This window comes from Musa acuminata, chromosome BXJ2-1 (assembly GCF_036884655.1).
Source record: "Musa acuminata AAA Group cultivar baxijiao chromosome BXJ2-1, Cavendish_Baxijiao_AAA, whole genome shotgun sequence".
NCBI classification, from domain to species: Eukaryota; Viridiplantae; Streptophyta; class Magnoliopsida; order Zingiberales; family Musaceae; genus Musa; species Musa acuminata.
The window spans coordinates 9,215,164-9,354,185 of record NC_088338.1 but is presented as its reverse complement, the minus strand read 5'-3'; the positions used below and the strand labels follow the sequence as shown (position 1 = coordinate 9,354,185).

General features: G+C 39.7%; 17 protein-coding genes and 1 long non-coding RNA gene across 38 annotated transcripts in view; 9 read left to right on the top strand and 9 right to left on the bottom strand.

Moving 5' to 3' along the window:
• Window positions 1-560: 560 nt before the first annotated feature.
• Window positions 561-1,281, top strand: LOC135598079 (uncharacterized). The gene is made up of 2 exons (XM_065091606.1): window positions 561-867; window positions 970-1,281. Exons 1-2 carry the CDS (start codon window positions 570-572, stop codon window positions 1,212-1,214), a joined length of 543 nt encoding a protein of 180 aa, XP_064947678.1. The 5' UTR covers window positions 561-569; the 3' UTR covers window positions 1,215-1,281.
• A 938-nt stretch (window positions 1,282-2,219) lies between these two features.
• Window positions 2,220-7,509, top strand: LOC103990602 (uncharacterized). Of its 3 annotated transcripts, none has more exons than XM_009409801.3 (10): window positions 2,220-2,383; window positions 2,487-2,709; window positions 2,789-2,946; window positions 3,049-3,194; window positions 4,596-4,658; window positions 4,733-4,825; window positions 5,912-6,073; window positions 6,214-6,317; window positions 6,911-6,999; window positions 7,081-7,509. In XM_009409801.3, exons 1-10 carry the CDS (start codon window positions 2,251-2,253, stop codon window positions 7,341-7,343), a joined length of 1,434 nt encoding a protein of 477 aa, XP_009408076.2. In that variant the 5' UTR covers window positions 2,220-2,250; the 3' UTR covers window positions 7,344-7,509. The 3 variants fall into 3 exon arrangements, with proteins under 3 accessions (XP_009408076.2, XP_018683388.2, XP_064949271.1); XM_018827843.2 differs by having other exon boundaries at window positions 7,055-7,509; XM_065093199.1 differs by having other exon boundaries at window positions 7,044-7,509.
• LOC135598830 (uncharacterized) lies at window positions 7,245-10,665 on the bottom strand. 3 transcript variants are annotated; one of them, XR_010481728.1, is made up of 6 exons: window positions 10,482-10,665; window positions 8,942-9,120; window positions 8,772-8,856; window positions 8,565-8,694; window positions 8,264-8,357; window positions 7,245-7,380 (listed from the first exon to the last, which is right to left on the bottom strand). It is a non-coding gene; the product is annotated as an uncharacterized LOC135598830 (long non-coding RNA). The 3 variants fall into 3 exon arrangements; XR_010481727.1 differs by lacking the exon at window positions 7,245-7,380 and adding an exon at window positions 8,037-8,197; XR_010481726.1 differs by lacking the exon at window positions 7,245-7,380 and having other exon boundaries at window positions 8,037-8,357; window positions 10,482-10,662.
• Window positions 10,666-11,867: 1,202 nt separating this feature from the next.
• LOC103990625 (cysteine-rich and transmembrane domain-containing protein WIH2) lies at window positions 11,868-12,791 on the top strand. Its single transcript, XM_009409838.3, has 3 exons — window positions 11,868-12,024; window positions 12,101-12,254; window positions 12,498-12,791. Exons 1-3 carry the CDS (start codon window positions 11,973-11,975, stop codon window positions 12,541-12,543), a joined length of 252 nt encoding a protein of 83 aa, XP_009408113.2. The 5' UTR covers window positions 11,868-11,972; the 3' UTR covers window positions 12,544-12,791.
• A 1,292-nt stretch (window positions 12,792-14,083) lies between these two features.
• On the top strand, window positions 14,084-15,300 carry LOC103994922 (uncharacterized). The gene has a single exon (XM_009415386.3). The coding sequence runs from the start codon at window positions 14,099-14,101 to the stop codon at window positions 14,978-14,980; it is 882 nt and encodes a 293-aa protein (XP_009413661.3). The 5' UTR covers window positions 14,084-14,098; the 3' UTR covers window positions 14,981-15,300.
• Window positions 15,301-19,566: 4,266 nt separating this feature from the next.
• On the bottom strand, window positions 19,567-20,735 carry LOC103990637 (LIM domain-containing protein WLIM1-like). The gene is made up of 5 exons (XM_009409849.3): window positions 20,518-20,735; window positions 20,334-20,430; window positions 20,220-20,263; window positions 20,037-20,120; window positions 19,567-19,963 (listed from the first exon to the last, which is right to left on the bottom strand). Exons 1-5 carry the CDS (start codon window positions 20,650-20,652, stop codon window positions 19,760-19,762), a joined length of 564 nt encoding a protein of 187 aa, XP_009408124.1. The 5' UTR covers window positions 20,653-20,735; the 3' UTR covers window positions 19,567-19,759.
• A 604-nt stretch (window positions 20,736-21,339) lies between these two features.
• LOC103990647 (small ribosomal subunit protein eS1) lies at window positions 21,340-23,894 on the top strand. Its single transcript, XM_009409860.3, has 7 exons — window positions 21,340-21,445; window positions 21,538-21,585; window positions 21,688-21,793; window positions 22,754-22,891; window positions 22,960-23,145; window positions 23,235-23,435; window positions 23,540-23,894. Exons 1-7 carry the CDS (start codon window positions 21,435-21,437, stop codon window positions 23,633-23,635), a joined length of 786 nt encoding a protein of 261 aa, XP_009408135.1. The 5' UTR covers window positions 21,340-21,434; the 3' UTR covers window positions 23,636-23,894.
• Window positions 23,895-24,356: 462 nt separating this feature from the next.
• LOC135598829 (ADP-ribosylation factor-like protein 8b) lies at window positions 24,357-27,923 on the bottom strand. The gene is made up of 6 exons (XM_065093198.1): window positions 27,728-27,923; window positions 26,864-26,945; window positions 26,752-26,784; window positions 26,538-26,659; window positions 24,787-24,948; window positions 24,357-24,679 (listed from the first exon to the last, which is right to left on the bottom strand). Exons 1-6 carry the CDS (start codon window positions 27,763-27,765, stop codon window positions 24,562-24,564), a joined length of 555 nt encoding a protein of 184 aa, XP_064949270.1. The 5' UTR covers window positions 27,766-27,923; the 3' UTR covers window positions 24,357-24,561.
• A 1,847-nt stretch (window positions 27,924-29,770) lies between these two features.
• LOC103990665 (uncharacterized) lies at window positions 29,771-36,989 on the top strand. Of its 3 annotated transcripts, none has more exons than XM_009409891.3 (3): window positions 29,771-30,093; window positions 30,838-31,331; window positions 35,903-36,989. In XM_009409891.3, exons 1-3 carry the CDS (start codon window positions 30,027-30,029, stop codon window positions 36,749-36,751), a joined length of 1,410 nt encoding a protein of 469 aa, XP_009408166.1. In that variant the 5' UTR covers window positions 29,771-30,026; the 3' UTR covers window positions 36,752-36,989. The 3 variants fall into 3 exon arrangements, with proteins under 3 accessions (XP_009408166.1, XP_009408157.1, XP_009408174.1); XM_009409882.3 differs by having other exon boundaries at window positions 29,792-30,093; window positions 30,758-31,331; XM_009409899.3 differs by having other exon boundaries at window positions 29,792-30,093; window positions 30,737-31,331.
• Window positions 36,990-38,149: 1,160 nt separating this feature from the next.
• Window positions 38,150-40,141, bottom strand: LOC135598828 (protein SHORT-ROOT 1-like). Its single transcript, XM_065093197.1, has one exon. The coding sequence runs from the start codon at window positions 39,956-39,958 to the stop codon at window positions 38,360-38,362; it is 1,599 nt and encodes a 532-aa protein (XP_064949269.1). The 5' UTR covers window positions 39,959-40,141; the 3' UTR covers window positions 38,150-38,359.
• Window positions 40,142-41,886: 1,745 nt separating this feature from the next.
• LOC103990703 (peptidyl-prolyl cis-trans isomerase CYP65) lies at window positions 41,887-48,986 on the bottom strand. The gene is made up of 12 exons (XM_009409944.3): window positions 48,741-48,986; window positions 47,715-47,852; window positions 47,538-47,600; window positions 47,338-47,441; window positions 45,706-45,797; window positions 45,527-45,616; window positions 45,361-45,436; window positions 44,895-45,268; window positions 44,498-44,754; window positions 44,126-44,414; window positions 42,779-42,886; window positions 41,887-42,672 (listed from the first exon to the last, which is right to left on the bottom strand). Exons 2-12 carry the CDS (start codon window positions 47,840-47,842, stop codon window positions 42,466-42,468), a joined length of 1,788 nt encoding a protein of 595 aa, XP_009408219.2. The 5' UTR covers window positions 47,843-47,852; window positions 48,741-48,986; the 3' UTR covers window positions 41,887-42,465.
• A 367-nt stretch (window positions 48,987-49,353) lies between these two features.
• LOC103990692 (pentatricopeptide repeat-containing protein At2g16880) lies at window positions 49,354-53,894 on the top strand. Of its 6 annotated transcripts, none has more exons than XM_065093196.1 (3): window positions 49,354-52,025; window positions 52,446-52,655; window positions 53,330-53,894. In XM_065093196.1, the coding sequence occupies exon 1, from the start codon at window positions 49,466-49,468 to the stop codon at window positions 51,869-51,871; it is 2,406 nt and encodes an 801-aa protein (XP_064949268.1). In that variant the 5' UTR covers window positions 49,354-49,465; the 3' UTR covers window positions 51,872-52,025; window positions 52,446-52,655; window positions 53,330-53,894. The 6 variants fall into 6 exon arrangements, with proteins under 6 accessions (XP_064949268.1, XP_064949267.1, XP_009408206.2 ...); XM_065093195.1 differs by having other exon boundaries at window positions 52,446-52,811; XM_009409931.3 differs by lacking the exon at window positions 52,446-52,655.
• Window positions 53,895-54,330: 436 nt separating this feature from the next.
• On the bottom strand, window positions 54,331-57,379 carry LOC103994947 (BTB/POZ domain-containing protein At3g49900). Its single transcript, XM_018826627.2, has 4 exons — window positions 57,137-57,379; window positions 56,976-57,045; window positions 56,110-56,616; window positions 54,331-55,127 (listed from the first exon to the last, which is right to left on the bottom strand). Exons 1-4 carry the CDS (start codon window positions 57,352-57,354, stop codon window positions 54,408-54,410), a joined length of 1,515 nt encoding a protein of 504 aa, XP_018682172.2. The 5' UTR covers window positions 57,355-57,379; the 3' UTR covers window positions 54,331-54,407.
• Window positions 57,380-60,067: 2,688 nt separating this feature from the next.
• LOC103990710 (uncharacterized) lies at window positions 60,068-73,749 on the bottom strand. Of its 9 annotated transcripts, none has more exons than XR_672150.3 (18): window positions 73,287-73,749; window positions 71,598-72,976; window positions 71,322-71,494; window positions 70,977-71,197; window positions 70,832-70,900; window positions 67,990-68,062; window positions 67,718-67,874; window positions 67,337-67,628; window positions 67,117-67,231; window positions 66,744-66,907; window positions 66,435-66,509; window positions 65,925-66,327; window positions 65,714-65,796; window positions 65,417-65,477; window positions 64,917-64,962; window positions 62,921-63,069; window positions 61,573-61,718; window positions 60,068-61,429 (listed from the first exon to the last, which is right to left on the bottom strand). XR_672150.3 is itself a non-coding variant. In XM_009409966.3 (12 exons), exons 1-12 carry the CDS (start codon window positions 73,620-73,622, stop codon window positions 66,139-66,141), a joined length of 3,243 nt encoding a protein of 1,080 aa, XP_009408241.2. In that variant the 5' UTR covers window positions 73,623-73,749; the 3' UTR covers window positions 65,835-66,138. The 9 variants fall into 9 exon arrangements, 1 of the variants encoding a protein (XP_009408241.2); XR_010481724.1 differs by having other exon boundaries at window positions 60,068-61,451; window positions 61,573-61,668; XR_001979192.2 differs by having other exon boundaries at window positions 61,573-61,668.
• A 1,471-nt stretch (window positions 73,750-75,220) lies between these two features.
• LOC135598827 (protein CASP-like) lies at window positions 75,221-90,398 on the bottom strand. The gene is made up of 19 exons (XM_065093192.1): window positions 90,257-90,398; window positions 89,185-89,295; window positions 88,573-88,751; window positions 88,167-88,316; window positions 85,820-85,908; window positions 85,558-85,667; window positions 85,318-85,412; window positions 83,975-84,030; window positions 82,057-82,219; window positions 81,655-81,747; window positions 80,520-80,648; window positions 80,176-80,295; window positions 79,733-79,813; window positions 77,924-78,031; window positions 77,696-77,839; window positions 77,502-77,603; window positions 76,705-76,784; window positions 75,720-75,812; window positions 75,221-75,629 (listed from the first exon to the last, which is right to left on the bottom strand). The coding sequence occupies exons 1-19, from the start codon at window positions 90,339-90,341 to the stop codon at window positions 75,563-75,565; spliced, it is 2,055 nt and encodes a 684-aa protein (XP_064949264.1). The 5' UTR covers window positions 90,342-90,398; the 3' UTR covers window positions 75,221-75,562.
• Window positions 90,399-91,064: 666 nt separating this feature from the next.
• Window positions 91,065-94,788, top strand: LOC103990752 (large ribosomal subunit protein uL15c). Its single transcript, XM_009410008.3, has 4 exons — window positions 91,065-91,221; window positions 91,327-91,684; window positions 94,035-94,186; window positions 94,347-94,788. The coding sequence occupies exons 1-4, from the start codon at window positions 91,147-91,149 to the stop codon at window positions 94,560-94,562; spliced, it is 801 nt and encodes a 266-aa protein (XP_009408283.2). The 5' UTR covers window positions 91,065-91,146; the 3' UTR covers window positions 94,563-94,788.
• A 402-nt stretch (window positions 94,789-95,190) lies between these two features.
• LOC135598826 (phosphatidylinositol 4-kinase alpha 1-like) lies at window positions 95,191-118,600 on the bottom strand. The gene is made up of 26 exons (XM_065093190.1): window positions 117,361-118,600; window positions 116,619-116,960; window positions 116,356-116,517; window positions 115,784-115,954; window positions 115,456-115,614; window positions 115,234-115,361; window positions 114,628-114,934; window positions 114,008-114,176; window positions 113,601-113,818; window positions 110,853-111,011; window positions 110,576-110,758; window positions 107,196-107,726; window positions 106,735-107,094; window positions 103,440-103,654; window positions 102,554-102,737; window positions 102,319-102,455; window positions 102,076-102,226; window positions 101,555-101,821; window positions 101,299-101,376; window positions 101,068-101,115; window positions 100,002-100,174; window positions 99,712-99,907; window positions 97,951-98,091; window positions 96,729-96,937; window positions 96,494-96,655; window positions 95,191-95,745 (listed from the first exon to the last, which is right to left on the bottom strand). Exons 1-26 carry the CDS (start codon window positions 118,327-118,329, stop codon window positions 95,487-95,489), a joined length of 6,078 nt encoding a protein of 2,025 aa, XP_064949262.1. The 5' UTR covers window positions 118,330-118,600; the 3' UTR covers window positions 95,191-95,486.
• Window positions 118,601-129,083: 10,483 nt separating this feature from the next.
• The window catches only part of LOC135584993 (homocysteine S-methyltransferase 1-like), a 13,530-nt gene continuing 3,591 nt past the window's right edge, over window positions 129,084-139,022 (top strand). For both annotated transcript variants that reach the window (XM_065093189.1, XM_065093188.1), the window contains exons 1-4: window positions 129,084-129,336; window positions 132,222-132,278; window positions 134,169-134,365; window positions 135,247-135,376. In XM_065093189.1, coding sequence (XP_064949261.1) covers window positions 129,172-129,336; window positions 132,222-132,278; window positions 134,169-134,365; window positions 135,247-135,376 — 549 coding nt within the window. In that variant the 5' untranslated portion in view covers window positions 129,084-129,171. The remainder of the gene's footprint in view (window positions 129,337-132,221; window positions 132,279-134,168; window positions 134,366-135,246; window positions 135,377-139,022) is intronic.

Here is a 139,022-nt window from a genome sequence, read left to right as displayed (position 1 = left end):
AACCCATCACAGAACTGCTTGCGGATACCCATTCCAGACATGTCCAATCTGTATACTGGCTTGGCCAGTTAGAGTCGAACGATGTCTGCAGATGCCTTTTAGATCATCTTCAGCTTCGAAGTGCAATATCGGTGTGTTGTGTTAGTGTTAGTCATTTACGTCGCACTCTGCATGTGTCGGTGACTCTCTACATGCTGATGATGAAGATGATGCTGTGACGGCCATAACAGCACTCATTGCACATCCTTTTGATGTCCGGAATACTATATTATTAGTGCTATCATCATCGTTAGTGTTGATTATAGAACTTGTATCAAGGATTTTCTATATAAAATTCGGATCAAAATCGATAAAGTTTATGCTCATAAAAATCTTAAAATCATATTTAAGCTTTTCGATATTCTCACGTGCCACGCACGTCTCTATTTTTTTTAATAGATCATATTTGAGCTAAATACATAAATAGTCCAATCCATATATATTACTCATCCAATCAAATACTATAGAAGTCGGTGTTCTGCGGTGCTGCGCACACGTAAAGTGGGAAGGAGGAGGTGAAAGGGAGAGAGATGGGGAATTGCCAAGCGGCGGAGGCGGCGACGGTGGTGATCCAACACCCGGGAGGCAGAGTGGAGAGAGCGTATTGGTCCCTCACAGCCAGCCAAGTCATGGCCGCCAACCCGGGTCACTACGTGGCCGTCATCATCGTCGCGCCTCCTACTTCAGCGCTGAATTCCGCCGCCGCCTCCTCCTCCGCTTGTCATGACAGCGGCGGTGGCCGCGGCGCGAGGGTGAAACACCTCAGGCTGCTCCGTGCTAACGACACGCTCCACATCGGCCATGTCTACCGCCTCGTCAGCTTCCAAGGTGCGTAGGTTTCCGTGCCTCTGTCCGCCTCTCTTTGATCTGCTCAATCTCCTTCTTCCTATTGCTGGGATTGAGAGACGGGGAGGCCTTTCATTGTTGCAGACGTACCGAGGGAGTTTGCGTCGAAGAGGCACGTCAGGCTGAGTCGCCTGCTCGCGAAACCGACGGAGATGACGTCCCCCAGTTCCACTAGAGGAAACGGCAGCGGCCCCGCCTCTGCCGGAGGCCGGCGGCATCAGTCACGTCGAGTGTTCGAGCCCGTCGGGTCACCGGCGACAGTATGTTTTTCTTGCCCTTCACTGATTTCTTCACCGGCAAGCTTTCTTGTTCTTCCTTTTACGACGTGAGTGAAGGTGGAGGAGGAAGCAAAAGCGGCTACAGAGCTGGAGGAGGTGGTGCGCGGGATGATGGCGGCGGAAACCACCGCCGCCACTCGGACAACGAGGGCCAGAGCTGGTGGAGCAGCACCGGCACGGCATGGGCGGTGGAGGCCAGCCTTGCGGAGCATTGCCGAGGTCGGAAGCTGAGCTACTTTTTACGTCTCTTCTAGAGCATATGCATCAGCAAAGGCGAAGCAGAAGCAGCAGTGTCGTCTCTGTTGTCCTCCCTGCGATCTGTAGTAGTATTCTGCTGTGGATCAAACATGGTGGCAGACAAAAGAGCGTTCTCCGTATGTTTGTCGTTTTCTCGTTTGATTCCGATGTTTTGGCATCTTGAAAAGCTCTCATGGTTTTGGAGGCTTTGGTACCCGCTGAAGATATGTTCTAATGATTTTGACTTTTGAGCTTCGACTTCCTCGGTACGCCGCCGTCTCTTTGCCTCTCCCTGCAAAGACACCGCACTCCGACCACCTCTGCAATACGCTTGATGGTCTCGTCGACTCAGTAGCTTCATCTGCTTAGTAAAAGGGCTTTGATGACAGAAAATTTTAATCTTTGTTTATATTAATCATATATCCATCTCTTTTTTGTGGTCAATGCCGGTCAAATCCAATCAAATTAGGCCGGGTTGGTGCATCGCGGATTTGAATTGGAATTATAGTCCCTAACAAGGCTATCGGAGGCTTATTATGCTATGTGAGTCAGATTTGGGTCAACTCCAAAGTATGTTCTCAGTTGACCAAGTCAAAGTCGTATTGCTACGTGTGGCTGTCCAGAAAAGCTGGAATCCTGTTCTGGGAGTAGGGGGCCCATTTGTGGGTCCAGATGATCCTCACCGTGAATGGCACTCTTTGGCAGGATTGACGGTGAGGATCACCTGGTAGAATGGGTGAGTCGGGCCGGACGCTCCCGGGCCGGAAAGAACCTTCACGTTATATGCCCCCGAACCCGGCGCATAACACGCAACACCAAGACGACCGATGCGGTAACACCAAGACAACTGATGCGGTGCTCCGTGCGTCCCCCGCTCTCTTGCCCTTTTCTCTTCCTTATCACCGTCTTCTTGTTCTTGATCTCAGCCTCCTCCTCCGTCTCCGTCTCCGTCGCCGTCGCCGTCGCGGATGACGATGTCTCGGGTAACGGACCACACCCTTCCTTTGTACTTGGTGTCTTTACTCCTCATCTCCGAGAGCCGGCCGTTCTAATCCCACTTCTTCTTGTTCTTGTTCTTGGAGGCAGTCGTCGCCCACCCTTCCAAGATCGTCCTGCCCCCAGGCCGCACCGTGGAAGGCTCCCCCGGCGCCCGCCTCGGCGCCGCCCTGTCCTGCAACCGCGTCCACATCCATGGCTTCTCGCGGCTCCGTCACCCCTCCAAATACCCCCGAGCGCTCAAGGTCAGGGTCTCCGTCGACGAAGGCGACACCCTCTTCCGCATCCAGACCGTCGAGATCTGCTTCCACAAGTAAACCCTAGCTCTTCTTATTTGCTATTGTCGATTCTTGTATCGTCCGTTGACGTCTTTTATTTGGGGTTCTTGGAAGGAACATGTCCATCGGGTTAGGAATGTGCCCCTCTGGGCAGTGGCAGAAGCTCTCCAAGACTGCTTGGGTCAAATCGATGTCTCCATACGAGCACAGGATCTTGGACATGCGGATGCCACCGGACCCATCAAGATCGATTGAGGTCTCAACCGAAGAAGGTGCCAGTTTTCCCATTCTTGAATCGATGACGCATTTGGGTTCTGGGGTTATCCCTGGTTCTTGATTATGGCGGTTAACATGTTCGATCATATGTCTTGCAGAAATTCTGGTACATCGTTTGGTCTTTCTAGTATTGGGGATGGTTATGATGGCAGCAGCTCATAGTCTGAGCGAGTCAGTGGTCTTCTATTACGGTGGTGCGATGACCTTAGGGATCATAGTGGTGATGCTTGTCATCCTTTTTCAGGTAATTGTTTATCTAATAAATTATTTCTGAAATCTACTGAGCTCATAACTTCTCATATGTTGGTATAACTATTTCTGTAGTTTATTTTACATTCCCTGATTTATGAACAGTTTTTTTTTGCCTCTTAGATTCTTTATTGAATTTAGTGATGTCTAATTTGCATTCAATGGTCTCACATAACTTGATAAGCTTCAAATAATATATGTGCTTCTTTTCTCCTTGTTCCTTGATGGCAACTATAGAACAAAACATAGGAAATGCTAGTTTGAATAGGTAAGCTGTTATTACTTAAGTGGTTCTAGCAGCTTGTGATCTTCTTGTCTGGTTGCTGACTGTATTCAAGTTGTTAAAGTTGATCGATGTATATAGACAAGAAGCTTCACATTTAATTGTCAAAGGAGAGAATGATTTCAAGTCATTGCTATTCATGCATCGTATCTCCTCTTTTGAGGGAATTTCTGAACAGGATTCATATTATCTCCTCTTCTTCTTTTCAAACAAGCTAAAACAAATGAAGCTTTTCTCTTTTGAATGATTTCATCTCTTCTTTTGAGGGATTTTCTGAACAGGATTTTTATTTTTTGTTTTTATAGGATACAACATCTTTCCAAAGGTGCATCAAGAGCCAAGTAAATAAACATCATTTTATTAATATGCATAAATTATAAATATTTATTATAATTTATTTATTCATCAAATATAAATTAAAATTAGCCATGTGCTTTATTTGAGAAACATAGTGTTGTCCACTTAAGAATAAAGTATAAATGGATCACCTAGTGGTAGATGAAGGTTTGCTTTCCACTGGAATCCGGCCTAGTGATACTAGGAGGCTACTTTGAAAGTAAAAGCAAAATAAAAAAATTTCAGCAACGTTGAGTAGGAACCCTTATAAACCAATTGTAAAACAAATACGTGTTCGAAAGTTAATCATCCTATTGACGTATATCAAATATCGGAGCACTTTCCCAACAGAGGACAGAGAGAGGTTTTATCTTACGGGATGAGTTTGTGTTCTTTCAATAGCAGATAGAGACAAACTCATGTCGCACTTTCAACAGCAGATGGAGTGATGTTTTTCACCCGCCAAAGTAAGGATATGTTTCTCCCAATAGCGGATGGAGGAACCGTCCAGTCACCTCTGACGGTTTGCTAATCCCCAAAGGGAATTGCTTTACCCGCTCTTGACAGGGAAACAAAATTATCTCATACTGGTCATGCCTATATTGAGATAAAATAATACATTAAAACATCTAAATTTATCTTTCAAACATCAAATATAAGTTAGGCAAATATAGCAAGGCTTATATGAGATTTGCTTTGAATATGAAATAGGGTAAAGTTTAATTTGTGCCTAGGTATTCCAGTTTACTTATCATGTCTTGTATGGTTTCTTTATAGGGCATGAGGCTATTGCCAACAGGACGAAGGAGCTCACTAGCTATATATCTTTATTCATCCATCGTGAGTTCTACAACTTTACACACTCAATTATTCTTTGTACTTAGATGCAATATCATCTTGTTTTGCTTTGGCAGCTTGGCGTTGGGACCTTTCTTCTTGGTTATCTATCTGGATTCTTGCGAACTATACTTGTTGAGATAGGAATTAGTGAAGACATGCACTATCCTGTATGTAAGTTTCTTTCTTTCTTTATGCTTTAGATAGTTGTGTTCTATCGTGGCCTAATGCTTAAAGCTGATTCTTTTTGTATATTTACAAATTTCCCATTGTTTGCAGTTCGTATTCTTAGCAGATCAATAAGGATCATAACATTACATGCGTTGTCCATTTGTGCATTGATAGCATGATATATCAGCATAACTAGAGAAGGGTTTCATCTTAGCTATCCGGATACATCATGAATTAGAAAAAAATGCACATCTTATGATGATATAAAATAAGTAGTTGTTTCACCAAATGGTTATGATGGTATGTTCATTTTGGTTAGTTATGTTTTATCATAACAAGAGTTGTGTTGTCCTTTTGAGTTGCAAGAATCTGTTGCTTATGTCTGCTAATTGAATAAATTAGTTGAGTCATGAAGGAAGATTGGGATTTACGTGAATGTAGAAATTTTCCTTAAGCCAACCTGATGGTTGAAACAAGATTATTGATGGTTGGAACTTATGAGCAGGTGCGTGTATCTGGAATGAACTGGTGGCAATATGTAATATATAACCCCTTAGTAATGTCACCTGATTTGTGCAACCAAGTTTAATTTGTTGTTCATATTGAACTTAGTACAAAGAAAATGCATTTGTCAAGTGCATGTGTGATTTAGTCAGAATTAGTTTTGGTTTGTTTTGATTTAGTTTAGTTTAAGGTTGTGATCATATTCAAGGTTGTCAAGTACATATTTTTATTGTCCTAGTCTTCCTCGACAACATTTACGTGATGTAATGTTTTAATATTCTGTCTTAATGAACTTTGTCCCTAGCAAATTAAGCATAGAAGTTGATTGATAAATGATGATATATATATATATATATATATATATATATATATATATCTGTATTTCCATTTTATTTATAAAAGTAAAGGGGAACTTCTTGTCTTATATGTAATTCTTTCTCTGATAGTTCATTAGTCATCTTTTGTTGATAACCAGTTACATATAGCAACTGTAGCTGAGAACCTTTGCTTATTATTCTCTCTCTATATATGATATGTTCCTGGTGGACTAATATTAAATTTTACCATTTTCCATTCTCCAGTTGGTCATATTGCTTCTTGTATGCCTTGTGTTAGCTGGGGCTTGGTTTGGTTATTGGGGTGTCCGGAAATTTGTATTGACAGAGGAAGGATCGGTTGATTCTAGTGTCGCTTATTTTATTGAATGGGCAACACTGATACTTTCTGCAGTTCTAATACTTCAGGTATTTCTTTGGCTTCCAGTTTTTTTTTTTTCTTTTAAAACTATGTTGAAGCTGCTGCTTCCACCTTCTTTACACTATGGAGTATCCTTTGTGTTGTTTCCAAGATAATTCCTGAAGTTATTACTCCCCCTTTTGTGTAGAGCTCTTTGGATACTCTTTTTGCAGCAGAGATACTAGGTCTTACTATTAGTATAGTGGCTTTAACGAAGAGAAAAAGATTACGATATTTACGACGCATATTCAGGTAAGCTGATACATATTCTTGGAAATATTGAGCTGAACATGTTGCCTTGCAAAGTTATTGGTAGATTGTATGGTTTTGTGAGTAATTTTTTCTGCATCAAACATCATCATCTTCTGAACCACCACTATTGAGAATACCAAAATCTTTAGACCATGCATATGATTCTCTGCACCCTGTAACTTATTCTCTCATTCTTATATGATTATGCATGATGACTATCGGGACATTGATGACAAACAAATACAATGGTTGCCACAGAAAACCAGTAATGAGTCTCGTCTGGCTTGTCATCCACATGGTCATCAACATGGGTGTAATTTCCATTATCTGGCTTGTCACGACAGTTTCCCTTCATTTAATTGTTAAATTCAACCTTATGTGAAATTCCTTGCATATCAATGTTAAGAAGCATCCATGACAGAGCGGGCCGATGTTGTTTGGGGACTAAATTACTTCTTTTATTGATTTCAGATGTAGTAACTTAGTCTGGGATAAGACTAAATTCATCATCATGTTTTAACTCTTTTGGGCTTTCAAATAAATACAAGCTTTAATGAATGAGCTAAGCTGCTAGTGATGATTTTAACTTTCAGGCGAATGACCAGGCCCATTCGTAGAAGAGGAGATGAACTTTGGCCATCCGACCACCCTCGAGATGATTTTGAACTGGTTTCATCTTCAGGTTTGCATTTCTTGCACAATTTCTGATTGAGACACTACCATTAGTATCTGTGGAGAGCGCCGTTGCTGCCTGCTTGTGCAGGGCGGAGTTCGACGCCCTCGCCAGAGATATTGCTCAAGGACAACTACTGCTCCACGTTCCATCGCATCCCCGGGAGGAGGCGTTACACGAGGGAGGAGTGGGATGCATTTACAAAGGAGCAGACCAGGAAAGGCCTCATGGAGTTGGCGTCTACTGACGATTTCCAGAGGTGGGCACTACAGAATGTGGAGAGGCTGCACCTGACGCCATCCCCCCAAGATAACCGGCGTGAACGACGACGACGACTCTTCCCATGGTTTTGAGCATCCATGTCGGTCTGTCATTCCGTAAAACGTCCAACTGTATATATGAGAGTGAGAGTGAGAGACTGAAGGAGCCATTAATTAACAATATTGTGAATGTACTAGACGTGCATTCACAATTGTCAATGACAAGAGATTACATTAGTTACGTCGATTGATTGATTTAGATGGTTTGTTTAATAGATTAACACTTACTGAATTTTATAATTAGAAGATTTCATAATCTCATAATCAAAAATATTATTTTAGAATTAAAAAATAAATTAGTACATATATAAATTTTAATTAACAAATCTGTACATATATTATAAGAAATGAATTAGAATTAAAAAATTAAATAGTGTATATATCTTAATCACCCTATATCTTCTCTAACAAAAAATATATATATATGAATTCAACTATCAATATTTAACTAGTGATAATAAACCGTCTTAAAAGACACAATTTGTCATAGCTTTACAAAGACTACATCTATATCCGAAGGAATTGTTTGCAACATGCTTCCATGTATATACACATACACGTACACATACACATACACATACACACACATATACATACACATACACATACTCATACATATATATATATATATATATATATACATATATATATATATATATATACATATATATATATATATATATATATATGTATATATATATATATACTGACCCCAAATGGCAAAAGTCATGGTAAGGGGTCCTTTATTAAAGTGCCGAAGACTCTCCAGCTGTCCATAAGAATGTTAAGTTTGTGATGACAATAAAACAACTGAAAGAGCGTAGGTACGTAACCATGTTCGTACAACTAGAAGATTACAAACATTGTTGTTGATTAGGATACATATCCTGAAACACAGAGACCCGATCAACAACTATAGAATGAAATACTCAAAACACATGTATCAAACTCACCTTCTTTCTTCTTTGCCGATGATCCACGCTCTTCAGCTGCCTCCAAACAAATCCACATCACATCTTCCTCAGCTGCTCAGGCTTGAATTTGTAACTTTGTGATTAAAAATAAAAAATAAATAAATCATCAATTTACCTACCACCATTATTCCCATGGAACATTGTATTCCACAAGAGATTGTTAAATATTTGTGTAATTTGTTTTGCAAAGAATATATCTACGTGCCATTCATACATACATATATATAATATCCTTTGAGGAATTTTGTGCACCACAAGCCATTAAGAGTTTCAAAATCACCTTGTCAATAACAGCAGCAAAGGACGAGGCCTCCTCAGTCGCAGATGTCTTAATTTTCGCAGCCTTGTCTTCCTCAGAGATGCCTCTACTATCAGATCATACAGGTCAAACAGCATGACCCGTATGACTCCTGTGTTCAAATAAACTAAACCAAGTTCAAGCACATACCACAACTTAAACAGAGGATCAATGTGATTGTTGTACCACCTAGCTACATTGATATGATCCGACGATGGAGCTGCATCTAGTGCGCTCGATGTACATAGCAATGCCATCCTTTGAAGCTTGATAACTTAAGAAAATCCATTCAAAGATGAGATGCCATAGTTAAAGCACCAGCATTATTCCGTACTTAACAAAGCATCCAAAAACCTTACCCTTCATATAACTGCGGGTGTAAGAAGGCAATCATTAAGTTTCCCGAGGATAGAAGCTGCACTGGGATTGTGGAATGTAACAACCATTGCTTTCAAGTTAAATCACCAGCCTCCTGCGACATATGTTGCCACATCTAAGCCCTTTGATAATCCAAAGTCCAACATCATCAATTACACGGCTGTACAGACAGAACAAACAAGAGCTGATATCCACAAGGAACTTAGGAGGGGACAAAATTCTAAAAGGGACAAAGGTAATATGATATAGAGCTGGTGATCAAACATCGGTTTGATTTAAAGTAGAAAAAAGTAATAGCTACTGATAAGGGATCATTTAGTCCGCATTTAGCTACTGATAAGGGGGCATAAGACCATTTAGTCTTAAGGAGTATGAAACCAATGGCTCATACGTCCGTTGGATCTTTTTTACCCTCAGAGATGTCTTTTGGAGCTCACATGCTTATCCGAAAGAATAAAACCGTAGTCGTATACCCATCGCTCAAAGCCGACAATCGAGCCTACGGTCGCACCAATGGCTGATCAAATGGTCCCTTATCAGCTACCAACTTTCTATAGAAACGAAAAAACACTAATGTAAAAGAAAAAGAATGATTCAATCAAAATCATGAAGTGTCCATTTTGGTGCCCAATGAGCCAACAGATCAGAATGGGGTCAGTCTCTCATGAAAAGAAATACACAGTACACCTAACTAACTACATCTTCGTATAAGAAGACCACCAAGCAATACCAGCACTATAGGCGCTCAAGACTGCACACATAACGAAAGAATGGGGAACGAAGCCTTCTCACAAGGAATAACACCATAATCAAGATCCATGGAGACGAAGAACGGAAAGACTTAAACAGAAGATCGAATCGTGCCAAGAGGAACTATAAGCATCAGAACCTGCAATAGACTCAACTAACGCCATCTCCAAACAAGAAGACCACCAGGCAAAGGAATGGGGACCAAGAACTTCTCATCGGCATCGAATAGAAGACCATGATCCAGAAAGATCAAGAACATACAGAATCGAACTACAGATCGGAATCGTACTAATAAAAAATTACCAAGAACTATCACGTTCGGTAAGATGGTGTTCACGACTCTCAAGAAGCAAAGCGAGAGAGAGCTTTCATATGCAGGAAGCCAAACCCTAACTCGAAATTGGACCGGGAACGCTCGCTTAGGGTGATGCCGGCGATGGATCGAGTAGGAGACAACCCTAATATACAGACGCCGTGTAACGATCGCGATCGAAACCGTAGAACAGTCGACCCAGACCCTAACCATCAAGAACCGGCTCACGAGGGAGAGAGGGTTTTACCACGTTATTAAGAGCATTGCAGCGTGGAGGGAGACTGGAGATGAGAGGGACAAAAAAGATGGAATCCAAGACCCTAACTATCAAGAACCAATCTCGCAAGCGAGGAAAAGTGAGGAAGGGCCGCTTTGGAGAGCGCTGCAGAGTCTGGAGATCGGAGACTATAAACAACCGGCCGAGCTCACAAGCGACGTGGAGGAGGAGCGGCTCTTACCAGGCCTTGGAGAGCGCTGCCGGAGTCTAAGCGTTGCGAAGATCGCCTGTCTGCCCGAGCGTCGCCAATATCGCCGGCAGCAGTGGCGAGGGATCGAGTAGGAGAGGGAGGTGGAAAAGGGGCCACACTCCATTTAGGCTCGGTTGGGCCATAGCGTATGTTTGGGCCTTCGCTATCGGGGTTTTATCGATTGAGGTTGAAACACGCCATAATTGTGTGTATATATACACAGGTACATCAGCGTGTGTGTGTATATATATATATATTGTGTCTAAATTCAAGGACGAAATGTGATGATATCAAGATCGAAATGCCGGTCATAAAGAATACGGTTAAAGAAAGAGGAGTTCGGACTGCGGTGTTGGTCTCCCGAGAGAAACAGACGCCCCCCCCACCCCCGCATGGGCTGCCTCAACGTGGTCAAAGTCTCCTCTTCTCCAGAAGGCCCTCAAGTTTGTCCAAAGACGATGATTGCCATGTGTCGCTAAAGTTAATATCATGACCTCGCGGCGCAATGGCTGGATTCCATTTGCAGTCGAGCGAAGGCAATTTACGGTCAGAAGAAGCTGTTGAAGGGAATATATATATATATATATAGCTTGAAACCGGTCATTTATTAGCTTAATATACATATCCTCTTCTCACGCGCTACTTCGATTGTGAGCACCTTGGAGCTTTCACAATTGCGCACTCCAACGAGAGCAGCCCAAGCGTGGAATATTTTGAAGGGAAGGCGTCCTTCTTCTTCCTCCTTGGAGACCTAAACCACGTTCCTTATGCATTATATATGTATGTGTAACTTTAAGGACTCCCTCCCATGTGATCGATCTGTACGTAGAAAGCGAGCCGCAAGCCCTACGGCTTAAAGACATGGGAAACAGAAGAAAAAAAAAAAAGGAAAAAGAATGAGAGACCACTTTACTTGATTCCTAAATCATATTGGAGGAAATATGAACCAGATCAAATAAAAGGACTACTGATATACTTATAAGTATTTCCTCAAGTAAAGGATATATTCCCCGACAAACAAACGGTTGGGTTTGATTCCTTCCTTCGCAGGGAAGGAAATGGATACCCCAGATCATCCCGGTCCCGCCAAGATTTCGTACCTGGTTCGGACCACAACGGGTGACCCCACACCTACTTCCAATTACGAAGGGGGTATTCCAACCGGGTGAGACAGTGTTGAGCAGTTAAAAAGTACGAGATACGCCTCCCCCGAAGCGAACAGAACAAACGCGGCTTCCCCGCGCCACCATCTATGACTTCGGATCCCCTCCAAGCCGCTTTGCAGACACCAGCACCGATGGGCGGTGATGGGTTAGGCTCCGTATGGAATGAACGGTCGTGATCGCGTCTATAGAAGGGTTCGTCGTCACGGACGATGGTCACCGACTCCAAGGCGCAGGGGACCGGCCACCATTCTATAAATCAGAACCCTTCTTCCAAGAGAGCCGAAGGATCCGACCGCCGCGAACAAGGGAAGGAAGGATGAGCTACTACAATCAGCAGCAACCCCCCGTCGGCGTCCCTCCACCCCAGGGTGAGGCATCCATCAGTGATGACCTGGCAGATGGCTTCTCTTCTTCTATACTAAGACCTGGATTGTGATCTTGCAGGTTATCCGGCGGAGGGGTACGCCAAGGACGCATACCCGCCTCCCGGGTACCCGTCCGCGGGCTACCCGCAGCAGGGGTATCCGCCCCCTTACGCCCAGCCACCGCCGCCGCCGCAGCAGCAGCAGCAGCAAGGGCCTTCCTTCCTCGAAGGATGGTAATAGCTTAGATAGAAACCCTCTCCGTCTCCTCCTCTCTCTCTCTCTCTCTTCTTCTAGCGGAGCATTGATACCAACCGCCGTCGCTGGCGCACGATAGACACGGGGCTGCTGTCGTGCGCGCACCCCGGAGGTGGACTTATTTTTGGAATCCGGATCGAGAACCCAAATCCGGATGTTGATATGTGCTACACTATCCTCGCTGATGGTGTTTAATTGCTGTTTGTCTTGTGATGGTGCAGTTTGGCTGCTCTCTGCTGTTGCTGCCTTTTGGATGCTTGCTTCTGAGACGGGTTCGATGCCGATGATCAGGGATTGAGCCCTCTGCTCTGGGGAACATGTGTCCAGTTACTTATGCTTTGAACCGACGCCAGAAACTTGGATCTGTTAAGCTTGGTAGTAGGTCTGTCTGTATCGCCATTTGGCATGTCTGGTTGCTACTGGGCATTGATTGATGGTGTTTCTTTCACCATGTTTTGGAATCTCTTCTCTCCCTAATGAGATAATGACTATAAATGCTAAACATTCTTGAACCATCATCTCTCTGGAAGAAAAGATTCGTCTAACTTTATTTCACGAATCTTCAAGTGTAAATATTTAAATGCAGATGTAAAAACAAATTGCATCCACGATATAACCAATAAACAATGCGTGATCCAACATAAGCTACTACAGTGCAATAAATAAGCTGTCTACACAGGGAGATACTTATGTCCTAGAAGAAATGGAAATGAGGGCATAAAGAAGAAATGACATTTGACTGATTTCTCCTAATATGGTTACATTATTTGCCTAATTTAATATCAGATCCATCTTCGCTAATCTCGGGACGAGAAGAATAGAAGTCATCTGACTAATTTCTCCTGTCGTATATGTTCTTACCGAATTCAAAACCGGACTCACCTATGCAAAACCTCTAGAGAAGATGGGAGGTCTATTTTCTACCCCTTTTTCTTTTTTGCTGGTATTAATTGAAAGAAAATGATGGATAGGTTTAAAAGAATGTCTATCTAAGTTTGTTATTGTTATATATTTAAGGTAACACGTATGCTTTCCAAACAACCAGCCCATGCCAGTAAACCTAAAGGCCGTCCCCCAGGACGAAGGCACGTGGAACCTAAAGGCCGTCCCCCAAAAGCCATCATCACGACGATAAAATCACGCTTCTCGCCCCGGCGTGCCGGTTAACCGAACGCATCCGTTCCTTCACGGAAGCTCTGCCACCACCTCTGCTCGACACTTGCCAACCAGCGACCACATCCCTGTCCATGCATTCCTCCTCTCCTCTCCTCCCCTCCCCTCCCCTCCCCTCCACCCCTCGAGAACGGCGCCCACGGTCACAACCCCCTTCTTTCCTCCTCGCTTAACTCCGTCTTCCCATCCGTCTCCAATCGGAAGCACCGAGGCCCATCCCCTGGCCTGCCGCCATGTGTGCACGCTACGCATGGCGCATGACCACGCCACGCCGCCGCTCGCTCGCTCCCCATTCGTCCTCCCCATGGCGCAGGATAAATGTCACGCCATTTCTGAACCTCCCTCTTCCCCTCCCCCCGCTCCACATGTAACCGTAGCTTCCTTTTGCCAACACCAATCCTCGCTGTAGAAAAAGACCCTACGTGTCTCGCTTTCGTAAACCTCCACTCCACGTACCACGCCACTCTCCCACGTGCCACCACCCAGGCCCTGCTCAGCTCGCTTTGCTGCCCTCCTCCCCCTCTCTTAAACCTTTCGCCTCCCCATTCAAACCCACCGGATCACTCGCTACTCTCACAGTCACAGAGGGAAGGCAGTCAACCTACCGACCATGTTTCTCTCCATGGACATGGCCAAGACCCATGCGATCATGGCCAGATTCCGGCCTATCGCACCTAAGCCGTCGCTTCCCCGGCCACAGCTAGCCGAGGGCACATGTCAGAAGGTGACGTCAGCGGGCGCGCTCCGCCTCCGCGCTCCCCGCTCCTGCCGTGCACGAAAGCGTGGACGCGCTGAGCTCGCTCCCAACCCGAACAAGCGTCAGAGGAGCATCCTCCCCGTCCTCGCCGCCGCGGGGCCGCAGGCCCAGCTGAGCCCCACGTACCCTACGTTCGTCCCCTTCACCTGCCAGAAGAGCGCTTGCGACATCCCAACCCTCACCGTCCTACCTCTCTCGCCCGAGGCCAAGGCGGACGCTGCGGTCCTGGTGGAGCAAGACCTGCTGCAGAAGCTGCAGGAGCCAAGGGTGATCGTGCCCCAGCCGGTGCGACCGGTGGGGTCGAGCATCAGCGTCGGGTCCATATGCCATGACGCCAGTGCCGTACCAGCCGTCCCTGTTTCCAAGAGGCCTGAGGAGGTGGAGGAAGAGGTCGAGTCCGACGAGCTCCCGGCGGTGGTGTCCGACTCCCAAAACAGGGTGCGCCTCGCCAATTCGGCTTACAAGGAGATGGTGGGTCAACCGGAGTGTCCCTGGCTGGACTCCATGATATTGTCCGGCCGCGGCATGCTGCCGATGAAGTCGCTTCCCAGGAGGATCAGCGGGGAGGTGATGCTGGATGTGAAGGACTCTTCCGTCCCCAAGACCTCCAGCGGGTTCTCGTGTAAGGTGAAGATCGAGTGGGCATGCAACGGGAGGAAGAACCTCGTCAACGTGCCATGCAACGTGATTCGCCTCTTCTGTCAGTCGCGGGACTATCTTTTTGCATGGAGATTTGACATCTCCAAGGCTTCTGCCACCTACTGCGAAGCATGAGAAACCTCTCTGCTTCTGGTCCCCCTGCTTGTGCAAACCTAGTACAAACCAAGAGCAAGCGCTAGATATAGTGATATCAAGAAGTAAATATAAGCGTAAATGAGACGAGTTATATTTTATTGCAAAAGAATGATGTGCATTTGTGTGTCTTGCTCGTATGCCTACATTTTTTGATGCAAACACGAGTCAGAAACCGAGTACTAGAATAACAGGAGTCGGGCATTTTTTGTGTCAAAGTTACACACGCATGTATGTATTTTCCTACCAAGTCGGTGGTTCTTTGTATTTATTTCTCTAAATTTAGGTTCAACATCCATAGAAAAAAAATTATATGATGTTAAATAGATTATTATCAATCATGCTATATATATATATATATATATATATATATATATATATATATATATATATATATATATATATATATATATATATATATATATATATATATATGATTTGCAAGGATATAATGCAAAAGGCTCACCTTTGACCCTTACCTCACCTCGAAGGAATTACCCGTCTAGTCTTGCTCGTCTGGTGGTAGACAACTACTTAAGCTGTCTGCACCGGATTTGGGCTGAGGAAAGAAATATTAGCAAAGATGTTTGGTCACAAACCTGTTCAGCAAGAGATAATTAAGTCTTGAAATTTGACTATAGTTTGCGCAAGCAAAACATTCGAATGTATTCTTATGCTTCGATCATTGCCTTAAAACTCTCTTGAAACGTATTTATTGGAAGTAAAGGAATAAGCCAACAGTTCATGTCCAAGCTTTGAAGTGACGAGTTGATAGCAAACATGACAAATTCCTTGAAGAATGATTAATACCACATGAGAATAATTATGACAATGCGGACACTTGGCGGCTCTACGCCGACAGAATTTACGTCGCACACATGTTAGCCAGGTAATGCGTAGATCACCACAATACACACAACTCCTCCATGGGCTATCCACGGAATAGAAAACATAGATCCTACAGCAATAAGAAGTCCTAACGTTTTAAGATCGAATACATGCTTATATTTTTCATCTGTAATCCAATATATTCATTCAAATCAAGAACATTCATTAATCTTTTACTCTCTCCTTACATCATTAATCTTAATTGACTTACGGTCCATCATCGTAGAATGACATTAATACAATTTCTAATCCTACTAGCTAATGCTGTTATTAAAGATAACCTAAATCAGAATCTAAATTGTGTATTAAAGTGAATAGATATGCATTGTCAACCACTAGTTTGATAGGTCGTGCATATTCAGATTGATTTAGAATCTTAGAGCATTCAAATTTCTCTCAAGCCCTCTCAACACCAAAAAATTTAACGGACTTATAAAAGAGGAGGCATCGTCATAAAATGCTATTGATATAGTTTTCAACTTTACTAGCTAATTCAGTTATATAACCTGAATCAGAGTCTAAATTATACATTCAAAAGACTGTATATGAATTACTAACCATTGAATTGATGGGCTCATCCTGCTAAATATGGAACATGAAACATACCCACATTAGACTAATGATGCCAAGAGCCTGATACAAACAATATCCTTACAAAGAAATATGATTGGAACTGCTCATGGGACATCTTAGTTATCCTTGATAATACAGTTCAAAAATTTCTTTTACAAGTTAGGTGATCCTGTTTGCCCTCAACATAGGTATCAATGAGCTCAAATTCACTTGGTTTCTTTTAAAATTAAATGTGGAATTGAAGCTGAGAAAATGAACGTTAACATAGTTTACAATGAAAGCAAAGAACTTGAAGTAAATGCAAACCGAGTTTTATAGGGGTTCGATCGTTGTGACCTACATCCACTCCTGATTCCTCTTCCGTCGAGGTCACACCGTCTTCCTTCAATACATGAAGACCAACCTCTTCTTATAACTCTATTCTCCTTTACACCCCCACTACCTCCTCTCTTAAACTTCACTAACACTTAGAGTTTGAGAGGAGTTCTCACAAGATTACAACAAAGTTTTTTTTTTTCTTTTTGCTATCAATTATTGTGTAATATGAGCATGGATGAGAAGGGTATTTATAAACCCCAAGTGGATTCAAACTTGGAGTTAAAAAGTGTCTCATCCCCGATTTTTTGGGTACTGGCGGTACTATCGCCTATAGCACTGATATTGGACGATACCACCACCTAACACAGTCTGGGAGAGAGCAGTACCACCGCATGACATAGTCTTGGAGATTGTGTCTCGTAGTTTAAGCCACTGGCAGTGTCACTGCTTGGACCGATGGTGCCACCACCTAACCCAACTTTTGAGCCACTGAATGTGTTATTTTCTTGGCTCAAAACAATCCCACTTTGGGTCTAATTGACCCCTAATTGAGTTAACTTAATTATATTCTAAACTAACTCGATTTAGACATAATCGATTACAATAGAATCCTATGTTATCCGACATATCATTGGTTCTTCCGACGCTTCGTTCGATCCTTCGGCGCATCGTCATCTCCTTCAGCGTATTGTCCTATCAACATGTTGTCTTCTCGTAATTTTCGATCTCCTTAGCGTAATGTCCGATCTTCTTGGCCCGATGCCCGAATTTACGGACCGAAATCTTCTATCGACATATCGACTGATCTTCCGGCCCGATGTCCAATATTCTGATATGATCAACTCCGACCCAACATCTGATTCCTCCTACTTTAATCAATTTACCTCTTCTGATCGAAGTTAATCTTACGTCATTCAAACGTAGATTAGATCGTAACATTATCAATTAATTTCATCATCAAAATATGAGATTTAACGAAAAATCAACCAGTTTTGAGTTGATTTGAGTTGACACAAAACTCAGTTTCCACTTTCCAACTCCAGCTGCAGTCTGAACCGGTGAATGTATTGTGACCTGCACGAGTGTGAAAAATAAGTCCTAATTTATTCAAAACTGCTCCAGAAAAATTAAGTGGCTACTTTTCTGTTGTCTAGGGCTACACAGAAGTTAATTGGTAAAATTTAACATTCTCTTTCGGAAAAACAAAAAGAAGATGACTGTGTGTGTTAGCAGTGGTGTCCATTTTCCTTTGTATAACAAACATGAACAAGGCACTCATCCCAAGTTTAATCGTAAGATGATAAAGTACGATATATTTAAGATCACTGCTAGATTGTTTTGCATGTTGTGCCTCTTTTAACCAGTCTTAATTCAGTTATTCTAAACTATATTAATTTAATTCTATATCTGAAGTGGGTAAAAACTAAGATTTACTATATGAGTTTGATGGGTGCAAGCATTCTGGACTAATGGAAAATTAACATAACAAACAAGTTCATATCAAGTTGGACTGCAACAATTAATATCGAAACAAACCTGTTACTAGCTATGGTGAGAGGATTGACGATCTAGTCATGGACGAAACCGAAGGACATGTCATGACGTGAAGATCCATTGCTACTAAGTTAAACCATATATTCATCACATTAGAAGTAATCAAAGATTAAAATTGACTTATAAAAATCTAATAAATATATAACTATTAACTTGAATTTTCGACCAATGGTTTAAGCTCATCAACCAGGGTTATGACAGTAACTCTCGTTGTCAAGGATCACTAAAAAAAAATTAAAATTTAAAATTTACAACATATATTTATTCTCTATAGTGGTCCTATGACTTTAATCTTCTTGTTTCACTAATAAAACACACCGAACACAATCCTTGAGATGTTCTAACTCATGTTTAAACAAGCGTCAGGACTATTGCCAAGATGCAATGCACTGTAGAAGTATATATGTTATACAAAACTGTTCTTCTAGAATTGCTTTCTCTTTTGGGTGTGCATACGTGTCGTGCGTGCATACCAATCATTTGCTCTAGAATAGTCGATTATCTCTGTGCTCGATGTGGTATTCAATCATGGTTCCACATGATCTGTATCGATTCTTCATGATGATTGACATCAAAACGATGTTTGAACAAGCTATCCGACACGATCAGACAAGGCGCAAAATACGGCATCAAGATTCATATCCCAAGTCATCCTTCAGAATCGAAACAATCGCCTCTAAGGTCCGATGAATTAGGATCAGCACGAAGCTTGATTCACAAGCCACGCTACCATCACAAGAACCCGAGATCTCGACAATCGAAACAGAACGAAGAAAAATGAAAGCCCTAATCTCGATATCTGGGATTCGATTATTCGATTCAAGATTATCAGCAAACTCCAAACGATCCTCGAAACCCAAACAGATAACACAGATCTAAGAAACTGAAAATTAGAATAATGCAGAGGGTTCGAATGAGGGGTCACCCAGCGTCGGAGATGTTGAGATGTTCTTGAGGGACACCGGAAACGATCCCGATCTCCCCGGGCTTGATCTCGACAAGGGCGTCCAGTACCAGCGATCTCGCCTGCGAGAGGGAAGCAAAGCAGGGGAGGGCGAATCGATCCGAAGATAGGCCTGGGACCCCGAGAGGAGCGGCCATCTCAGCCTCACCACCGGAGAGAGAGGGAAGGGCGGAAATGAGAGAGAGAGAGAGAGAGAGTGGGCCTCTTATATAGGCGCCAAATCGGCCATCATTCGCATCATCATCAACTAACTACCCAAATAATTATTCTTTAATATTTTCCTCAAAATCTCAGATATGCATATTACATTAAAGCGGCCTTATAATTAGAAGTACTCCAACTCTTTATACATACTTGGAGCCTTCATATATCAAATAGAACACAAGGCGCATTAGAATGCATCAAAAGCTAAGGATACCACTCACTCTTGTGGCAAACAAAACAGATGCGTTTCCAGGAATCAATTACGCAGCAGAGGATTCTGACTTAGCTTCTGCTTCATCGTTCTCAAGCTGGCTGTAGTTCCCCTTCTCTTTGAACAGCTGGATGTGGTGATGCTTGCAGTACAGCTTTCCCTCGTGCGCGATGTAGTTCGAAGGGCTGATGACGCATCCGCCATGGCAGCATTTGAAGCAGCTCTTGTGGTACGCAGTTCCGTTGACCGTCACCTGCAACAGGCACAGCACTCTAAGATACTTGCGACAATTAAGAACCTCATCGCATGTGCGCATCAGAGATTACCCTTTCAATCGGATAAACAGTCTTGCTGCATCCAACGCACTTCTCTTGGGTGCCAGCGAAAGCACTGGAGACTTTGTTTGCGTTCTGCAGCTCATCATGAGAGAAACAAAATGTCCAAGCTGATTAAGAAGCAGCAAATGATACAGTAATAGATTGATGATCGACATGCATCGATCACTTTACCTCGTTATCGACATACTTCTCTGGTTTGACAACCTTTGGGGTCCCTGGAAAGAGAAGACGAAGGCAGTTTCAGGTATCACAGTGGCGAGAAGGAATGCGAGACGTGATGATCACCTTCAAAGCTTTTGTCCAGACTGCCGGTCATCTTGAAGAGCTGATCAAAGTGAGGTCGGCAGTACAGGACTCCCTCAAAGGAATTATAGTTTCCCAGCTGCAAATCGAAGAAAATGAGTTGCAGAGATGTGCGTGATCTTATGAACAGAGAGGTTTCGCAAGAGGCAAGAGATCTAATAGGCACCTTCAAGGTGCCCTTGCAATGGTGGCACCTAAAGCAGGCCTTGTGGTAGACGCGGTTGTCGGCGGTGAGCTTGTCGACCAAGTACACCGTCTTGTCGCATGCCATGCACTTGGTGGTCGTCCCCTGGAACGCCATTGCCTGCCCTCCGATCCCCAAGAGAAGCTGCTCTCCTCCTCCTCCGCCAGGGCCAGAGAAGGCGCGGAGCGAAGGACTGGTATAAAAGGAAGCGGTCAGTGGCAGGGATTTGCGGAAGAGGCAAGCAAAAAACGCATGGATGTGCGGATCTGGTCATTGTCGTTCGCTATTTCGTACTTTTATTTTGAGGGGGCACCTTCTAATTCCAGCTGGTACAGTCTCCAACATCTTCGTCCTCGATCACATCGATCGTAACGATGCGGTCAGGCTTGAGGCCGGTGATGGATGATGGGTCGACCAAACGCTTCCTTCTCTTGTACGCTTGCCGCCGGTTGCTTCAGATTCGGGCGAAATCGATTGGTTTGTTTCCCTATTGTTCCGATTGGATCGCGGTGGAATCTGTGACGGTGACCAACCGACCACCAGTGGCTATCGCACCAACTTTGCTATGATCGTATCACGAGACCACTGACCTAATCTGGACTCATAATTGCGATGCAATCCTACGTCTAACTATAATAATCGTAATAGAAGGAATCAGGTTCGATCAAACCTTACAACCGGTTCGATTCTGAACCGGCAACGGGATGAGCTCGTACTTTTTCGGTTTGGAGATTCGTGCTGATTTAAGACAAATAGTGGATTCTCTGCCGTTGGATCAATAAGACTGCGGGGCTATAAAAGCGGCTGGGTTTCTAGGGTAGAATTCTCTCTCCTTCCGTCGCTGCCCGTCGCGCCGAAACCTCCTTGCGGTTGCGGCAGCGGCAGCGGCAGCAGCAGCCATGGCTGTCGGGTGAGTTTTGGATGTCGGGCTAACTCGCTTCGACGTTTCTCTGCTTCTTCTTTACCCTCTGTCGCTCTTTTTGATATCGATCGCCCTTGCAGTAAGAACAAGCGGATCTCGAAGGGGAAAAAGGGAGGCAAGAAGAAGACGTAAGCTGCAATGCCATGGCCCTCTTTTTTCTGCTGCTCTTTTTTCGATCTATGCTTGTCCTTGTTGCTCGCAGTGGTGATGATCGGTTGGATCTGTTTCAGGGTCGACCCTTTCTCCAAGAAGGATTGGTACGACATCAAGGCTCCCTCCGTCTTCAACGTCAGGAACATCGGGAAGACCCTCGTCTCGAGGACGCAGGGCACCAAGGTTCGCATTGCAGCTGCGATTGTTGCCTTCATTCATGTTCTTCCATTTGATGTCTTTGTGTTCTCTGCACGAACTTAGTTAACTTTGTGACTTGAGTACCGAAAATGTAAGTTTGTCTTCCGATATATATAATGTATAAGTTGTTAACTGTAGAGGAATCTCATTCCATAGTATTAAAGTTTTATCTGTTGAAAGTCTCATATAATAAATAACTTTGAATTTTGCTATAAGAATGAGATCATAAAGAGAGAGATGAGTTGGAAGCCTTGTATTCTCTTCCTACAGGAGGTGATGCCATGGGAGCTTGTAGGTGAGCTCTTACATGAGGAAATGAATGAAGGAATGTATCTACTTGGAGGGATACTATGTTGGTAGTTTATGAGGAATTCAATGAAATATATGTAAATTTACACAGTCTTGCTTTGGATTGGAACTGAGGAAATTGAGTTGAATCACCTGTAATTATACAAGCCGACCAATGCATTTCTTAATTGACCTATGCACTTTGGAAGGGTTTTTGATTGCTGAGGAACAATAATTTGTGTAAGGTATACAAAGAGATGGGAGAGGACTTTGAGCGTCAGAAAAGCTTTTTCTGAAAGCGTAAACATTGAAATGGAACTAGTGTCTAAAACTTTGTTCACAAAAAAAATAGTTTTTTTTGTAAAAATTATGAAATTTCTATTGTAAAAATTATGAAGATCAAACCGTTCCCTCCAGAACACTTTCATATGCCATTTAAGGCTAATAATTGTATGTTATGAAAAATCTTGAGTACTGTACTTCATTGTCAGTATAATCTGGCATTCTTCTTATATGTCAATCATGACTTAGAAATCAGTCTATCTATGGTTTTTTTCGTCATAGTTTATCCATCAATTTTCCTAGGATGTGTCAGTTATGCCTGAATATTTCTTCCCATGATAAGTTGGATCAACAGTGGTTTCTTCCTTCCATCAGATTGCATCCGAGGGCCTCAAGCACAGAGTATTTGAGGTCTCTTTAGCTGACCTTCAGAATGATGAGGACCAGGCCCACAGGAAGATTCGGCTCCGATCAGAGGATGTACAAGGAAAAAATGTTCTCACCAACTTCTGGGTATGGTTTGTGTTTCACTGTGATTTTGTAACTCTTGAATCTCGAGTTGATCTCTTCCTCTTCTTCAGGGCATGGACTTGACGACTGACAAGCTCAGACATATAGTCCGCAGGTGGCAGACTCTGATTGAAGCACATGTTGATGTGAAGACTACCGACAATTACACTCTGCGACTGTTTTGCATTGCTTTCACCAAGAGGCGCCCAAACCAGGTCAAGCGCACTTGTTATGCCCAATCCAGTCAGATAAGACAGGTAAGTTCGTCACACTGTACAGGCTTCTGTTTTCTAGCACCGAACTTTGGTTGGAGAAATTTAGGGTTATGTCATCTGTCTTGTTTCAGATACGCCGCAAAATGAGGGAAATTATGGTCAATCAAGCTACAACCTGTGATCTGAAGGATTTGGTGCTGAAGTTCATTCCTGATGTAATTGGAAAGGAGATTGAGAAAGCAACTTCAAGCATTTTCCCTCTCCAAAATGTGTACATCCGCAAAGTAAAAATCTTGAAGGCCCCCAAGTTTGACTTGGGAAAGCTTATGGAGGTACTCCTGTTGTTTATCAATTACCCTAGTCTAAACATCACCTTTGCATTCATTAAATGTGGACACACGTGTCTCACTGCAAGGCACCTATATTTCTGATACAGGTCCATGGTGACTACAAGGAGGATGTGGGTGTCAAGGTGGACAGACCTGCAGAAGATGTCCAGATGGAAGGTGAATCCGAAGTTGCTGGCGCCTAAAAGAATGAGCCTTCATATCACAAAGAATGAGCCTTCCTAGGGATGGTACGATCTTGACAGTTATTTCGGTGTTCTATTGAGCTTCTTGCTGATGTCTCAACATTGTTTGGAGCAATCTTAGTGAGGGTTGGTTATAAGACCTTGAATTAGCTGGTGTCAACCGTTAATGCTTAGTTAAACCCATTTTTGAGAATTGGTAGCCTGTTTGTGTTATACATTAAACGCCAATTTCACTTTTATGCAACATTGTTCTAAGTCATAGATAGTCTTTTGATGATAAATTTCTGTTAGGAACTGTTGCATGTGGTTTGCATGCATCCATACAAATTTGCCAACAGATTGGTACATTCAACTGATGAATGTAAGCCCAGGTGTTATTACGTCATGTGATGTTAGTAGATATGAATGCATACTATTACATGCATCCTATCTCGGGTCTATTGGGTTTGTAATGATGCTGACCTGAGTAAGGGTTTCTCTCTAGGAACTCGAGCATAAGCAAAGGTTATAACTATTCTATCACAAAATGTTCAATGATTTATGATTGTGAACAAGTGGATTGTTAAATCACAATGAAACATGTAGAAATAATCCTAATGAATAGATATATGGATATCATCAATTACACCTTGACTAACATTTTATTCTCAAGATCCTAAATGAAGAAGATTTTTTCCACACTAATGTACCTCAAATACAATATCATCAATATGCCTTGACGAGGTGCAAAGGTTATTTCATTCAGAACAATAATTTAACATGACATGAATGGCAACAGTGCGAGCCACCGGTTGCACATAATATGAATAAGCCTTTGGGTAACAGGCAATTAATACAAGCCGTAAGCTCAGCCAACCAAGAGAGATATCAGCATAAAAAACCACGAGCAACCTAGATAAGCTACAAGATAGTACGATACCCAGAGCTCAGTTCGTCGACTTTGAATGCTTCACAAGCCAATGTATGACAGAGTCGATGTTGGTTGAGTTCTTGCATGAGATCATGAAGCAACAGACTTCTCTGTCCGCGATAGATCTCAGGCCCCTGCAATGCAGATCAATGGTTAGAATGGGGGAAGCACTAACATCACAGGTCCTGCTTTTCTACCATGGACAAGTAATAGAACAATTGAGGAATTGGTGATTTGTTACATTTCATCTGTAAAGCCCTGCTTCGACATAGTTTCAGGCTTGTCGATTTTGTTTCCGAGCACCAGCAACGGGATTCCACTGAGCGATGGCTTGCTTAAAAGATCGTGTAGTTCACTTCTTGAGGTGGGCAAGTTATCACGGTCCGCTGCATCGACAACATACCTGCAAGACAAAATGAAGTTCCCATTGAATATTAAGCTCTTTGTACCATGCAATTGAGATGTTGGATAAAGCAGTTAAAACATTATATGGAGATTGTTTCTCTGTTATTCTCAGTTAAGATATATAGTTGGGGCAACGTATGAAATGCTACAAATGAAAAATCATACTACAAATGAAAAATGGGGAAACCGACACAACTTGAACATATGGACATAGCACAACATGATGAAATCCATGTATGCTTTTAGTTTGCTGGTAAGAGTGAATGGCATCAGAATTCTTCTTCTGTTAACAAAGAATGCAACAGGTAAATTGCAGGCGCTACATTTCACGAGCATGATAATATTTGAATGCATTAAACTGTACAATGTGATCACGAAACAAAATTCTCAAACTGTAGACACATGTTTAAGATATCAGTCTGTTAACCAAGGTATTTCAGAAGCATATTCATCAGAACTGGATCAGACTGGCATGTCCGACAGGAAAACTGGGAAATGAACACCTATCTGGTTCAGTTCCACTGTCGGATTGAAGAAGCAAAACTGCATCTAACCATGACCTGACCAGGTTTCTACCGAACAGTAAAACCAGCTAGATGCCTGGACCTAAATTGAACTTGATCAAGTTCAATGTGTCCATCATATAAGAACAGAAGCCCTTGTTTTCTTTAAATTGGTTATTACACCAATGGCATTTCAGTTGCTTAATTGTTTGTGGTCATAATTTACCTAATCACCTTTTTAATTATAGGCATTTAAAACATGAATAATGCTCTCCATGGCAAAGCTTGTCGTATTATATCTAAAATCTTATCAGGTCACACAATATTATATAATTACAGGAGCTTAAGATGCCAAAATAACATGGATCTTTTTATCCACCTACAAGTCCTTTAGATAGAACTTTTTATCTAACACTAGCTTTAGAGATTTGACCTTAGGTCAACAGATGATCACAAGGCTTTGCCAAAACTTCCATGGAGCCTTCTTGGCATTGAGCTCAGATCATTTACTATCACAAGTAGAGAACTAATTGGCCCTTAAATGGATTTGAGTCACCTAGATCTTCCAAATCTCAACTTCTAATGATTTCACAATCCTCACAACCCGATAGGCACTTGAATTAGAAATTAGACATCATATCTACTCATAATAAAGTTGTACATAATCACTAACAGGACTACTATAATTCCTGAGTACCTCGTGGAAATAGGAGTAATCAAAGTTCTAAATTCATGAATTGACAAGAAAAGCCCATACCAAGGAAAAAAAGATCGTTAGAAGAAAGAAGATGAGATGACCTGGATGATGATTGCAAATTGTCCAGATGAAACCATTCATGAATGTTGACTGAAATCACATGAAACAGACATTTATTTAAATAGCACATTTCAAATCCCGCGAATATCAGTCTTGCTATCAATTCACTTGTCACCATTTTGGTTCAAAATCATAAACCACCAGAAGAATGAATTCAGAATGGCAAAATCACAGATTTGTACATGCAATCTTATCACAGATATCAGATGCAAAAGAATCTTAGTAAATAAGCTAAACGAGTATCCAAGAGAGGAGGTAAGACCATACACAATGGCAGAGACTGCACGGCAATATCTCTCCCACATACTGCGAAACCTAGGCTGGCCTCCGAGATCCCATAATTTGATTGTAACATTTCCTTTAGTCAACTTCCTCATATTGAATCCAACCTACCAATCCAGTGAAAACGACAATATTTTAGTACCAAGAGAATGCTGGTTTATTAGAATAAAACATGACCTTAACTGAAGGGATTACTCACTGTAGGAATCATGTCCTCACAATATCCACCAGTCTACAGAAGAAAGTAAATATATCAGGTACACAAATAAATTCACCAGCACTCAAAGAAACATGAGAACATATCCACATACTGCAATGACATTCACAAGGGAAGTTTTCCCAGCATTCTGAAGTCCTATCAAAGACAGCTCCATTTCTTGCTTGAAGAATAGGCTGCATTTGCAACAAAATTTCACAAATATTGTATTAAAGCACTTTCCACAAGGCATCTTTTGTGAACACACGAATGAAAGTATAAAATTGCCAAGGCCTTGACATGAATAAGGTATTACAAGGTCTCCAAATTAACACAATGACATGCCACATTCTCCTAAACTTTTATCAATATCAGTCCATCTAAAAGTTTAAGCCAGTATATAAGACATGATCCATAAGTCTATGTTCTTAACACTTTTCCTCATGTTGGATGAGGACTGACTCAAACCCAATATGAAGAAAGCAATGAAGGATTTTTTTCTGTGTGGTCTGGGGAAGATTTGAACTAAGGACCTTTCACTCCGATACCCTCTTAAATTTATGATCAACGTCATTTAATTATACAGTTTTATATTCTTAACGCATCCCATATAAAAATGAAACCAAATCACCAAATTTAGACGAACAAAGCAATCTCAACAATTCGCATATTAATTTCCCTTCGGTTTATCATATCCTCGATAGACTAGCCGTAGTTTACTCGGGTCGCCACCGATGGCAGCTCAACAACTACGACTCACCAATTTGGCAACCAAAAGCCTCAAGTCGAAGACCACAATTCACATATCCCAAAAATCCCTAAAATGTTGTCACTTCATAATCCATCAACAAAGCCCAGACGCACGCCAAAAGGACGGTGAATTCAAATCGAACCCCGTCCCACAGAATTGAATCAATCCCAGATAGAAAGGGCTATAAAAGAAAGAACAAAAGAAGAAAAGAATGTCAACGGATCTCACCTTCGGAGCCAGTTGAGGAGAGCTTCCCACCATCCCATGGCGGAGAGGCGGATCCAAGAAGTGGCGGAGGAAAGGATCAAGGGGCTAGCCCGTTGGTGGGATCAACGAAGAGGCGATCACGGGGAGGAAGGCTCGAGTCGTCCTCCCTCGCGCTCTCCCTTCGCATCACCGTCGGCTGATCAAAGGAAAAGAGAGGCTTTTTGAATCCGTCGAGGGACAAAATTAGAGGGGAGGTTTAAATTTAGTAATTGAGTTAATTATGAGGTGGCCTGGGACAATGCTTAAAACTACGCGTGAGAGGCGCATTGGTTGTTGGTGCTGGGGACACATGGGACCCGTATTTCCTGCCGAAGGTAGAACGAGGTATCATTAACGGGAAGGTAAACGGGTGCGAGTTCGTATTTGGAGTTTTGGACAGGCCATTATATCCTGGCAATTAAGTTTAATCTCTTTCGTAAGCACTCCATCGAGTCTATGACTTACCATGCAACGGCGAGAGTTGGGGCCCGCGTATCCTTCCACACGGAAGCCACATTATCTCGTCGGGGTGGTGGGGCCCTCGCGGGACCCGCATTTTCTTCCAGATGCGAGACTGGGGTACCTACGACGGGTAGGAAAACTGGTGCTCAGATTGGTGTTGCGATCCACAGCCAATCTGCCAATATTTCTCAAGCATCTATGTGGAACCTACATTATCTCGTCGCGGTGGTGGGGCCCGCGCGGGACCCGCATTTTCTTCCAGAGGCTAGACTGGGGTACCTACGACGGGTAGGAAAACTGGTGCTCAGATTGGTGTTGCGATCCACAGCCAATCTGCCAATATTTCTCAAACCTCTATGTGGAACCCACATTATCTCGTCGCGGTGGTGGGGCCCGCGCGGGACCCGCATTTTCTTCCAGAGGCGAGACTGGGGTACCTCCGACGGGTAGGAAAACTGGTGCTCAGATTGGTGTTGCGATCCACAGCCAATCTACCAATATTTCTCAAGCCTCTATGTGAAACCCACATTATCTCGTCGGGTGGTGGGGCCCGCGCGGGACCCGCATTTTCTTCCAGAGGCGAGACTGGGGTACCTAGAACGGGTACGAAAACTGGTGCTCAGATTGGTGTTGCGATCCACAGCCAATCTGCCAATATTTCTCAAGCCTCTACGTGGAACCCACATTATCTCGTCGGGGTGGTGGGGCCCGCGCGGGACCCGCGTTTTCTTCCAGAGGCGAGAGTGGGGTACCTCCGACGGGTAGGAAAACTGGTGCTCAGATTGGTGTCGCGATCCATAGCCAATCTGCCAATATTTCTCGAGCCTCTCTATGTTTAACAACCAAACTCCTTAATTGTGAGGTAGTTTATCTTAATCAACTCTCATCAACCATGCGATGATGGTGTTTAACGTTTTCAATTTTAATTTTCCTTAGTTTTTCTGGTGATAGTCCAACATTATGGCAGCAGTAGGATTCCATAATCATGAAATAATTTCCATCTTTTATAGGTATAGCATCACAAACATCTCTCCTTATCTCAAAAAATAATTTCCTTACGAGTAAGAAATCCCAAATAGAGATTATATTCTTATTAAAATAAACACATCAAGTATTAATTGACATATTACGCCTTCTCTTCACGATTCGTCTCGTTTGTCATCGAATAATAATCGTTGCATATTCTATGTAACTCAGATCGAACCTTCATCACATTCGCATTTGATGCATCCATTATATTATATATTATAATAATATAAAGAAATAATAACAAGATATATAGTATATTACATATTATAGAATGTGTAGATTATATATTATAATAATATAAAGAAATAATAACAAGATATAGTATATTATATATTATAGAATGTGTACATGAAAATAATAATAAGAATAATAATAACAATAATTTATGAGAAATAAATTGAGTTTTTGTTTTGTAAAGATTAAATATATTTATTAGTATATTATTAAATAAGTGTCAAACGTATTAATGTGATGATGCGTGCACTTACGCACGGGGAAAAGCAGCGACTGCAACAGTAAGAACACCAGAGCAGCGACAAGTAAAGGTCAGAAGGTTAGTAGAAATCTTGGGGGAGATCTAAAAGGAGGGGGTACTTTGGTTCTAAGCCACCACACCCAGCGCCCCTCTCCTACCTAAAAGGACAAGCAATCTTTCGAGGAACGAGGGTTTCAGAGCCGAGCTCCCCTGCTGACAGCTATTGCCCTCGGGGAGACATGGTGGTATTCCCTGTTTGACTCCTCTCTTGGAAGACAAGAGCGAGAGAGAAAGAGTCGAGGTCGTGTTGTGACTATGGTGGAGACTTCCAGATCAGCTGCCGTTGCTCCATGTTCTCGTCCCATGACCAGGATCTTGGCAGGTAGGTTCGACGCCTGGCTCTCGCTTTGTCTTCTAAGATCCTGCTTCTTCTGGCAAGTGGATTCTGAATCGCTGGTTTCTGGTACCTCATTAGATCTGTGTGATCTGTTTGAGACACAAGGGGATTGTCCTCGTGATTTCGCTTTTCTGATGGAAGATTGCCATTTTGAATCTTGATGGCCTGAAAAAGGTCTTGACCTTTCGATTGATTCATCTCTTCTTATCTTTTCTGGAATAAAATTCAAATCTTTTCTGTGATTATTCCAATTTTTTCCCTGTGATGAGGTCTCGACAGCATATTGTTTACATAGTCGATAAGGCAGTTTTCGTGATTTCCTCTTTTGGGAATACGAGTTAATTGGGTGTGATCAGTTTCGATGAGCACTTATTTTCTTCTTTTCAATTAATTTTGATTAAGATGCATAGTTTTTAGAACTTTTACTGCTGCCGATTTCGGCCCTGAAGGGATGCAATCCAACGAATTTTAGTTTTCCATGACTGAGTTTTCACTCATTGCTTTAGTTAACTAAGTGTATGCTGGATTATTGTTGCTGAATAAGGATTAGATCTTGAATAGGATGTGTCCGCAAGAGGTAGATATATGAAGATGTGAATTTAATTGGAATCCCTTTGAATCTATATAGGTTTTATATTTAATACTGCAGCATTGTCTTGGAGATAGAAAAAGGAAGAATGAGGATCAAGAACAAACACCGGAAATCATCTGCTTTCGGTTGCAATGCAGGAAGCAGATGTTCATGTTTAGCTGTGTGGAGCCTGGTGGGGTTCATCCTTATGATCCATTTCTTTACTCATATCCATCGAGATGACGAGGAGGATGTTCTTGTACCGTTGAGTCATCTGTCTGACATCAGGGAATTGGAAGAGGTGGAAGAAGTGACATTTCATTTTTCGCCTCCTAGAGACCGGCGGTCTCCACGTGCTCTGAAGCGAAAGGGACCAAGAAAGCCGCCTACAGTGATTGATGAGTTCTTAGATGAATCTTCTGAGGTGCATGCTTTTTTCTTCCCTAACCGGAAAACAACATTTGGCCCAACAAAGGAAGGGAACAACAGCATGTATTTCTATCCGGGTCGAGTGTGGCTGGATACAGATGGGAATCCAATTCAAGCCCATGGTGGAGGACTTCTGTATGATGACAGGACGGAGACATACTACTGGTATGGAGAGAACAAAGACGGCCCAACTTATCATGCACACAGGAAGTCAGCTGCACGGGTCAGTTAAATCCTTCGGCTTTTAGTTTATCTCGTATTCACTTGCTTCACGCTAGTACTGGATGACACTTGACAAATATGCTTCACTATGCTTGCTGCCTGTCCGTAAACCCTTTTGTAAATCTTCTGTGTGGGCATTGGAAGAAACCCAAACGCAGTATACATTGATGCTATATCTTAGAGAAGATTTGAAGAGTCTTTTATTTAGAGTTTGCTCTTTCTATGTGTATTTTTCATACCACAGATCATCCTTGTGTTGGAAGTTAAATTAATTCTATTATCTTTGGTATGCTATGGTCACTTTATTCTTGTCAAGACATTTTAGTTGTTTCATCAACAGTAACTATCAGTTTACTTGGATCTATGTTACTCTATGTTTCTGCTGCAACTTATTTTTCATCTATTAGAGGTAGGATGCTTGATGCATAGTGTTTCTAGAAATTACACTATTCTTTAACATTGATGTTCAGCAGCATCATAGCAATGAGCTGCATGCACCGTCAGTGCCCCTCATGTTTGTGATTGATCTAACAGTATCTCTTTTATCTGGAATTTCCCCATACACATGTGATTTGCAATCACAGCTTCCTCTTGATTCCCATAATTATTGATACATGAATAGTGCAGTACTGGATCATAGAGGCCTAATTTGAGTACTTGTATCATGTTTATGCTGTTTTCTGCACAATCTTCAGTGGTTAAGTCCTTTTATTGTGGAACTCCTAATGTAATATTAAAGTTAATTGTACTTCTTGATTGTACAAGTTTTCCCTATTACAGTTATTGCTGCTTCTAATATGTGCAGCACATCCTGTATTTACCTTCTTAGAATTTTCGTAATAGAATATTGCTCTCTTTCCCTTCTTTGACAATAAACTTCTTTTTGTTTCACATTTTCCATTTTCTAGTGACACAAAGTTGATTAATGAATGCTTGGGATGTCAAAGTGGAACTTCATTTAATTGGGTTAATGAAAATCCTGTGTTATACAATTCGATAACAGCTGGATGGTGCCCCCTACTCCCGCTTAAGAAAAAACATACGTGCAAACCAAAGGTAAAAAGAGGCTCACAAAAATGCAATCTTTTCATAACTCAACTGTTTTAGGTTGAATTTAATGAAATCATTCGACTTCGGTCCAATTCCTTGGTTATAGTTGTCATAAGACAGGTTTCTTCCTGAGAACAATTTTCCTAGTTTTATGAGACATTGATACTTAAGATCCATGTTTACTAAATCTGACAGTTTTATGTTGACTGTTAGTCGCCTAACGTAATCTTCCATCTCTTTCATCCAGGCTTGGGATTGGTTTTGTCAGTCACCTAACATAGTTTTACATTAGTTGGGACATTACGATTTTTTGTTGTTGCTGTTGTATTACGAAACATTAATACTTCAAAATGCTTATCCACGCTAGATGCCTGTTAGATATTGATACTACTTGAGTACTTCTTCCTGTATAGTTGTGGAACATTTTGTTAATTAAACATAGTTTCTTTCCTGATGAATAGATTGGTTATTTGTGATATATTATAATGTGCAAGCACTGTCTGCAACACTCGTAGATTAATGTCAAGGTCTATTGCAGATAAATATAATATTTAAGTTTTTAATTGTCATATTTATGCGGAGTATTATCCTGTTCTTTCGAAATTTGAAGCACTGTTTCTGTAACATACTGGCATCCAATACAACCATGTCTTAAGCAGTGATTGAAAAAGGCGCTCGGGCGCTCGCCTAGGCGCTCGGGTGAGGCGAGGCGAGGCCCGAGCGCCTCGCTAATGTCCTAGGCGGCGCGCTTCAAACAGGCACCGCCTGGGCGCTCGCCCGAGCCCAAGCGCTGGGCGCTTCGGGCGAGCGCCTGTGTAAACCAAGGCGACCGAACCAGAATTTTAGGTCTGGTTCGGTCCTGGTTCGGTTGTTAGTTAGTTCAATCGAACCAACTAAACCGATATAACCCCAACCCTAACCTGTTGTCGCTACCGCTGCCGCTGCCGATCCCGATCCCGATCGCGATCTCGCTGCTCGTCGCTCCTGCTCCTGCTCCCGTTGCTCGCCGCTGTCGCTGCTCGCGCCTCCCGCGAGCCCTCTCGTTGCTCGCGCCTCCCGCGAGCCTTCCCGTTGCTCGCGCCTCCCTCGAGCCCTCCCGCTGCTCGCGCCTCCCGCGAGCCCTTCCGCTGCTCGCGCCTCCCGCGAGCCCTCTCGCTGCTCACGCCTCCTGCGAGCCCTCCCGCGAGCCTTCCCGCTGCTCGCGCCTCCCTCGAGCCCTCCTGCTGCTTGCGCCTCCCGCGAGCCCTCCCGCTGCTCGTGCCTTCCGCTCCCTTTCCCTTTCCCGTTGTCGCTCGCCGCTGCTGTTGCCGTCGCTCGCCGCTGCTTCCTCGTTTCTCCATCAGGCTCAATATACAGTATACTCTTAATATTAAGTTTATTTGAATTTTGAAATGATTAATTTTCTGTTAATAGATTAATAATATATTATTTTGATTTTAATGTTGTTAATTTTTATTTATTTGAAATTATTAATTATATTATATATTTTTATATTTTAGCGCCTCGCTTCGCTCGGGCGAGCGCCTAGCGCCTCGGGCGTTTGTGGACCTTGGCGCCTTTTGGCGCCTAGCGCTTTTTAAATCACTGGTCTTAAGTCTAACCAACATATCCTATGAACAACACTTCATAATGTCCTTGTGAGTAAACCATAAAAGGTTATTTTAGTGAGACAAGGCAACTTATTAGTTGCAATGCAAGTTTTTTCAAGTTTTATTTGAATATGATAGGGCAAGCTTTTTCACCCCTTTAATTTGGCATATAGATAAGTCTGGAATCTGGTAGCTGTCGTAGAAAATCTTATTCAAGATGTGGTGAGACTTGGTTAATGGGGATCATATGTGGATAATTGGTAATGGATGTATGCAACAGACTCGTCTACTTACTGTTTTCTTGGTGGCACATTATGAGACGAAGTATCCTAAAATGTGCAATCAAAGATAATTTATGCTGTCTTGACTGTGTTCAAATGCCATGGGTTGAAACTGATATAAAATGGTGTACATTCCCCAGAATATTTTTGTGAAAACAATTATCTTAAAATAGTCCACCACATAGCTATTGCCAAACTTGGGTGATACTCTTATCTTCTCGACTCATGCTTCCAGTATGAGAAATGCTGGATTCAAATGATAACATGTACGTTCTTTCAGATAATTAGGTGAATTTGATTGGACTTCGGAGGACGTCAAATTTCTCATGAATATAACTGATGTCTATGCCACTATTGTCTTAAGAAAAAAAATGAATCAAATGAGTAGTTTTGGTAAAATATTGCGGACCCTCTTGGAGAGGATGCTTGAGATCTTTTATTTGGAAGTTGAAGCTCCAGTATCAAGAGATGGCAAATAAAATGAAAGGCTGCATAGACATAGAAGGATGCTAGGCTTCGATAGCTAGTTTTGTTGCAAGATTTGTTCTCCTATGTAGAGATGAATATGTCTCATCCGTTATGCAAGGGTCTATACAAGACAAACTAGAAAGATATCATATGTTTAATACTATGTTTGCTGTTTATTTATGTGAAACAAATTGGTTTTCTGGTTAAGCCAGCTTTAAAAAAATGAAAAAGATGGAGGAGTTATGTTTTTGTTGCTTTAGTTGGATCGTTGAGTAGCTTCTTATGCATGTGGTGTTCTTGCGACATAAAGCTTGGTTTTTTTGCTTGGATATGGTTTGAACATCAAACAGAGCCTGTTTATTACATATTGGCTGGGGCTTCCTTTATTGTGCTTGTCTTTATATTTTTAGCTACATTTATCTTACTCCATTAGTTTACATGTTGTGTTCATTACTTTTTCCTATTTATACTTTTTTAAAATGTTGACTCTGAAGATGTGTGTTTAGACTAAAGACAGTATCTTCAAGGAATAGGCCCTTTTAGTTACATGTATCTTCCTCCATTAGTTTACATGTTGTGTTCATTACTTTTTCCCATTTATACTTCTTAAAATGTCGACTCTGAAGATGTGTGTATAGACTAAAGACAGTATCTTCAAGGAATAGGCCATCCAAAATGAAAATTCACACCATTGAGAAAGTGTCAGCTATGTGTAAAGTGCCTTGAGACTAAGCATGCCTTTATGGTGCTTTATCAGTGGTCAAAGAAGAGTTTGTGCTAAAGAATATTTTGAGCACTTTTGGTTGAGGATTAAAATGATGGACTAGATCTTTATGCCATGTGTTATTGGATCTTACATGGTAAGTGAAAAATGTAGGATCTCCCTGAAAAGGGAGGGAATAATATTTTTGTCATTCAATCGACAGGCCTATATTTGCGGGCATTAAATTGGAGTAGCTATTCAATGTAATGGAATTTGTTGAAGGAATGGTTCCAGTCCTAAGTTACAAGATAGCTTATACTTATTGGCTACCCCTTTGAAATCGTCCTTACAACATAACACAGTCTTTGTGTTGATAATTATTTGTGGCATATTCTTTGTTCTTTAACATATCCGACTTCTCAGTTCTCCTTGTGGACTCCTGGGGAAAATTAACTCAATTAGTTCATATATTTTTCTCCAGGTTGATATCATTGGAGTCAGCTGCTATTCCTCAAAAGACTTATGGATGTGGACGAATGAAGGGATTGTGCTGCCAGGAGTGGAAACCAATGTCACCCATGATCTTCACAAGTCCAATGTCCTCGAGCGCCCTAAAGTGATCTACAACGACAAGACTGATCAGTACGTCATGTGGATGCACATCGATGATGCCAATTACACCAAAGCCGCGGTGGGAGTAGCTGTCAGCGACTCCCCTACCGGCCCGTTCACATACCTGTATAGCATGCGCCCACATGGTTGTGAGAGTAGGGACATGACCATCTTCAAGGACGATGACGGAAAGGCTTTTGTCATATACTCTTCTGAAGATAACAGCGAGCTCCACATTGGTCCATTAACAGATGACTATCTCAACGTAACGAGAGTTATGAGGCGGATTTTAGTGGGACGACATCGAGAAGCCCCTGCCCTGTTCAAGCATCAAGGCATATACTACATGATCACTTCTGGTTGTACTGGGTGGGCTCCAAACAAAGCTTTGGCCCATGCGGCTGAGTCGATCATGGGACCTTGGGAGACAATGGGAAATCCTTGTGTTGGAGGGAACAGGGTCCTTAGGCTGACTACATTTTTCTCCCAGAGCACGTTTGTGGCACCATTGCCAGGTTTGCCAGGTTCATTCGTCTTTATGGCAGATCGTTGGAATCCTTCTGAGCTTAAAGATTCAAGGTACTTGTGGCTGCCTTTGACCATCGGAGGATTGGCTGATGAACCCCTAGAATACAACTTTGGGTTCCCTCATTGGTCCAGAGTGTCTATATATTGGCACAAAAGATGGAAACTGCCTGAAGGTTGGAGAACTGAGTAAACCTGAATTTTCTTTTCTTGTGATTTGTTCTGAGTTAGAATAGTTAGCCTACTATTTGTTGTCTCTGTGTAGTATGTATATAAGGATATCATACAACCAGCTCTCAACAATTATTCTTGACCAGGGGGTTCGATCGGCCCTTTGCCGATAAGGTCATATGCACTGGCCCAATTTTATGTTGATCGACATCTTTAAAAGATTTCGGAGCTTTTGTAAGGTTGAAATATCTATCATCTCACATCTCTGCTTGTTGAAACTTACAAATTGGTCAGCTCTTTAATGTTCAGTCCATTGGTTTGCTTGTTGATCCTTTTGAAGTCAACAAAAGCTGTGATCATCAACTTGCCTTTTTTGGATTCATGGAGTCAAACTTCCAAGGATTCCATGCTGCTGCTGTGTGATGATACTGTTCCTTCTCAGAACTCTTCTTGCTCATAAACACTTGTTTTCAGTGATATCCTGTGCAGGGCTGTGTTTGAAATAATGGACACATTATACATGATTTTTTATTCGACAACAAAAATAACATGATTTTATGATGTGATTTAGCTAATAATTATGTTCAATTTTCCTATGTTTCTCACAGAAGGTGGGCTGTAAGGCTGATCTGTTTGATGCTATCTATCATGTAAAGTTGGAACCTTTATTTTCCCTTTCATCAGCAGCAACTTTAAAGTGAGTGCTCAAACCACTGTAAAGAGACAAGAACTCCTTTTCCAAATGAGAGAACAAATCCATGCCCATATCCCCCACCCTCAAAAGGAGCTCCCTCTTTCTCTTCTCATCTCCTGTGTCTCAAAAGCTCTCCTTCGTTTCCTTCTTCCTTCTTTCTCGAGATATCTATAGAGAGAGAGAGAGAGAGAGAGAGAGAGAGAGAGAAGGCATATGCCTCAAAAGCTAAACTCTCTTTCCCTTTCTCTGAGGAAAGAGAAATAGGAGGGGAAGGATAAATATGAGGATTTGCAGGCCATGGTCTGACCACCCCCACTACCACCAACACCACCATCCTTCGCTACATTCGAGCATTAAGTCATAATTAGATTCCATTGCCATCACCACCACCATCACCACCACCACCACCACACACCTCCTCAGAGAATCACTCCTATCAATTTGTTTATCCATCTCCCTGCAAACCTCTGTGTTCTTTGTTACTTGTCATCCCCCATCTTTTCCCTTCTCTGATATCATCAATCCCCTCTACCTCAGCTTTTGAGCATTCAAAAGCTCTCTTGTCCTGACTCAGTCTTCCCCTTCTTCTGCATGTACTTTTGCTATGCATACATATGTATATAATGATAATAATAACACATCCATGTGGCAATCTGAAAGATAATTGTCAATGAATTAACCAGCAGAATTAAATGTCAAACTCACACAAAATAAGCAGATTAAACATGAGAGAAAAATGAAAATATTGCCATGAGAATAAACTTGTGATATAAACTTCAAATATGGGTTTTTTTCCCTTCCCATTCCATTCCATTCCATTCCGTGCTTTTTCTTTACTTCTTCTTGGAAATGAAATAAGCATAAGAATAAACCGCACGTGCGCACGTGCCAAAAGGTCTTCGGCCCGCCATCTTCCCTCTCCCGCCATCTTCGATCTCATGGCTTCCACGCACTCGCCCACACCACCGGCTGCTCCTTCCAATCCAGGAATATTCCGCCGGCAGCCTCCTCGGATTCTTCGGCCGCTGCCCGCATCGACCACCCTTCCCTGTACCTCCTCAGAAGCGCCCGCACGTCGTCCGCCACGTCCTCGCTGAAGGCCGCCGGCGCGAACCCGGCCGCTCGCATCCGCCTTGACCACCCCGCCGCCGTCTCCCTCCGCTCGGCTGAGTCCGCAGCCGGGCATGCCACCAGGTCCACCACCGCTCGCCCCGCCGACCGCTCTAGCGCCAGCCGCTCGTTGCTCGTCCTCGGGAAGCTCTCCTCCAGCGACTCGAAGTAGGCCGTGAAGAATCTCACGCTCTCCCTGAAGCCCTTCAAGAACGCCTCCCCTTCCTCCTCCCCTCCTCCTTCCCCGCCTCCCAGGTCGGCCTCCTCCTCGACCACCGTCACGATTCTTGGCTGGAGCCGCCGGAGAGAGGAGATTAGCTCGTCGCGGCGGCGGCCCGCGGGTGAGATGCCGTGGAGCGCGTTTACGCAGTTGATGGCGAGGGCCACGCCGCTACCCTCCCGGAGGTCGAGGCTGTCGAGGTCGAGGTCCGACAGATCGCCGGCGTGGTGAACGACGTTGAACCGGAACGGAACGCCCATCAGCCGCGCGAACTTCTCCATCCGCTTTCCGATCTCCTTCATCACCCGCTGCACGGACGACGACGGCGAGACCGACGACACCACCGTCGTGATCGTCAGGTGCGGCGTGTCGTCAGAAGACCGCGTCGCCAGCGCCTCCAGCAGCGTCGGCCACTGAGTGCAGAAGGTGTTACTGAGATCGAGTATGTGCAACCTCTGCAACGCGGATGAGGGATCGAGGAAGGCCTCGAGGATAGCGCCGTTGGCGGCGACGTGGCCAAAGGAGGACCAGGGGCTGAGCTCCTGGAACCGAAGCGCGGTCCGGCGGGTGGAGTCGAAGGAGCAGTTGCGGTCGGAAGCGGCGGACAGGCTGCACAGAGTACGGGGCCCCGAAGACGTCAGGCGGGCAAACAAACCCTGGAGGAAGTAGGCTGCCACCTTCTGCTCGGTGTCGCCATAAGGCGACGAGACCTCGTTCAGCGTCCACATGAGCTGCTGCACCCGCTGGCTGTCTCGCCCCGCCACCGCGCGAGCGCACTCGACCAGCAGCTGCGACGCCCACCTTCCGCCGGCTCCCGAGGCGCCGACAGCGGACGAGGAAGGAGAGGAGAAGTCGAGGTTGAGGTCGTGAGGGAAGGAGAGGTCTGCAGGGTCGAAGATGGGAGTAGGAGCGGGCGTGGTGGTGGAGGTGGTGGAGGAGGGAGGGCGATGGGGGTGGTGCAAGTGCTTGGAGGAGGAGGAGGAAGAGAAGTCTTCATCCATGTAAACCAGATGGTTGGTGCCGCATTCTTCTTGGTAGTACTGCTGCTGCTGCTCCTCCTGCTCCTGATGGAAGTAGTAGTAATAGTCCTTGTAGTTGATCTGCGGAGCCTCAGAGGATCTCGAGCTACTGGAGCTGCGACTCAAGCTGTAGGAAGATTGCTGGTGAGAAGACTGTGGGCTAACGAATCTAAATAAAGTGTCCATCTAACGAAGATCTCTCAGCCCCACCCTTCCACATAGATACGTAGACACATAGAGAGAGAGAGAGAGAGAGAGAGAGAGAAAAGACAGAAGAAGAAGAGGAAGAAGAAGAAGACAACAGTGAAGTAGGGCTTAAAAGAAGATGGGAGAGAGACTGAAGAGGAGGAAGAGGATCCGGGAGTGGTGTGAAGTGTTAACTTTGGTGAGTGGGTGGAGGAGCGCATGCTTTTTAACGAGGCATAGGAGCGAGATGGGGAAAGGAGAAGAGGGTCGCCTTTCTTTTGATGCTCCTTTTGGTGCAATCGATGCATGGTGGGGGAGTATGGTGGAGTCCATTTCTTTCTCGGCTTCTGCTGTTACTTTTGCTTACTTTCCTCTCACTTCTTTCCCTGTAATATATATATGTATATATATATATATATATGTATATATATGCTCGAAGAAAAGCTGATACATACAAAGCTCCAAAGAAAATATTTGTGGAACAGCATCTGAACACGAAAAAGCCCGAGGAGGAGGAAGAAGAGCGAGAGCAGAGAAAGCAGGCGATGGAAGTGTTAGGCGTGCAACAGGTAGTAGCAGAGAGAGAGAGAGAGAGAGAGAGAGAGAAAGGTAGGTGGAGCGCGTGCATGGGGGGCATCATCATCATCAACAACAACAAGCCCACCACCCAGCAGCAGCAGCAGCTCCCGAGACATTCTTTTGCGTCTAATCCCTGGATCCGCCATGCCCACGCTCCTCCGCCACTCTTTTGCTGGCTTTTCCCATGATACAAAGATTACTTTAAGGCTGGATGCGGTTTGAATGGGTGCAGAGGCCGACGACCCCTCCCCTCTCCCCCTCCTCCCCCTCCGTCTTCCATTGGTGTGCAAGGAAGACATTCCATTTGGCTCAAAAATGGGCCATTTAGGTAGGAATGATGGCTATGCAATCGCATGCCTCAAGGAGGGCCGACCAATCATCATATTCACCAGCTCGCTTGGTTTTGGTGCTGTCTGCAGCTGCTTCCCTTTGTGTCTCCGTTTCAAGGTAAAGGCTTAAAGCTGTGTGTCTCACTAAAGCAATGGCTCTTGAACACCTACCCTACACGACCACCTTCTCAGGACAGCTTGTTGTAGGTGCGTTTGCCAAGTTCTTGTAATGATTTCTTTTCTGTGCACAATATTTGAAAGAAGAAATTAAAAGACCAAAAACAAAAAAAAACAACAATTGGTGCTACAATTATTTTTCTTATTTGAATTTGAATCAAACCAATCAAGATCGATTAAAACAAACAAACAAAAATAAAATTCAGATGAATCTGTCATCAAATTTAAGATTTTTATCAGCCAATGTGACCAAAAGAAATCCAACTCTTCTTACTCCCAAGGATGTCTTTTCTTGTCTTTTGCCTGACATGAGGGTTGGGTGATGGACGCATGGAAGCGTCCTCCACTGTGTTTGTGGAAGCTTTTCTTTGAATCCAAGCCAAAGAACATGAGCGTCATCATTTGTTTGGAAGGAATACAAGAAACCGAGACGGCTTTGTCGTTGTCTTCTCTATTCTAACCACACAATGGAGCACCACCATCTTTAGGTGCACTTCTCTCTTTCTCCTTTTGTCTTCCCCATTGTGCGAAGAGACAAATGAGCTGATAGAAACATTGATAGAAACTGGATGGAGAACTAAGCTCCACTGCGGAAAGAAAGATCACATTGATCACGAGACTGGATCGCTTTGGCTTCGACGCATCAATCCAAAGTAGTTTCACTCATCATGCTTCACATTTCACGGCAGCAAAATTTGCCAGCATAAAATATTTCAGAATGACCGTAAACAGATGAATCAACAAAGATTACTTTGAGAGAGGCATTAAGAAAACTTGCCATCATAAAATATTTCAGAATGACCATAAAGAGATGAATCAACAAAGATTAATTTGAGAGAGGCATTAAGAAAACATTTTGCAACTTGCTAATGAAGTAAGGAGACAGACTACAGAGTGTGAAGATACAATTGGTGCTAAGCTTGGATAATACACCCATTGGCCTAAATAAGTACTTCGATCAATCAACAACTTTAAACAAACTGCAGACCGCTGATCGAGCATACCCTTCCAGCTTCAAATTGTTACATCACTACAAGCGAATCATGAAAATAAGAATATCTCGTTTGAAAATTGTACCCGCTAAAGATCCCAAAATAACCTTCAAAGCCGACACATTTCGATTCTGCAACTGAGATATACAAGCTGATAGCTGTTACCTTCACCGATCAATATTTTGCAGCATGTTGCGTTTGAACAGACTTCCTTTAGCATCATGAGCTGTAAAAATGAGTCATGCATCCATTCGCTCAGGCATCCTTGAGAGAAGTAATGAACTGCTTCATCTCATAAGCTCGCTTTGATTCAGCTTATGCACGTAAATAATACATACATGACAACAGGCAGACAGTGATTCTGATGCCTAAGTTGACTGGTATATCACCACAGCAGCAGGAGCTCTTTTCTCAATCTAATACATGAATCTTACCAGTTAGAGAAGTTCTTAAACTCTACACTTGAGACATCCACTTTTCTCTTCTTGGTAAAATCGTTTGATTCCGCACCTTTTCTGCCTGCAGAATCAGTGGCTGCAGAAGTCCTTGCTTTAAGGTATTTGCCAATACCACCACTGTCACCAGCAGAACCGATAACTCCTGTGCCTGGATTACTGTACCACGAGCCCACCTTATCCTGGAAAATTTTCAAGTAGCAAGATGCAGCATCATCTTAAAGCACAATGCAGTTTACATAAAGAAAAGAATTATTAATACAAACACACATATCAAGCATAACTTACATGATCATCATCAGCAGCTTTCTTTTCTTCTTGTTGCTTCTCTTCCTCCTCATCTGGCTCTGAGTAAGGATTTACAAAAATGGTGACACTTGTTATCTTTATCTCCTCCTGGAAAAGAAAAAGGCAGAATAATTAATGAAACAAATACAATGTTGATCTAAGAAAACAAAACCAAAGATTATTTTTGTTACAATCATTTGTCTAATCACAGAATTCGATACAATAAGAAAAGCAAAAAGAGCCATTATAGTAATTTGTTTCACATATAGTTCAAATGACTTGCACAAATGCATAAAAAATCTGGTCAAAAAATTAAATTGCTAACTGCAGATCGTGCAGTAAACAGCTTCCTCGGGGCTTTTGTTTGCATGATAATATGAAAATTGTAATATGCTAGTTTAGAAACACTTCTGATGTAGATCGAATAAACAGCAGTCACCTCATGTCAGCAATGAAATAACAGATGCCTCTCCCTCAAGAAGGCAAAGCTCTATTGAACTCTTTTTACGGTTGGATGCTTGAACATAGACAATTCAATGGATTGACGAGATAATCCAGAACAGAGCTTGTAATGGATGCAGGAAAGAGAAATAGCAGTGACAGAGGAAGAAAGGAGAGGGGTCTGGAAAAGAAACAACAGTTCAGAAGGGTGAAAAGATGTAAATGGTCCCAATGTCATCAGAAAACGGGTCACAAACTTTTCCACCTCCTATATATAGAGGAGTCCTGCTATTTAATACAATATATAGTCAAGAGTTCCAAGCTATATCGACTCTTGATAAGGAAAGAATTTTCATAAAAGGTTTCCCAACTAATCAGCCAACTTTACAGCTAAAAGTTTAAATCTAACCATATGAGGACTTAAAATAGTAAGGCTTCAGCTGATTCAACTAATCTAAAGTAATCCAAACAAGATATAAACTAAAGAAAACTAATAAATTACAGCAGATCTTGATAAGATTGTAACAAAAATAAAACTAACTAGTATCAGAGATTCAATCAAATGTGGATTTAATGCTTTCGGAGGGTCTTCTGGGTCTAACAATCTCCAGATTATATCATCCAGTACAAAAACTAATAATTATTTAAACATCTATAGCTTTTCCAAATTGGCAAAGTTTCTTGGCAGCAAAACAACAAAATCTATGATAGACATCATATCCTTGTATAGATCTTTAAATACATAAGAAACTACGAAATGTCTATATTCTGTTTAATCTTTCTGACTTCAGAGAACTGATGATTAAATATTTCGTTGAAAAAACTATATCCAACTGACATTGACATGATGGTTAATGTTAATCTGATAAACCACCAGCACAAAGATAGAAAAAGAAAATTACTCACCAGAGGCCGATCATCATCATCAACAGGAACCTTCTCCATTGCTGCAAGGGTACTCAATCCTCCAACAACAGAACCAAACACTGTGTGCTTAAAGTTCAGATGGTTGGCTGACTTGTAAAGAATGAAGAACTGGGAACCATTTGTATGGGGACCACTGTTGGCCATGCTGACAACACCCCTTCCTGAGTGTAGTAATTTTGAATTTAGCTCATCGTTGAAAGGTTTACCCCATATAGACTGTCCTCCCTTTCCAGTGCCTGTGGGATCACCACCTTGAATCATGAAATTCCTACATGACATATTTATAAGTCTTCTTAATCCATTTTTGGCAACAAAAAAAAGAAATGGAAATATACTCATCAGTGTATGTACCTAATGTTGCGATGGAAAGGAACACCATTGTAATAACCATTTTCACAAAGCGTGATAAAGTTTTCACATGACCTGGGAGTTATATCACAATGTAACTCTAAATTTAAGTCTCCATGGGTCGTATGCAACTGAAGGTATCCTTTTTTCTTTGGGTTCTTTTCAACTTTAACATATTCAAATTCATTTCTAGTAACTGGGTCATAAGCAGTAGATGTGAATGAACGTGAAGCAGCACCAGTAGTAAAACGGCTTTTGACCTGAAATATCCAACAACTCACGAGATGACAATATATATAATGTGACAGCAGCATCAAAACAAGAGAAAGCAGGTCACAAGATTACGTAGGATATATGCCAAATTATTGCATAGAACATTGGAAAATGGAAATGGGCATACAAGTTTTGCATTAACAGGTTTTCGTTCACCCGCCATGTGCAAAGCAATCCGAGCAGCTGTCTTATCAGTAGAAGCTGCTTTTGCTGCAGCTGCACTTCTTCCATGAACTGAAGCAGATGCAGCATCTACAATACTGAAAGCCTGAATGGAATTGGAATCTCCATTCGCACCCGAATTTGAGTCCTCTTTGATACGTGATCTTGAATCTAAAATAGCAGCAAGTGCAGCTGCTCTTTCTTTTCTTGCTTTTTCGCCACCTCCGCCATGCAGTGCAGATATCTTCCCCTTTTCCGTCCCAAGCTCTCGCAGCATTTGTTTAACATCACCAGATAGATTGATATTATAGGTTGGATCTTCTTTCATTCTCCTTAAATCTACAAAACCAAGTAAGACAAACTTAACACCTCTATTTGACAATGGTATGGGAGACCCATTTCATGGGAATAACAACAACTAAGATTCTTACCTTCATCATCAACTTTCAGACTATTCTTAACATGATCAAAATCTGAAAGAACCTTGCTGTCAAGTGTATTAGGATTCTAAAATGACACAACAAAACAGTATCAGTTGATCTGCTGTTACATTGGTACCAAGAATGGAAAAAAAAAAGCTTCCTTTCAATGGGGTACCTGGATTGTTATCAAATCATCCTTAGTGAAAGGCTCATCTGTGATCAACTCTTTCCAATTTTTTGTTTTGAGGTTCAGTTCTTTTATTGCCTACTTGGACAGCCAAGAAGAGAAATTCAGCTCTGTAATCCAAATTCATACAAGAAAAATTGACAGATAGAATACATAAAATGACACACCTCATAACAGAAAACATTTCCTGTAGTTTTTACAGCAACTATATGTGTAAATTCTGTAAAAACTTTGTTCAAAACTGGACAATGGTATTCCCCTGCATCAACAGAAATGAGTAACAGATCCCTGGAACAGATATTTTAGAAGTATGGCATAAAATCTGAAAGCAACAATGATAACTCATCATAGTTTGTGAATTGCGTTTTAGGCATAGAAGGCTTAGGTAATAAAGCCTTGACTCTTTTGTCATGGTACAACCAAGGTTCTTAATTTCGAATGATACCGCCCGTACCAGGCGGTACGTACCAATCTGCTAGCAGACCGGTACGCGGACCGCCCGCTACCGGGGTAGTATCGTCGATTGGGACTGTTTCTGCCTCGTTACCACCCGAAATCGGTCGGTGACGGTTGATTTTGACCGTCGCCACCCTCTATCGGGCGGTATTAGCCGAGGGAGAAAGAAGAGGGAGAAGAAAAGGGAGAACCTAGAGATCCGACGCCGCTCTCCCTCGATGATCCCGATCCATCGTTGCCCTCCCTTGCCGGATGCCGCAAATGAGATGTCGCCTCCTTCTCGTCAGAGGCGACAAGGCCTCGGCGTCGTCAGCGACTTCTCCTAATCTACGCATGGAGAAGAAGCCTCGACATGGGGAGAAGAAACCTCGGCGACATCATCGAGGCTTCGCGGGGAGACCTCAACGTCGTCGGCAACTTCTCCTAATTCACACGGGGAGAAGAAGCCTCGACATGGGGAGAAGAAACCTCGGCGACATCATCGAGGCTTCGCGGGGAGACCTCGATGTCGTCGGCAACTTCTCCTAATTCACACGGGGAGAAGAAGACTCGACATGGGGAGAAGAAGCCTCGACATGGGGAGAAGAAACCTTGGCGATATCGCCTGAGGCTTTGAGGTTTTCTTCTTCCCACACAGGGAGAAAAAATAACACGACGTTGCCCCTTTTACATATATATATACATATATATATACATATATATGCATATATATACATATATATATATACCGAGCGGTACACTAGAACGTACTGTTCGGTATACTCGTACTGTACCATACCAAGTTGAACTCGATACTCCTGTACGGTACGAAATTATGAATCTTGGGTACAACATAAAAGCAACAGTCTCTCAATTATGAAGATGCGAAGAAATTATATTTCCGTGACACAAGTTTGGAAATTGCATCAGAGTTGAATTATAAATACTATAAAAAACATGACCTTGTTGATGTTAGGATGAAATTGTTACTGTGGAACTGATATTCCCCATCTTTCTTCTTTGTTCATCATCTCAAAACTCTAGTCTAACATAAGTTCCATTTGTATTGAAGCATATTATATATTACCTAAACATGGATTCTCCGAGGAACCATAAGAAAACAGATTCTCATGTTTTCAGACGTAGCTAGTTTATTTTTCTAAACCCTTTTAGAGGCTATGGTCTGAACATGATTACTATCATCCGAGTTCATCAGATCTTATAACCATATTTTTGCATATTTTCATGTGTGTCATTGAATGAAATACACCCAAGCTATACAGAAAATATTATGACAGTTAAAACCTCAAAGCTTGCACTAAAGTGACAAAGAAACTTAAAGAAATAATCATGCCAGAACCTACCATCAGAATTCTTGTGGAAAGTAAGAGGAACAAGATCTTCTTCTTTGAGAGGAGCTCCAGTAACAGGATGCTTACCATATTTTGTAATATAAGAGACTATATTCCTGTATCCAACATAAAATAAACTTACCTCTTTTTTCCTTTAAAACATCAACAGCACATACAGTCAAAAATTATGATTTTGAAAGGAAATGACTAACATTATGTCGAACACGCTCCCATCGGCTGTGCAAACTGGGTCCTCAAATGGTGTGAAAGTAAGCCTATACATGAACATAAGCACATTAACTGTAACGTAAGAAAATCCCAACTAGAAAAACAAAGTTTGCCCTCAATAATTGGATAGAGAAAATGAAAACTTCAGCGTTCGGGCTTACGAGCAGCAGTAGAAGGGTAATCGCTTGAAGGGCGTAGAATTGTCTTTGGGCTTGGCACCACCCCACTCAGTAGCCCACTCAGTCTTTGTAATAAACATCCGATCTTTACTGTGTTGCTTCTTCCCCATCTTGTCTTAGCTATTGATACCCACAAACAGACAAGAAATTAGGATGAGAATGAACCACACATTGGAAAAGCCATATTCCCATAATAAAATGTTATCACCACCATTGTTGGAAGGCAAATCCATGAACAAGAATCGGAAGTTAACTATAACCTTTTCTAATTTAAGATACTAAATCAGATTTTTGAATAATCTTTTACTAATGATCATGAAACAAAGATTATAATGATGGTAATAATCCGTGGGGCTGTAGAGGCTGCCAAAAAAATACTACGGTATATAATATTGCATATATTGGACTAGCATCAGCAATCACAGTGCCCTTCTACTTTATCTTTCATGCACAGGAATCAAACAATTATCTTAATCCACAAGTCTGTCATTTATCACATCCCCAAAGTAGATCAGAAGCAAATCAACAAAGTAAATCAATCTAATGATAAAAGTGTACAGGCACAACAGAGTTCAGAAAATCATAAACTAGCAATACGGTGACAATTCACAAAAAATCAAGGAATGTGATGTTGCTCTTTGAAAAGCAAATCATAGAACTAACCAAACAAATTTCATAAAATTTAACAAGATTACTGCAGCATCCAAAAGAATTATTATAAATACAAAAGAAAACAGTCATCAGGGGGACCAAAAAAAAGAGAAAATTGAGCATCAAGTGCATCAATTATTGAAACAAGTAAAACCTTCGCACAGGAATACATCCTTGAACCCTAGCTACATAAACAAGCAAAAAAAAAGAAAAAGGATCCCCGTTAAATGTTGATGTGCACTCGGGATTACAACATAAAAGGAGTAACTATGTCAATTTTCGCCTTAGGGAGCTCCGAATAAATCACCATCCACCACATGCGAAAGAAACCCTAGGGAGAGGACGGGGAGCGAGAACCTAAAGGAGGCGCGATGGCGGTGACCGAGGCGGACGTCCTTGCGGGGGTGCCGGAGGCGTCGGGTATTCGTCGGCGTCGACGGTCGATGAGGAGCGGAAGCGGCGATCGCACTGCGGCGTAGAGCGTGCTCGAGGAAGAGGAGAACGACGACGGTCCACAGCGGTACATAAAACCGCCATGAGGCGTCATGTTATTTACTATTTAGGGACTCGACCACCCTATTGACCTTTTTGCATATTAGCCCCACACATCTTTTTATTTTTACAATAATATTCTTTCCTGCCCATTTAGTCCTTTACATCTTTTTATTTTACGATAATGTCCTTTTACATCATATAAAACGATAAATCAAAATGGAATTATTGGACACAAATAATTGATTTCAATTTTGACATAAGTCAATAGGCATAAGATAAGAAAAGCAAGATAGGCATTCTTACACTACTAATTTCATGTGCATGCTTGTGATATTGCATGATGGGTTTTAGCGCACCCAATCATTGCACCATGTTATATTGTGTATAAAGAAGAAATTTTATTGGTTAACTGGGCTGCACTATATTGGGCCGGAATGGGCCCATTTATCCCAATAATAAGTCCGATCTCCAAGTTGTGCGTTCTGTAGTTGATTAGCTGACGCCAGTCGTCCCGCCGCTTGCGGTTTCCCTCCGCCGTCGGACGCCAGGCTTCGCTGCCGCAGACTCTTGGAACCCTAACCACACGGATGGAAAAGCTCCCATGTTTGCGTCCGCCGGAGGGCCAGCAGGCCGATGATTTGATCAAGACCGTCTCCTCCATCCTCCTCGCCGCCCAGAGCCCTTCCGGCCCTCCCCTCGACGAAGCCCTCACCCCCTTCATCCCCCGCCTCTCCCCTTCCCTCGCCGCGCCCATACTCTCCGCTGCCGCTGCCTCCCCCTCCTTCTCCTCACCCGCCCCGCTCCTTTCCTTCTACCACCTCCTCCGACGCAGCTTCCCTTCCCCCTCCGGCGACCCCTCAATCGCCGCCGAGGAGTTTCTACCCTCCCTCCTCGCTCTCCTCCCTCCCCTTCTTTGGTTCAAGAAGTTCGCTGATGTCAAGTCCCTCCTCCTCTCCTTCATCCCCCTCGACCGCCGCCGCCTCCTTCACCGCCACCTCCTCCACGGCAGCCCGCAGCCGTCAAAGTCCCTCCTTGACACCGCCGTTGCATCCTATGCTGACCTCCGCCAGTACCATCTCGCCTACCAGGTTTTCCTGGTCATGCGCCGCCGTCGCCTCCGCCCCTCCCTGTTTACCTCCAACTCTCTCCTCTCCTCCCTTGTCCGCTCCCCTACAATCTCGTCCTCCCTTCCATTGTCTATCTTCCACGACATGGTCGCCCTCGGCGTCTCCCCCAATGTCAACACCTTCAACATCCTTATTCATGGCCTCTGCTCCCGTGCCCAATTCACCGACGCACTTGCCCTTTTCCCCACGATGGCTGGGTTCGGCTGCACGCCGGATACTATCACCTACAACACCATCCTTGACGGCTATTGCAAGAAGGGCATGCTGAAAGAAGCACGCGACCTGCTTGCTGAAATGAAAGCGAAGGACGTCCCTCCTAATCGGTCCACCTATAACACCCTCGTTGCTGCCTACTGCCGCCTTGGATGGTTGAAGGAGGCCACCATGGCAATCGAGTTAATGACCGCATCAAACTTCCTCCCTGACTTGTGGACCTATAACATGCTTGTTGCTGGGCTGTGCCGTGATGGCCGGATCGACGAAGCTTTCAGGCTAAAGGATGAGATGGAGAAACTTTGCTTGTCCCCTGATGTCATCACGTATAATACACTTATCAACGGGTGCTTCCAGTGGAGGAGTGGATCCGATGCTTATCATGTACTGGGGGAGATGCAACAGAAGGGTGTGAAACCAAATTTGGTCACACATAACATTATGGTTAAAGGATTGTGCAGGGAAGGGAAGATGGAGGAGGCTGTTGCATCACTTAGAAAGATGGAGGAGGAGGGATTGTCACCGGATCTCATCACCTACAATACTTTGATCAGTAGTTACTGTAAAGCATCGGAGATGGGGAAAGCTTTTGACTTGATGGATGAGATGGTGGGGAGAGGTCTCAAGATGGATACTTTTACTCTCAACACTGTTCTTCATAATCTATGTAAAGAGAAGAGGTTTGACGAAGCATGCAAACTGCTCCATAGTCCACCAATGCGGGGTTTTGTGCCTGATGAAATTAGCTACGGTACAGTGATCAGTGCCTACTTTAAGGATGAGAAACTCGATGATGCAATGAAGCTGTTGGAAGAGATGAATGAGAAAAAGATTATGCCGGGTGTCACAACCTATAACACGGTTATTGGTGGACTGTGCAGGTCAGGTAGGACAGAACAAGCAATTAAGATGTTGAATAAGCTGGTGGAGAGTGGACTGGTGCCAGATGAGACTACATACAACACTATCATCAATGGATTTTGTAGGGAGGGTGATTTGGAGAAAGCTTTCCAGTTTCATAATCAGATGGTCAACGATTCGTTCAAGCCGAACGTAATTACTTGTAACATTCTTATGAATGGGCTGTGTAATGATGGTCAGGTGGAGAAGGCTCTCAGATTTTTTGAGTCATGGGTGTCAAAAGGGAAGAAGGTTGATGTCATTACATACAATACCCTAATTAAAGGGCTTTGCAAGGAAGGCAAAGTTGATGCAGCAATGGAACTTTTTGCTGACATGGAGGAGAAGGGACTGCAGTCTGATGCTTATTCTTACAATGTGGTCCTATGTGCACTCTCTGAAGCAGGAAGATCAGAAGAAGCACAGAATACACTGTCAAAGATGGTTGAGAAGGGAATACTGCCAGAACAATTTACATTCCCATTATCATCAGAAGTCTCTTCTATAATGGGGACAGGCAAGGAACAAGAGATGACACCAAATGTATTTAGGGAAGAGGATTCAAAAGGTAGTAGCGACACTAGCTACACACAGCACATTAAGGAGCTCTGCAATAGTGGGAAGTTTAAAGAAGCTAAGCTTGTTTTAGACGAAATGATGCAAACAGGTGTACCTGTCAATAGTTTGACATACATCACGTTGATGGAGGGATTCATAAAGAGGCAAAAAAGACTAACCAAAGCTGCTGTATAAAGATTCTTTGGCACTATGCTTTCTCTATGGTGTTTGCAGTCAGTGGAAAACTGCAGAATATTGTCATGCCTTAGAACATCAACCTGTTTTGTATCGGATAAAAGCTTGAAGATGTGAAAGTTTGAAACAATGATGAATTGTTGAACAAGTTGAGGTATGTGAAACTAAACAGTACAAGATATATATTCCTATAGTCATTAAATGTGTGTTACTTGTTCTGAAATTTGTCTTTTTTATTTTTAAACTGCATTTGTTTGTCACGAATATAATGTTTTTTATTAGCTTCCTAGTTGTGTATTTACAACTTGGTAACATGCCATAGTAAAATAGGAGATTTGTATCATATAACCACTTATATCATCATATAATTTGTAAGTCTGAACCAGCTCAAGTTTTCAGAGGACAATGAGAGTTTGTGCAAGTTTTTGATAGATAATCTCTTTTTCTTTCATTTTTTGGGTGTCAATAAATGAAGATGCTTGAGAGGAAAAGTAATATTTTCTTGGATCTTTTACTTCATTCACCTATCTAGGTATGGACCTATTGATGCAGCCTAGACTTCAATCGGTTTCAGGTTTGAATGTTAGGTCATCAAATCAGGTTTTCTTTCTTACAAAGGCATGCAAGGCATCTCATTGGAATAGTTCTCTTTGTTGGGACTCACTCGATCGTTTACCACCTCGACTTGTACTCAATGATGGTCACAGTGAAGCAAGAGGGTGATGGCACAACCATAGGGCAATCCTGTCCTTCGCTGCTGCATGGAGACTGATACATCAGGAAGGTGCTATCATCCTTTTCGTTTTGCATATCTGCATAGATGTATCTTTTTGTATGACTGAGGTTTTTTAATTGATTGAGGACAGTTCAAATTTGCTTACTGGATGATTAATGCGAGTTTTTCATGTTGTTTATTCATCCGGTTGATGTTTTCCACTTGGTGAGTGCTCCATTGATCCTTTGTGAATGGTTGTAGGGATAGGCAGTATTATCCATGGTTGTACTTTTTTGATCTGCAGCCATAAGAATTTGAATTGGAAGATACATCTTTTTGTGAAGTTTTTGCATCAAAATCTTCCACTGTGTTTCCATTTTTTGATATATATGCTTTAACTGTTCATGAGCTTAGAAACTATTTTGTTCTGCCTACTACTTCTGGTATGTGATAGACACTTGTATCAGTTCTGTCTAGATTACTGTGCTAGTCCAAAAATCATTTGCAGAGCAACAAAATGTGTAACAGGAATCTCATCCTTCAATGATTGATTTTTATATATTAGTCCTTGAATGAAAGCTTTAGCAGAAAGATCTTGAAATAATATTGGAATTACATAATCCTTCTTTGGCACAGAATTTGCTCACACAGTTCTTGTTCAAGCTTGTAGTTAATGATGATCAACTATCAATCAAACTGGTTTTTTATTGCACTGATTTTGGTCTTTCCAATGGCTCCGACAGAATTCCATCCAACCGTTCTACCAATCTAAGAGAAGCTCACCTCTTAATAGAACTTGGCGGATCCAGAAGATTAGGCAGTCAGGATTGGGCTTGATCTGCTCTGGCATGGATGAAGTCATTGGATGCCTTGAAGGCCACTGCAACGATGTTATGTGAATTATGTCATTGGATGTTATGTCATTGGATGCCTTGGATGCCTTCATTATCCTGCGACTTAGCTGAAACAAAACATGAATATTAATTGGCAGAGGAAACTGCAAATGATGGCAGCAGACAAATGTTGCATCAGTATGATAATACTTGAGAAAGTTTTTACCATTCAAGCTGCAAATAAACCTCACAATCCGAAGAGTTTGAGGCTCTGCCAGAGTGGATAGAATCTCCGAATTATGACATAATTATTTTGTATGACAGTAATACCAGAATTCTTTGACCCATTGTTATGTGCCATGATATTCGAAGTTATTCTTGTCAGCTGTCGATTATGATGTGATTATTTTATATGACAGTGATAGTAGAAATCTTTGGGCCATCATGATATATGAATTATTATACTTGTCCGTAACTATCGATGATCCTATGTTTGTGAGATGTGATTGTGCCCAGCCATGGTGATGCCAATTCTAAAATTGTGTCTTTGATCCTATGTTTGTGAGATGTGATTGTGCCCAGCCATGGTGATGCCAATTCTAAAATCTGTCTAAATTTGAAGTGTGAAAATTTTCCTTTATTATTAGAATCTGTTCATGTCTGGACGACTAGAAATAGTTTCCAATCTAACTTCTTGTTGACTACGACTGCAACGCTGTTTTTTGCTGTCTGTAACTTTGCCACTATAACAAACCAAAAAGAAGGAAAGGACTTGCTTTCCTTCTCGGATCGTTATCCGTTTGGTTCATCCTCATATGTCGATCGATGGTTCGAAATCGCATTGTCTGATCCGTCCAAATAATTTCCGTAAGTAAAATAAGATAAAAAAAAAGCAGACGTTTTCGTTTTTCCTTCCATTAAACTAAGTTAAATCAACACAAACAGCAACCACAAAAACACACAGAAATTATGCTCTCAGTATTCAGTATCAATCCAAGGAGCGATTCCTCCGGTGTCCTGGCCGCGCCTTCTTCACCACCAACGCCATCCCGCCGCCGCTCTGGCCGAGGCTTGAGCCATTGCTCTCCTTGACCCTATCAGACTTCCTGAACATGTTCTTGAAACCACACACCAGCATCCGACCCAAACCTCCCCCGCTCCTCGCCGGTTGCCTGTCGCACGACGCCTCCGCCACCGCTGGCTCTTCCTCCAGCTCGCTGCCTCGAGGCCGAACGACGCGGAAGCTCGCCGACTTCAAGGAGTCCATCTCCGGCTGCTTCTCCTCCGACCACCTCAGCCGCTGCCTCAGCCCGGCCAGGTCCCGCTCTAGGTTCTCGATCCGGAGGCTGGTGGCCTCCATGGCGGTGCGGATGTGGGCCGACTGCCGCCGGGTCGCGTCGCGCTGGAGGATGGCGCCCAGCGTCAGCTGCCCGTCGCCGTGGCTTCTGCTGGTGCAGATGGTGGTGGTGGTGCTCCAGAGGTGGTTGTGTTGCTTGATTGGCGCCGGACCGGCGGGGGATGGGGTGGCGCGGTCCAAGATGCAGCTGCGGGTGTGGAGCTGCTCGATGAGCATGGCCTGGACGACGAAGCGGAGGGGGAGTTGGGGGTTTTGGACGAGGTGGACGAGGATGTCGTGGGAGAGCTTGGCGCAGTTGACGTTGCAGCAGATCCGGCTCGTCTCCTCCTCCGTCAGCTTCCCCTCATGGTTCTGCGCAGTAGTGATAGCACGCACACGTAACTGTCAACTGTCATCCGACTCAAATCAACTGTCACAGCTGCACTCTACTAAAATAAAAAAGACAATTTATTTTTTTATCTTTCTTTTTTCATTTTGTTTATTTATTTTTTCTGCAGCAGCTATCTATCAGTTGGAAACAATGAAATAATATTTTCTAAATACGAAAATAAAAACATTCCACTCTCAAAAATCCTAAAACCAATAAAATACTCCTAAAATATTTAAATATGTATAATTAATAATATGAATTACTTCAAAACATCAACTCTCTCTCTCTCTCTTTGAAATTTACATCCATATCCTTCACTGATTTTTTGCTTATTTTCCTTTTAAATTTAGGCTTAGCATACATATAGTAATAAAGTATCACACCTCACCCTTCCAAGTGAGTACAAACCTGGCAATAGTACACGTGGTATGGGCCCACTGACACCTAACATATGCCAATCATTTATTATGGAGCAAATAGAACATGGAATACAAAATGATCTAAGCCATGATAGAGTGGCAACTGTAATCAACTACTTGTAGGTGTTCACATAAATTTCAGAGTACCAACAGTACAAATCTCCCCCTACCACTCTGACCAATGTTGAGTAATTGACTCCTCAACATTGGCAACATCTTCTTTGTCACTAAATTAATTTTGTGCATGACATTTGCCTTAGTCATAATCAATAGCATTCAATTTTGTTTTTATTCTTCCTTGTAAATTTCAGTGTCACAAGTATTAATCTACATTTCAGTGTTCGAATTCCTTAATCGTTTGATAGATAATAGACTACAATAACAAAAATGAAAGATGATCAAATATAATTATTATAATATTCATGTTTTATCTCTGTAAATTTGAAGTATGATTAATGTCCATCATATTTTAAGCAATCTACGTATATGCTGTATAAAAGTTTATTTGAATATATTACGATAAATAATATATGGAAAAACTCACATGGAGGTAGTAATCGACTACTCTGTAGAGGAGGTCGTGGTCGTCAGCGAAGCGCGCCCGCATCGCCGCGGCGATACGCCCGAGCTCCTCCGCCGACAGCGCCGCCATGTCGCCCAACCACTCCGCGCCGTCGCCCGACGCCGCGAGGACCTCAACGCAACCAGCTGCCACTCCCGCCGCCGCCGCGGCCTCGGCGTCCGGGCCCCCGAGGAGCCCCGCGCAGGAGCGGAGCACCTCTGCCGCGATTCCCGCGTCGGCCGCGACCTCCCGGAAGAAGTACCCCTCCGCCCGCCGGACGAGCCCCGAGTCCGCCCCCATCTCCAGCCACTCCGCTGCCGCCCGGAGGGGCGCGAGGTTGGACGGCGTCACGGCGACGTCGCCGCCGTAGCAGAAGCGGGCCACCTCCTCGAACGTCGCCGCCGTCATGCTTGACGGCGGCGACACAGTGACGTCGGAGTTCTCCGTTAAGTAACGCTTCAAGTAACCGCTGTTCGTTACCAGCGGATGCTGCGTCATTGATATCACAGCTATTAGTAACGCTCGGCATAACGGTTTCGGTCTCCTAATTATAAAAGACAAAAAACGATAATAAAACTCAAAAAAAAATTGGCACACTAAATGAAAAATGGAGCCATTTAATAGTCGTCCAATAAATGCGAAAAGGGAAACTGTTGATGGCACTAAATGACAAGGACCGTTGGATCAAGATCCGATGGTGGGTGGATCGACGGCGGAGGTCATCATTTGCCGAGAAGTTCATAAAAATATAAATAATAAAACGTTTTGGTTTAATTTTGTGAAGAATATTAAGATAAAAAAATACGGGAGAAAAGAAGGGGGAAATTTTGAGGCGGAAGGATTTTTACCCTGTGAAGATGGAAGCATTGATCGTGCACACGAACCACAACGTCGGCCTTCGATCCCGTTGCTTCGGTCCTTGGAAACATCAAAGAGAAGTGTGCTTGGATTATGACCGGCAAACAAATCAGTGGGAGGTTTCGGGAGGAGGAGAAGAAGGTTTGCTCACCATTTCTCCACCCAGCTCTGTAGAGAGAGGGGTGATGCCAAAAAATAACGAGGAGGGGGAGGAGGAGATGGAGACTGGATGACGGATGGAACGAGGGAGGAGCTGAAGCTTTCATCTTCTGCCTCCTCTTCTTCTTCTTCTTCTTCTTCTTCTTCTTCTTCTTCTTGGTCATCTTCATAGATGGTGTCCACCACACCCAGCTCTTGCCACCCTCTCATCTCTCTCTCTCTCGCTCCACTGTGTTGTCCCTGCAAACGAATTAGGGTTTCTTCAAGGGATGGATGTTAAATAGGGAGAGGCATTGAATGCATGCATGTGGAGGATCATAAATGGGGGTCCGATGCCATCTCCCGCTCTCGCCGTAGCTGTAACATCGACGGACTCTCGAATCATATTGCAATCAACATATGCAGCGGATCGTATTTTCTATTAAATCATATATATATATATATATATATATATATATATATATATATATATATATATATATATATATATATATATATATATATATATGAATTTTCTATTGGCCTCTGTAAATTTAAGATAAAACATATAATTATAAAAAAACTCAAAAAATATGCTATTAGTGGAATAAACATCTTTTACTTGGCTAAGCATGAAGACATTAAAATGCATTTTAATTTATCCACCTAAATTAACTATCAAAAATCACGATCCACAATAATTTATGATGTAACGAGAGTGAGATATATAAGAGGATCTTGATAGAACATTTCGAGGGAATATACTTGCTATATTAAATGTGTAGAAGAACCTTTAGATAGAATCGGGTTCAACTCTTAACCTTTTGCAATTAATTGCTTCAACTTTGATACACACAGTTACAATTCCGATACTTATTTCCATTAAATTCTATTAAATGATGTGGGTTGAACCGCAGATTGTACTCCCAACACAAGTGCTGCATTTAGTGAATATATATATATCCAAATTAGTGAATTGGTAGAAAATATAATCATAATTTTAAATGTAAATTAATGTTCATGATTAGTTAATAGTATGCTGCATTTGAGTATTTATGTGGAGGGATTGAACTTAATACGGATGGGGCTTTTAATGGGGAGCTTAAGATGCAGGTTCCTTAATGATACGAGCAGGTGATACGAAGAACCTATGGCAATCAAGGAAAGAGTGGTGGCATTGGTGGAAGGTGGAGATAGATAGATACAGATGTTAAATCCCTCCTTAAAATTGCATCAAAAATATTTCTCATTAATTTACTATTAAAATCTCACACAAGGAAAATATATGTGTTCGAATTTTGTTTTCATCATTTATTCTTTCAAAAAAAAATTTAATCAAGTGAGATATCTCTTTCAAAACCTTCAAAAGATAAAATTGCATGTATGTGTCACGTGAAGTTGATATTTATCTTTCTAAATATAATTATATATATGGCATATATGATGTTTATGTCGAAGTGGATGTGTATCGTATAACTAAGAAACACAAAGATAAATATATGCTATAAATGCTGTAATTAGAAATGGTGAAAGAATTAGTACTACCGGTATAAAAAGAGTTTACTATAAATTATAAATAAAAATAAAAGTATATTTAAATTAAGTAAAAATGTTGAAATTCATGTAACGATCTCAAATATTTGGATATTATGCCTTGTTGATGATGCTATATAGGTGTTAGTGTGATTTAACTCCATCAATAATCTTGATCTCAAGAGGCCACCTAAAACACTATCGATCTTACCGATGTGATCTTAGGAACGATATGACAAATACATAAGATAGGATAATGGAAATCAGGTTTAGAAATATTCTGGTAGAATGATATAAGGCTATGGTTATGCTTGTCGATGTGACAGATGAATCAATATGATTATTGTTTTTATTCAAATCTAAAATGTTTGATCCGTTTTCCATCTTCATTATTTATATTTTGGTACGATTAGTGAAGACATTGATTTCTAAAAATAATCTCCTAGAAAATTAACATATTTTCCACGTTAAAAATATGATTTCTAGAATACTGAAATAATAAATGATTGTACTTAATACAAAAGAAAGATAAAAGACAAAGACCTTTTTAATTTCTAACGTTTTCAAATTTTAGAGACCAATTAATTGGTGACTTTTTTTTACCTAAAATATATTTTTTTAAATCCTTCATAAATCTTGATGGTTCTCCGTTATTCTTCGTTGATTGCATGATAATGTTTATGCCTAAAAACATGTATATTTTTTTACTCATAATTAATAATATCAACGTCATACAACTAATGCCGACTTAAAAGAATATAAGTAACATCAATTGAATGTTACTTTGAATAAGGTCAAACTTGACTCTATGAGACTATGTTGCTATCCTCACTAATAACCAATTTACTAATAATCAAGGTTAAGATATTTGTCCTCCTTCATTCATTACAATCAATAACAGGATAAAATTATAGTCATGATTAAATTACTTTACTAATCACTATACTATGAAATCTATTTATTTTATTATTATTTTATTTAACCGATATAATTTTGTGACACCTCATCTTATATGGATGTTATCCTGTCATGAATTTATTTTTCGTGCCCGTTCCTCTCCTCGTTTCTAGCATTAAAGAAAGATAAAAAAAAAGCCCAACATTTTCCTCTCTTTAGATTCATAAACAGAAAAGAAAACAGACTCTGATGTTACAAATGATTAAACCAGTTCTTGATTAAGACTGTCATTACAGCTCTACAAAATTTTCCTTTTTTTTAAGCTGATGTTCTTGTTTGTGGGATAAAAATCATTTCCTGATGGCCTAAGATCAGTAACACATGCACATGCAGGCACCACATTCCTTCACACTTTAGTTGGGAAAATAGACGAAGCATGACTATGATAACAATAATATTAAAATCCCAACACCAATGCGGGATTTGACTTGACGGAGTTCTTCGCAGATCCAAATGAATATTCAGCCATATATGATGAATATTATTTATTGGTAAAATTAAGTTTCAAAAGAACTTGGAGATCTTCCAATCACAACGAAAAATGAAATGGTGATGATGATGGAAGAAAAATAAAGGTAATGGCTCCGATGAATACACATTCCGGCCAATATTGTATGGGATAGAAAGAATCATACCTCGGATTTTGAGGTTGTTCGGAAAGGGGGAGACCTCAATCTTGCCACGTTCGGCGATGAGATGAATCGGCGGAGAGGAGGGCACCACCTCCTTCCCTCAGGCTCCGTGACTGGCCGACGCGGTGATCCGGGGAGCCACAGAGGCATTCGATCGCCGACGCTGGGATCTCTGACCGGCTGCGACGATCGCCACGGCTGTAGCCGCTGGAGAAGCCTCCGACGAGTTCCGGAAGCGGCAGCGCTGCGCCCTCCTCTTGCTCCGGAAGGTGCTGCGTGCGGAGGCGTCGGTAGGAGCTCCGCCCTCGCCGCCCTCTGATCGCGTGGATTACAAACGGTATGACACCCTCCATTCGCACCCCCTCTCTCCCTCACTCCTCTTCTTTGCCTCTCTCTTTAACGAAAATTGTAGCAGTGATATCTCGCTGTCACCGTCAAGTACAGGAATAAAACGACACATAACGCCTGTGACGACGCGTTATTCGGTACGCTAGCGTGAAGACATTTATTTATATTTGAGCGTACGATGATGAAGTTTCTGGAAGGGACAGAATTGATATCTTTTTATTTTTGTCAGTATATATGAAATTTCCCATCTGGATTGGTTTAGGACCTTACAACGAAAAACGATCCTTTTGTTGAATTTAAGTATCCAATGCCAATTAATGGCTGCTAAAGGGAGAAAAGGGAGGCTACTATTAGTTCAACAATGTGTGATTGGTATCACATGCACAATGGATTAATGTGGTTGTCTCTGTTCACTTCTAATAGCCAAAGATCTTTCGGCACCTAATCATGCCTCGCCAACTATCAACACATTGCGGGACTCGCAGCTTGGAGCAACAACACAGTAGCTCACTGCAGTACCCTGTTACAACCCTAGGCATTTGCCAAACCACAAAGACAACAATGTAATTCCATGTAAGGAACACCTTACATCCGCCAAAACACAAACAAGACATTCTACGGCATTTTTCTCTGATCCATCAGTAATTCCTCTAGGGTTACTGCGATCTCACGAAACAATCTTACAAAGTCCACAAGCCTTTCGGTAGATAGGTGACGAAGTTTGCCAGCGATACAACTAGCACTTCAAGGGCATCCATGTTGTCCGATGAGCTCATTAGATCAACCTATCGACTGAGATCCACAATTGAGGCTGGCATATGCTCAAGACGCATCTCCTGAGGACCATGAATGAACCTCCTAAGAAATATCTACTACTATGATAAGTGTGGATGAATTTGGATTGTGATGCCAGAAGTACTTCTAGAAGTCAAAAGATAATCTAAAAGTTGAGAAGTTGAACTAAGAGCTTAATTAATACCAGGAGGTAATTTGATAATTTAAGTAGAAAGGATCGACAGGATCGACCAGGAACAAATGAGGAACACTTCACACAACCTTGAGAATCCTCGTCATGCTGCTTAGAAGAAAAGTCAGCCGGAGATGAACATATGCATCCACAATAATCTGCCATTTTACTAGCTAGCTGATCAATAAATAGCCTTAACTTTTACTCTTCGAACAAAATACTAATTAAAGAATTAATTCACCGTTCATGAAATACTTTTTGGCAGGAAATCGGACACAAATATAATATCATTAGACAAAAAAAAAATAGCTACAATTTATCTTAGTCAGTCCCCATATTAAAAAAAATATAGTCAGATGCAAAATGAGGCCTTCTATCCTTCCAGTTGCCAGGAAGTCCTTGCCTTCCCATGAAAACAAAAGGGAAAGCTCTCGACAATCCATTACTACCCTTACCACCCTTGTAGGAAAAGGTAAGTTCAATAGTAAAATGGTGAATATCAAAAAATTATAGTCGGATGCAAAAGGATGCCTCTTATTTCACCTACATTAATGTCCACCTAAACACTGAAGCTTCAATGTTCCAAGTACTCTTGTAGTGAGAATCTAAAGTTTTTCTCATTGAAGACCAAATGCCCATTGCAGATAATCAAATACTTCTGGAAAAGTGAACTATTTCAAGTAGTCAAGAACAAAGCAAAAGAATAGCCTCATCTTGCGTGACTTTCTAAACTTCCAGAACAAAACTTACCAAGAAGCAAAGACATCTGGCTCAGTTCCTTGGAAATAACCATCACATACCAAACAGAACCAAAAATTCACTCTTGATTGACTTGCCTAAAGTACCATGATTCAACAATAGAAGATGTGACAGAGGTAACCTTCAGATTAACATCTGAAGGAAAAAACAGAGCAGTCTGAGCCATGAAAGGAAATAGGGAAATAGAAAAGTGGATAAAATGGATGACAGTCTTATGTCTTATGGTGACAGAAACATAAGATATGCAGGATTGTATCTAAATGAAGTGAGTGCTATGACAAGGAATCAAAGAGAATTTTGTCGTCCACTACATGAACAGATTAGCTACTTAAAATCTTGAGAAGGATTGCTGTTTCATGAAATAGGGGCATGTCAGCATCATTCCTGCATGTGCATGATTATATGCCCCGGTCAGCATTAGTAAAAAATTAGCCTAACACCACAGATTAGCATTGGTAACTCTTTGGCAACGATTTAAATAAAGATTCAATACCAATTTCGCCCACCTGTCAGATTGGTGCATTACTGATATAGCAAATGGTACACTAACCTGTACTATCCGGTATAATTAAATAAAAAATAAAAGACAATGTATTTATACCGGTGTCAAGCTGTATGCTTGATATTGGTATTTGACCGGACTGATTAAATGCTGGTCAGAATGAAGAGGTCCAATCAATATTTAAATCCTTGCTCTTTGGTACCAAACAATTTGATCTGTTCCGATATATGTCGAACAGCACACCAATCCTTGGCATTGGCAATAAATTAGAAAATCAAAATCCCACAAAAAATTTTCGCCAAGCTACTCATTCTTCAACTTCAAATAGGGCTCAAAAATTGAAAATGCTTTAAGTGCTTAAACAAACTGTACAAATAAACATGAAGTTTCTGATGCTCTCTAAATGATAAAATAACAATGATCTCATCCTGCTGGCTCAAGTTTTATCAAGGAAAATGCAACCAAATTTGCCAAAGCACCATAACGAAAAAGGTGTAAGTTCACTACTTTAGCCAACTAGCATCTAAAAAACAATATACTCATGCTACCTGTAAGAACACACATGTTCCTTAATAGAATATACTACTAAAATAATCACCACCAAGTTCACTTCTTACCATTTCTATACCAAGGACCAATATTTTCAGGATGCAAATAATAAATGCAATAAGTACATTTTCTTTAAGTTATCTGAACTACATATATCTTTGATGGAAACTAAATCAACATAAACCATGCAACTTCCATATATCTCCTTTAGGTGAAGTACAAAAGGCATCCATTTAAGTGAAGTGTTCCAACAGTCCTTATTAAATCATTAAAAAGTATAACATTGTAACAATGGACATGGTTTTGATGCCAATATTATAAAAATCACCAACCAGCAGGCAGCCCTTGTGCATTTAACTGCTTGTGAAAACAGTGGGACAGGCTAATGGAAATCGTTTCAACATGAAAACCAAAGAGAATGTTACAATATGCTTTCAATTCCAAGGGTGGTTTCATTTCATGCCATGGAATGTTCAAACTACGAAGTATTAAATAGAATGCCAGATCTAAATTGTTAAATAGATGGAGAAATCAAGTTACTGGTCAGACTACTGAATGATATTTTAATCCATAGCGAAGTGCAAATAGCATAACAGGAATCTTACTAGGATTAAATAATCTTCAAATATTCATATTCTTCAAAATATCAACCAAATCAATAGTCAAGTTGAATCATCCAAAACCAACACAATTACTGATTGTCAAGAGACCATAAATGATATCCTTCCTTACCAGACTAACTCACCGCTCTCCTATGAACTTTACCGATTTTCATAATCTGTTTACTCTCAAGGACAACAACAATAACAAGGCCATAAGTCCCAACTAGTTAGGGTTGGCTACATGGATCTTTTGCTACCATTGAGATATATAAAAAGCTATATGTTTAGTTAAGTTAAGAGTACTTAAATATTTATTTATAGTTTTTATTAAGATTTTTTTAGGTCTTCCTCTACCTTTCATGGTGGTAAATATATTTACACATATAACATATTGGGAAATCTGGTAATATTTAAGACATCAAATAAGCACTTAAACAGTTTAAAAACATTGCTCCAGTATAATGAGTTATATAATGACTATTTCTTAATTTTCTTTCCAAAATAAGTGAATTATTACTCATCATGGACTCTATGGACACCACAACGCGATAAGAGTAGGTTAATACAGTTAAATAAATAGTACAAATGGCGAATGCCAGCCAGAACAGGTACTGCTTTTAAAATAAATGCAAAAACCTACTTCACCACTCTTGATAAGCATTAAATATCTGCAATCAAACTTAGAATACAGTGATTTACTATATCTGTATATCATCCTAGATTCTTAGATAGTCAAATCAAATCTCATAATTCATTAGTGCTAGTTCGATAAAACTTGATCTGAGGACAGGTAAACAACTTATTGAATTGCAGGGAAGTTAGCAGACAACTTGATAAGAAAGTGACATGTCAATATAGCTGCTGTCAAATGTAAAGGTTTCACCTGAAGGGAGACATAGACAATCTTATTGTTTAAAAGGGAAAGAAATGCAAGAGGGAATTACCTTTCAACAGCACAAGCAACTGATCCAGCAATCTCCAATGTAAAGGCTTCCAAAACACCAAAGCAAATATCAGACATGAAAAACTTTGGACTGCATAATAATTAGAAAAAGCATACACAAATTCTTATTTGCCAAAGCAACTCAAGTTGTACAGTCTAAAGCTTATCAGATCTAGATTTAACTTATCCAGGACAATATTATATAACAAGAACTCCTAGAAACAAACAACATTTTAACTTTAAAAAAATCTACAGGGCACAAGTTGAATTACAGCGAAAGAAAAAGGAAACCTATATCAATATCATCAAAATCAAAAAGGGAAATGGAGATTAAACTTAGAAGACAAATGCAAATCATAGGTCTAAAGTGAAGGTTGCTTTCTCCCTTCTAAGGGTTTCCCTGAAGCCTAAGGTGCAAAAGACACTCTTTTGCAAACAGAAAATATCTACTGCCACTTTTCTTTTAACACGCTAAGTTGACCATCAAACAAACTATGGTACCTTCTTTTGTTGCCTTTAGCATATAAAACATTGCAGATACCCACATAGCACTGGCAAAACCCTGAATGAAAGACAGAATTAGAATCTCCAAAGCCCAAAAGCGTTCTGATATGTAAAGAAATTTTCATGATGTGAACTATATCACATATAGTATATTAGAACATTCAGGCCAACCAACCCATCAATTTGAACAGGCACATCATTCTTATATACCAGAGAGCTGACCAATAACATTTTCAAGTTTGACAGTTTAAGTTCGAAATCATGAAGGAGCACATTCAGTTGGATCATCTTTACCCTTAGGTACACAAACTGCAGATATTTTCAAGCTCACAAGAAATACATTCAAAGATTATCACCCATTCTCCAATTGAATACCGCTGAGGAAAAAAGAAAGAATATCAAACAGCAGCTACTATAAACAAATAATTAATTTCTATATATCCTGAAAAGGCCATGATCAAGAATAATTTACAAAAGAAAAAATGCCTTTGGCAAGTTATCTTACAAGAAACAGACATCACACTGATAAGGACCCCCACATAGGAAGGCTAAACCAATGATCTCTTCAACTCCTCGTCGACACAATCCATGAATCTCCACCCAAGCAGTGAAAAGATGGATAAATGTAGAAGAATTAGATGGATGAAAATGAATTTAGTTTACAAGGTAGATGCATAGTTGAACAGCATTGTTAGAGTCAGAAAATTCAGCATCTTAGTTCACTTGCCCGTGATAAATGGATGACTTAGTGCCTGAGATATTGTCATCCTCTTTTCTGGATCCAATACAAATATTCGGTCTAGAAGATCCTTAAAATTTGATAACATTTTGGAATCTTCGCCAGGAAAGCCTGATATGAGGACACCAATATCCTTTGGTTTAATACTGAGCAGCAGTCTCTTAACAGGCTGTGAGAAAAAAAAGAACAAAGAGTTAAAATGCAAGCATCTGAAAATGATGGATTGCATTCCATTTTCCATAATCAGATAAAACAACCAAAACATATAATTTATACCTTCTTTGTAACAGGGTCCTCCTCGGTGGCATGAAAATTTAAGTCTTGATCAAAATGCTGATCAGTGAAGGCACCCTGTATAAAATGAAGTATCAGACGGGATGCAAAATCAAAATATGAACTTACACCATCTATACCCTGCAAAAGAGTAGCACATAACATTTCACAGAAATAACTGGCATTGACATATTGCACACCAGACTTGGGAGTTCAATGCCAGATATCTCTAAGAGGTGTGAACCAAGTAAAAAGAAAACAGAAAATAAAAAGTTGTTAAGAAGTTTCAAGGCCAACAGATTTTTGTGTCACCTTCCGAAGCATCTTTTTGGGGAAAGTACCCTTTAACTCCATGTGAAGTCGAAGCATGTCATTGTTTGAAGGACCAGGAAAAAGTACTTTTCCCGTATAAAGTTCATATAGGCAGCAACCAACTGACCACATATCCATCGGATGATCATATGGCAATCCAAGAACTGCAAACGAAGAAACTCCATTAGTATGTTAGCACTTGGCAGTCAAAATGATCACACCCACCAGCAGAAATACAGAAAATAGGGCCTCAAAACATGCAAGCACAAGCTCATCCTAGTGCACATACACAGCATAGGCAGAGCAAATAGGGGCACCAGAAAACAGTATCAAAAGAACCACCTTATGTAGAATTGATGGCGTTGGAACTTACTTATTTCTGGGGCACGGTAAAAGCGGCTAACAAGGTAGGGTGTAATCTCATTCTTACCCGCAAACATAGCGTTACCAAAATCACAAAGCTTTAGAACATTTTTTGCCTCATTAACCTATATATATAATCAGAATAAAAGAATAAGGACACGCATCTGCAAATTTGTCTTTAATAACGCCCAACAGAATAGGAGGAGCAAAACATAAGGGACAAAACATACCAGCATGTTATCTGGCTTGATATCACAGTGCAGAACGCCACAATTCCTCAGATGCTTCAGTGCAATGAAAAGCTGCTTCGCGTAAGCCCTCACAGCAGTCAGCTTAAGCCCAATATTACGACCAAATTTCTTTAGAACCTCACGAAGGTTCATATGAAGAGATTCAAAAACTAAGCAAAGATGATTTCGATACTTGAAAGATGAGAGAAACCTAACACAATGGCGTCTATCCTCAGGATCAGCGCCTGCCAATTTCTTTAAAATAACAAGTTCATCTTGTCCAGCCTTGTACCTATGCCAAGTTGTCAAGCTTAAATCAATGAACACATTTAAAAACTCAAAATAATTCCTCCAACTCAAAATAAGCAATCACCCACTAACATGGTATCGTTGTTGCGTATTATTTTAACAGCTACTTCTTCAGGGTCACCTTTCCCAGCCTTGAGATCCTTTGCACGGACAACCGTTGAAAAAACACCCTTTCCATGGGCTGCAATAACTTCATATCGACTATCAAGCACTTCTCCAAACCTGTAACCTGCAGAAAGAAAGAAGCTTCAAATTACAAAGTATGAAAAGGCAAACACTGCAGTCAATAAGAACAAATCAGAAAAATAGAGAAAAGGATGATTTGGTAAAAAAGAGAAACTTACTATAATATCCCTCTGCATCATCCCAGTTGTCATAGAGAAAACTTCTATCTATTTGTGGGCCTTCACCTTTTCCCTACACAAAATACAGATGATAAGCTATGAATGGCAACACACAATAAGACAATTTCAGTAACATTAGCTATCAATTCTACCCACCGATGTTGACCACTTTGCAATATGCTTCATATATGAACAAAAAAAAGAACGGAAATGAAAATGCTCAAAACTTCATGAAAAGTCCATGTAAAGAAAGTACTAAAAATCAATGAATTACATCAAAGTTTCTTATGAAGAAAGAATGGTCTAGGTTATGGAAGTCATGTGACCGTTTGTCATAAGCATGTGATCAAACCATGAATGCATTAAACCAAGGCCTGCAATACCGAATGATACCGCTCGTACCGGGCGGTATGTACCGGTCCATCAGCAAACCGGTACACAGACCGCTCGCTACCGAGCGGTACCGTCTATTGAGGCGTTATTGTCGACGGTGACCGAGGGAGAAGGGGAAGAAAGAAATAGGAAAAAAAGGGAGAACCCGGAGATCGCCGCTCTCCTCCTCGTCTGTCGGTGACTTCTCGTCCGCGTGCAGGAGAAGAGGCATCGATGTCGCAGGGCGAACAGAGGCGAAGATTTTCTTTTTCTTCTCTTCTCGGGCGACGTTGCCTGCAATTTTTTTTTTATCTGTGATGTCGCCTCAGCGACGTCGCCCGAGAAGGGAGGCGACATCGCAATTTTTTTTTTTATCTGCAACGTCGCTTGAGAAGAGAGGCGATGTCGCCCCGCATAGAGGTAAACCGCTCGATAAACCGAGCGGTTTACCTATATATATATATATTTATTTATATATATATAAATATATATATATATATATATATATATATATATATATATATATATATATATATACTGAGCGGTATACCGAAATATACCGCTCGGTATACAATTTTATACCATACCGAATAAGTCTCAAAATTTTGATACAGTACAAAATTTCAATCCTTGCATTAAACACACCTCAACCATGCAAACAAAAAGATGTTCACATGCATATAAAGAATTAGCATCCCGCAAAAAACACAATTAAGACAACAATCAGACCAATCTAGGAAATGAAAAGAAAACATGGTTGTCATGTTCTCACAGACTTTTCACAAATCATTCCACTACAGTTGTGAAGATTCATCAACAAGGAAACTTTCAGCAAGAGAACCACTCTGAAAATCAATAAGCAAAACCCACTTGTTACTTACAGTTCCAGTTTGTGCAACCTGAATCCATAAGATATAATACCTTAATGAAGGAATTAAGATGACTTTTTCTCCTGAATAGACTTGACCACCAGACATATAAGCCTCCATTTATCTTCAATCCATAATCCCAAGTCCTACATTTTTTTATGCAAACAACAAACATTGTCTCTACTTTTCCTCCCCTTTGTATAAGAAAATCTAGGACTATAAGGATTATTATAAGATGGGTATTTATACTTTAGTCCACACAGTATTTCATCTTTTTTTACTTTCTAACTCTCTCTAACCTTCAAAATATACTTCAGTCTAACATCCTCCGTGTACCTCACAATTGTAATATGTCAAAGTGCAAAACAAAGTTCAAGTTCTCCAGGGACTTATTTATCAATCCTTATGAACACAGAAGCTACCTCATATCCTACTGGTTTTGGCACTCAAAAGATCAGGCTCATTTATAATCCTTCAATATTTTCTTCATCGATGCAGAAATATGAACATCACCAATCCAGCAATCCCCTTTCCAGAAGGAAGGGTTACAACGTTACTTCTGCTAATTCTCATCCTCTAGATGTCAATAATTAAAGAAGAACTTTGGTATGCAATAATTGGATGATCTTATCCATCCAATTATACGAAAAAAATTCCATGAAACACTTCCATTTTTTTATTTTATAACCCACCTTTTTATCCCTGACCCACCTTATTTCCTAATTGGTGCAAGTGAACATTATCCTTGAGCCTCCTAGCCATCTCACTTCCAACAAACCCAGTGTATAGCTCAAGTGCTCAACTTCTAAAGTGAAAAAGCCCCAAGAAGACAAGCTAGCTCAGAATCACCAAATATCTTTAACATGTCCAATATCTAAAATCATATGATAAAGATTAAAATACATATATATTCATGTAACTTGTCGTAATGTTTCTCATTACCATAGTTAATGACGTCCATTGAAAATACAATTATCATAGAATCTCCCCTTTTATTTCAAATTAGACAAGTTCTATATAAATACTTGGCCTACATCATAATTGCATGCAAATCAGTAATAGTCCAAAGTCAATTCTCAGCATATATCATTCATCATCTTATATGTAAGTTTTCAAAATTAATATTCATAGGCAAGCTAATATTTGCATATATATTTACCAAAATCATCTTAGGAACAAGTATCCATTTTTGGTATCTAATCATGGTTACACCTTTCCTCTAAATTGACGAGCGCATAATTTTATTTCTTAGCCATGAACCTAGTATACGAGGCTCCCACAAATACGGGATTAGGAGAGAACAAATATACACATCCTTACTTACCCCAACAAATAGAGAGTTCCTTTCCGTGACTCGATTCATGGTTATCCAGGTAAAAAAAGAGCAACCATACTATTGTACTGAGCTCATCGTCGCATGATTTTATTCCTTAATATGTAATATCTCATTTATTGGAAGAGCTAGTGAAACAACTCATAATGAAGCCAAGCATTTAAAAGTATTGACAGACTATGTCACAATTACTACAAGTTTCAAACTGACAAGAAAATGACTGCAAATTATACTGAACATTTAAAAACATAGAGTCAAAGAACTTTACCATCTTGCACACTCCAACGGGTGATTCCCCAAAGATGTCATCACTAAACATGTCTGCCGATCTCTCACTCTAAAGAGAATAAGAAAGTTAGAATATACATTATGAAACGAGACCAAAGCACTTCAACAGTATGAAAAAAAACAACCTTTGGAGTACCCTCCCCAAGTCCCCCAACATTGTTCATTTTCTTAGTAGTCAAATCTCCCTCTTGCATGGGTGACTTTCCCACTGTAAATGATAAATCAGCATCATATACATCTCCAGAGTGATGTACATTCTCAAGCTCTTCACTAATAACTTTATTATCGGCACTGGTAGCATGAAAGCCATGTGACATCTCCTTATCCAAAGAAGTTTTCTCAGCAGCTTCATATTATATATAAAAATAACTTTGTCATTCAAAATAGAAATATGGGGAGAAATAATGATCAAGACATGAAAACAAAAGTTATCCTCGACTTCAGATGTTATATGGAAGTTAATGAATTACCATTCTTGTTGCCATCAGATGAGGATTCAACTTGCTGCAGATGCCGTTGTCGATATTTTTCCAAAATAGCTTGCTTCCTCCTCCTGCTCTCTTCTTTGATCTTGTCAATATCTTCTTCATCCTGCTTGGCAAGTTGCTGTTCAATTTTCTCTTGGTAATCTTCTTCTTCCTCCCTAGCATTATCAGACCAATCATGTGAGTAACACAAACAAGCAGATAAAGATAAGATACAATAGCCTTCCACATTGTTCATCCTAAGGTTTTTCAAAGTCATACCTAATCAACTTTTGTTTGTCTTCTTTAGGATTGTCTTTACTAGAACCATCATCCTTAGATCGTGATATGCCCTTGTGATGCTCCACTCCATACTTCGAATGCCTAGATTCCCTATGTCTATCCCTGCTACTTGGTTTGTCTGTTTCCAACTGCGCACCTTGATTTCTACCTTCATGCGCATAAACTTCCTTGTGCCTTGATCTATTCTTATCTCTATCATCACCATCTCTATCTCTTGCATGCCCACCATCCCTTAACCTTTCCCTTTGTAAAAATTTATCCCTAATATCACTTGGTTCATCTCTTGCTCTGTCATTTACCTCCCGTCTGTTGTACCTGCTATAATCACTACTCCCCTCTCTTTGTTTGTGAACCCCTTTATCCAAGTCCACCTTATCTCTGTCTCTATAACTGCTACTGTTTCTTTCCTTCTCCCTATCTCTTTCCCGACTTCCATGTCTGCCCTCCCCTCTGTTGTATCTGCTATAATTACTACTCCCCCTTTCTCTATGATGCCTTTCATTTGAGTCCACATTATCTCTTTCCCTGACAATGCTGCTGTTTCTTTCCCTGTTCCTCTCACGCTCCCGACTTCCATGCCTGTCACCATTTCTATTGCCACTGCTTTCTCGTTCACTAAGGAAAATTTTATCCTTTGCTTGACTTCCAGCAGCATACCTATCTAAAGCACAGTACCTATCAGAATCACCACGCATGTTTCCATGTGAATCAACTTGATCATTGCCATCAGCTGAAGGTTCTAAAACTTTTTCATAGGATTGCCTCCTTGTATGATCATGGGAGCTGGACCTGCTCCTGTGATAGCCTTCGTCATGTTGCCTGCTGAAAGATGGAGACATTCTGGTGTCTCTGTACCCATCCCGCATGGTTTTGGGTGATACCGATCTGATCTTATCAGATGCTCTTCTACTGGAATCCCTTGATTCAGGATACTGCTTTGAGTCAAGCCTCTCCGAAACACTGCCAGAATCTCTGTCTTCAGGGCCATCCCTTTTCCTGTGCTTTGCTGCAGGAGACCTTTCTCCTGGAGATCTTGATCTTACCCGAATTTTTATATCATTTCTATCCGTGTGCTTGTGCTTAATTTCATTTTGTTCTGATAATTCCAATTGGCATAATATAGTTTCCCCTTGAATTACAGTTTTTTTAACCACATCACTCGGTGATAAATTCTCAGCCTTTCGGATAAAAGTGTCTCCATCTGAAATATCTCCCCTCAGCTTGGCTTGATCCGTGTAGCTCGAGTTCTCACAAGATGGAGCAGGTTCCAACATCTTTGAATCTGTCAATCCATTCTGGTTATGAATGGGCACCTTAAAACTTTTCCCTGATGTAGCAACTTTCGCCCCAGGCATGGTCTGCAATTTTTGCAACAAAGGATAGTAAACACTAGATGGATCTATATCACCATTTGGTACTAAGAAGAAATTGAACACAATCAATCGAACAGAAAGAAAATTGGGAGCATATGATTTTTGGATAGAAAAGATGGTCTTCCACCTATTAATTTTCTCAGCTACCGTCCCAATCAAGCAAACATCAACTAACATGGAAAAAGATATAGTGAATCAAGTTGAGGAGGATACATCGCATGTACATATCTCAAGGAGTAAGAACAGCTATTTCCTCGCTAATGATTCAAAAGAAACGAGGGATATCAAAACGGACCAGATCGGAAGAAGCATCTACACCGTCAGACTTGATCTTAAGCCCATGTGCCGGCCCTCCATCGACGCCGGCTCGTTCCTCATCCTCTTCAAGAATCTCCCCCTCCTCTCGCTCGTCATCAACGGTCTTGATGGCGGCAAGGGAAGCGGGCTCCGGATCCGAAGCGGGATCCGCCACCTCGATCCCGTCATCGCTCTCGCGGCCGTGCCTGCTGCGGTGACGGTGGCGGCGATGGTGGTGCTTGCGCCGCTTCGAGGAGGCCTCCGCCCCATGGTCGTCCGAGGACCGCCGATGCTTGCGGCTCGAGGTGGGCGACGGCAACTCCTCGCTGGCCATGCCGAGGGTCGTCCTGAGTTAGGAGGGCACAGACGGTGACGGCGAAATTAGGGTTAACGTATGGAAGGGGGAGGCGGAAACCGAACGATGATGCTCGGTGTTCCCACGATACCGAGGTATTCGTTTGTTTGTTGTTGTTGAGAGCTCCGTAACGGGCTTTATAGCGGAACGGGATGAGGCCGAATCGGGTTTACACTAACTAAAACACGGGATCCGGTTTTGGTAATTAATTTCTTTTAATATTATTTTAGTAGGCTAATATTACTTACTCAGCTTTACCGAGGCACCATCCACATAGGCCTCCACGTGTCCTAAGTGTGGACTTGCACTGAGCAAACGTAGTCGAAGATGGGTGTGTTAAGGTGTCCGAACTGACTCGCTAAGCACATTTGTCTTGCGAGAGATCGAGTCACTCTCCTGATGAGATATTGTGTGGAATGATAAATGGATATTGGGTATCTGTTTGTTTTAGATATGGATGGTGTTATGGTAAGTAACTTTTTTAGTCGTAACCTCGGGGTTGATGCGGCTGGTTCAGGGGTCCGAATGGTGGGGATCAGGCGCAACTCCCCTCGGGCTCTTGTGGTGGACGATCGCGGGGGATCTGGCTGGAAAGTTCCGCGACGTCGGGTAGGGTCAGCTTCGGTCGAGTACCTGCACACAGGTCGGGTCGGCGGCTCGGCCCGACCCCTCCGACGATCCAGTCAGTGATTGAGAGTGGAGTTTTGGGTGAAAATGGTGCCCCCCTCTTCGTTTGGAGCCCCGGGAGTATTTATAGGTGAGTTTGATGTTACCTGATGTACCCTCCTGCCGGAGCAAGGTCGTACCTCTGATGGCGTCCGTCGTCGTCAAGGGCGTTGCGTGGAAGGCCGAGCTGCCGCGGGGTATGGCGAGCTTCACTCGACGCCTTCCCCTGCCTCGGCCGGTCGTGCGGGGTCAGATGACGAGGTCGCCTGGGTACGATGGGCGTGGGTGCCCATTATGTTGGTGTTTAATGCTCGCTCCCTGGGACAGTGTGCCGTCCAGGGGTGGCTGACGTCGTGGGGTATTACGTCAAATCTGTTTTTACCCCTATCATATGGTATTATCGATCATAACAAGCATAAGAATACGTTGTGTATAAGAACCAAAAAGATGATTCACCATAAATGTCTTTTTTTTTTTTTTTTGAAAGTGGTTCGTCACAAGTTAAGTAAAAGCTCAAGTCTCCTTCAGAATGAACACATGCCAGAGAAGAAATCAATGGCATAGCTGAAACAATATTCTCCTTGCACGCTTTGCTAATGTGAATATGATATGTCCAACGGGGATCTTTTAATCTCAAAGAAGATACTGTACATATCCCAATAGGCACTTGGACTCGACTGAATTCCTAGTGACAAAGTAATAACCATTGAGTTGATTCCAACAACCGAAGCAAATCAAACGCGCCAGCAATTAGGATTTATTCCAAGACTGAAAGAGAGTGAAATGATCCCATTCTATTTTAGATGAACAAATACAGTATGAGCAACAATTCTTGGGCAAACTTGTTGGACTCAGATTTGGTTTGAAAGTTTTCTTTTTCTCTAAATCATCTCATCACAGCAACACTAGCCTTGAGCTATTTGCAAGCAGCATTAAGGAAACACCCGAATAGCATCTACAGCAAATGATGTCGTAGCTTAAATTTTCATGTGTATACTAAAGAAAAATCAAACAGTTCCTTTTTTTCTTTGTATGCCATCGTAATATCTCTGCTTTTCAACAATCAAGAAAAACAACAAGCAGGCTCATTGATTATAAAAACTGGATCGGCGCGGACTCATTTTATGTACAATGATCTCCCCATCATATCCAAGAAGGCAGCTTTGGTCACGAATTCTGGCTCAGTGTAGGGGATGTTGTTGTTGTTGCCTACAGACCCGAACTTCCACTGATTAACCACTACACTATATGCATTAAAATGCATGAGATAGAGTGAGGTTCCCAGCATCCAGGATGGCTTCGTTATGGCCAGGTGTAGTGCTGCTCACAAGATTGATGATTAAGAACACTAAACTTGAAGAGATACAGCAGAGATAGTTTAAAGAAAAAGTTCGACATAAGTTGCATTACCTTTGATAGCTTAATGCTGACATTCTGTATAAGCATGTGAACACAAGGAGATGCAAACCGATGGAGTAAAAGAAGACAAATGTTCGGGCATATCTGTGAATGCAGATCCGTATTTTGTTTTAGATCAATCTCAATTATGAATGAAAAGACAAAGAAGTACATGAACATCTGCCACCAAGAATGGAGGCAGGAATTTATTCAGTTTAAATAATGTATAAAGCTCGAATTATGAGCCAAATCTAAAAATATCACCAGAAGGGAATACAAAGCAAGTGGTAGACCTGTTAGCATGCATCACTCCCAATCATGGATATGTTTATTCTTCTATAGAATTTTGGTATTTCTTTTGTTGGTAATACCATTGAGTGTATCAACTTCAGAGCGGAATGATGATTGGAATGCCAAGGAAATGTATGATAAGTGGAACTGGACTAAGAAACTTTAGAATATGACAGCAAATACCATCATACTCATTTCTGAGCAGTATATTTGGCTGTGCAATGGTCTGATTTAACTCATCTTCTGTTCTTACAAGAAGTTCTTTTGGAACTTCCAGCTGATCAACAAGATTAATCATTTGTTAGGACCTAAGTAGTCGAATATACAGATCTTGTGGCTATCAAAAGTTGGATTGAGTTAAAGTTGGATCTTCATATTGATCATTGGAATACAACGCAGTCGAGTTCAGGTAGTTCAATTTGGTTTCAGCTCAACCCATGGCCAACTGTACTCATCTTTCTTTTCATTTTCATCCATTCTTGTTGCACATATCTCTCAGATGTTTGACAATCAAAATCTAGAAAGTAATAGAATATAAATATACAAGAACTATCAACCACTGGATGCAACATAAATCATCATAATATTCTCAACTAAAATTAATGGTTAACAGTGAAAGAGAGCTAAGGATAAGTGCACCAAATAGCATACCAAACATAGCAGATTTTGAAGATAATTTAAATTAGAAAAGAAAGTGGAAGCATACTTGTTGCCAAGCAGAAAACGCCCACTACTAAGTGTAATTTTATCTCTTATTCCAAGCTCCTTGTATCGTTGATCCCTTTCCTGATTTGTGAAAAGGACATTCAGAATACCCAAGACAATTCATTCCAACTTCCAAGCAATGAAAATAACAAAATATACAAGAAAATAAAGCAGTTTCCTAGTTCCACATGAACTTCCACTGTAATATTGATTTTACATCCCTTTGTGAAATTTGTAAATGCAATAATAACATATGATACATATTTCAATTAAAAGAATTAATATACTTCTCATTCTCTGATATACCAAAATAGAAAACATTAAGGAGAGGTCATACTAAGGAAATAACGAAGTGAACAAGGATATTTAGGAATATAATTCTGCTTGGTTAGTGTCAGTAGCAATAGAGTGAATATTAAAGAAAGGCCTTAGTAAATACATATCTATTCTAGGATATATAAATTTTCTGAAACCAGTTTTAGAGTTCTTCAAGGGTTGCAATGAAATATAAAACCTTGAGACTATTGCATGTTACCACTCGGAATTCATCCTGGGAGAGAATAACCGAACCATCAGTTCACCGCTCTACTTTGGTAAGGAAGATATCATCCAAAGAAAAAGATTCAATTGCACAAAATAGGACATTGAGAACATTTAATTAATTCATGATAATTGGTAACATAAGATGGAACAGAATTTAATTAAATTACTTTGCTTTCTATGATCTATCTCAGGTGTTTGCAACCAAAAAGCAGAGAAACAGAGAGATAGAGAAACTTGTAAGACAGAACAATTTACCTTCTTCGAGAAAGCAGCAAAAGGATTTATATCATCCTCATACATCTTCTTGTACTTGGACTCAACCTCAGAAGAAAAACCACTTTCAACATCTTCTGCATACTAAAATAAGTAAAAAAGAATGGCAAGGTTACTGCTAGGCTGCCAAACGTTAAAAAAAAAAAGAAAAGGGCTCAGGAAAATGTAACCAGAACCTTCTTAGGCCCTCTGGAAGAAAGCTTTTCAAGACTGTAATCTTGGACATAACGAATCTTTCCATAAAGTTTTACATTATCAGCTTTTGTATTTTCCAGTTCTACAGTTAGCATCCCAATCTTCTCCTTCAGTTGCCTCACTTGCTGATATATATGACAGGAATATATAAGAAAAAGTTCAAAAAATAAAGTACAGAGCTTTAACTTATCTGTGGTAAAATTGCATACCTCTTCTGCTTCTCGTAAGCGTGTTCGGAAACGATCACGCTGATTGCATATGACCTTTAGCATTGAACTTTGGTCTTGATCTGAAGCGATAAGCCTATGATCTGCACCCTGAGATGAAATATGGTATGAAGAATAAATTCAAAATACAAACGTGTATACAAGGGAGTGCATAAGCATGATTTCAAGACAACAATTTAGTGAGGTAGTAAAATGGCACTCATCTCAGATAAGAAAAATTTGCAAAACATAACTTGTCACTTGTCAGTACAACCAGATAGGTAAGCTTATTTATTATATCTACAACAACATAAAGGGGTCAATGATCTTAATTATTTGGGGTTGGTAACATGGATTGGAGAAGTTTCTGGAGTGATTCAGATCACAGGCCTGATGTGTGGGTGTGATCCCACCACATCAAGCATGCAAGAGATTTTCGGGAGTGATCCAGTCAACCTAAATAAAATTTCCTTATGATTTAATATCTTAATAAGGTAAAATTAAATGGACATGCGTTGTAATAAAAGTATAAATCTTAACAACTTGAAAAAAACCAATTGGCATGGACCAAACAGAAAGAGAGAGAAGATGCAAGGAGGAGTAGTAGGAGAACAAGAGGAGCGCAGGAGAGGACAGCAGGAGGACTGCTGAGAATTGACAGCTATATAGATAAAAAAAATTTAAAATTTTAAAAAAAGTCTCAAACTGGACCTGGTGAAATTACTTGGTCCAGGTGCCAATTTTTGGTAAGACCAATAATTACTGGTTGGTACATTACCACTCCAATATGCTTTTTGAACCTTGGGTCTTGAGTTCACTCAGTTCAATTAATTAGCTTATGTACTCGAGTAGTAAAAAAGTTAGGCCTTTCTAGATCTCAGCTCAAAGGCCAACAAGTGACTTCAAGTTGAAGCCAGCAGAGGCCCTTACAAACAGCAAGAAAAAGATGGGAAATGGCTAAACTCCGAAACATAATAAACATATTATTTTTAAATCTCAAAAGTTGTCTCAAAATCTGTATTTAGTAGAATAACTGACAGGCCAAATAGTGGCAATAAATAGAAAGAGAACACTTCACATGACTTTCAGCATTTTACTTCTTCAGTTTAATTTGCTTAAATCTTGGAAGACATAAGAAACAAAGCAAACTTGTATTCCATCTGCATATAAACGTCTGAATTGTAAAAATATAAAACAGTAAAACAGTCAGTTTGAAGACAAAGTTAAATGGACTTTGAATTGAAAACTCAAACAAGAGTATCATCTAATACATTTTCAAAAGATTGATCCTTTTTTCCTTTTTGAACATAAAAGGGGCTCTCTCATGGTGGGCAAGGCAAACAACTCCCCAGGAAGCGTTACTTTTATAACTTCCCCAGAAAATAAGCATCAGTAAAATAAATTTAAAAGCAACAGGAAATGAAAAAGAGATTCAACCTAACATGAAAAATTGCAAAGAAGTGACATACAGTTTGAAACAAGTTGCCAAACAGGCATACCATTCTGAAACAAGTGGCCACACATCTTCATTGATTCCTAAACAATTAAAGAATGAAAGGATCTCTAAATTTTAATTCTTTATGCATTAAAAGGCAATCCCTCACAAATGAGGAAAATCAGAAAATATCATATTTGGGTTTTAACATCTTATTATTACTCATTGAAATAAAAGACTAAATATCTATGCAATGCAAAATGGATTTTGAATAAGCTGAAAAAATTATTTCCAAATGAGAAAGAAAACCTCTACACAGCACAGGAAAGCATTAATGAAGTGAAGTAAATCTTATTTAAACAAATGATGACAAGCACCTCAGATACTTCACTTGAGCCTATTTCCTGAAGATCCCAATCATTCAGAAGTGAACCTTTCCGTTCAGTGGAATTATAGCCCTGTGACAAATATTACAAAGGAAAAGAATATCATGATAAGTGATAGAATGTTTTGGATCCAATAGCAATGTTTTAGCTAGAATCTAGGCCATAGTAACTTACTAAATGCAAGAATATTTTGGGTCCAATAAAAATTTCTAATAGAAATTAAGTCATCATAACTTACTGAAAGAATGTTTCAAGAACAATAGCTATCTAGCTACAAACCAGGCTGCATTATCACAGGAATTATATTTAAGTTCAATACTTAAACAACCTATAGAAAATACGGATTTGTAACAAAAAGTTCTTACAAGGTATAGAAACAAGAATAGTGTAAGGGAGTCACAACTCATTCCTTCATGAAATTCATAGATAAATACCTTAAGAATGTCATCTTCCAGTTTTGCAATCAGCTTTTGTTGTTCATCCACCTTTGCAGTTAGTTCTGAAATCTTACCTTCAGCAGCTTCCAGTAGACTAGCTTTCTCTGAAATTTTAACCTTAAAAACAAGGCAAAATTTTTTATAGGAGATAATCATTATTTATAGCAGAAAACACAATGACATGATGGTGATTTCTATTTTCTGTAAAAGATTGTGCAAGTGTATGACAAAAGAAACTAACAAGGAGCTCTAATCAAATTCTATTGTGACTTTGTATTTTGACTTATAAAATACTGTAAAACCACACTGTAGGAAATTCAAATACCAATGCTGGTTCAGACCTTTAGTTGTGTTAATTCATGCTCCATTTTTCGATTTTTGTCAAGTAAAAGAGACTCCAGCTTGCTCATTTCTTCACCACTGGTAGCGAGTTCCCAATCTTCAGCCTCAATGGAGTTGTAACCAACAGCCTTAAGAAAGGAAAAGTGGAGATCAACAGTTGATATACCACATATAAGCCAAACAAAAATTGCACCACTGAAATGCAACAGAAGAAGAGCAAAAGGAAAATGGATACCTAGCTTAGTACTAGAAACAAGTAACTGGAAATAGGTATATTTTGAGCATGACTTGACATTGAGCTAATTATAAATAAAACACCAATAATGAAATAGATGAAATTTGAGAACAGGAAAAGGAACATGTCACACTTTATATTAGAGCAAAGATTTTGCATAAGAAATACCTATTTAAATAAGTTACTGACCAACCAACTAATCTTTGTAATATGACCAGAACCACTAGTAGTGTTATTTATAGGTGGTTAAAATAAACTAAAAATCTTGGCTTAGTTTTTGTCAATCAAGGACTGAAATAATGATCATGATTTACATATAGAATCTGATGTAAAATATCACTCAAATAATCATTCTACATGCAGATACATGAAGTGACCATGTCCTAGGTCCTAACCATCATAACTTCTTCCAAGTTCCAACTATTTGGCATCAACCAAGAATTTCCTTCATTAACTGTATCTATTAAGGGCTTCTTAAAAATTAAGGAAAGCTTTAATGTAATGCTTTCTGTCAACTTCATATCACAAAAAAATATTGATAAGGTCCTACTACAAACATATTGTTAGCTAACATCATAAATTGTGAATAAGGAGGACCTGTAAGTATTACTTATAGTAAACACAACAACAAAGCACAAGAATCCTAATTCATAAAATCTACCTTCTTTTCCTTAAACTAGACTATAACAATTTTCCAAGATTAAATGCAACTTAAGATTCCCAAAAATATGATACGTTTTTGTTACTAGCTTATATAGAACTGAACACTGTTTAAGCATCAACATTAAAAATATATGCTGAAACAATATGGTGAAATACATGACAGTATGTCCTTCCACAAGGTATATCAATTAGAAACATAAGAATTCTAGGGAAAAGATCAACTTGCAGTTAAAAACCTGCAAAATTTTGACTTTTTTATGGAGATCGTCAACTAATTTTGCAGTTGGCCTTTCTTGAAGTTCTTTTCTCATTTCCACAAGAGCAGTATCCTGCAAATAATAAAGAAGAAAGACTTAACACTGCAGGTTATTACAATTTAATAAGAACTTTTTAGGATTTAGTCAATGAATTCTTAACAAAGAATGTGCATCAGCTAAAAGGACATGCAAGTCCAAGTCACTGACCCACTGCAAGTTCAAATCAATGAATTGGGATTTAGTCAATGAATTTTGTCTATGTTCTGTCAGACTATGATACATGAATGATAATCTTCAGCATGTACATGTATTACAAATTAGTACTTCATGTTATACAAATTATAGGCTTAAAAAGTCGAGACAAAAGTACAGAATTATAACCTTCTCATTGAGTAGTGCATTCAACTTTTTAATCTCATTCAAGTGTTGCTCCCTCTCATTTGATAACGTGGTTTCCATATTATGAAGTTCCATATTCAACTCAGAGATTATCTTCTCCTTTACATTCAAGGAACTTTCCAATATACTGCTCACCTCTAGATCACTGCAAGCAAGTACTCTATAAGATCAAGAAAAAGCCAAATAAAAAGTACCTTTTTTTACCTAGAAGAAGAAAAACAACTCAAGAATAAACTACAGGCACACAATATACTTGTTGCCGACTACCTAGTTCTATAAGCAAATGTTGTGAACAATGAAACATGTGGTGTGTAAAAAATGAGAATATTAACATATACTAGTTGTAGAACTTACACTCTGGATGATGCTTGTTCGCTAAGTAACAAAGAGTTCCAACATCTAATTAAGAAAACATTTGCATGTGGAAAAAAAATTATGGCCAAGCATATGAAGCTCCTACCAACATCGTAATATGTCTAGTGAGTCAAAGAAACTGATATATAAATGTTTCACAAAATTTAAGAATAAAATATAAAAATAAAAGGTCAACTTGTCATGATTGCAAGAAGGTTAAAAAAGCTAAAACCAAGTCTCCATGAAATAGCATCAAGTAATATAAGGATTAAATTCAATTTCATTATTGTCTCATAAATCCAAAGAACAAAAGAAATAAATAGCATCAAGTTTCCAACTTTTTCTATAAAATTTTAGGTGCTAGCATGGAGACATGCATCACAGGCACTGTCACAGCAAAGCATCCAATTTATCAAAATATTCACTTGAACCACAAAAATGCTGAACTTGTGTCGAGGGATTAACCAACTAGCTGAGAAGACCTAGCATCATTAATTTACAGAGATAATTAGAAATTCAGTGAGATCTTTTCATGGCTTCTGAAAGCTTATCAGCACCGATTACATAGGAAGAGGCAAGGAATCCAGTTTCATCAGATTCACTACGTGTTGGGTATCTACAAGTCTGGGCTTGGGCCGGCATCTACAATTGTCCTAACTTCGGGCGATTCATATGCAATAAAGGGATTAAAACTAGCCCTTTTTATTTTAAAATCCTAAAAAAGAAGAAAAAAACTTAAAACCTTAATACCGAATCCTAACCTGTGCATTCTCTCCCATGCTATTGACCTGCCTTCAGTCCAGCATCTGCCTCCCCAACCCTTGGTAATCTCCTCCTCTTCCTCCTTTGCCACCATCATCTCCTCTTTTTCTCTACTGCCTCCGCTCCTCTCCATTGTCACTGCCATCTCGTCATCTTCTTCTCCATCGCCTCCTCCCTTCCTCTCCTCCCGTGCCACCTCCTCTTCTCCGCTTCCTACTCCTATTCTTCTTCCTCCTCTCCATCTCCTCCTCCCCCTTTCTCTGTACCATACCATGATATGTCCCGGCATATTGTGTGTCAGTATGCTCGACTGGACGGGACAAATATCAGTCCAATCATGGATCGGGATAGGTCTGGTACCCAAAATTGAAAACCTTGGAAAAAGGTGTGATGCTAATATATTTCTTGGACTTCAGATTCACATATGTCAAATGAGCCTCATCTAATCTCGTTAGCTATGCCAGTGTATATGTTGACAACTCCTGGGTGTCCAACACATATATATGTTGGATTGCACCTGGTCTTAATGTAATCATTCCCCAGGAATCATAATCATTATCAGGCAGCGTGATATAAGTTACAAGAAGTCTTAATACAGTCTCAAAAGGATGGAAGGGGAAGGCATTAAACGAAACTATATGGCAATACTAATCCATGTCCAATATCGACGAAGCACCATCGAAGTCCAATATTATGTCATAATCCAACAGAATACTCGGATACTTAGACAACACAGTCAAGTAGCATTACCAGTAAATGGGAGAATAAAGTTCAGAAATCAGACCTTTTCTTATCTCCATTTTCTTCGTCAGTTGACTGCACCTGAGAACGCAGAAGGCCCTGCAGACAAAGATAAATGTAAATAACAATCACATGTAACTTAGCAGGAGAAAGACAATAAACTAATAGAAGAATGTTAACAACATGCCCTCCAAAATGAAAGGTCTTAATATTCAAACCCCAAAAAAGAAAAGAAACAAGTGTGAAATCAAGAGCCAACTCCAAACTAGGTACATTCACAACGTTCTGACAGAGATTCTATAAGGACAAATTCATTGGATATTAGAGCAATTTGTTCATTCAAACAAAAATACATAGACATTCATCATAAATGAACTGAAATCTTGTAAAATTTTCAATATGATTTAGTATTAGATATATAGAGAAATATATTTTTCAACATGGTCTTGCTAAATATAGGATAACACAACTATGTCATGAGAATCATTAGTTAATTTTCCACTAAATTCTAAGATGACATAAAACTCAAATTGATGTGAACATGACTTAGCAATTTCTAAATTTCATGTTGATTCACAAACATGATGAACAGGTCAAGAAGAATATATTTTGAACCATTCAAAACATGAATTTCAAATTATCTTGATCTAGTTTCTAACAGTGAAAAATTAACTTGCATACATAACATGGATGGTATAGTAGTTTCTGATACAAGGATTGCTGTTTTGTCACATGGTGGCAGTAGCATCCAGTCACCTTTCTAGCATGACATACTATTTTTGTTAAGACAGAAAACTAGCACCTCTTCAGTGTCCAACAAAAAGAAACTATAATATCAGCAACACTAAAAATGAATTGTCATTTGCCTAAACAGGAATGTGTTTTAGGGACAACAAACCATATCTTCCACAATCTTCAATCCAACCATTAATTGGTTTTATAAGGCTAGAGAATTATATTGCTCAAGGGTGAGCATTGACGACATGGAGTTGCTCCTTTGAAATCTAAGTGGCCCTAACTCAAGACTCAAAAAGTTTCTAAGGCTGCATACATTGGTGAGAAACTCATGCACCTCATGCACTGGGCCATTCTTTTAGGTTAAATCACAGTCTCACCAGAAGAAGATGATCTTTGTTTTGCATAATAGGTTATGCAAGTTTCCACTTTTTGTAAGTACATATTGCCCAAGCTACAGAAACAAGACAGGTAGGATGGCATGACCAACTAAAAAAATTTCCAAAAGCACAAAAAATGAAACAAACAACACCTTTGCTACTTATGCAATAATTCATGATCAAGTGTGAAATTACATAGTCAATTGCCAAATGCACATCTTTTTCATAACATAGCATACAAACGGAACCGAGATAAGGATCAAATGTTAACCTTTTCTCTCTCCAGACTAACTAGCCGTGTTTGAGCCCGTTCAACTTCATCCATTAGGAGATTTACCTCAGATTCCTTTGCAGCTCTTTCTTCCTCTGAACTCGAAAACTGAGTTTGATAAGACTACTGGGTTCTTATAAATGATCATACATCTATTTGTATAGTCACTAATCACTATAGTGGCTGAAAAGTTCACCAAGGAAAAAATAATAAAAAACTGAAACATCATAAGCACATTACCTGATTGAGTACGAAGTTCAAACAACTGGCTTTGGGCAATCTCATGCAATTTCTGCATATTGACCACACTTTCCTTGGCTTGCCGTAATTGATCTTGCAACAAAAGTTCCCTGCCACCAAAATAGGATAATGAAACATGCAACAATTAACATTAGTCACATTAAGTTAATGTTTGTTATCAATGTATGTAAGCCTTGAAACTCTGCTGTTTCAAATCTCAAAGAATTATCCTGATAATTTTTCAGCTTTTTGAGCAAAGTACCTTTCTTTGAGGACTTCCAGAGTTTTCTGGTTTTCTTCTGCAAGGCTACGTTGTTTGATTTCGACAATCTCTCTAACTTTTTCTTCCATCTAAAATTCATTGAATTTTTTTTCCAATCAAATACATAAATTGTTAGTTTGTGCTTCAGAAGGACTATGGACTTGGATAAAGCATTGTTAAAAAGGCAACATATTCTAGCCTAAAACAGAAGGCATTTTATTTCATTGAAAAGCAAGCATATAAGTTCCATGGGTATGACACAACAGCTGGATATTCTTGTCTGTGAACCAATAAACAAGGTTCACAGGTTGAGGGATACAGACTGAAACCATAGTAGTTGGCCTTTAGACCAAGAAATTGGCCGAATCAGGTCAGCCTTGGATGATGTTCACCCAGATAGTAGGCCAATCCAATGGTCCATGCTAATACTAGTCACCTGACTTCAGATACCACTCAAAAAGTATCCATACCTTTTAACTATTCAGGATTTCTAATTCATTTCAGAATAATTTTTTTTTCAATAGCAACATCACCAAAAAGTTAGTTTTATGTTTTGTTTCTTCTATTTGAAGTTGAAAAACAGCTCGTTTGCTTCATCCATTAAAATGAACTCCATGAGAAAGGGTTGGAGGAGTGTTTATATGCAGTTCACCTCAGTTTGGTTACAACATTCTGTGTGATACTCCATGCTAAACACAAGAACTTGTCAGAAGTTTGAAAGAACCAAACTCTTCAATCACCTCGTAAGGTTGGTTTTCTTTCTATCTGAAATTCTGTTCTGCTCCATCCATATTATCATATATAGCAAGGAAGGAAACCCAACAACAACAAAAAGCCATGATATCCCAGCTATTTGGGGTCGGCTATATGGATCTTTCTTTCCGATGGGCTCTACAAAGGTAAATTTTCTAGTTAAATAAAAGCATTCAAACTTTTGTTGTTGTTTTATATGAAATACTATTAGCTCTTCCTCTAGCGATCATCAACAGCTAATCCTAATCAACTCTGCTTGTCTAACCATAACATTTGGAAGAAGGCAACATAACTCTACTTTTATTCTTCTGTAGATAAATCATTGACAAAGAATTCTCCTATTCTGCTGTGATGGATTATTCTAAGAATACTCACTCAGATACTTGAGCTCATTTATGACGAAAAAGTTGCAAGGAGTATGCACTTATTTTTCCTTGATAAAAGAATAAGGACTAGGAAGCATTGAACTAATTGCTATAATAAGTTGGTCTATCATAATACTTTATCTTATTGAACAGCAAATAGCTATTTCTCCCAAAACGAACAATTTGTTTTTTGTTGTTCATCTATGTTTGTGTCCAAAGTCCAAAGTTTAATTAATTTTTTGAACTCTCCAAAGGCCTGCCTCAGAAAGTTATATGAATGTTGATATCTAAGAGACTTACCAAGTCAGTCGCCTATGACCTTGAGTCACCAAATACAGTTATCGATATTATGGCTTATTAAGCACAAACCAGATAAGCTAAATTCTGAAGCAAGTTTCAACCCTAAATCGGGTAAAATTAGTTAAATTGGCAGATCTTTAATAATCAAGATACAGCCTCAGAATAACTAGAAAGAGAAGGTGAGCTTTCTGATATGTTCGATAGGATCTGCAAATTCTAAGCATACAACAACTTCGGCAGAGGGAACATCAAATATATTCCTTGCATCTTGCATGCAAAAATATAATTCCAAAAAGGGACAAACGTAGAGATTATAAGGAGCCACCATTTCACTTTTCACAATATTGAGTGCACAATCACTACAAATGCAGCCTCAAAAACAATAGGTATAGATATAAGATTGAAGGGCTCAATATTTTAAGATTACTATTCCATGACATTGAAGATTATAATTAATGACAAGAGATACTTGCACAGTAACACCTTCCAAGGATTCTTATTTGTAACTAACAATCGACAGTTCCTTTGAGCAATTGTACTGCCTCAACTAGCAAAAATGGAATATTACTGTATGTCAGGCACATGGTTTAATGTGTAATGTGACCACAAGATTTCATTTTAGATTTACACAAAAAGAAATCAAGATTTCATTTTTGATTTACACACAAAGAAATCAAAAGATACATAACTACCAAAATTTTAAATTAATTGATTATATGCACCAGTCATGAATGCTCTGGCTTGCTTATGAACAAGAAACTAAATATTTTCCAGTTCTGCAAGTGGAGAAAAAAACAAGATTTCTAGAAAAGAACTGCAAACTGAACTTATATGAAGATAAGAGCCAAAATTCACGTCTCTCATGTCAATAAGGAAAAAGGGGATAAACAAGAAAAAAAAAAAAAAAGCAAAACTAGCATTCTGCTAACCTGTTGTTCTAGTTGGCGATTCCGATCCTCAAGTCTTCTAATTGTAGCTTGCTGATTCCTTAGATGAGTAGCTTCAGATCTGTATTCTTCAAGTTCAAGCTTCATCTTTCGATTTTCAGACTCAAGTTCTGACAGCTTTTCATCTTGCTCCTGATATAGAGCCAACAAAATTAAGGCTGCAATGAATAATTGAATGGTGTAAAACAATCACAATTTCTCAGCTTGTAGATGACATAAAGATGCATGAAGCGAACAATATCACATAACATCCCAACACAAGTTTACACCAGAAGGTGCTATAAAAGGTAATGAACTGTGAGAAACTGATGCTGTTCTAAAAATATGGAGTGCAAAAGCTGCAATTACCATTAAATAATACCCTCAAGTAAAATAGAACAGAACTTACAGCAAAAGAAGCAAGAGCTGGATAAGGATCTGGAGCTTCATAAAGCTTCTGGTATATGTTAAGAAATGCATTTTCACCAAATTTTGCTCTCTTTGTAAGATTGTCGACTTCTTCTTGATAATTCTTGAGTAAGGAGTTAAACAAACTTAGCTTCTCATCTTTAGATGCTTTCTTAAAATCTGCAAAAGGTAAAATGAACATACTTTATATCCATGCCACAGAAAAACATCAGAAGCTAGCGATTCCCAACTTAAAACTTTTGACTGAGATGGATGTCGCAACCAAGGATAGCCATGCTCATAGTGCCAATTCATGCCAGCTGGCATGTCTTGTGCCAACAAAAGTAAACATCATGATTTATGACCACATATATTGCACAACGCAGGTCGAAGCAGACCTTTTCTCTTATATGCATCAAAAAGGTTTTTCATTGCTTACCACCATCGTGGATACACTAGATGCTGATGGTGTTTATTAGTTCACATTACACCGGCACATCATATGCCAACAACAAGTACCCTGCTGGCATGGGTTGTAGTTGCAGAAGGATATCCTTGCGTATTCAGGGAAACATTAAGCACTGGCAAATAGGTAGTTTGGCATAAAACATACCCCGAGTACTCTCTGCAAGCTTCCGCCTGTTCTTTTGACTAACTTCCTGGTTTTCAGCGATTTTTAGCCCTTGTTCATCAAGACCACTTCTTTCCTTTTCTAGATCAAATTCTGTTACAAAACCATGAAACAGATACAAACCTAAATTTTTAGTTTCAAAGATAAATGTACCTGTAATAAACAGACCATCACATCAACAGCAATAGACAAATTAACAATATAGGATTACAGAAATTTATATATCTTAATTGTCAATACAAAAGAAAGATTAGTGTTTTTCAAGTTTGTTTATTTTGCATGCAGTACCAGTACTAACTTGTAACCAAGATGCACCAAGCTAAAGAAAACATCCCACATGACTCCAACATGCCCATACTTTAACAATGATGAACAGGGTTCATCATGAAGCATCAATTCAGTGTATCAAACGATGCAGCAAGCTACATGTATGTTAGGTGCTAGGACGGTACATCTAAGGCATGACAAACACCTTCCTTGTTGCCAAAATTGTGGTTAATAATATAATTATCTGAAAAGAGTATATGTTATTGGATGTTAGCTTTCTCGTGGATTGTTGAGCATCCATTGGACGCTTATTTGTTGGGCATCATTTCCCATTCAAGTGAAGGGCATCTATTATATTTCAGCAGAAGTATGTTTATTTGTTGGCCTATCTGATAGATTGACATCAAGAAATAAACACAGAACCCTTGTACAGAAAAATATTTAGGGGCAAGAAACATAACTGGACCACAATGACCGTGCTACCTACAAAATCGGCCTCTATCAAGAAATAGGGAGAGGGGAATCGAAAGGGTAAACCGAAAGAAGATTCATAGCCTAGCAAATTACCATTTCTCATCGCATCTTGCGGGTCCAATAAGTTGGAATCAAGAACTAAAGAGAAAAACCCTTACGCGATAAAAAAAAAAAACATTTAAGGGCAAAAAGACTCAACTAGACCGCAACGTCGGTGCTGCCTACACAAATTGATCTCACACAAGAAATCACACACAAAAAGATGGGCAGAAGGAAACCGGAAAAGGAAATAAGGGGATCGATGAATAAGTACCTCTCCAGAAGCTGCAGACGACGGAGATGGACGACGGCAAGCTGCTCCCTTTGTCTCTCTCGGAACCGGATTGATTTGACTCCATTGATAATGGTGGCGGTGAAGTGAGCGGGATCAGATCTGATTTCTCCGCCTCCTCTCTCTCGCTTGATTAATATACGATGTTTAACGTGGAAGCGCAATAAATACCAGGACAGAACCGGCGATGAGCAGCTGCAGCTCACGTGATATCGAACAGTACCAGATAGACGGCTGTGATTTCACTCAAGAAGCACGTGAATCTCACGTGCTAATGAGTGATCTCCGATTGACGACTGTGATCCCACTCGATCAGATCGGGTGGTCGAGGCAAACTCTCGTTCACAACAGGGCTCGGCACGGGCATTGCACAGGCTTCACACGTGATAGCGAGCGTCATTTGATGGACGGCAGTGATCAAACTTGATCGGATCGGTTGATCGAGGCAGCTCGCTTTGGTTACAGGGATATGCACGGCTATCAATGGCCATTCGGTGGGCAGTATCCGATGGACGGCTGTGATTGGGTGGCCGAAGCCGCCCTCGTTTGGAAAAGTGCCGGGAATGTGCCGTCCACGTGACATAGTGGAGCATTTGATGGACGGCTGTGATTTCATGCAACTATTCGTCGGGAACAAGTTATTGGGCTCGACAGAAGCCTGGCGAAGGGACATTATCGGGTCGGATCCACCGTGGTCTCTAATAGATCCCATAAGTTCATGGGCCCAAGCCGAGGCGCAAGCTCTAACTTTACATTACTTTCCATTTATACCCCTGCTTGCATCTATTTAGTACAAATCCCTCCCTCTTCACGCCCTTTATCCGCTCGTTCTTCCCTCCTCGGCCCTCGTCGTCCATTCCACCCGGGCGCAAATGGCCGCCCTCCTCAGCCTCTCCACCACGACGCCCGCCGCCCCCCACATCCGCTTGCCTGCTTCTCCCTTCAAGGTCTCTCTCTCTCTCTCTCTCTCTCTCTCTCTCTCTCTCTCTCTCTCTCTCTCTCTCTCTCTCTCTCTCTTCCAGCTTATCTGCGTTCTTTCTTCCCTTTCACAGGGTAACATCAAGATTCTGTGGCCCTCGTTACCATCTCTCTCTGCGTCAAAATCTTGCCTTGTTCTCCGAAGTGGGCCGCAGCGAGCTATGGTTGTGTGCAGTGCCGCCACCGGCACTCCCGATCCTGAGGCCTCGGCGCCCTTGGGCCGCTTCCGGCTCAACAACCTGGGCCCGCAGCCCGGTTCGAAGAGGAAGAACAAGCGGAAGGGTAGGGGAATCGCCGCCGGGCAGGGGAACAGCTGCGGGTTCGGCATGCGGGGTCAGAAATCGAGGTCCGGGCCCGGCGTCCGCAAGGGCTTCGAAGGAGGGCAGATGCCGCTCTACCGCCGCATCCCCAAGCTTCGCGGGATCGCTGGAGGTAAACCAATTTTGGGAATCCGTTGCTAGTTTATTCGTCATCTTAATTTTTCCAAAATGGATGCCTTTTTTCTTTACTTCATTATCTGTGTTGGTATGTTAATCGGAGAGGTCATGTGGAATTTTAGCCTTGATTCATAAGACCAAGTTAAACTTGCTGAAATCTTACATGTGTTGACCAAAATTGATGCCTTTTCTTTACTTTATTATCTGTATTGGTATGTTAATCGGAGATGTCATGTGGAATTGTAGCTTTTTATTAACTTAGAAGACCAACTTAAAGTTGCTGAAATGTTACATGTCTTGACCAAAACCAAAATGGATCTCTTTCTCTTTACTTTATTATAGTCTGTATTAACTTAGAAGATCAAGCTAAACTTGCTGAAATCTTACATGTCTTGACTAAAAATGGCCTTTTATTACATCATAATCTGTTTTGGTATGTTAACGGAGTGAGGTTATGTGGAATCGTAGTCTTTGTTAACTTAGAAGATCAAGCTAAACTTGCTGAAATGTTATCTGTCTTGTGTCCTTGAGCCAGAATTGTGTTTGAATTTGGAACATGAACATTGATTGATATACCCCTAGTAAGATAGAGAGACTACTTACCTTGTATCTTTTCCTTCAAACATTAGAATATGCACTGCTACCTACCTTAGAGTTGGTTATCCTTGTTGCTACTGCTAATGCCTTCTAAATGTAATCAATTTGCAAATGGAGAACTGTTTGTATAGTAATTGGAATATGCAACCACTTGTGCCAACTGTTTATAGTAATTAAACATTACATTTGCACTAGAATGATACTTTACAATTTAGGACAAAAATGCTGATAATCCAAAAGTTTACTGCTATCAGTTGATCAATATCATGCAAATTCCACTTTCTTTTGTTCTTTCACTGTGCAGTTGTTTAAATTTCTTGAACTTACCAAGATGAGTTTTCTTTTTTTGGCTTTTACCCACGCTCTGTTCGAACAGTTTTGGTATTGTCTTCCCTCTAATAAACTTTCCACCCACTACCCTAGTTGCCAAAACTATACCATCCCAAAGCTTGTTCATTTGTTTATTCCTTGCTGATACTATGTAGTAATTTTCTATAAGTTTTGGTTAAATTGTTTTGGTGAGGCTTGCTAGAATTTGTTGTCATTGTGGAGCCTTTCTCCAGATGGTATTTGACCTCTTGGTTTATAGGTATCATTATATATTTTAGAAGATAATTTCTTGCTAGCTCTTTGGTTCTTAATCTGATTAATTACCACATCATAAACTGGTATATGAGAGATAAGAGCTGTAAACATTGGAAGATTCTCCAACCTAACAATGCAGACTGCTGCTTCATCCAACATGGGGCTGTGATTTTTTTTTTTTTCAGGAACCATCATCGTCAGATCTATTTTTTATGATCTTTCAACACCTGACCACAGTTACTGAAGCTAGATCTTCCTAGTGTTAAATCGTGGTTCTTGATCATAACCTGCGCTGGAGGCCAAAAGAAAAGGAACAAAAAAAAAAAAGATGTGATCAGCAAACTCTTACTGTGTTATTACAATTAGCTGGAATTTTTATTCTACACCTTTAGGTGTCTTGCAACATTGTATCCCTCAAGGCTAATTACAAATTATCCCCATGTAGTTAGTTACTTTTAGTATTTCGATCTCTATACTTTAAAAAATTATATTAGCATCTTTATAGTTACAAAAGTGAAACATTTAGGTTTATTTATCCTAATGTCGTCAATTTTATCAATGAAAACAAAAAAACAAAGAGCAAAAAAATAATTTTAATATTTCAATTGGTGGTGACAGACGATGTCGGTGGTGGCAGACGATGCCGTTGTTAGGGGCCATAAGTAGTTGTTGTAGATAAGGAGAGTGATGACGAGAGGTGCGGGCCACTCCGTATTTGCGTTGGTATCGACGTAGTTGCCGAGCGATGATTGGGCCGCCAACACAAATGTTGAGCGGCCATTTCGTCGCTCGGCAACTGTGTCAGTGCAAATGCAGAGCGGCCCTCATCTCTCGTCATCGCTCTCCTCATCTACAACAGCCACCCACAGCCCCCAGTGGCACTGTCATCCTCCACCACCAATCGGAATGTTAAAATTATCTTTTTGTCATATATTTTCATATTTTCGTTGGTAAAACCGACGGTGTTACGGTAAATGAACCTAAATGTTTCACTTTCACAACTATAGGTATGTTAATGTAACTTTTTAAAGTGTAGGGATCAGGATGCTAAAGATAGCTAACTACAGAGAATAATATATAATTAACCCTATCCCTAACCATCTACAGCAACTAGCTCTTGTTACTGAGTTTTATGAATGACAATTTTTTCCTAATTTTCTTAGGCATGCATGCGGGTTTACCAAAGTTTGTACCTGTCAACTTAAAAGACATAGAAGACGCTGGGTTTGAAGAGGGAGACGAAGTCTCATTAGAATCATTAAAAGCAAAAGGCTTGATCAATCCATCTGGCAGGGAGAGACGCTTACCATTAAAGGTACAAGAACTCTTTGTTGCTTTCATCTTGTTTCTGAATATTTTCACTTATTTCATGGGTGGAAGTAGAAATAGACTCCAGTTGTAAGTAGTGGTGATAAACTGCTTTGCATCCTAGTATTTGGCAGTAAGAGTTCACCTATTTGTCTGTGTTGTTTTAGATCCTTGGAGATGGGGCTTTGTCTGTCAAGGTGAACGTAAAGGCACGTGCCTTTTCGGCAGCGGCTAAAGAGAAGTTAGAAGCTGCTGGTTGCACACTGACTGCATTACCTGGTCGGAAGAAGTGGGTAAAACCATCAGTAGCAAAGAATCTTGCTCGTGCAGACGAGTACTTTGCAAGGAAAAGAGCAGCGGCTGCCGGTGGTGGTAGCGAGTGAGTCTGCTTCTGCATGAGCCACATTGCTGCCGATGCTTGTTCTTGACAAGATTCTTTTTCTTCTACAACCTGTTTTGAATATTTTTCCGAGGATGCTCATGTTGTATGTGATATCTGTTTCAGCAAGCTTTTGATTCAAAGTTCTGCATTCAGCTATGTATATATGATACTGTTTGAACATGGTTTATTAGAAAACCTAATGACTTCAAAGCTTGACAAACTTCCAATCATGAAACAGATAAGCCTGAAACCAAAACAATGTTTTTTATGCACCTAGTAAGTCGTTGATCCATCTTCAAAGATAAGATTATGACCAGATCAGCATTTGTGCTTATCGTGCAGAGAGACACGCTGAAGTGTCTTTCTTTAGGTTCATTAACATCATTTGTCATTGCTCCTCCTGTCATAAGAAACGTCATTTGTAACAAATTTCACTGCAGCTTAAGAAGTTGAGACTGATAAGATAACAAAATTCACATTAACTGAGACTATTAGTAACAAAATTCCATTCCTACGGTCAACATAGAAAACCCCTTTAATCGAGGACCACTGAAACAATGAAAACTATTGTTACTGTGAAGGCATTCTCTTTATGTAATGATAATGTGAGATATTGTGAAGCCACAACATTTGCAAGGACAAACCAGAATTCTTTTCTTGCACTATTGTCTTCATGATCCTTATGACATAAATATGTTACAATGTTCTTCCTCTGACTTCAGCAAGTTACACTGCCTCGCAAGCACAAAAATAAGCACTCATTGATACCTCGACACCCACCTGAACAGACCATGACATGAATTTCACGAATGCTTGCAGCCTCAAGAAACCATGAATTTTCCCGACTGGTTTATGCTACTCTTACGTTACTAACAAGAAAACTGACCTGTGGAACATTACAATGCATGCATGGTATTGGTTGGATCTACTTTTCAATTCCTTGCTGCAAATACTGAATCAAGTCATAGCCTGCCGTGGTCCACTTGTTGTAGGCATCGTTGCATGTCCTTATCATGAAGTTTGCAGCTTCGCGCTCACTCATCTCGGGGTGAAATCTCTTCCTCAGGTTTCCTATGGGGTCTCCCCTGCTGAAGCATGGTAGACCACTGTCTACCATCAAAAGTACGGTCGTAACAATTCCATGCATATGCCGCCGTGCAGCAAGGTATCCTTTCACACACAAGCTGAAATAATAAAAAATGACATAAATACTCGAACCTGAAATTTAGCAACTTCTGGCTAACGTAAAGAAGATACAGGAAATGTCTTGGTTGCCTCATTGCTAAAAACATGGAAGAAGATGCAACAAGGAAATTAGCACTTCTGTGTCTGTTAAAAATTGATCATTGGTCATGTGATTCTGCATGACTTCTGATACTCACTGATGGTGTCACGTTTGTACTTCTTATCGATACGAAGATATTAAATTTCAACAAACCGTGACTGGAAAAGCAATTAGTGAGTTGAAGGTAAACCTTTGATTTTACAACAGTTGACAACTTAAACTGTTTAGATGAAATCTAGCATGCATGACAACATAACTAATGGGAAGCATCCTCGACATGATCTACAAACTATGCCACCATAGTTAGTTTGACTCGACCTTCATGAATATGAGACTGTATAGCCAATGTTAGATTATACAGGTAGCAGGGTGAAGAGCATCTTAATGCGAGAAGAAGCATTCGCATGATAAATGCAACAGTAGCACTTCATGTGATTGGCTTAATGCTATCAAAATGGGACAACGTACAGAAGGCGCCATATAGAGAGAGATATGAAATATGATTTACTGAATTTAATATGCTTTCATTTGTGATGACAAAGTCAGGGTGCATAGATCTCAAGTGCAAACTGAGTTTTTTCAAGTCACCGACTATCTAAAATGTCTATGCAGATATGGATTGCATGTAAGCAATTTATGCAAATTACCTGACAAACTGGCTCCAGGTATCACTCTTCATTGACCCAGAAGGGTCAAGCAGTTGAGTCATCTCGTGACTCAGTTTGAACTGAGCACTTTCGAATCTCATATTGTTACCTGGCGACGTTTCTAATATAAACCCAAAATCTATGTGAACAAGCCTTCCCTTGCTGTAAATTACAATAAGTTACACTATCAGTACTTGCAATTACTCGTGGAAGAATTAATTATTAAAGAGCATACTTGTCAAAGAGAAGATTGCCATTATGTCGATCCTTTGGTTGAAGTAGGAGGCTGGCAACAGCATAGCCAGCACTGCTGATCATAAACATTTCACGTGCAGCCTCAAAAGTGGGAGAACCTACAGGTCCATAATCTTGTTGAAAAATCTCATATAAACCACCGTCAGTAGTCTCCCCCATTTGGTTTCTACTCCGTGTATTAGGAACAACCTGCATGATTTTTTGAAAAACTAAATTTTTAAGAGATATCTAATATGGAGTGTGCCCTTGATATAAAATACTTGAAACAGCTTTGTAAGATGGTGTCAATTATCTTTGCAAACAAAATCATCTGATCAAACAATTCATATGACAGGATAGACGGCAAATTCTGAAGAAACAGGAGACTCTTATGGCACAGCAACAGCATAGTTCAATGTTTTAAACATATTTCATCATAGCAAAAGCACTAAGTTGTGCTGCTTAATCAAGATACCAAACTACTAAAATTGAAGCTTTAACCATGTGCAACAGATATCAGAACCCTAAATATAGTTCCTGGATTCCGCATATATTTTCATTAAGCTGATCCAATGTTTAGAAGATGGCAGCACATTCAACCTCAGGTCCTCCTACAGTATATCACCATCTGCTTCTATACTACTATTACAACTGGCCTAAATTAGTTGGAAGCAAACATATAGGAACTACAAAGATCAAACTGACCAAACCATGACTCCTTGCAATAATATGTTACTGAGAATTAAAAAGTTCCAAGGAGAACATGAAAACTGAAGGAATAGCACAATCATCAAACAAATAGCTTTGAGGTAGGCAGTACTGCCTAGGAGCTTCAGCCCACCACCTTAGATGCTACATCTTCCAATATATTTTTGGCCAAACTGCATCCAAGCATCTTGATCAGTGCCTAAGTGGCCATCTAGTAACATAACGTTGCATTTCGCTTGGATGACAAAACAGTCTCAAGGTGTGATAATATATCAATCTGAATGTCATAGGAATTCAGGTGACACTGATCATTAAAGCTTAATCCTACATCACTTGAGTTGAAATCTTGAGGTTTGGTAATGTAATCCTACATGTTGTAAACAGGGAATATAATCTGAAAAGTAGAATCATGAGCCATAAAAATTCTATGAACCCATAATTGAAACAAAGATCAAAATGGAGATGTATTTGCACTTGGCACATATAGATATACCAACTATAAATGGAAATCCTACCTCAATTATGCCCCTCTCATAATCAGTTGGCAGAACACCATAAGGAAACAGATACAGGTTTAACCCAACTGCTTCAAATACATCCCTAAGCAAAGAAATCACTTGAAGCGCAAGAACATCTTGTCGGCAATCATCTCCAACCTACAATATTAGGAAATGCTGTAAGCAATCAGCACTTGGTAGTATACAATATACTATATTGTGCTATTAATAGCAAAATAAAAGAAATGCAATGGGAGGATTTTAGCTAAGCCAATACTAAGTTTCAAAAGTACTAAAATGAGCTTAAATACATAATCTCCCGCAAAGTGTTGACTCGTGGCACTGGCAACAACAAGAAGCCACAATGTCCCAACTACATGGATTATTTCCCACTATTGAGTTCTGGTTAGGGCAGCATCACCAATCAAAATCATTCTAGCATAAGGGAGAAACAATAATATCTAGCACACTACATGTCAGTTGAGGTTTTGTCATCTGGCACAGGCTTTGTGGCAGGACAATGGAGTGTCTGCGTGCCCTCAGCACAGCACAGACCTGTTTGAATCCTGTGCCAAGACATACTGTCCAGCGTGGATTGCCATGGACTGTCACAAAAAGCACACAAACCATGACCTCTCTAACCAAACTTCAGATCATAGATTATTATACCAACAAAGGCCTTAATTGCCCAAATTTAGCAACTGCAGTTTGATGACACATCAGTAAGAATATATGAGATGCAAATTAATAAAACAAAAGCATAACTACAAAATGCAACCAAAGAACAAAAAGAATTTAACTGACTCCAAGTACTTCATTTATGAACACAGATGAACATACATAGCATAGCAGCTGCATTCATGAGGTAGAGAACTTCAATGATAGATGTCACACTGAAATAGACATTTGGAAAACTATGCATTTCAAAATTAGAACTTCCTATTTACAGAGAAGTGGATTTTTTGTAACCCAAAATCATCACAAGATAGATGTTATTGCTTGATGATGGATGTGTGATATTTTAGCATGAACGTAGTTACACATACAAATGTAATAATCTAGTATTCAAGAGAACAGATTGGTTAAAGAAACTAGTAAAACTTAAATATCAAACAAAGACATGTAAAGATGCACATATACAGCATAGCCAGCCAAAAAAGATAACTCTTAAGGAATAAATCAAAGTGCACAAAGCAAATAACAGATTGTAAGGTAGAGTAAGATTAGAGACAAGATCTTTAACTTTACAATTTTTTTAGCACTTAAAACATGTCTTTGAAAATATGCCACACTTAGTTTCAGTTCTTGATTTATATTTTATAGGCCAATATAACAAGGTTTTCTTATGCAACATTGCCACAAAAAAAAATATAGTGCCAAAGTTCCACCTGATGAAGTCCTGAACCATTTCTGGTATACTGACTTCTTAATCTAGAGGCACATAAAAAATAAATGTCATGAGAGAAATCTGGAACCCTACAAAAAATAATGGCTACAGTAGTTGCTGCAATCTAATTCAATCTCAAGCTCCAACAGGAATTGATCACAAAGAGGCCAGCATACATGAAGTACAGAAAGAAAATTCAGTATCGAGGTTCTGCCAAGCTAACCTCATGATCAAATTTAAGATCTAAATTAACTTTATTAGTCTTGAATGTGCATATTAAACTAAAACATGATTAGAGTTAAGCAATGCATCTACAGTGAGGAACTTTAACTCTAAATCCAAATGGGTTCCTCTGACTGACAAACAAGAAATAAGTTATGGCAGTAACTTACCTTAAAAATACAGGCCTGTGGCATTACATCATTAGGATCCCCATCTTTATCAACAACATTAAATGTAATCATTATAGGAACTTTTGCTGCTGATTGAAGGGGAATCCCACTATCCAACTGAATGCCCCGAACAATTTTATTTGGAGCAGTAGGTAAATAGAGATCATCACCATCAATACTAATTTTCTCCAGCTCTCTGAAATAAATACAAATGTAACCCGCTTACATGGTATTAAACTGAAACCACATTGGCATAAAAAATGATAAATACAATGCTATATAAGTGATACCTTCTGATACCAGCTCTGCGTTCCTCCTTTGGTAGTGGAAAGAGAACACCAGAAATAGATGTGACTTTGTCAAAAAAGTCAAACTCTCTCCGAAACATGTCAAGGGCCTCAGAGGTGAAACCATCAATAATTTTCTGTCTGACGACAGGAAGTATTGCTTGAAAGGAATTACTCTATACGGGATCACAAGAAAAGAACCATGTAAACATACAAACTAAATATATGTAATTTACAAATCATTCTAATAAGGATTTACTCTATATAGGATCACAAGTTTATTACAGCATAAACTTTTAGCAAAATAGAATGTTGAATCCAATCTTCACTTTAAAGTCCTGTCAACATGCTTTGACCCAGTATTTAAAAAAAAACAAACAAACAATAACAAATTTACATAAAGAAAAGACATTGTTAATTTGCAATGCATCCAATGTTAGAAAACTGTGGGCTCAGTGAAAACAGGCTCAAATATGACACAAGCCAAAATTTCAAAAAGCAACTGACGTCTGTGTCAGGTGAGCTCAAGTATGAGTGATGGTTGACATCTGTGTCCAGGAGAAATGACGGCCTTCATTACATACATTGAGCCTTGAGGTGTAAGGACTTAAACTAAAAAGCAAGACTTTTAACTATCAAGTGCACCACCCACGGGACCAGAATGTAGACCAAGTGATCTCATCAAGTCATTTTTCTTTTAATTTTCTAATATGTTCTGTTTACAATTCTTTTTGGCCTTCTCCAGTAAATTTCGTCAAAGTGGCCAGTTCATCCTGAATTTTTATTCTATTCTTCAATCTTATGGATCATTTTATTTGTTGGCATTTACTGAAACAAACCTTCCTAAGAAATTGTGTTATTGCATGAGAAGTACCTGAGAGATCTCATAATATATACGTGACATCTCAATCTTGCATCATCTTTATAATTCAGTATGTATATAATGGATAAAATGTTTTTTTACTAGCTAAGTAGGTTAGCAATCTACCACAATCCTTTTGGAAAGTATAAAAAATCACTTGCTTTCTGCTTTATAGAATGCAGCCAAGGTCATGGAAAGATAACCTACCTTGACCACATCAACATCTTTTCCAGATTCTTGCGAACATGACTCACCCTGTCATTTGAAATTTGGAGAGCTGACGTCAGAGAAAGACTTAATGAAACCCACAATATGATTTTGTAAAGAACAAAAAATTGAGCTAATTGTTTGAGGAAACCACAATTAGCTAGGCACAGATCAGTGTATAAAAAAACATAACAACAAAAATGGTTGCAAAATTAAGGTTAGAGGCAACACCTGAAGATGCCATATCAAGATATGAGCAAATATGTTACTTCTTTGAGTAGCTCGAAGCAAATAGCTTTCAACTAACCTCTGCAGAATTCAAGAGAATAACGTTAGTATAGAAACAAACAAATGGGGGATGAACGCACATAATAAAAACATAGGCAGACCTGTATTCTTGAACTACAAGGTGACTATTTATGACATAAAATTCATGCCAAAACAAAAGGGAGCCAGAGCAGAAATACTTTGCATGTAGGACACCCACCCCTTCATCATATCGTAGAGCTTGTACCAGCTGTGGCATGAAAAATGTCACACGTTCCGGTGGATAGGACTCTAGAACTCTCATGGCATAAGCCATCACACGTGGATGGCCCTTATATGGAGGACTGAAAAATTCAAGAGCCTGAGTGATGGAACAAGAAGCCCAATGTGGTAATTGCTGCAGCAATACTGAGTTCTCTTCGATTGCCTTTGGAGTGACAAAAAATGGTAATGCTTCAGGTATAGTACGAATCTCTGATATGTGCACCTGTGAAGAAAAGACAGAGCAAAAGCCAGGAGAAATCAGATCAACTATATTAAGAAATTAGGAAGCAAAAGAAGTGATGGTTTGATCTGCAAGTACAACTCTTAGAAGAGTCGGTATAAGGAAACAGGGACAAATGGTATAATCACAAAAGGACAAAATATAGGAACAAATTTTCTCTATCAGCTATGTAGTAACTACAAGAGAAAAAGAAAGGAATATAATCAATCAAAAATTTGGGCATACAGAAAACATACTTGTACCAACTGAGTTACTTCAGACATCACATGTGAATTTGTAGGGAACCTCAATGTCAAGGAGAAAGCAATGCGGGGATCCACAGAAAATGCAGTTCTTACATGCTCAATCCATTTATCTGAGCCAATTTTAGGACGAGATATGTTGTCTCTGTAGAAGCATTAGAAAAGATTTAAATTTTTAGTGTAACATTTGCTGCAGCACTAATGTATAAAGCAAAAGCACATTTTACTGAGCAATACTTCATATTTAAGGGTTGCGCCCAGACTTCAAGCCTGTCACATTCATGCTGGCAAAGCATAAGAAGCAACTGTTTGCGCTTTTCTCGCCCAGTAGCATAGTTATCCATATGTCCCCATACAGGATGGGATAGTTCCGTCTGTAAATCATGCAGAGGAGACAATTAGACAAGAGAATAGGGTCTACTACGTTACAGCATTAAACTTTACAAGTTTGAAAGCTTGAAATCAAACATACCATATTCAACAATTCATTCTCACGTCCTCGTCCTTTCAATGATGAATCAGTTGGAATGCTATCCACGCATTCGTTCAAAAGATGATGGACAAATAATGAAACAGATTGGGCTTCACTTTGAGCAAAACTCTTACTATTTGTTTCATACCACTCAGGCCCATAAGCAAACCAGCTCAAGGATGCACTGGAATACACAAAATAATGTCACCTGATTGCACCACACAGAACACATAACAAAATGGGTATAGCCAGATATGATAATTTCTCTTCATGCTCAATAAATTAAGTAATCTTGCTTGTGCATATTCATGATAAAAGAAAATAAGGAGGGATGATCATTACTCTTTCCATCACATAAGAACATCTTAATGTATAAAATATAGATAACTTTTCATATAATCATAAAGATAGAGCCATAGAGGTGACAACGTGTTAAGCATCAAGATGTGCTGTCTCTAACAAGCATGATATCCCATGCTGGGTGGGTCTCAATCAAAGCAAACCAGAATCCTGCATTGGTACCAAAACTGCAAGTAATTGGCCAGACAGCCCTTTGAGCGAGAAATGGGCTCATCCAGCACCAAGGCCTCCTTGAGGAGGGCAACAAGGAATGTTCTTCGATATGTAGAGTATAAGCTATAAAGTTTGCATCATCTTTATTTTCTTAGGATTAAAATAAAACAACTGTTCCTCACAAATATAATTTCTTTAGTTTCTTGTACAATTTTCATGAGTCTAATCCTTTACTTACACAGTGCAAACTATAACTACAAGAGAAGTATACTGAAAAAGAACAACCAATTAACATTTTAGCAAACTGTTGGCCATCAGTATAAAAGGTTAATACAGAACTAATGTAAATGATGCTAGGATCAATGCTACTAACCGGAAAACCCTATCCTCCAACAATTGAAGGCCCATCTTGGAATTCTGCAAATTTTTCTGTGACTGGCATGAGCAGAACTTCAATCCAAGAAGCATTGCTGTGAAGAAGGTGCCAGCAGCAGCAGGATGGTGAGAAAAATGTGAAGGAGATTTCATTGTCCCTTGCAACATTCGGCCTAGAAGCAGAAGTTGCTCCATACTGTCATGTCGAACAACCTAGCAACAACAAAATCAGTGCAACATATCTGAGATTTGTGGATGCTGCATATAAAGAATATCAAATAAATAAGTGAAGCCATGTTTTGTTATGCAAAAGTATATACCAACGACAAGAAAGTCTCTGGCAATATGACAAAACATGCTTTGTGATGCTCCATTAAAGTATTAATTTAAATTTTAAAGTGTCAGACACATTGCAAACGATATGGTTTCTTGGTTATAAGCTGAAGAACACACAACTTTCAGTCATCATGGAGAGCAAGGTGGCTAGGTAATGGTCAAGCAAATATAATAATAGACTCAACTACAACAAAATAGAAAAACAGGAAAACGAGAACACAAAAAGGAACTGATATATTCAAAGATATACCCAGAACCGCAGGGGATACATTTCATGAGTGTATTGCACCGAGCAAAGCTATTGATAATTCATCAGCAAGTTAACTTCATTCTACAAACATCTGGAGAAAAGTTTACCTGAAAGCTACTACAACCATGATACATAATGAAGACCAAGGATTTAAATAATGGATTGATACCAGTTTTACAATCCAGTAGATGCAAGTATATTGAGCCCAGGATTATCGAATAAATAAAATTTTAAAATGAATTGTATTGCATAGATATCAGGCTAAACATGTCGTCACCGGCACTAGGTCGAACCAGTAGATATCAATCAGTATGTACCAATCTGATTGGTATTTAAATCCTTGATGACGACCCAAGATCAAAGGATAAGCTTGATTAGTCATAATAAAAAGGACATCATGTATACATGCAGAAGAAGACTATATGATAGTAAGATTGGAGCAATAGACATTGACATTTTAGGGTGGCTTACATAGAGCATAAGGAACTTTCCTTTTGGGTTATTGATTAAATTTAGATAGTCCTTTCACTATCAAATTCCAACTATCCATTTGAAATCAAGTCACTTCAATTTAGTTCATCAAGAAAAAAATTGAAGGATGTAAATAAATTTGTTTGTGGGACTCTTGGAACAACTAGAATTGTCTAACTTATTTGTTCATGGGTGAATTTGGAATGACTAGAGTTATATAAGCAGTAATACTAAATATTTGCACAAAACATCAATGGAACTCCAACTGTTGCTCATAAACTTTAGGAGTGTAGCCTCTCAATCTAACCAAAATTGGAAGAACTCCAAGACATGATTTTCCTTTTAGCCAAACTAGAATCCATTATGTTAACATTCCACTTGGTTTATAAAAATAAAACACCATTCTCATGACTCTGTTGCCAGGAGACTCGGGCCTACGAAGTTCTAGTAATGTTAAACATTAATAACAAATAAACAGAATTTATATCACCTAATGCAAAGTTGTTTATGATGCATGAACATATAAATATATTTCTTGTTTAAAAAAATATATTATTAGTTCATGGGGTATTTTGCAATGTCATAATCTGCCAAATAGTAGCATCTTCTATTATGCTACATTAATTACCAATATTGCCCAAAAGAAGAAAAGAAAGGGAGCCAAAGAAAAAAGGAGATTAATCTTGGTATTTGTTAGAGAATCTAAGGAAAAGAAGGAAATACATCTTGGGCTCAGTTGAAGATTTCATCCCTATGGACAAAGAATTAACAAAAATGGAGGGAGGCCCATAAATCAATTTTGCCAAGGAAGATTAGTTGTCAACACACAAACACACACACACACACACACACACATATAGGAAGTAGATTATCCATTTGTCATGATGTAATTGTATACTTTTCTTATTTTTGTATTTTTCTTTCCTGTTGTATTTGTTGGGTTTATAGAAAGAGGGAAAAGGATTGAAACAAAAGATCAAAGATATAGAATGAACAAAAAAAAAATTCCCACAACATATGCAAGTGGTATGAGACTATGTTTCTTTCCTTGATGGTGCGATACTGCGATTCTATCATCCTTGTGAGAAAAACTTCTTGAAACATAAGGAGGTTAATAATTTTCCTTTTTTATATCATCTTTCTCAATTATCATCTTTCCTTTTCCCTATTCCCTTACTCTTTCTCATTTGTCATGAACATGGTATCAAAGCTCGTCGTACATTAGATTTGGTATCAGAATCAAGTAGTCCTATGCCAAGTTATATCAGAATTGTTCATTTAACCAAGATGTTTTATAGTCATATGTCAAATTATATCAGAACTGTTGATTTAACCAAGATGTTTATAATTAAGGTTGATCAAAATTTCATCCAATTGAAGTCAATGAGTTCCTATTCAATAAAAGTACATGATACACGACCATTTTTATTTTTTTTTGTTTGAATAAATTTTATTTGTTCAAGGGCTGCTTTTGCTGTGTAAAGTTGCCAAATGGCAAATTACTTACCAAAATTGTTTAAGAGAACAAAACAAACATAAAAAAGGAAGAACATTAATCTTAGGCTTCAATTAAGATTCCCAGTAAAAAGAAAGAAAACATATCTTGAGCTTGCTTTGAATATTTCAAGGGTGTATTAAAGATTTCTTCCTTTAAAGAAGTTTCATCATTATTGAAGAGACAAAGAAGGAAATCTACTGATCAAGTAGTTTCAAAGAATGTTCATAAGAAAATAAGAATATATCTTTCCAAAGAAGAGAACTGATGATTGATTTACCTTAATATGTACTTGGGAGTCTCTAATAAGATGGAAAGAGATAATAACTAAAGATCATAGAATGATTGAATAAATATAAGTTTTTTCACATTATGTATGAGTGTTGTAAGACCATGTTTCTTGTCTCAATTATATGATTTCATCATCTATGTATGAGACAAATGGAGATGTGAAGTCTTTATCCCTAGGAAGTACTTCTTGAGACAGAGAGTCTAGTAGTTAGTTTTTTTCTATTATCATTCACAATCTTTATCTTTTCCCTCATCTATTCTTAAATAAAATAATACTCTCTCTGCTTGTCACGAACTTGTCCGACATCAAGTTTGGCATCAGAGCTAAGTTGTCCTACATCAGTCTCAGAATCAAAACTAAATATCCACATGTGAGCATTCTATTAACTACACTATCATAGAGGATGCTACAGGAGAGAACTGACGAATAGCCACAAACTCAATCCTAACCTCAAAACGGTCAATGAAGAAACCAAGCCAGAGCCTATGCGCAATTAGCCCTTCTACAGGATCTTTTTCTTCTGGTGCTTCAGGCTCACCAGGAACAAGATGCGGCCTCAATTTTGCAGCAGGACCAGAATTTCTCATCTCTGATGCAAACAATCCACGTTTTGTATCTATTGTCCACAGCCAGGCATCAACAAGCTCTGCGAGGACAAGAGATCCCAGCGAAGGTGCAGCAGAAACCAGCCATGTCCAGATAAATATTCCAGTCTCCATCGCATCTGGTGTAGAGATGTAAGCAGGACACCAGCAAAGAAGCCGTAATAGTTGTGAAAATCCTTCCATGTTCAATTTAGACTCAGCATCCTGATCATCATCTCAATCAATAACAATAAGTGCCAGAGACAGTGTAATGACAAAACACAGGATTAGCAAAAAGAACTTCAAAATGAAATTCAAAGGTTTACCAAGTATGACAGAAGTAATGCAGTTGCCTGAGAGCATGTTTCACGAAATAATGTCTTATCCATCACTAATCCTTTCTCAGCAGTACCAACAAATTGCTGAAGCAGATGAACAAACTTCGAAAGAAGAATTTCGCTGAATGATTCCTTTTTAAGATTTAATTGCGGAGAGGGTAACCCTACATTCATGGGTTGACCAAGACCAAGTCCCAGACTTCCTGGAGACATGCCCATCTGAAAACCCCCAATACTCTCATATAGCCTTTTCATACCAGCAATCTCCCCAGCATGGTTGCACTTAACTGTCGCACTCACAACAGCAGTTGAAAGAACTTCCAGAATAAAACCATCCGATACTTCCTTTTTGGCTCCTGATGCTGCTGCTGCAGAATATATAACCGCTGGAGTATTTGCCGTCCTAATGCCAGTCCAAGAATCGTTCTTCCCTGTACAGATACGTATTTCAGACAAAAGGGAAACCACATCTGATGCATGTTGTGTCCTCTGCAAAGCATTCGGCTTGCATAGGTTTTCCTGGCATTGTAATGTCAAACATCAGAATGTGTAACCGAACACTATATAAGAGTTCTTATGGAGCAACTAGATTCAAAAAGCATAACAACTCTAGTGTGCCAAAGAAATTTCTCATTATAATTTGTGTGATATGCAAACCTTAATGTCAATTAAATGCCTCATTATATGTATATGTGTATTAGTAACTTAAGAAGAGCATAGTGACACCTCTCCTGCATTCTGGTCCAAAAATGTTTCACAAATAAAAAGTATTCAATGTGATGCAATTGTTGTGATGCACCAAGGAACTATATAAGCTTAATCATCCAATCAGCACAGAGAAAAGTTTCATTTGGAGCATCAAATTTTGTCTTTTGTTATGGCAGACCAATTATGTTGCCTAAGAGGTTTCAAACAGACGTCTAACTAGCATTTTAGGCCTCAATAAGTCGACATTGTACAATGGGAAACCAAAGCTGATTTAGTTTAGGGTTATTCTATCAGAAGATGAATGGAGATAGGTCAGATCATTGCTAAATGGTTCTAATGAAATTTGACTTTCCAATTCAGGCTATCACCAATGTCATTTCATGCAAGAACTCTGCTCAATACTATGAAAAGCATCTATGGACTGACAAACCCTTCATGCTTAACTAATCCGCCCATAATAGACATCGTGTATTCTTTCATTTATTAAGTCTAAGCATGGGAGAATCCAAACCAACCCAAATAATACAAATTCATCCAATCTACCTGTCTAGAATCATCATCAGCATGTTGATAACCTTAATTACCACAATATTGAATTTTCAATGGCATAAATTCAGTAAAATATTTCATAAATCAGCAAATGAGAAGGAAGAAGAAAAAAAAGTGAGAATAGAGATGAAAGAGAAGAAGATTAGGCCAAGCAACTTTGTTTTTTTTTTTTTCTTTCATCACAAGAACATTCATAAGCCTCTTTTTCTCAGGCAAGGACCCTTCAATATAGAAGACACTGAGGAAAAAGTATTTGAGTCCAGAAAAGGAAACAGGGTGGTGAAACAAGGCTTTCAAAATAACCTAGCTGTCAACTGTTTCATTGCATTTTTATTGTGATCCCATCCCTACAAAAGTGACAAATTTGGTCGAGACTAGATGTCCAGCACAAGAATAAATCAAACTACAACTAAACTTGTATACAACAAATAACAACAACAACGAGGCCATAAAATCCCAACTTCGATAAAAGTAAACTTGGATGCCTCGAGAATAATATATCCTATATAATGTAAGTAAAGAAATTTGCGTCTCCATGGCCCAGCATATGTATATACTGGCATCAAACTGCCAATATATGCAGGTTCCTCTTTGTTAGAAATCAGAGTATATATTTTGAATCTTTACACCTTCCAATTAAATGTAGTAATAAAAATCTTGGATATAATAATGAGCCAAAAAAATTGTTAATGTATCAGCCACATACTGGTGGACCTAGTTGAAAGCATCCGTAGATTATGTTAAGCATCTATACATTGAAGTTTGGACCAACAAAGTCAGCCATACCAACATGAATTCTGATACAACCTAATATGATGTATAGAAAGATCAGACCACGCTAGCACATGTGTGGTAAGACATTTAACGGACACGTAACCAAGGACTAAATCTCAAGTCTGTACCAATACTGATTGGTGGTCGGACATGTATGATATTGAAATTACATATACTGGTTGTTGGTATGAAGTAGTACTGGTTGCCATCAGCCGGAAGAAGCAAAGAGAGAGAGAAGAGGAGGTCAGGTAATCATATCATGACCCATCGGGTTAGAATAACTATCCCATTCCCTTAATGGACGTGAACCACTAGCCCAAAATGTTTTAGTTCAAGTTAACACCTCATAAACCAGTCCAATGTTCCTGCAACATTTGATATAGGTATAAATCAGGATATTACCATCTCTCTCATTTAAGACTTGATGTCCTCATCAAAAACCCTAGTGTAGTGCATGTGAGTCTCCGCCTATTGGTGGTGGCTCCACGCAATGTCCTCACGCCTCATCCACAAGTATTATTTGTCACAACCCAACCGATGGGATAATTTGACCAGTCTTAACCATAGATATAAAATATTTAAATCCAAGTTAATAGTAGAAGACTCGTCTATCTCTATGTGCGAACTCAACTTCTCTCTCATATTTAATGTGGAACAAAACCAAAGAATTACACATCAGGCGATGAACGAGAGGCCACGACGAGGCAACAAGAAACAATGGAGTGAAGCAAGAGGAGGTGGAGAGACGGCAACTTGGTATGAAGAAATATAGAAATATAAGAAAAGAAGTAAAAAAAATGGAGTTGATGGTGGATACCAGTAACAATTAGCTTACTATCCAATAAGCCCGATGTGGTACAAAGGAAGAGAAGACACCGATAATGCGGCAGGGTGGAGGCAAAAGTGAATGCAATGGGGAGGAGGGGAAAAATAAAGGAAGAAAAAAAAGAGAGTAGAGAAATCAAGAAAAGACAAAGAAGAAAGAAGAAATTTAAAAAAATGATACAGAGAATTGTTAAAAAGTAAAACATGGTCTAGTAAACCCGGTAAAGTGATTTTACAGCACAGTAAAGCCCATATTGAACCAATCATAAGAAATTATGTAGCCCTCATCTTGGCTGATTGTCAAACCAGTAAATACCATATCGACTGTACCATCAAATGTTCGAATGGTATTTAAAACTTGGTTATTAGTCTACAAAAACATAAATCTCATCATAAAACTCATAAAGTAGAATTCAACTCTAACTGAAGAAGCTTTTTTTTCAACCACAATTGACATAAATTCATTAAGATCCTAATCATGTAAGTACAGCTTATTTATTCCTTGAGCAAACCTGTAGAAGACCCTGTGTAGTGCATGGAGCATAAGAAAGAGCAGTAGTGATCCATTCTCGAGCAATTTTTTGGTATAAAGAGCGAATTGTGGCAAGCCAAGCAGGATCATGTACTTGAATAGATGGTAATTCATTATGACCTGAAAAAAGAAGTGAATCCAAGCACAAAGAGTTCCATAATACCTGCAGGCAAAACAACCAGTTTTTACAACAAAATAACTGAAAGATCGCAAGAAACGTATGAGAATCATCCAGCCAACATAAAGGGAGAACTAACCTGTGGAAACTTTTCTCTCAGCTGAGTTAACAAATTAACACTAATATCACGGACATGTTCATCCCTTTGTGACAAATTCTTTATGAGATAGCACGCATGAGCAGAAAGAACCGATTCCCTTATTTCAGCTTCTTGTCCTATATCAGATATTTTTTCCTCCTAGATAATCAATAAAGCTAATTACTATATAAGAATTTGCCACAATTCAATCCCAATAAAAAAAACAGTGGTAGCAATTATAATTAATAGAATGCAACAACCAGATGATACACTCGAATTAGATTAAGATATTGTCAGTTGTCACAGGCCCAAAGAGTTGACATGAAAGTTAGCAATTGATTACTCGATTCTTTACAAGATGTCAAGCTTAGAATTCCTTTTATTTATGATATAAGATTTAAGCAGTTGAAAAAATGAACAGCTGGTTATTAATGATCTGAGAAAACCAAATCACATAAAATTGGTGACTAAGGCTTGCCTCACTCTCACCTTCTAGTTGTTAAAGTCTAATAAAATGCCTCTTATTGGTGACAGACATATTAGACTCAGATTATCATCTGGTTGCGTAGCATGATATGGTTATTAATGATCTGAGAAAATCAAATCACATAAAATTGGTGATTAAGGCTTGCCTCACTCTCACCATCTAGTTGTCAAAAGTCTAATTAAAATGCCTCTTATTGGTGGCAGACATATTACTCAGATTATCATCTGGTTGCGTAGCTTGGTATCTATTTTTTCTTGTCCTTCAAATTTCTTCTTTAGCTCCTTTCCTCATCCAAAAAACCATGTATATATTTAGTAACAGATTTTTTATCCTTAAGCAGAACCAAGATATGCAATACCGTACCGTACCGGTGTTTCAAGGTTGGCTCGATATGGTACGGTACCGGCGTACCGAGCGGTACATTAGGGCATACCAAACGGTACACCAGGGCTTACCGAGCGATTTCCTCTTACTGTAGCACGGTCCGTCCGGTAGCGGGCGGTCCGCGTACTGGTATGCCGTCGGACCGGTACGTACCACCCGTACCAAATGGTACCATTCGAAATTGCATACCATGAGCAGAACATCTCAAATTTGTGCAGAAATGAAGACTTCTCTCCTGAAATAGCTCTCATGTGCCATTTTTCATCTATAGTAAATGTTCTGGGTTGAGAGTAGTCTTGGTAGACATGTCAAATGAGCACAAGGTAGAGGTGGAAACCAATATTAACTAAGGAGCTAACAGTACAGGCCCAGAGAATAATGATGACAATGCTGAAAAAATATGTAAATAAAGAGTTGGGTAGAGAACTCCCCTATAGTATAGCATTGTTAATGATTGTTGGAAAGATAATCGTGAAATTATAGCAAAGAGGCACCCCAATCATGAAATTATATACATGATCACCTAGATCAGGCAGCAGAAACCTCACCATGCACCAAGACTCGGCCACAGATCACGATATTATAAAGATGTCTTAATTCCATGCTAAAAATATTTTAAATATCCTTCCAATGGCTAAAAATTAATAACCTTCTGCAGCCTATTCCTTGCAAAGAAATCATATTGATGCTTTAACATTTGCCAACACTGAGCCATTTTGATGTCTGCACATACGAGCAACTTAACATTGAAGTGTAACAGTTCAATTATGCATATATGAGAACTTGAATAATCAAGTGTAACAGTTCAAGTAGGCCTATATAAAACTTGTTAATGGTGTATCAGTTTACTTTCTATTTCCTTGATAACCTGATAACCAAAGCTAGCATCTAATTTCACTCATTTCTTGAATAACTTTTTATTTCCTTTCAGCCTTTTTGGTTTGGTGAAAAAACACCACAAATAATACCTAATCCAAAGATTTTTTATTTTATTATCCATAAATATCACCATAAAATAATATTTTGCCTTAACTAATATTTTCAAGAACTTCCACTTTCACTCGATAACAGGTCAAAGTATCAAACAATAATCTTATAAAACCGAATGGGGATTAAATGCAAAACATTCATGCTCTGCACAATTTAAGTGCCTGCATGGTGGAGATCAATCGTTTGCTGTTTTTCTTAACAGTATGAGTTCAAATAAACAAGGATCATCGCAATTATCGCCTACCAGAGAGCAGCTTTTTTCTGACCATTTTAAGAAAGAGCATATAAAGATCCTCCTTGACATTAGATGTAAAATTTATCAGAAGAACAGGCAAATAGATAAATAAATGCATCAATAAAATATTTAGCAAACTTAAAAATTTAAGCAGTGTGAATGAATTCAGATGTGTTTATGTACATGTCTAATCTGGCAAAAACAAGACAGTATAATGATTGATATATTGGCACATATACAAAAATAAGTTTAAAAAGATCATATATTAGACAAATGCAAGAGTTAGAACATACATCACAAAAATAACTAAATAAGCATACTTTGACAAAATAACTTGATTTAGAATGTTGTGAAAATGCAATAATACATCAGAAAATGTTTGTTTATAGTCATTCATTTTATTGTTAAAACCTATCCAAAAATGTTTTCTGGGAATCTGGTGTTCATCTTATTGACACATCTGACACAATTCATATGGATGAATAATAGAAACCATATACCACATACAATAAACTAGAGAGATGCCTGGTCAACATCCATAGTTGAGTAACAACCAGAATAAAATAAATGTATGATATAAAAGTTTTCAAGTAAAAAACAAAGCACCATATAAAAAGGAAAGTGCATATTTCAAAAAGCATCAAAAGCTTACCAGCCATGATACTGCTGCTTCAAAAGCCCTATGCACGATTGCAGTCAAGCATTGAAACACGGCAGGCATCAAGTTTGGAGTAAGTAGATACTCAAACACACAACTGAACGCACTTTTTGATGTAGTCGAAGAGGGTTCAGCAGAGAGTAAGCCACCATTACAACTAAACCGTATTATCTCCAAAAAAGCTACTGCAAGAAGATATGTTGCCTTAACACCTGTTGTTCAAGTAAAAATTCAAACAATATTAGTATAGATTGTTCTCTTCTCCTAGCTAGATGAATCTACTTTTTACTAAGCCAATCATAGCCAGAACAGCACTTTGAATCAGATCCTACGAGATGCAAAGATTAAAAAAAGAAGTAAAGCAAAATAGGACGTCTTTTTAACAAAGATTTCATTTGAACCTGAAATTGTGCTCATTGCTGCTACCTCAACTCGTCCTCCTAATGCAGCAGAAAGGGCAGCTCTCTGAGCAACAGCAGCTTTCTCGTTACCACTGCCACGACGACTTCCAGGGTTGTGAAGTGCATTTAGCTCCAATTCATCTTCAAGCCATTTCACTGAACTAACAACCTATCACAAACATGTCCATTGCCATAATACAGAACCATTATCCATCAAGTAAATATTCAAATAACAATTATTAGCATCATTAATTAGCAATCTAGTTAACATAAGATGATTCAGATTTTAAGACTTTTGTCACTGCAAAAAACTAACTCTTGATCCTACAAAAAAACAGTTGCAAACCTTAAAACATGAAAGAGCTGATATGGAAGAAAAGTTATCAATTATACAAGGACAACAAAAAAGGAAGCTTGCAAGCATCACACAAGTTTGTTTCAAAGAGTAAAAGATGGATGTTGCATGTATACTCAAAAAACTTAGCATGTCGTATGTGAAAAAGCAGTATCTGCTTGCAAGAACTGAAAAATGGTTTCATTAAATGTATTTGATATGGTACAACAACTGATGTAAGATGAAGATATTCCGCAGAAGTATTATGATGCTTTTATTAGCTTACCAGAGGTGGTGTTCCTTTTGCAATGCGTCGGACAGCCATAGACCATTCCTCATTCCACATGTATGGCCCAGCCACAGCTTGAAGAGGTATGGTGCTAACACTTCCCACAGTATTTAACGATGTTGATACTGGCTTTGTTTGGATCTGATTTTGTTGAATCGGAGGTGCTAAGCCAAACAAAACAATATAGAACCATAGGTTTCGAAATAGCTTTAATAGAGAAGGCTCAACATTGGCTGCAGGATCAAAGTCAGAGCAGATTTCTGCAATTGCAGGCAGTAATGGCCCTAAGAAATCGGCACCACTCCTACAAAATCAAAAGCATCACACTGAGAATAACAAAAGAGAGAAACATAGAAAGAACTCCTTGAGCTTTAGATAACCAAAACTTCAAATGTTCCACAGGTTGCTATGATACAAGACTAAGCACACAGCTAACAGTGCTTGACATTTTCTGTGTCCTTCATATTGGGCAGCAGGGGCAACGTCCACAATCAGGTGGCTGCCCATACATCAAGCCCCTGAAAAGATTGGTGCATAGGCTTGGCTACCTACATGAAGTGTAACAAAATTGACACAAAGACCTGTCACCCATCAAAACCCTACCTTCCACTTTGTGATTCAGCAGCTAGTCCCACATCAGAGCATAAAGATAATAGCCTATGGCGGTAGTCAGACCTTAGTTTTGCGGCGGTAAGACGAGAGGCAACCAGAAGAAACCCTGCAGGAAGTGTCTAGAATATAGTTGAAGCAGTTAGCAAACAATGACAAATTAGATGTTTGTGAAGTAGCACATAATATGGAGTCCAAAGAAACAACTAAACAGACCTCTACTCGCTCCGTAGTAGCTTCTGAGGGCAGTGTTTTGTTTTCTGTCAATCCAATATTCTTGAGTTTATCCAAATAGCTTCTAGTCATTAAAACTACCGTCTCACGATAGGACTTCTCAAAACCCAAACAAGCTATGCGAGATACGGCATCTAATAGCTGAAATATTTATGAAAATCATTTCAACAAGATTGCCACACTATGGATGACAGCAGTTACATCAGAAGAAATCAAAATGATAAAACTAAAACCACACAAAAGCCTAACAAGACACACAGTTTAACACTAAACACTAGCATATACATTCGTAGGAGACAAGGTTTCATACTCGGAGACGTAATAAACTTGGAGTGGAAGCATCTCCCTCTTCAAGACTCTCAATGAAGAGGGGCAAAATCATGTCTACGATTTCCCACTTATTCGCTGACGAGCTCAAGTCAGCAAGGAGACATATGACATTCAGCTGGACAACAGGAACAGCCTGTTTTTCTTTCCCATCCTGCAACAGAAAATAGGTTATGTAGGGAATCCAACATATATTGTTTTCTGAAGGCAAAACTCAAATGACACTGAAACAAGAAACAAGAAACAAAAGCCGCATAGGCGAATAAAGCTCCATTATGGCATAGCAATTAAAACAAACTTTAGCATTAGAAAACAACCTGGTGCACAGCTCTATCATCCATTACAGGAATAAAAAATTTTAATGTTTTATTAATTTCAGCTAAAAAGTTAACGAGCTTACAAAATATGAAGTGCAATGTCAATGGCAATCTAATCATTCGAAGTAATCCTCTATAAATAAGCTGGTCCAGTTATATACAAAAACAACTATATTGAACTTCCTAAGGGTTGTTAGAAGCAGAACCACTTTGTCTAGGAAGGAACAGTTTTCCATACCTGCTCCTCATAGTCATTCCTTTCCCGAATGCATGAAGCTAAACCCATGATAAAAGTGTCAACAAGAGCCCTATCTTTGCTCCATCCAAACTCAATTATTTCACAACATAGCTTTGTGACAGTCTCAAACATAGTTCCCTGATTGTTTCCTGACATATCAGCCTGTTCCAAGGAGCAAACACCAAAAGCTAATTATATATGTTCATAACTTGATGTGGGTTAAGAAGAGCAATATCCATATCCAATAAAAGCCAGAAGCAGACCTGAGCACAGGTGGTCAGGACAAGTGGCTTCAGGGGAATGAGCAACACTCTCAACAGCTGGCCCCCACGAGACACAGCTATTTGGCTAATTCCACTGAGTAATGTGCTGAACAGCTCCTCACATTTTTTCAATTTTCGCCATAAAGAGACTATGCAAGCTTCTGCAGCATCCAGGAGTAAGGCAAGTGTTCGACGCAATAGATCTTTGGAAGATTTCCCATCTGAATCTAGAGAGATGAGGCTCTTAATCTGCACTACTATTGCTGCTTGACAACAGGACAACTTTGTATTTATTCTAACTTTCAGCTGTGGACCCTGTTCTCTCCAGTCACGTTTTCGAACCTGGAAGTGGATAATCAAAAAGGAACTTTAGTCATCCTAACCAAACAAAAAGCAGTCGTCCACACATCACAGTCCAGTAATTCAGATCAGAAAAACCATAGACTATTAAATTCTTGCAACATTAGAAATTCACTTTTAATTTTAGGCGAGCTAAGATTCTTGTACTGATTTGGTCAAGTTTAAACATTATTTTAAATTCATGCTGCCCCCCTTTTTTATACAAAACATTTCACTCTAATACTAATTGTGGTCAGGAAAGATGACACAATTCGTTGAAAGTAATTTTAGAACAATACCTGAATAAGCAGCATAAATAAGGACCTTCATGAGTTATAGATGGAAGGGTATAAGAGTGTGTTTATTTTGATTAAAGAAAAAAGGAAAAGAGGTACAAACTAACCTTTAGAAATGCTGGCAAAGACTTGATCTGTTTCGTGGCCACCTTTCTAACCTGCTCTAAATGCTCGGAGTTGATCGCCCCGTTTCTATCCATCATCTGTCCAAATAACCTGAATGCGATCTCCTGCTTCTCTAACCTGTCCACGGTCTCCTCCTCAAACACCACCATGTCCTGCCTCACCACTCCCGGCCCCTCATTGGATATTAATTGATCTGCACCGCTCCCTGCAATGCCACCCGAGCTCCCATTCCCCATAGGAGTCACAGAGGAGACCTCGCTCGCAGCGTCGTCAGCGGTCTCCCGATCTTCATCTTTAGTCTTCCCCTTCGACGGCGTGCTCTGCACTGAGGAGCTCCAAGACGACGAGTTCTCGGAGAGTGAGGAAACAGATGTAGCCTCTTCGGCCCCGCGGGAGGCGAATTGGTCGAGGAGGCATCCGACGAGCCGCTCAGACTCGGCGGGACCGATCGGGGGGCAGCTCCTGGAGATGGCGACGAGGAAGGTGCGGGCGATGGCCGGGTCTCCGTCGCCGCCACCGCTGAGGATGGAGACAACGGCAACGACGGTTCCACCAAAGAAGGCGGAGAGGTCGGCGGAGAGGTCGGGTGAGAGGTCGGCAGCCTGGGCTGTGTACCGGAGGAGGTCGGAGAAGAAGAGGGAGATCTGGTCGAAGGAGAAGGCCTGGGGCCAGAAGGAGGGGCGGAAAGCGACGGACGGGGCGACGCGGAGGAAGTCGAGGAGGGGAGCACGGGCAGAGGCGGGGGCGGTGGCGCACCGTGAGAGAAGACGGACGAGGGCGACGAGGGCGTGGAGCTGGGAGCGAGATACGCGAGGAGGGACCGCGGAGGCGCCGCCGGGAGTGGACCGGTTGAGGGAGGGAGGGCAGCGGGAACAGATCCAAGAAAGCTTGTCGGCGAACAGGTCGGGGTTCTGCGCCACGAGGTCGCAGAGCTCCGCGAGGGCTTCCATGGCGAAATGTGGGACGGAAGAGAAGGACCGGGAATCAAACCTCCTCCCCTTCCTTTATATTTGGTGACGGGCGATGAGGAAGCGGAGGTGGAGGAGAAGGCGGAAGGGGGGATCGATCGCCATTCTTAGGATCCCTCCTTTCTCGACAGTGTCCGTGGGATGAGAAAACAAGAGGGCTTTTAAAACCCGCTCCGTCATATCCGGTGTTATGGACACGCGTCGCGCTGTGAACGGCAGTAAGGGCTTTATTTGCTATGTGACTTCTAGTGGATCCGGACCTGGACTTTTTCTCTCTGTCTCGCTGCGCGTTTACGTTTAAGTCGTTTTGAGAAGGGAGTCGTGGAGAAGAATAAACCAGAGGCGATGAACGGACGTTAAGAACCAAGCTTGCTTGACAAAGGTTTATATAATCATTTAGACTAATTATAAATTACCTTTTTTAATTAGTTATATTTAGCATCTTAATTCATATATTTTAAAAATTATTATTAAAATTTTTATCTTTATAAAAATAAAATATTTGATCTCGTTACTCTAATAAAATTTCTCTCTCTTGATTTTTAATCCTATAAAATTATCTTTTTAATCGTATATAGAAAGCCGTAGAGATCTTAATATAATTTTTAAAAGTATAGATATCAAAATATAAATAAAAAAATATATATAATTAATCCTAATCCTTTAATGAAAAACTATATATATATATATATATATATATATATATATACTTTCAATATCAATGAATTTTATATTTATTCTTCTACATATATTTCTATAAAACCTAAAAACTTGTAAATATTTCTCATATAGTTGAATGTAATTTAGTTGTTAGATGTAAATTTCTATAAAACCCAAAATGTTTAATTTCTAGTTGACATCATATAAAAAATACATTTTTATATTTTAAATGTAAATTAAAATAATATTATTTATAAATAATTTTTTTAAAAAGGTAATGGTGTAGACAAGAAGGGATTCAATTATTTAAATTCTAATTGGAATCTCAAAAAGTATATTTTTTTCTAAATTTTAAATGGCAAATGATGCCATGTTATATATATATATATATATATATATATATATATATATATATATATATATATATATATATATATATATATATATACTCTTTTTTTTCTCAAAGTTAAGTGGTAGAGATGACATTTGATTTCTGAACTTGTTATCGATAGTTAATGCATTAACCAGCGAAACTATTTGACATCTCTCGAAAGTTCATGGAATGGTGTTTCCAAGCTCAATTTTGGTTTGACATATGAGTATGTATATATAATGCTCCATTAATAAGAATAACAAAATATTAATTGATTGCGGACTGAATTCTTAGATTTTCCTTCTTTAATTAAAATAATACTAATAATAACGATGATGATAAGAAGGGTAATTAAGGGTGTCAATGAATCGAGTCAACTATCGATTCAACTCGACAAATGAAAGCATCCAACTTTCATATCTAAATTTGACCCGGCTAATGTGTAGCCTCACCTAATCCAAATGAGCGATGCAATGAGCAGATCGAGTCAAACTATATCAAGAGTGATGACATGATTAATCTTCTCCAGCAAAGTTTCGACTTGCTTGCACAGCTACAAATTTTCATGCGGCATGAACTGATTAATCCAATAATGACATAATAATCCAAATACGACATATTTAAATCATTAAATTTGATTAATGGTCGAGTCATGCTTTAAAACCTTAGTCGATGATGCTAACCTCACCAACTAAGCGTATGAATTGTATATACGTAATCATTATTTCATCGGGTGTGAAATGTCGATTTTACACTTATAGGAAGAAATAATTAAAAAAAAGGGAGAAAAATAACTAGAATCATATGTGTTTTTAATTGAATCAAACGATATCAATTATATATAATTATAATTATACTATATTCTTTTTGTTTGTTTTAACTAAGGTTGCCACTTGGAAGGCAAATTCGTCACTATTTTTACACCATTGAGCGATAGAACCATGCCACCCCCGATGAGCTCATTTGATTTTGACTTAGTTGTCTCGACCTCGAATAATATATAGGAGGTCTTTCATATTTCAATTGAATTTGAACTAACTATTTTTATTAAAGATTATCTCTGTTTTCCTCTCCACTTTTATCATGACTTTGTAATACAATAAGTTTTTATTTGCTCATATGACATTAAACTCTGGGCATTATCTCAGGATTTTCATTGAGAAATGTCAATGGCTCCCTATTACCTCGATGCTAATCTTATTGTTCTGGTTATATGACATGTGCATTAGAGGTTCAACATATTTTCTATTTACTCGCTTTGGCCAGGAGGGCTTCAACATTAAAACAAGTTAAAACAATATATGTTTTTATTTGTTTGATGAGGGAATGGTCGATAAACGTCCATTAAAAAATTTTTAATGCCTCCTCAAGATTGCACAAGTTGGAGGAGGAAGAGCTGAAAGACATTAAAGTCTCAGTTAAAAGTTAGAAGTCGAAGGAGTTCAAAAGCAAAAGTCTAAATGTTCTGAATCGATTAAAGATTAGGCAACAAATGAAACTAACTCACAATTTATACGAGCCAAAGACAACTCTCGAGTTAACTTAAGTAATCATTTGACTACTCGTCGATTCAAGTAGCAGGTGATGCAATACCATTAGAATGACTAAGAGTTATAGAGATCATTAATACCATATTTCAAAATCCAAATAGCTTTGGTAATTGACACATGAAAGCATACAGAGGTGCCACATAAGAAGGGTGAAGTTATCGTTACAAGGTCTCATGAATCAAATCTAAACGATTATCACATAATGACCAAAACGATATACTTGCAAGTGAGAAAAGCAATGGTGACATCTCGCACGTATAGACAAAATGTGCAAGGAAAACCACAATTTTAATCGATGAACCACTCAAGCCAAGAGTCAAGCCTAATAGTATGATCAACATGGCCTAAAGTGTTATCTATAATGATAGCATAATCAACATGACCTAAATTGCTTTCTATCATGACAATACAACCAACATGACCTGAAGCACTTTCTACTATGACAGCACAACCATCACGGCCTAGAGCACTATTTATAATGATAATATGATTGATATAGTTTGAAGTGCTTTATATAATGATAGCGCAATTGACACAGTCTGAAGCATAGTAAGCACTCTCTACGATGATAGCATGACTAACATAACCTAAAGTACTCTATATAATGCAGTTTGAAATATCTTTCTCAATTTTATTGGTATTAATAGCTCACTAAAGGTTTTAGCCTCGACTCGCTACACTTATAAGGCATGGCGGAAAAGATGGGAGGGGGGGGGGTGAAATAATAGAAAAAATAATAAATTAATCAACATCTTAATATTATATGATCAATACCCTAGTACTATATCTAAATACTTTCACAACTAACAAAACAATGCTCTCCGATATTAATGCACATAAATGAGTATAACAATCCTAGAGCCACAAAATAAAAGGCTTATGTGCCTTCCAAAACATAGAGCAATTTTCAGTTTGTATTTTTACTTTTATCGTTCTTAATACTTTATCGACATCTTAACTCTTAAGTTAACTTAATCATTGGATGAGTCTTATCAAGTATGCCCTCGATATAATTTTATAATATTAAATATTTTATAGATTCAATTATTCCCGACACTAATAAGAGGCAAACACGAAATAGGAATTTGATTGACTTAATCAATATTTATCTCAGATAATCAAATTTTAACTTAATAATACTTTAGAGAAAATTACTTGATATTCAATAAATAAGAGAAAAACTATATATACTAAATTGAGATTAAGAGAAGGGAGTAAGATTACATAGAGTAAGAGAAGGGGGAGACAACCTCTGATGAGCTAATTAGATTTGATCAGTAAGATAAGATGAATTCTAAGATAAGAGGTTAAGACAATGTATTAACTTATTAAGAGGACAAGACAATAAGATCGAGTGAAATTAAATATAAAGTTTGAAAATAATGTATAAACTACAATAGTTAAGCTAATCATATGTATTATTTCTCATTGGATATCACCGTGTATAAGGAAGTATATAAGTGATAAATTTAAGGACATTTGTGTTAGTCAAATTGAGATTTTTCATAGAGTCCTAGACCCGAAATCAAATTGGAACTAAATCCGTTTGTTTCCCCAGAAGGGTCGGCAGAACACGATGGCTTGCGATGGCAGTATGCAGGGCGTGGGATCAAACTCGAGTCCCCACCTAACCAGGTCGGATTCCTGAACCTAGTTCACGTTCTTTCATGCAACAGTAGTTGAAACCTACCCCGCTGACTACCCCTTCCACATCATGAAAGAAACTACCAAATTATTACGAACTTAACTGGTTTTACTAAGTCGTGTGTCACTCTTGCATGTCCGTCCGTAAAGGTCGATCTCTTCAAAATCTCTTATAGCCCCTTAGGACCACAAAAGAGAAAACGAATTAGAAAAAATATTTCACTTGGGATCCACAAGTAATTATTTCAAGAAACACTTCATAGTTAATGCAAATTATAAATAAACTTCAAAAGCTGTGAACGGTCGCACAACAAAGAGTTCAAAATGATCTACTATATACCGAAATGTCCATAAGTATCCTCATGACACAATCTTCATGCACAAGCCTAAAGCGGCCACTAAAGCCAACCAAACTAGGGTTGCTAAGTCTATTGTCAATCCTTACATGTTGTGCAAAGCATAAATAAAACCGAAAGATACGGACATACATGAGCATTACATCAAACACCATGTTTCTAATTTTATCAGTGACATTCTCCCCCCACTTATTTATTTGGCATCCTCGTTGAAACATTTGCAGATTCTGCATCTCTTCGTCTTTGCTAAGTCTTTAATCTTCTACTTCAACTATAATACATCTCTTGGCTCCCAACTGCACTCCGCCACTATTGTTGAGTAATTGAACTTTAATCCGCCATGCTACTTCAACTCACCAATGACTTTAACTCTCTGGTGTGAGGTCGGCTAAGTTGTGTTAATCCCTATTGATTCTTGCAATTCCCTCATATGAATGAAAAAATTTATCCTTGGTATGCACTAGTCTCTCAAATACCTCATAACACTTGAACCGAGTAAATGCTTGTTGGAGTTTTAATGAGCATTGTCTCGCAAACTTTGAAGTTTTTTTGTCCTTCCTCCATAAAATTTGCCCATTAATTCTTTTTTCACTTAGTTGTCACTTCCAAGTAGGTTTGCATTACTTCCACTTTTGATTGACATTCTGTTAGGAAATAAAGTAGACAATCTACTCTCAATAACATCGATCACCATTGGCGAGGATTTGATAACAATTATCTTTCATTATCTTTCTTCAAAGAGTCTTTGAACATGTCCAAAGCTCCTTTACTGAATAGATAAGAGAATTAGGGTAGTCAGTTTTGGTCATTCTCTTAAGAGTTGAAAAGGTAAATGTTACTTAAGTTTGCTTGTCTCCTCGAGGGTTGTACTCCATGCATCAAGCTGGTTACTAGTCTTCACCCACTCTTTGCTCACACTTTCGAAGCACTTGAAGTATTGGTAATCCTTGTATTGAGTTAACTATTGTGATTCACATTCTCAATGTCATCAAACTTCTGAAATGTAAGAAGTTTTTACCCTAACTTAGGGCAAGTTTCTAATAGTTTTGGTCGCCTCTTGGATTGTATCATCTTCTTCACCATTTGTGTCGCCTACTCCTGAGTAGCAAAAGTATAACACCGCGTACTATCTATTTTATTTCTTAGTTGAGCACTCTTACAACAACCCAAAGTCCTCAACTTTTGGCTATCTTAATGAGAAACTCGTTGACACCGGACTCTTTTTTGGCTATCTCTGCCTTTTAGTCTTGTTTGAGTACTTAGAGTTTGCCTCTGTATTTTCTATCTCCTCGGCCTCTTTTATCACCAAGCGCTCTCCCTCGATAAGACCAAGGGATTGATGACTCCATGAAAGTCCCGTCTCTACAATACTATGGCGTTGTCATACCCATGGTCCTAATATTCATTGTCTCGCATCTACATATCTTTCTTTACAATCGATAGATCTGCCTCTGTGGGTAGTCTTTCGAGTCCACCTCCATTTTAACCGATACTTGATTTTGGGTAGCTAAGTCCCTCTACACTTGTCGTTGCTTCCTCGCCCCTTTCGACCACCTACTTCAACACCTATATATTCTTCGAGTAATTCCCCTTTGTCGATGGAAAGATAGATTGTAACTCTAATACATGGCTTCCGCCATCAAGTTGCAGGGGCTCACATTAATTTTATTCTCCTTAGTTTCCTTGATAGCAACGTTCGCTTACTTGGCCTTGTCCTTTGACTTTACGGACTCCCTTAAGTGAATATAAGCTCTGGAGTAGTCCAACTCTCCAAACGCCCTAATAATATCTCAGTATGATTAAGTCCCTTTATAGGACTCATTGGTACTTGCATTCGAACTCCTCCCTTAATGGTATATAACCCCCAAATACCGATAACCAAGACTTTCATTTGATGTAAAATTCGATGCATACACGGAAAACTCGCCTCTGCAGTACCATGACATTCATTTATTGAATCCATAACCCTTTTTGTCATCGTATTGTTCATCGATATGAAGCTCCCAATAGCTCACAATCATACTTTCGTATGATATAATCTCTCGCGGGATTAGTTTTGTGTGTATCATATTGCCACAAACTATTCTACCATAATCTACTGCACCATGTCATCTCTTGGTGATATTTTCATTACATTCTGATCATTATGGGATAAACTTGGACTATGATCTCTTCATGCATGGCCTTTTCCAATATATTACAATGCTTTTTCTACCTTCGATTGTATTTTCTCCTTTGATAATCAACGTTCGTCCACCTGCCCTCGAGCCACATCCAGACGAAGCATGACTCTAGGATAGTCCATCGCTTAGCAGCTCCTGAAGTCCATCGACTTCGCTGAAATTGTTGTACCATTATTTGGATCTAGGCCTCTACCCCCACTAGCATAATCTTCATTGTGCATTGCTTCCTTCATGGCAACTTGAATGGTAACAATGTGGTGTATTTTTTTAAGAGTACCCGCCTTCATATCCTCTTGTCCAATGCTAAGGCCTTCTAACCCCAACTTCACATTCGCAAGTTGAGTCGCCTTGGTTCTTCGTCAAATGCATCTCCGAGATAAGGTGCGTGTGTCTCGAAGTTCCCTTCATCTTTGCCACCATGCAAGATGAGTATGCTATATCAGAATGAGGGACCCATGGAACAACATGATCGTGCTCTTGCCTCTACAAAAGTTCATATTCTTGACCTCCGTCTAGGAAAGCATTGTGCTTTCGCTCCATGTTTCATCTTCTATGTCGACTTCCGTCATACAGCTTAGGTACTTCACCATGTTACACATAAGTTGCTCCGCTTCTTCATTTACATTGAGTTGTTGGTGGCTCTCATGCCCACCATGGGTCAACCCTCTATTAGGTCCGATCTCCATATCGGCTCTAAGTGTGCCTTTATTTGGTATTGCCTTATGTTGCTCCCCACTTGATCTCGCAATGCATTAATCAATACATTACCTCATGCGATATCATGTAATGACTCTATAGGGAAATCTAGGAGTGACATCATATGCGCACCGGAAGAACATTAAAAACAAAATCTTCAATTTCCCAAAGATGTGTTCGTCGTCATGCGAAGATTAGTTCGCAAAATCGTGAAACTTAAAACTACGTATATAAAATATTATGTTACCTAGGGAGATCATATATCTCTGAATCCCTATAGATCTATAGGAGAGGGTGAAGGAGGTTAAGCGTCCTCCTCTCTAGCAGTGATCCACACAGCAAGGTTACGACGATGCTCCTCAAATCTCTAGATTTGCTATTCGAGGAGGAGAAGGGGAGAGGAGAATAAGAGATGAGAATCTAAAAAGGCTCTAGCCTATGAACCATTAGTTCCCTCCTATTTATAGAGGTCTCATGTCAACTTAACCCTAATGGATCCTACCCTATTGGGTATTAGATCTCCATCCAACTACCCAAGCCTATTAGATTAGTGGATCTCTATCCAATAATCTCTCATTGGCTCTTATTGGATCTCATCCATATGATCCAATAATTCAGGGGCTTATTGGATATCCAATAAGATAGAGGCTCCGACGGATATCTCATATCTGAACATCTACTCATCGCAATGCCTATCATATATATGTGACCCTCTAGGCCCAATATTGAGCTGGCCGTGAGTCATACATGTCATAATTCCTTCTAGCTTAGTGAATTATTATCTCAATAATAATTCGCTCGACTCATCGACTGCAAACGTACTAGGCCACAATGCTGCAGTCCGTAGACGATACAAGGGAATCCAATTCATTGAACCTATCTATCCTCAATTACCGTAATAATATAGTCTCTCATCTATCTAATATCCTAGAGACTGTATACCAGGCATAGTGCTGTTAGACATATACGATTTCTACTTGAGTCTCGTTATAATCAGATTCTCCTAGAGAACTCTTTCTCTCTCAATTCGAATGACCCTGACTAGGGATTTTTCTGAGTAAGAATACATGAGATATTCCTCTCATAACATCGATAGTGGATGATCCTCTATTGACACTCAATAGCCCTTGTAATGTTGGCTATTACTCCCGATGACCGGCTATGCTAGATCTAGAACCTCCTGACCCATAAGTCTGGTATCAAAGAATGAAGAACTTATACATGACATTCTTGGTATCTCAAGTCTAAGGACCAGATATACCACTGGAACTACGGAATCACTGTCTGATAATAAGGTATCATCAACCATCCAACATTTTGTAAGCGGATCAATCAGTGAACTCATTCTCCAATGAGCACCCGTACTGTATCCCTAGTGTCCCCATACGAGCAGCTATAAGACCATCTGTATCCATCATATGAACGGGTATACAACACACTAGTTTGTCCGATTATCTTAATGTCCCTCTCGAGTAACTTATGACCGGGATTATTTAGGATTTGTGTTTAAAGACGAATTGGTCTTATTATCGTGATCTTATCACGATCTGATTCTCATTGCACAAATCTATGGACATCACAATATATGTATATACAACAATCAATATAAAGTAATAAAATATCAAAATATAATAAGCAAAAAAGACTGCATGTCAAGTCACACGTGCCATCACTCACTTGATTGGCTTGCAGGGCACCTATGACTAGCATACTCCTTGTCGCTTGCTCAGTCCGTTGGGCTTTGTGGAGTTGTTGTTTTGAGGTACTCATCCTTAATATATGTGGTCCATTGCATATGATTCTCCCTTTGAAGAACCATGACTTATCTCTCCCGAATATCTATCTCTTCACATCATTCCCTCTGGAAGTTTCGGAGACCATCATCCCCTTGTACTACTCCACCTTGCCGAACAAATTGTGCATTATTATGCCTCCATAAATGCACTTACTAGATTGCGACTCCTTGCTAATACAACCCCAGCGATATCTCTTAAGGTGTAGCAACACGTTGAACTTGCTGCACACTTTATCCTCTTACGGATGGATCTTTCTCATGCCGGAAGAGAAAGTTTTAATGCTATATGGTGCTTGTTATGATCGTAAAGGTACTAGGGGTGAATTAGTGCTTTTGAAATAAAATTTCGATTTGAAAGTTCAATCAATAAATCTGTATTAAGAATGTGATTAATAAAAAAATGTAAGTAAGGATAGCTTAGTAAGTAAATTAGTATACAATAGTAAATCAAGGCAGGAGAAGAAATGCAAATCGATTTATAGTGGTTCGGTCGTCCGGATCTACATCCACTTCCGATTCCTTTTCCCTCGAGGCTATTGGTTTTCACTACTGATCTTCTTTTCAATGGATGAAGATCAACTACCCTTATTTCAACCCTTTCTTCTTTTTATAGGCCTAGGAGAGAACCTTCACTCCTCTCTTTTACAAGAAAACTTCACACCGCCCTTACAATGACTTCTAAACTTAAGAGAATGAGACTCAACACCTTTCAAGAGAGTTTACACACTTCAAATCACAAGATTTTCATGCTTTCACCAAGTAAGCATGAGTGAGGTATTTACTGATCTCAAATGACTTTAAAAATGGAGTCAAAAATTTTAATTCTCGGATTTTCGAGGTACTGGCGGTACTACAGTCGTACAGAGCTTGAGAACCTGGGCTCTTGTGGTACCATCACTTGCTTAGGCGGTACTACCGTTGACTTAGGCGGTACTACTGTTGACACTAGCAATACTACCATCAAGATTTTTGGAAAAAGTACAATATATGCTTTCTAACTCACAAGCGGTATCACCACTTGGGCCTAGCGGTATCATTGCCTACCTAATCCCAGGTCACTGAATTGACATTTCAATAGGCTCAATTTCCTGATTCAAGTTTAATGGATTTCTAATTAATTTGACATGGTTACGATCCAAAACTAACTTAATTAAACTCCAAACCACTTTAATTAAGACTTAACCACATATGAAGCCGCCTTAACATATTGTTCGGCCTTGAGCACTATCAAGTATAATTGCCATTCATATAATAAATGATTCAAAATGATTTATTACATATCAAAATGCTTATAAGCGTCCTCATAACATAACCTTCGTATAAAATTACAAGTCTGAAGTGACCACCAAAATCGATCAAAACTGCTAAGTCTACTATCAATCCCCTGTAAAATATAAATAAAATAAAAAGATACAGACATATTTTAGCGTTACATGAGTATTTCATAAAATATCATATTTATAATTTTGTCAGTAGAACGTCATCGACTCAGTTCATCCGTCCTTTGAGAGACCGCCGCTTGGTTTAGCGCTGGAGGGTTTCGAAGAGGAAGAGGGAGAGGAGGAAGATGGGGTCCAGGACGGGTCTGGTCGAGGAGCTGATCGAGAGGAACTGCGGTGTCGCCGTAATCGACGGAGGCCTCGCGACGCAGCTGGAGGCGCTCGGCGCCGACATCAACGGTCCCCTCTGGAGCGCCCGCTGCCTCATCTCAGATCCCCACCTCATCAAACAGGTGATACCTTGCTTATTTCTGATGCACCGGATTGGTTTAAGCTTAGGTTATAATCCCTCGCTAATTAACGTTTGTTGCTGCAAGTTGGGAACGATGAAGATGCCAGATCCGTTATTTTCTGGGGACAATAGATGGCGTTCATGGTGATTTTGGATATTAAATATGTATCGAGGTTTTAGGAGAAGGTTGGCTACACAATCCCCGGGGGGGGGAGGGACATACCAAAATTTTGTATCGAGGTTCTACGAGAAGGTTCGCTACATAATCCCCGGGAGGAACATGTTGATGCGTTTGTATTGGACATACCAAAATTTGGGAAGTTGCAAGATTTGAAGTATTGGGTATCTAAAGTATGTGACATATACCCGATTGGCGTCGCTAACGGCAAACACTGCTAGGTGCAACTAGCATTTTGATATATTGGTGTCTCATATAATATTCAATATTTGTTAGAGGTATAAATGTATACACATATCAGATCGAAGAAGAAATAGTATCATGGAGCAAAGCGCAAGGAGATGAGCAAGATATAGGAAAAGAAAAAGCTTCTTTTTATTTGTTCATGAACGATTGATCACATTTGGCAACTAAAAGGCCACGTCAGATCATTTCCTATTTGAGTATAACAAGGTCTCTCCCCGTATCATGTTGACTATCAACATGAGGAAATCCTATTTTCATTTGCAACATAGGCATACATCTGTTTTTCAAAATCTGGATTTGATTTTGATGTCAGGCAAGTATAAGTCCATTTTTCGCTGTTCTCAGCATACTCACATAAACTGTAATTATGTAGGTGATAGGGAAAGTACTAACATTATCAACTCATCCTGCCACTTGGGTCGAGCAGGCCATTTAAGCAAAAGTATAGGAGCTCCCACCAACTCCCTGCAGTCGCCGACAAGGGACCAACCCACGATCCCTACTGGTCCCAGCTTCCCGAAAAAAGCCCGCAAGGACCACTCCTCGCTGAAAGGGCCATGCCCCCGCATTAATGGCCGACGGCATGGCTCGCCTCCCCCACACCTCCCTTCCGGACGACCGAAGGAAGGACCACTCCTTGCCTGACTCAAAGCGGGTAAAAGTTCGTACAGGGATCGCCATCCCAACCGCCCAACATCAACGTCGGCCTTGGGACGACGCGCTGGTAAGCCGCCTCCATTAATGGCCCTTGACAAACAGGGTAGGGGGGACCTCACCAATCCCCGTCCTCGTCGCCAGGCGCCCAGGTATAAAAACCTAGTCCCAAGCCAAACAAGGGCAAGGGGTGAACACCACACTCTCTAAGTATTGCTAACTCTCTTCTTCCCCATCTTTCTGACTTAAGCATCAGAGGGGACACGTCGGGACATCCCTTGGCGCTGACTTGTCGTGTAGGATCCCCAGCGCAACTGAGGAGGCACTACAAGACGACTCCCTCATGGGCAAGGCGGTCTGCCCTCCCAGACCAGTTCGTTCCCCCCACAGGCGGGAAGCTCTCTATGCCGGTGCCTCGCGCCAACTCTCTACGCCAGCGCCCCATGCCGGCTCTCTACGTTGGCACCTAATGCCAGCTCTCTACGCCAGTGCCTCCCGCCAGCTCCGTGCAGGCCAGCTCTCTACAACAATTCTCCACGTCAGCTCCCTAGGAAGGACCTGCACTTTCGACGTTGAACCAAGCCGAGCTGACTCGTTAGTCGACGGCCTCAGTGTAACAACAGTAGATAACCCATCCACGCAAGAAAAGACTAAAAGTATATGCCATTTTAATTGAAAGTGAAATTTGAAACCTTAGTATTATGGAGAGCCTACTATGGTGAAGAAGAACTTTGATAAATGAATAAATGATTTTTAGATCTGGAGAGGAACACCATGAATATGCTGGTGGTCAGTCATCAATCTCACAAAGTCACAATACATGTCCTATTTCTTTTCAAGTCTTGACTTGACTCCTTTGAAGCCTGAATCTCAAGCCCTTTCTAATGTGACATATACCAGCTAATCTTTGATGGTTGCATCTTTATTTGGAAAACTGAAAAGTATCAATTCAAAAAATATCAATTAGGATATATGTAAAAGACATGAAATATGGCATTCCATCAGTGCTGTTGAAACACGTACTTTTGAGGAACTTGTCAGATGTTACCTGCTTTATGACATAATCAAACAAATATGTGTCTTCTATATAGTTTGTAATAAGTAATTTTCTGAAGCTTATAACCTTCTAGCTCTACCATGAAGCTGATAGCCTGATACAGCATAGTTAAACAAAGAGACAAAAGAGAATTGTGAGATATGCAAGAAAGTCGAGGAATAAATCCAAAAAGAGAGTAGTACAAGAAGAAAATTCAGCTTCTTTACTAGCTTGACATCCCAAAACTCCCATTCTTCTTCTATTACTGGCTACTGGCAGAATCATCTTTAGGCATGCTTACACCAGAAAATGTATTAAGGTGCATGATCAAGCATTCATCCAACTTGTCAACAGACTCATTTACAGCTCTGAAGCAAAGTGATCCACAACAGCTGAACAGATTACCATTAGCATTCTGACATGAATAATGTTTTGCAGTGCATAGCTCATCTTGTCACTACCATAACCAATTATGCTGATGAAGAAAACATGACACTTACCTGTTGCAAAAGTACTTTGTAGACAAATCAAATTGCAATTCCAAAGAACAATCGTGCTATGTGATTATTCTAAATGACATATAGAACATGAAATAACATGAAAAACATATTATGAAATTAATGTCTTATTGTTCTAGCTATATGTCACCAAAAGTCTTTGGCAGTTCCTTTTCTGCTCTAAGTAATACTATTTGTTCCCTTAAGTTAGCTCTCCATTTTTCAAAGATATTCTCATCATGCAGTTAACCATTTTGCACTTAAACCACATGCAGGTTCATCTTCAGTACCTTGAAGCAGGTGCTGATATACTGGTGACATCATCTTATCAGGTATGTGATTGTACAAAATAACTTTTGGTATTCTAATCAGACAACTCAATGCCTATATTCTAGTGGGTAATATATATCAACAAAATTCATCTTATATTGCATTAAAATATGTAGGCAAAGATGATTCTCATTTGTTAGTCAGACACATGATCATATGAATGCCATGGCCGATATGAATGACTTTACTTGGTTACTGATCAGTGGAGAACATGAGATCCCCTGCAAAATGAGTAGTTTATTACAGTGTCAATGTATATATTCTTAGGATAATATAGTTATATGTATTTACTGTTGTTTTTATTGTCTAAATGAAGAAGCACAACAATATTTCACTCAAGATGAAAGTCAAAAGTAATATGTTTATGGAGTGCAAGCACAATGCAGGCCTTTATGGCCATGATTTTGACCAGTATCTAGTAACTTTTATTAAATTTATGAATGCAATCCGGTGTCCTGTCCCTCTGATAGTCTTAAATAAGTTACTAAAATTATAATAAAATATATTTCATATAGTCAAAAGAATTGTGAATAATTCTCATAAACAACTTAAGGAGTTCACATTAATTCTGAAAGGTGCCTGCAAATGTTCATAATCCTTGCAGACTTTTCATATTTGAATGGCATGGCAAAATTTATGTTGGAAAGTTTGGGCTTTCTTTCTGTAATTATACTTACGATATTTAATGAATGACATGCTTTTACCTTTATGATCATTAAAAGTAACACTCCCAAGAATAAAAGGCTTTACTGTCTCAAAAAGAAACCAATCTGTTACATTCCCTTAAAAATTTCTTTTAGGTATCAGCCAATAAAAGACCTTCAAAATAGACCTTCTAACTATCTGTTTCTATTAATCTTCCCAAATTTGGTGCCTGCAGATTTTTCTTCCCTTACGTCTTGCATAGTTCAGTATCCTGTGGTCTGTCCGTGTTCTTCAGGTATATACAGGACTTCCTAAAGAACCGGTTGCTTCATCTTGAATTGTTCTTCTTGTCTATCATCCTAAACAGTAGGCTCAAAACTGCATGACCAGTAATAGCATCTGTTAACTGATCTCCTGTAGAGAGATCAGCGATTCTCTAATGTCTTTCCTTAGTATCAGCTGACTTACCAAACTGCAGTCTGTTAACATGTATCTCCATTTTCATCAGTTTTATGAAATGTTTGTCTGTCGACAACTGAATGTTTAGACTTGGTTTAACAAAAGAAATAAACAGAAGAAAGCATCCCAACAAAATTAAATTTAGAAAGTATGAGTAGTTGACCCCTAAAGCAATTCATAGCAAATTACAACCTGAGACAACATTCAAGTACTCACTTGTCATCTACCTGTATATGGCACATGCACTAGAACAGGTATATGCTTTGGAATGGATCATCATGCATAGAAGGGCAGCTTCAGTTCCCTTCAAAGCTTCCTAACAAAGGAAAACTATGATGTCCTTTTGTTTTAATTCTCATCTTTCAATATCATGACTTACTAGGAGGTAGAACAGAACCTCTTCTCAGTATCCCTATGTGTTTTCTATTTATTTTCTTTTAGTAGTTTTTTTGGACAGGTGGACAAATCCAACTTGTATTTCCTAGGATTTGAGGAGCACAAGGACTGCATTGAAACTTGAGTTGAATTTCTGTATCTAGGACAATATACCTATTGAATCAGTTCTCTTGTGCTCAGTAGATCCATTTCTCGTTTATTGGAATATTCATCTAGATAAATGTTGGGCTTTATAGTTCTGTGTGTTTGGAGACAGATCAATTTGTTCCATCATTCATTTTCTTCCAAAACCTCCTTCATAGTTTTTCAAAGAACAATAGTTAGTCCATCTGTATATCTGATATTTTCTATTTTGTGGTCATTGGTTCCTTTTGCCCCTTCTTCTGTTACAGGCGACAATTCCTGGATTTTTGTCCAAAGGTTTCTCCATTGAAGAAGGAGAGTTGTTACTTCAACAAAGTGTCAAACTGGCCCTTGAAGCCCGAGATAATTTTTGGAAACTCAATGCTGACAACTACTATATTCGTGCTTTGGTGGCAGCTTCAATTGGGAGCTATGGAGCTTATCTTGCAGATGGTTCAGAATATAGGTATCTGTTATAGAACATATGAGTTGCTGTGACTACTTTAGTTAATTATCCTGTGGTCTTTGGATAGATAAGAGTGCTCTTTTGTGATCTACACATAACTATTCTTGCACAAGCATGTTCAATTACCTTCACTGATGATCAAGGATGGAGCAAAGACATACATTTGGATCGGAGTAGGAGGGAAGGGTTGCAAAACTTCATGCATACCAGTTAAGATGCACTTGTGATTATGTGATGGACACTGATAGATTGACTTAAAGTGATGTTTTAAGGTCAATTTATCTGCTTGTGAACACTACAAAAGCTTGAGATGGTCTTGTTAGTTTTTTCTGTTTATAGGTCCAGGTTTGCTACCTTTCCAATATTGTCTTTTTCATTATTGCAAAAAACTAATGATCACATGGGGTGCAGACCAAGGGGCATAGGCTATCACATCAAACCCAGGTCTGAGGGTCTTTGAACATGAATGATGTAGTTGTGGATCCATCCGAACCCCATGCATGAAGTCCTATATGTGCATGTTTCCTAAACCAGCATGCTACAAGCTTTAGATCCATGCTCTGGATGTTTATGGGGTTGCAAGTGGACTTCTCCCAGTTGGTAGATGCCTCCCTTTCCCGCCTGTGTTAAAGATGGATTCTGGGTTGAAATCGAGTATGGAAGCATGATGTCCTAGTTACATCCACTGTTCAGAATCACCAAGAGAGCATCTAACTTCCATGCGATAAGGAAGAAAATGCAATATCTTGTTACTTTCATAGAAATATAGGCTACAAGAACTTTTGAACAGAAAATGAGAATCTGTTTGTTTATTCTTCTTTTATTAGTTTGTTTAAACATATGTCTGAATGTCTAATGGACATCTTGTCTAAGCATGGCAGTGGGCATTATGGACCAGATATGAACTTGGAGAAACTGAAAGAATTTCACAGGCGACGATTGCAAGTTCTTGTAGATGCTGGCCCAGATTTGCTGGCATTTGAAACCATTCCTAATAAGCTTGAAGCACAGGTCTGCTTTTGCTGTGCTTATTGTTTGCCATGTCTTTGGAGAGCCTAACCACTTGGTAGCGTTTGAATACATTCATCAGAAGATAATCTAATTGTTCCGTTTCACATGATGTTGGCTGGAATGCTTTTCTTTAAAGATCATGCTGCCTGGTTTCCATACAACAAGTGGCTTAGCTTTTCTCATGTTCAATCAGATAAATATAAGTGTTTTCCATTTTGCATAAAGATCACATAATTTTTTTTTACTCTTAAGGTGTCATTGCCTTTTGGGTGATTTTATCTACATATTTATGATGTCAACTTTGATCTTTGTCATTTTGAAAATTTTGAAAGTTGACTAGTCCCATAAAACGTTAAACTTCCTGCACAATGCATATTCCATAAATTAGTTGAAGGGTCTTTCTCTATGATTGTGTAATGACGGAAAAGGACATGAGGAAGGATGTCATACAAACATAAGTTGCATGCATGCTTATTGATTTACATCCATGAGCTCCATTCACATGTTGGTTAAACAGATAAACCTTAGATTTATTAACAGTATTATTTTTTTAGATTTTGAATTTTCTTCAGTGGTAGACCTAGAATTTTTTAGCCTTTAATTTTAACTATTGTCTTTGGTAATGCAACTTTGTACTTTAACTAAAAACTGTTCAAGTTGTTTTGTCATGTTTTAAGTCCTAGATTGTCACATCCCGAATTTATAAAAAGAATAATAAATCAGTATTTTATTATCCATAATTTATATAATAAACTTTCTCCTTTTCTTTTCATTCGTCTTTGAATTCAAATCTGTCTTTACAGTAGTAAATATTTTATTAACCAGAAAAAATGACAACATCTTCTTGATAGGGTCACAAGTCTCTTCCATCCAAGCTTCAGATCTATTACACAGTAGTAAATTACTCTGAAAATAGATATAAAATAAAAACATATTAGCAACCACACATGCAGGTAGGAACCTCAGAAAAATTATAAAGTTAATATTCAATATTCATGAAATATAAACAAGTATCAATAATTCAATAAGAAAATATATCTATTCATCATAAAACTTATGCATCAGAAAAATAATAATTTCTTACATAATAAACAAAATCATGCATCAGCCACATGCAACACATACATAATAACAAAGGCGTACATCACCCAATGGTGCACTCTCCCAACAACAGATGAAGAGGCATATTCCATGGGATGGATTCCTCCCAACAGCGGATGGAGATAATCCATATCGCACTCCTAACAGCAGATGGAGTGGTATCCCTCACCCGCCCAAGTGGGGACACGTTCCTCCCAACAGCGGATGGAGGAATCGTCTAACTATCATGTCTGACGACCTGCTAATCCCCGAAGGGAATCGCCATACCTGCCCTCGGCAGAGATACATAAACATCCATGATCATTCATTTACACTCATCCAATCACTCATGCATACATCAAGAAATCAATATGATTAAATATTATGAGAGACCATACATGATGTAAATATGCTAGACTATGTTCATTGGTGGCTCCACATTGTGATGGGCCCGTGGCTCCTTTCACAAGTTGCACTCCTAATGTGAACTACTAGTCTAGTTCAGTGATTTAAAAAGCGATAGGCGCTAAAATGCGCTAAGGTCCAACGCCCGAAGCGCTAGGCGCTCGCCTGAGCGAAGCGAGGCGCTAAAATATAAAAATATATAATATAATTATTTAAAATTTTAAATAAAAATATACTATTAAATTAAGAAAATCTAAGATACAAAATCATAATATCAAAATTAATAATTTCAAATAAATCTAACAATATTAACAGTATACAGTATACTGTTGTATACTGTTAACAGTATACAGAAGGAGAAGAAGGAAGAGTGTAAGAGGGTGCTGACTGAGAAAAGGGGAAGCGACAGCAGCAGCGGGAGCGGGAATGTAAGGAGATAGCGGCAGCGGGAGTGTAAGGAGGCAGCGGGAGCGGGAGTGTAAGGAGGCAGCGGCAGCGGGAGCGGGACCAGCGACAGCGGCAGCGGCGAGCAATGGTAGCGGGAGCAGGAGCGGCGATAGCGGTAGCGGTTGCGAGCAGCGACAGCGGCGAGCAACGGGAGCAAGAGCGACAGCGGCAATGAGCAGGGTTAGGGTTGGGCAACGACAACTGATATCGGTTTTAGTTGGTTCGATTAAACCAACTAACTACCGGAGACCAAACCAGACCTAAAATCCTTGTTCGGTCGCCTGGTTTAACCGAGGCGCTCGCCCGAAGCGCCCAGCGCCTGGGCTCGGGCGAGTGCCTAGGCGGCGCCTCTTTGAAGTGCGCTGCCTGGAAGTTTAGCGAGGCGCTCGGGCCTCGCCTCAGCTCGCCCGAGCGCCTTTTTAAATCACTGGTCTAGTTACATCTACTACATGATACTCATCATATCAATATCATAAACATAAGAAAATAGAAAATCAATAATTATTTTCAAATGACATCTTCAGATAAAACTTTTAAAATCATCAAATCATTAAAGCATGAAATATCAATATCTCAATAGTCCTCAATCAACCAAACTCTAATTGAAATAGCTCAATTGACCTAAGCCAAACTCAATTCGATTATGATCTAACATAACTAATATCAAATCCTTATAGAACCAGTCTAGAATCACCCTAGACTGGTCTAATTTAGATTTGATTGATCTCGATTAGGTCAAATAGATTTGAACTAGTCAAGTTAGCGTGGAATCACCCTAAACCGGCTTTAACTAATCAAACCTATTTGATTTAGTCAATTAATGAGCTCGAACCAATAGAGAGAGAGGAAATTGGACTATCTCGTATAGTGCTAACCCAAACTGAACCAACCCACCTGAGTCTTGGACGGGTCACATACATTGCATATACCTATTCCACATACACTACATATACATGTTCGAAGTACTAAGTTGAGTTGAGGTACGACGGGTTATATAAAAGGAGCGACTATATGTCTAATGCCAATCGTGTAGCTGGGCAGGCTTAACTTCATGAACTAGGCTAAGCCTCACTTATAAGTTGGGATGAACCTTGCCATTAAACTAAACCTTGCTTGGCTCGCGAGTTGGTCCTAGGCACATGAGTTGGGGTCGTCTCTAACCACATGGATTGGGTCGCACCTATCGCATGTGCTGGCCGATGCCTAGCCAGATGGTTGGGTCGTACATTACCATATGAGTTGAGTCATACATGACCACATGGACTGGATCGTACCTAGCCACATGAGCTGACCAATGCCTAGCCACATGGTTGGGTCGTACCGTACCACATGGGCTGGGTCATACATGACTACATGGACTAGATCGTACTTAGCCACATGGGTTTGGTCGTACCTTGCTATATAGGCTGGCTTCTACCCGACCACATAGGTTGGGTTATGCCAAGTCACATGGGCTAGGTTGTACTTGGTCACATGAGCTAGGTCGTACATGACCACATGGGTTGAGTCGATTCGATCTGATCGATCAACTTGACTCAAGTCAAACCCCAATTAGACTTCTCTTATCAAATTAGATTTTAACATTTAAAATTATTAATGAATGACTCAAATTCATTAATTAAAACTTTAAATTCATGATCTTAAATTTAAAACTAATTACATTATAGAAATTCATACATAATTCTTGAAACATAGATATATCTAATTAAATAAA

Excerpts from the sequence above, each read along its gene's own strand:
- LOC135598827 (XM_065093192.1), bottom strand. The coding sequence starts at position 90,341 with ATGGAGTCAAATCAATCCGGTTCCGAGAGAGACAAAGGGAGCAGCTTG. Across the intron at positions 80,649-81,654 it reads AAAAAGTCAAAATTTTGCAG|GCTGTTGGTTACAACTCCAT; the intron begins GTTTTTAACTGC and ends TCCTTTCTTAAG. Across the intron at positions 75,630-75,719 it reads TCAGCATTAAGCTATCAAAG|CACTACACCTGGCCATAACG; the intron begins GTAATGCAACTT and ends TCTTGTGAGCAG.
- LOC103990637 (XM_009409849.3), bottom strand. The coding sequence starts at position 20,652 with ATGGCGTTCCAGGGGACGACCACCAAGTGCATGGCATGCGACAAGACG. Across the intron at positions 20,264-20,333 it reads TCTGGACAAAAGCTTTGAAG|GGACCCCAAAGGTTGTCAAA; the intron begins GTGATCATCACG and ends TTCTCTTTCCAG. Across the intron at positions 20,121-20,219 it reads AGAAGTATGTCGATAACGAG|AACGCAAACAAAGTCTCCAG; the intron begins GTAAAGTGATCG and ends GATGAGCTGCAG.
- LOC135598079 (XM_065091606.1), top strand. The coding sequence starts at position 570 with ATGGGGAATTGCCAAGCGGCGGAGGCGGCGACGGTGGTGATCCAACAC. Across the intron at positions 868-969 it reads CCGCCTCGTCAGCTTCCAAG|ACGTACCGAGGGAGTTTGCG; the intron begins GTGCGTAGGTTT and ends TCATTGTTGCAG.
- LOC103990665 (XM_009409882.3), top strand. The coding sequence starts at position 30,062 with ATGTTCTCGTCCCATGACCAGGATCTTGGCAG. Across the intron at positions 30,094-30,757 it reads CATGACCAGGATCTTGGCAG|CATTGTCTTGGAGATAGAAA; the intron begins GTAGGTTCGACG and ends TTAATACTGCAG. Across the intron at positions 31,332-35,902 it reads ACAGGAAGTCAGCTGCACGG|GTTGATATCATTGGAGTCAG; the intron begins GTCAGTTAAATC and ends ATTTTTCTCCAG.
- LOC103990710 (XM_009409966.3), bottom strand. The coding sequence starts at position 73,622 with ATGGCCAGCGAGGAGTTGCCGTCGCCCACCTCGAGCCGCAAGCATCGG. Across the intron at positions 67,232-67,336 it reads TCAAGCCAGATAACATGCTG|GTTAATGAGGCAAAAAATGT; the intron begins GTATGTTTTGTC and ends TTATATATATAG. Across the intron at positions 66,328-66,434 it reads AGGACCCTGTTACAAAGAAG|CCTGTTAAGAGACTGCTGCT; the intron begins GTATAAATTATA and ends TTTTTCTCACAG.
- LOC135598828 (XM_065093197.1), bottom strand. The coding sequence starts at position 39,958 with ATGGACACTTTATTTAGATTCGTTAGCCCACAGTCTTCTCACCAGCAA.
- LOC103994922 (XM_009415386.3), top strand. The coding sequence starts at position 14,099 with ATGGCCAGATTCCGGCCTATCGCACCTAAGCCGTCGCTTCCCCGGCCA.
- LOC135598826 (XM_065093190.1), bottom strand. The coding sequence starts at position 118,329 with ATGGAAGCCCTCGCGGAGCTCTGCGACCTCGTGGCGCAGAACCCCGAC. Across the intron at positions 115,955-116,355 it reads GGAATGACTATGAGGAGCAG|GATGGGAAAGAAAAACAGGC; the intron begins GTATGGAAAACT and ends TTTCTGTTGCAG. Across the intron at positions 114,177-114,627 it reads CAAAAGGAACACCACCTCTG|GTTGTTAGTTCAGTGAAATG; the intron begins GTAAGCTAATAA and ends TGTTTGTGATAG.
- LOC103990692 (XM_009409931.3), top strand. The coding sequence starts at position 49,466 with ATGGAAAAGCTCCCATGTTTGCGTCCGCCGGAGGGCCAGCAGGCCGAT.
- LOC135598829 (XM_065093198.1), bottom strand. The coding sequence starts at position 27,765 with ATGGGATGGTGGGAAGCTCTCCTCAACTGGCTCCGAAG. Across the intron at positions 26,785-26,863 it reads CCCTTGTGAATGTCATTGCA|ACTGGTGGATATTGTGAGGA; the intron begins GTATGTGGATAT and ends TTTCTTCTGTAG. Across the intron at positions 24,949-26,537 it reads CGTGCAGTCTCTGCCATTGT|GTATGTTGTCGATGCAGCGG; the intron begins GTATGGTCTTAC and ends TTTGTCTTGCAG.
- LOC103990752 (XM_009410008.3), top strand. The coding sequence starts at position 91,147 with ATGGCCGCCCTCCTCAGCCTCTCCACCACGACGCCCGCCGCCCCCCAC. Across the intron at positions 91,222-91,326 it reads TGCCTGCTTCTCCCTTCAAG|GGTAACATCAAGATTCTGTG; the intron begins GTCTCTCTCTCT and ends TCCCTTTCACAG. Across the intron at positions 91,685-94,034 it reads GCTTCGCGGGATCGCTGGAG|GCATGCATGCGGGTTTACCA; the intron begins GTAAACCAATTT and ends TAATTTTCTTAG.
- LOC103990703 (XM_009409944.3), bottom strand. The coding sequence starts at position 47,842 with ATGGGGAAGAAGCAACACAGTAAAGATCGGATGTTTATTACAAAGACT. Across the intron at positions 47,601-47,714 it reads TTACCCTTCTACTGCTGCTC|GCTTACTTTCACACCATTTG; the intron begins GTAAGCCCGAAC and ends GTTCATGTATAG. Across the intron at positions 42,887-44,125 it reads ATGATGATGATCGGCCTCTG|GAGGAGATAAAGATAACAAG; the intron begins GTGAGTAATTTT and ends TTTCTTTTCCAG.
- LOC103994947 (XM_018826627.2), bottom strand. The coding sequence starts at position 57,354 with ATGAGAGGGTGGCAAGAGCTGGGTGTGGTGGACACCATCTATGAAGAT. Across the intron at positions 57,046-57,136 it reads CAGAGCTGGGTGGAGAAATG|GACCGAAGCAACGGGATCGA; the intron begins GTGAGCAAACCT and ends GATGTTTCCAAG. Across the intron at positions 55,128-56,109 it reads TAGTCGATTACTACCTCCAT|AACCATGAGGGGAAGCTGAC; the intron begins GTGAGTTTTTCC and ends ACTACTGCGCAG.
- LOC103990602 (XM_009409801.3), top strand. The coding sequence starts at position 2,251 with ATGCGGTGCTCCGTGCGTCCCCCGCTCTCTTGCCCTTTTCTCTTCCTT. Across the intron at positions 2,384-2,486 it reads CGCGGATGACGATGTCTCGG|TCGTCGCCCACCCTTCCAAG; the intron begins GTAACGGACCAC and ends TCTTGGAGGCAG. Across the intron at positions 2,947-3,048 it reads TGAGGTCTCAACCGAAGAAG|AAATTCTGGTACATCGTTTG; the intron begins GTGCCAGTTTTC and ends TATGTCTTGCAG.
- LOC103990625 (XM_009409838.3), top strand. The coding sequence starts at position 11,973 with ATGAGCTACTACAATCAGCAGCAACCCCCCGTCGGCGTCCCTCCACCC. Across the intron at positions 12,025-12,100 it reads CGGCGTCCCTCCACCCCAGG|GTTATCCGGCGGAGGGGTAC; the intron begins GTGAGGCATCCA and ends GTGATCTTGCAG. Across the intron at positions 12,255-12,497 it reads CCTTCCTTCCTCGAAGGATG|TTTGGCTGCTCTCTGCTGTT; the intron begins GTAATAGCTTAG and ends GTGATGGTGCAG.
- LOC103990647 (XM_009409860.3), top strand. Across the intron at positions 23,146-23,234 it reads AATCCAGTCAGATAAGACAG|ATACGCCGCAAAATGAGGGA; the intron begins GTAAGTTCGTCA and ends GTCTTGTTTCAG. Across the intron at positions 23,436-23,539 it reads ACTTGGGAAAGCTTATGGAG|GTCCATGGTGACTACAAGGA; the intron begins GTACTCCTGTTG and ends TTTCTGATACAG.